The sequence below is a fragment of the Uranotaenia lowii genome, chromosome 3 (assembly GCF_029784155.1).
Source record: "Uranotaenia lowii strain MFRU-FL chromosome 3, ASM2978415v1, whole genome shotgun sequence".
Classification (NCBI taxonomy): Eukaryota; Metazoa; Arthropoda; class Insecta; order Diptera; family Culicidae; genus Uranotaenia; species Uranotaenia lowii.
The window spans coordinates 78,267,421-78,391,669 of NC_073693.1; the positions used below are offsets into that span (position 1 = coordinate 78,267,421).

At 35.0% G+C, this 124,249-nt stretch overlaps 4 protein-coding genes across 5 annotated transcripts in view; all 4 read left to right on the top strand.

The window, feature by feature from the left end:
* Positions 1–42,133, top strand: part of LOC129757038 (pikachurin) — an 865,561-nt gene extending 823,428 nt beyond the window's left edge. For both annotated transcript variants that reach the window (XM_055754138.1, XM_055754139.1), the window contains 3 exons: positions 11,207–11,308; positions 12,499–12,602; positions 39,628–42,133. In XM_055754138.1, the coding sequence (XP_055610113.1) occupies positions 11,207–11,308; positions 12,499–12,602; positions 39,628–39,782 (361 nt within the window). In that variant the 3' untranslated portion in view covers positions 39,783–42,133. The remainder of the gene's footprint in view (positions 1–11,206; positions 11,309–12,498; positions 12,603–39,627) is intronic.
* An 18,958-nt stretch (positions 42,134–61,091) lies between these two features.
* LOC129757698 (17-beta-hydroxysteroid dehydrogenase 13-like) lies at positions 61,092–68,298 on the top strand. Its single transcript, XM_055754985.1, has 5 exons — positions 61,092–61,724; positions 61,783–61,855; positions 67,617–67,803; positions 67,875–67,997; positions 68,126–68,298. Exons 1-5 carry the CDS (start codon positions 61,200–61,202, stop codon positions 68,202–68,204), a joined length of 987 nt encoding a protein of 328 aa, XP_055610960.1. The 5' UTR covers positions 61,092–61,199; the 3' UTR covers positions 68,205–68,298.
* A 10,302-nt stretch (positions 68,299–78,600) lies between these two features.
* On the top strand, positions 78,601–94,228 carry LOC129756638 (uncharacterized oxidoreductase YoxD-like). Its single transcript, XM_055753560.1, has 5 exons — positions 78,601–79,265; positions 93,416–93,488; positions 93,555–93,741; positions 93,869–93,991; positions 94,068–94,228. Exons 1-5 carry the CDS (start codon positions 78,744–78,746, stop codon positions 94,132–94,134), a joined length of 972 nt encoding a protein of 323 aa, XP_055609535.1. The 5' UTR covers positions 78,601–78,743; the 3' UTR covers positions 94,135–94,228.
* Positions 94,229–106,225: 11,997 nt separating this feature from the next.
* LOC129755765 (uncharacterized oxidoreductase SSP0419-like) lies at positions 106,226–119,622 on the top strand. Its single transcript, XM_055752404.1, has 5 exons — positions 106,226–106,797; positions 106,864–106,936; positions 106,996–107,182; positions 107,239–107,361; positions 119,439–119,622. Exons 1-5 carry the CDS (start codon positions 106,270–106,272, stop codon positions 119,518–119,520), a joined length of 993 nt encoding a protein of 330 aa, XP_055608379.1. The 5' UTR covers positions 106,226–106,269; the 3' UTR covers positions 119,521–119,622.
* Positions 119,623–124,249: the final 4,627 nt, after the last annotated feature.

Consider the following 124,249-nt stretch of genomic DNA (forward strand, 5'->3'; position numbering starts at 1 on the left):
TAGGGCTCTCAAATCCCATACAAAGGTTGAAATATAGGTACGCTTTTTAGATGTTTCAAACTGAGTTTTTGTTTCATCATTTTTTTATATTTTTTTTTTAAATTTTAAAGTCATTGATCTTTGGAAATATCCGACAGAAAAATTGAGGATAAAATCAATATCTACATATTTATATTTTTTGGCTTTTTAAGTGAGTGAGTAAAGAGCAATATACGATAAAAACTCTCAAGAACTGTTAAAAGTAAGGTGGAATTTATCAGCACCTCACTCAATCCAATGCAAGTCCACCATCTTAACTCGGCAGGGATTAAATTGCCAATTGTAAAATAAATAAATGGCATTCTACTTTTTGAGGTTCATGAAACGTTTCAAACACTTAGAGGTGGAAAAATTATCTTAAATTTTTATTCTCGATTGATCAATCCTCACAGTATTTTTTTTCAAAATTTTCACTTCTTCTGAACTACGTCCATTTCATTGCGCAACTTAAAGCCATGGGCTTCAACCTGATGCTTTGTCTCAAGACACCAAGCTCTTCCGCAGTAGAAATATTGAACGACTCGGTCAGAAGACAAATATTGGGTCGGGAGAAAATTTTCGATTCCCCATCAAATCTCCATTATGACCAATTCACACTGAATCAAAGTGAAACTTTCATCCAACATAAATATTTGCTCCTATTCCTGGGCCACCGATGTGCGAGGAAAGCGTTTTGGGCTGCGTTTGATTTTTTCCTTCTACTTTTTTGCTGCTCAGCTGCTGCTGTTCAAACCAATCGAAGCTCTGGAAGCTGCTCCATTATTTTGCAAACGGTGTTGCCAAAGACTTCCCATCCATTCTTGGCCCGTTTCCCCAGCGAGGGGCTTTAACATGATATCGACGGCAGGCTCCCATGGGAGGAACATTTTTCTCCCATCAAAACCAAAGTGCCGGTGATGGCAAAGTTAAACACATTCAAATCACGTTATCCGACATCGAATGGGGGATCCAGCGAGAATGGGCGCAGGACCACCCACCATGCCATGCCACATCGTACACTTCCGGTATCATCGGAAGAAGATTATCAACTTCTGTGTGTGGCCAAACTCAACGAACCATTCGAATGATGATGACGGTGTCTGTTTGCATTGGATTGGCGCGATTGGTAGACGGATTTTTTTTTCCTTACACAATGAATATTTTATGATGATTCTAAGCTGTTAATTGGATTAAGATTATTTCTGATATGGTGGATTCTTTTTGTTGAGTTCTGTCAATTAGATATCAGTGGGTGTTAAAAACTCGTGAATATCACAAATTTTTCATTTATGAATTTCTTATAACTCGCGGGAATTGTTCCTTCTATACATTTTTGCGTAAGTAGTTTTTTTTTAAGGAAATGAGTTTTAAAGTTTTCAAGAAAAAAGCGACCAACAACAACAGTGTTTTTTAAGATAAGTGACAAACAAAAGCAACAAAACATGAGAATGGGAAGAGGAAAATTCAGATATTTAGTGGTCCATCGCAAACATTTTTTTTTTCGACTTTCCTGCGATTTCAAAAATAAATAAACTACCCTCTTCATCCCTTCATTTACAGAAAAATGTTGACATAATTTTCATTTTTTATTGAGTTCCCGTAATGTTTTAATAATGTTTGGCTTAAGTTACCTCAACCGTCACAAACTTCATATCACACGTACTAAACTCATATCCAAAATACAAAATTGTGAAGAAAATAAAATCGCTATGAATTTCAATATTGTTGGAAAAAAAATTTAATTTTTTTTTGTCAGGAAATCACTAATTCTTTCCTAAAAAAAATATATTAGAAGAGTGAGTAGGTTTTATACCATCGAAAGATGGTATTGAAAGGTGACAAACTTCCGTGAACTTTTCCTGCTCAATTCTAGATGAAAACAGTATCGAAAAGTGCTACTTTCAAGCACTGAAACATTTTCGAACAGTACATTCCACGACATACATGATCATAAACTTTCAGTCGTTGGCATGGTCGTCCAAATGTTCTTATTTAGTGATATGCGTTTCTTGTTGGTTAGTCAATAAATTTTCAAGGGAATTTTTCGAACTTGCATAAAATTGTGTGAATAACTCGTTGCAAAACCCCTTTTCTACAGCGTTCGGCGTTACTTTTACGACTTGTGCTGAAAAAATCAATTTTTTTATGCATAAACAACTTTTTTTTCTCGAAAACCTGTGTATTAGAGTGACCCAAATGACCCAACGTTTAAGAGAGTTATGCGTTGCAGGTTAAAATTAATTCTAGACCTAGTGCAAGATCTCATGCCAAATATGGATACAATCATATCACGGGAAGAGGACGCTCAACGAGCCTGAAGTTTGTACGGAAATTTAAGACATTTTGTTCGGTAGAACCATCAAAAAACAGTTTTTCATCAATCACTTTGGTTCCCTTCCGCTGATTTCATTCGAATACGGTTTTTCTTTAAATCCAAATTAAGTCACATATTTCACCCGAAGACTGCATTACGATTAAAGTTAAGATGAAGAAGTTATAAGGATTCAAAATGGGCTGACTTTTTAAGGGTGGTATTCATCCCTGTCATTCAATGAGGCGTTGTTCGATCACACCGACCGAAAAAGTTTACCCATTTGAGAATCCTATTAACAAATGTTTTTAAATCTTATGAAACTTTTTATCAGAATTACTGTTTTTTAAGTGTAAAAACTTAATTGGTCGCCTTTTCGTGTATTTTTATCCTACAATTTCATGTTTGCCACATGAGAAAAAAAAATCAACATCAGGTGACTGACTTGCTATATTCTTGATTGATTTTTAAGTGGGAATCTTTTAAAAAAAAATTAAAAAAATGCATGAAAAAATAACTCCAATACATCATTTTTGACAATATTATTGCACTTATGCCTTTGAAAGAACACAATGAATGTTAATTTTCCATAAAAATGTCATCGTCTGAATGATTGTGGAATTCTGGATTCTGAGACAAGGTGTTCTTTTTTTTTTTTTATTATAGAGACTTTCAGCCTCGGGCTGGTTCGTCTATCATAATGTTCTAAAGAAGCATAAAAAACTGGTTTTCCATCATATATTTTTTCTTTATCAATCGATTGCTTGATTATGCAGATTTTATTAAAACTTCAATTAAGACTAACATTTCACCTGAAGACCTGCAACTCGATTGGACTTAAAACAACAAAGTTCTGGCTGTTCAAAGATTGTATTTTGGTTACAAATTGTCGTTTACAAATTTTCCGATTCCACTAAAATTTGACATATGTCCTTCTGATGACTTCCTTAAACTATCCAAGTCTGTTTTTGCAAGTATTTTGATTTTAAAGTAGCTATTTATTAAGACAAATTTAATAAATTAAATTTATAATATCCTTAATTGTGATTTTTATTAAAAATGTATGATGAAAAACCAGTTTTGTGTACTTCTTTAGAACACTATGTCTCAGAATTCCCATCACACTTGAGATTAAGTGCAACCCTTTCCTGTTGTCCGATTCCGCTCAAATTTGACATATGGCCTTCTGATGATTCCCTTAAACCATCCAAGTCTTTTTTGCAAGTATTTTGATTTTAAAGTAGCTATTTATTAACCTTCCTAGGCCGTTCGCAAAATTTGAACAAATTATTTTCGTGATTTTGACTAGTAAATTGATTTCGTTCCACTGGTCACATATCTTGACCGATATTTATGAATTTAGATTCATTGTTTAGGTAATTTATTCAAGATTTTAAATATATAAAATTTAAATCGATTTGACTTAGCAGATGACCTATAGAACGCTTTGAACAGAAAAAAGACATCATTTAAAAATTCTTATATCTGCAGTATAGGTGTTGGTGTAAAAAAATTTTTTTATATGTTTTGAAATTGTGAAAAATAAATCTTTTTAAACATATATAAAAATGTTAGGGTCCCATGGGAGTTTTGGTCGCGATCTTGGAATAACCGGAAAAAAAAATTCTCACTTTTCAAAAGAGGTAACATTTTTTCTTAGCAGCGCTGTATCTCATTCATAATTGGACCGATTTTCAAAATTTAAATTTTAGTTTTATTTTGATAATATGATATTCATTTTCATTTAATACACTTAGTATCTCAAATATTACTGTTATTCGTAATACGAGAATGAAAACAAGAAAAAAATCGTGATTTTCGAACCCGTCTGTTAGGATGCGCACATTTCTCATTTTGTTATCGTGATTTCTTAAAATTTTTCATCAAACCTGCCCATTTTTTATATACCCAATGATAGATTTTAATCTCTACAATCGATTGATATGCTGTTTATGTGGTTTTTCAAAAATTTGTAGCAACGTTTTCCGAATTTACTAAAAGATATCGGAATTCGTCTAGATTTTCAAAAGTTTTGTAGCAAGCAAGCACAACCCCCCGGGAGAGCGTAAATCGAACAAAATCCATGGCTCTCCCAGTCGTGCTCTCGAAATCTGCCGTCCTATGGCAGACTGAAGGAATCGCCCGCATGGTTACGTAGGGTGGTTTGTGCTGATACGTATGAATATTTTTACGTACCTAATTCATAGCTAAGTCATTGTCTTCATCATTTTGATTGTTTTTCAGCTTTGCAAAGTTACAGAGACCTAGTTCAGAAATGTTTTCAGAATTCTCATTTGGCAAAATAATTTCGGTGGCATCTTCTTTGATTTTTATTTGTAACATAAAATTTACATACATACATAAGACTTTTACACAAGTGTGAATGATTTCGATGTTAATTTTTGAATTATTTCAAAACAATACGTATTAAAATAATATTTGCTGTTTATATTTCAGATTACAAATCTGAACTTCAAATCCGAATGAAGAATAAAATTTTAGAATAAATAATTCAATATCCATGATTCATTTTTCTATGTTCACAATTCATTTTTTCTGAAATCAAAACTCTCAAATCGAAATTGTTCACAATACTAAGCTTCCAATGGTGAATTTTGAATAAAAAGTCCACAATTTTTAATTCTTTTTTAAACCCTAATTTAAAAAATAAAACAAACTCACGATTGAAAACTCGTACTACAAAATTGTATGTTTCATATTTATGATACTAAAATCGAAACTATCAAATTTAAATTTGAATTCTGATTTTTGTTGGGTTATGAATTTGAAATTAAGAATAAGCAATTCTTTTGTCTTCGTTTTCAATTACTTATTTATTTATTATAAATTCCAATTCTGAACTCTTAGAAAAATGTTAATTTGAATTGCAAAATTCATATTTGGAAATTCAAAAATTAAAATAATAAAATCCGAAAAACTAGTTTAGATCTCACAATTCGAAGCACAGCATTATGAATCCATAAAACTATTTCTGAAGTTTTAATCATAAATTATTTATAATTTATTTGGAGTTTTTTTTTAATCCTGATAATAAGTTAAAACTATGAATCTTTTTGAAGAAAACATGAGTAAAATCATAAAAATCACACTTATGTAAATGAAGAATGTCTATTTAAAAAAATATCACTGAAACAAAAGATGTCGATGACAATTTTCTGGAACATAATGTCTTAACCTTTTTAAACACGACTTTTTTTAAATTGATATGACAATTACTAATTCATTCAAAGCTTCTTTTAATTCTCATAACACCACGAAGAGTTCAAATTATGATTTAAATTACTTTTATGCACATTTTGTCTCATATTTCACATGTAAATTAGAACTCGATATTTATAGTATTATAAACTTAAAGATTCAAATCGTTGTAATATTGGTTGTGATTGTTTTTCATATAACAATATCCACGCGCTTCCGGAATAATGTAAATTAAGTGTCGTTTTGAAACCACACTATGCATTAAATATAAAATAAATTCTGAACTAGGTCTCTGTAACTTTGAAAAGCTGAAAAACAATCAAAATGATGAAGACAATGACTTAGCTATGAATTAGGTACGTAAAAATATTCATACGTATCAGCACAAACCACCCTAAGTAACCATGCTGGCGATTCCTTCAGTCTGCCATAGGACGGCAGATTTCGAGAGCACGACTGGGAGAGCCATGGATTTTGTTCGATTTACGCTCTCCCGGGGGGTTGTGCTTGCTTGCTAAAAAACTTTTGAAAATCTGGACGAATTCCGATATCTTTTAGTAAATTCGGAAAACGTTGCTACAAATTTTTGAAAAACCACATAAACAGCATATCAATCGATTGTAGAGATTAAAATCTATCATTGGGTATATAAAAAATGGGCAGGTTTGATGAAAAATTTTAAGAAATCACGATAACAAAATGAGAAATGTGCGCATCATAACAGACGGGTTCGAAAATCACGATTTTTTTCTTGTTTTCATTGTGGTATTACGAACAACAGTAATATTTGAGATACTAAGTGTATTCAGTGAAAATGAATATCATGTTATCCAAATAAAACTAAAATTTGAATTTTGGAAATCAGTTCAGTTAAGAATGAGATACAACACTGCAAAGCAAAAGTCCTTAAAAAGAAGCTTTTTTTTCAGAAATTCCACGCTAGCGACCGAAAATTCCATACGACCATAAATTTTTCTATATGTTTAAAAAGATTTATTTTTCACAATTTCAAAACTTATTAGATAATTTCAATATGTCAAAGCAATGAGAAGATATGGGAATTTTGAGAAGACATTATTTTCGGGTTTTTTTTTTCCATTCGGAGCAGAATCCAGACGTTCGGATAAGTTACATCAAGTGAAATTTTATACATTCAGAAACTAGAATAAATTTCCTAACTAATGAATGTAAAATCATCAAAATCGGTTAACATATATCATCAGGGGAACGCGCGCAAACTCTCGGGTCATATTGACCCGAACGGCTTTTGTGTAACTTTTTTTTTCGGCTTGCCAGTTGTGGCATTTCCGGTGGTCACAGGAAGTTGCTTTTTCTACAGGTTATGTATCCCGTGGTTTTAGTAATATGTTCCAAATTTCATATTTTTCCGATTTTTTTCAAAAGAGTTATGACGATTTTAAAGTTTGCTTCGGGTCATATTGACCCGAACGGCCTAGGAAGGTTAAGACAAATTTGATAAATTAAATTCAAAATATCCTAAATTGTGATTTTTATTAAGGATTAAACCGTTAATAGCTCTCCACACGATAATATAAACAGCATGTTCTGTTCAGCAAAGTTTAAGTGCACAAGAATCCGCATCTTTTGATGGCATTGGTATCAAAAATATTTTACGCTTGGTACACATTTTGATCAGTTGAATACAAAATTTTCGGACCAAAAAATTTTTTTTCTTGGAAATAGCTTGCTTGCTTTACATATTAGTACTAATTTGGTTCATATTTCATTTTTTACGTGTAGTATAATTGAACAAAAAAAATTAAAAAAAAAATTTAAATGTATAAATTTTATGAAAATTTTTGTACCCAGAATTTATTTAAAATCAAACCTTTTGAAAGTGGACTTTTTCCAAAGATCGCGCAACTAAAGAAAATTTTATATTGGTGATCCATGTTTGAAAAATCTGAAACAGTTTCATCATTCGCAGTTTTCAGTCAGATTCACAAGTTTAATTTCGAATAAATAACTGACGAAAGAATTCACATGTAAAGCCCAAAATTCTGAATTCAAATAAGAGATTTCAGGTTAAAATTCTTATCCAAACTTCGCTTTTTGGCTCAAAATAAGTAAGAATTATTAACTAGAACTTAGATTTAAAATCATTTTTAAATTCGGAATTCAGATTTTGAACTCAGGTTCAAAAAACTGTACCCAACTGTATCAAGATTAAAATATCAATGAGAGGATTTCATAAAGGTTTAAAACGACAGGCACTACGATCGCCTGTCATTTGAATCCTTAATCCATAATTTTGATTCTGGGTTCAGGATCACAATTTTACATTCATTCAGATTCAGAAAGAAACACAAACCAGCAGAAATCACAAATATAAAATAAAATTCTTATTTTTGAGATATCTTTATTTATTTTTTTTTTTAATTTCATAGGATTCAAATCATTATTACACAAGTTAACAGCATTTTTTTAACTAAATTAAGAGGGGTGAGGGAGGGTAGGGTCTAACGGGTGAAAAACACCATTTTCACGGTTTTTTTCTAGAGCTATCGTTCAAACAAATGTATTCAAATTTTTTGCATCATACAAAGCATTGTTAAAAGAACATTTAGTAATTTTTTTGTAGATATATATTGAAAAATGAGCCGGTGACGGAGCACTTTCGAGGATGCCTTTTAGAAAACAGGATTTGCGGTGAACACTGTATCTCAGCAGAGAATCATCTGAAGTCAAAAAATCAGAGCAAAATATTTTTAATAGATGTTTTTCTGGACCCCAACGTTTTTATTTAACTTAAAAAAATTTTATAAAATTTTTATGACTGTTTGACTACGATTTTTCACGAAAAAATCCACCATTTTTTATCTGTAAAATCTCCCCAAAGTAAAAAAAAAAGAAAAACTTTGGGGTCTGGTATTTTATGTGTAGAAAATATGTTCCAAATTTGAAAAGAATCGGATAAGTAGTTTTCAAATGACGATGTCCACGGACTTTAAAAATGTGCTTTCGAGAAAAACGCGTTTGAAGTTTCTGCTCTAGAATTCATGCAGTATTAGATAGGAGGAGATAAAGGCCTATAATTTCTACAGTTTTGCTACAATTGACTTGAAAATTTGAAACAACATTCTTGAAATGTTTTACAATAAGAAAATAAAAAATAAAAAAATCGATTTTTTGAAAGTGTTAGACCCGAGTTGCAGTCTTCGAGTGAAATATTTATCTCAATCCAGGCTTTAAGAAATTTATTCATATAAAACAATCAGACAATAACAAAAAAAGTTATCAATAAAAACCAATATTTTTTGCTTCTCTCGAACAAAATACTTTAAAATTTTATTCACGCTTGAGACTCAAGCAACCCCTCCTCATAGTCATATCATTCTGAAATTTGGCATGTGACCTTCTGGTTATCTTATATTAATTTTTGAGTTAAGGCAAGTGAGATTTACGATGTTTAATTCTTCCTTTACTATGATAAGTACACCGCGGTTCGTTATATTATTAAAAAGTGCAAAAAAAAACTGCTTTGGTAAAGTAACCATAACTTCTTAAATTCTCAACTGATTGTGATAAATAAGCACTTCAATTCTTTGTTTTGAAATTATTCTTAAGGCCAACAAAAATCAGACTTTTTAAATGTTACCTTCGAGTCTAAAACTTTTGATGAAGCAAAATTTACTCTTAAAAAAATATGTGTTTTATAATTCGGTTTATCACAAAGTCACTAATATCAACAATATTGTTGATTATTAGCAAAAATAATGTTCAGATTATCGATAGCAACTTAATTTACCTTTCATTTGGAAAAAAAAATTTCAAATACATATCCGAGATATTTGAATCCGAGTAAGGGGTATTTTTTTAATTTTTAGAAAATCTCTTAATTGGAGCATAACTCACAAACTGTTCTTATGAGATTTTTTTGAATTTCATTTTCGGATTCAGCGTCCGATTTCAAATTAAAAATAGAGGTCAGTCAATTAAGTTCACGGTTTTTGATAAATGTTGTAAACTTAATTATTAATTAAATTATCAATAATATTTTTTGTAGTCAAGAACTTTACATTATTTTTAAAATAAAATTCAACACGTTCTATTGATTTTATGTTTGACGTTATCTGCATGGCAGATGCTTTTTAAACAAAGTTTTAAACTAAAATGAAGTAATAAAGAGAATTAACTTGATCTCAAAAGGTGTTCGATAAGTGTTAACAAGAAAGTTATAAAATTTTCTCACCGAAATTAGTTTTAAATCACCCTAGGCTTTTGAGACATAATATTTAATGAAATTACAAACATATATTCCGTTCACGAATTGAAACTAGTTTTTAATTGTAAATTATGACTGCAATTCAGTTCAATTCAATCAACCTTTTGTGTTTAAACTCTAAACATGACATACAAAAACTCTACTTCGCCTTTATAATGGGATTTTATTCAGAAATGTAACCAATCAAGTTCAGAGTTTCGAACCAACCATTTTGAATTCATAATTATTTCATCGAATACTAATTTTATACATCAACACGATGGTCATCAGATTTAGCGAATCAAAATCTTAAACCAAGTATCCTCTGCTTTATTACTAAAGATTTTCATTTTCCAAAAAATTTACTGATTAAAAATATCCTTCATCAAACCAATTTCAACCCAATTTTATTTTGTGTTTCTTGTTGTTCCAAATTCAAAAACTTTTTGATAAATTACACAAGGCCACAAATTTAACATCCTTCCAGGTGCATAGAATTTAAAAGGTAATTTTGATGGATGCCCTGGATCTTCATATGCAATTTTTTCAATCAGCTTTTGTTTTTCGAATAACTTTTGCAAATATTTAAAAACCATTTTAGAAATTTCGGCGTTTTTTTTTTGAAAAAAACTTTAAAACAAAAACACAACATTTATAAATAAAAGTAAAAATCAATTATCAACTTTCCGCAAGATTTCAAGTTATTTTGAATTCTACAATTAAAGTTATAGAAGTTTTCAGTTTGAGTACCTTTTCCAATTGTTAATGAAGTTTTCAACCAAATAGAATTTTAGATATTTTGAAAGCAAAAATCTAATCGTTGAATTTGAATTTCGGAAACTCCCTCATGGAAGAGTCCTTCGTATGGGCATGCTCTAACTTTTATTTCAAAATGTTTGAAAAATTGCTACCGATGCCTCAAAAAATCATGCTTGTGGTTAAAATGAGTTAGCTTACTACTTTCTAGTATATAGCGATATTTTGGATGACTAACGTTTTAAGGTATCCAGGATCATTTGATCTGGGTTTCCTAGAAGCGACCATTAAGTGCTCATAAATGGATAGATGTTGGTTACACAAAATTATGACTAACTTTACTAGCAGTAACTTTAAAAAAAAATTTAAACTCAAAAACGCCCACAGGTCGGTTTATTTTAAAATAGACATTTTTCAACAAGTACAAGTATAATTTATATATTTAATATCGTTTGCAAATAGTTTCGTTAAACGCAATAGGAGAAAAACCATATAATCGGGGGAACCCTCTGGTGATGAATCAGCTTACGAAGGCTGCTACCAACAAGAAAGTATCTCTCAAAAACTGATACCATTTTTAAAGAATTTTTCCCCTAGCTTTAAAACCTTTAAAGAATGATCATGTCGTGCTCATTTTCTCGTTTTCATTTTTTTTTCTTCTAACAAATCATCCACAGCTACCTGCATCTACGGTACAACCTCGGCTCCGGTGAGATCAACATTAAATACAACGCCACAAAAGTCAGCGACGGCCTCTGGCATCGAGTGCGGGCTCTCAGGTAAGTCAGAGTCAGAAGCCAGGAGCTTCAGCTAGGAAGGATGCCAACATAAACATTTCCATTTTATATCCGGTATCATCCATGGTTCACGGGAAAAATGCCTTTTTCCTCTGGCTTTGTCCTTGTTTTTTGGTTTTTTCCTTTGCTGGTAGCTATCATTTGCCCGCATAACACTAAAAGTCACTGGGTTAGTTTCCTTGGGGTTTAGAAATTTGTTTCGAATTTATTTTCCTCGGATTGATTAAATTCTTCCCAAGCTAAACGCATTAAAGTTTCCGCAAGTCGTGGCTGTAAGCATTATCTTCCTCAAAAGATGTTTATCTTCAGGAACCTTCTGAATAGGAGTTTTTCATATAATTTTAATTAAATATATGCTATGAGAGCACTTCACAATTCTTTGCACCTGCCAAATGGAAATCCTTCCGGTCGCCAAGCGGATGATGCGAAGAACTTTTCCCCCTTTTCCTCCACCTGCCACTCATTAGAAATTCTCGAGACTGTCCACGGGGCGGAAATTCCGTGCATTCTAGCATGGCGGCGCGCAGAGATGTCGTCTTCAACCTGCCCGGGTGCAAATCCAGCGAGCTGGTGGAAAAAAGAATTTGCACTCGAGAGGAGTAAAATTATCATAAAAATAATCAGAAAGAAAATGTGTTTCTGCCAAACCTCTTTCGACGCCATTCACACGACTCATCCGTCGTTGGCGATGGTGTTGTTGGAATGATTTTTTTTGTGTGTGAGATGCCCCCAGTCAGTCAGTTATTCATAACCGGGGAATATCGCCGTGTCCTTGGAAGATTGTCCTAGGTACTTGCTTGCGGAAGGAACGGAAGCTGCTCGGTCCGAAGTGTTTCCAAGTAAAAATGGAAAATATTCACGAGCTTCGCCAGTAGTAAGATCTCACTGCAATTTCTGAGAAGAGCTGGGATACATTACTTCCATAAAGATAATGAGGCATATGTTATTTCATTAATGAATAAATTTTGTTCCAAAGTAACGGGTAGAAATGATGAGGAAAGTTTTTTCCACACTCGTTTTCCAAATTCACATTGATATATTTTTTCTCAGACATCTGTTTAGAGATTATTTTTAATTTGGTTTCTTGAGTCACATTATCATTATTCATCCCATTACAAATGTAACATTTGAGAACTACGTTTAAAACTGATATCGTTTGTTGTAATTTGCAGGAACTCCCAAGATGGCACTCTGAAAGTGGACGGTGGAAAGTCAATTACACGAAGATCACCAGGAAAATTAAGACAGCTTAACACTGATACGGGACTATATGTCGGTGAGTAGAGCATGATGACTTATGGGAATTGGTAGGGATTAAAATGTGTTGAATTTAGCCGATACCTGGGAATAACTTTCTCTTTTCACTTTTTGATGCCAACTATTTAATGCTGTATTTGAGTATAACAAAAATGTTTTGGCATTTGATTGATCTTTGAAAATTACACTTATTAAACCTTAACACGGCTGAAATTCATTCTAAAAAATCGATTTGTGAGCGCACTTAATGTTAAAAAAAATACATACAGAAATTTCTTATTGTTCCAAGAATATAAGAATGATAAGTACCGTAATCCGGGGTAATATTGATCACTTTTTTCGATATTTTTCGATTATTTTCTCTGTTAAGGGGAATGTGGCATGTTTCATATTTTTAAAACCAGTACTTGTCTCCTATGAACGTAAAACATGGTTGCAGAAATTTATTAGACTACTTTAAATTTGATTTAAAAATCGATTTTTTCTCGATTTTGAATCAGATGATATGGGGTAACATTGGTCAGTCTCAAATTTCGACGGTTTTACGAGTTTTCTTGATCATAAAGAATACAAAACACCTTCATTATACTAACAAATGCTTGTTTATAAATTTTACTTTGTTTTTAATCATTTTCTTTTAAAATATTTATAACCGGAAAAATAACTAATAACTAACATTCAGGGGCAAAAATTATAACAATTGCTAAATAGTTTGAGCTACAAAATACAAATGAATTTTTACCTTCACACATTCCTCTAGACCCTCCCACTATTCCTATTTTCACTTTTTCTTGAAAGTTTACCATTTGATACGGTTTCTACCCATTTTTCCAATACGGGCTCACTCTAGGAAAATGTCCTTATTTTTTAAATATTAAAAAATTTATCACTAAATGACTATAAAAATAGCACTATAAATGTACATATACAAAGAAAAAAGTTGTTCTTTCACTTCCAACAACTCGTTTGCATCTAAATGCTTTGAGGTATCATCAAGCGAGCTGTTTGTTTCCGCGCCTTAGAAAACATAGATATTTAAGGATTTTGAAATTGATTTTTTACTTACAGAAAAATATTTTAAATACAAACCAAATTGTGCCTATTTGATACTCAATTTATAGGCTTTCAAACGTTGAAAACAGTTTTCAAAAATTCAAACCTTAGACTGAGTTATTGATGATGATGTGCAAAAGTTTATTGTTGGTCAAAATTACCCCGGTGATCAAAGTTACCCCGTTTTACGGTATGTTATCCACGGGGCAAAACGGTTACGAATATTTAGTTTGGCATCATTTCGAATACATCTTCTAAGATTTTTGGGTCTTTATGTTCCTTCCGTTTTAATATATTGCAGATCTTAATGTTTAGCTTATTTTTAAACAATTTGGTCATATCCATTGAATTAAGAGGTGGTATAATATCTATTTTCTGGTATTCAGGTTTTGTGCTATAAATCGTCACCTTTTTTTTTTTTTATTAATGCTGCTGCAGTCATAAGGGGACAAAAATATGAAAATGTAAATGTTATTTGAACAACTAAAGAAAAAATTGCTGATTTTAAATCTTAGTCGAAACTAGTTCCTGAAGAAATCTTAGGTTTCTATCTATTACACCTATCGAAGAAATAACAATAATTCAATGCCTACTAAACAAATCTCTGTGCCGAGAATGCGCTAAAAAGTGTACTGTACCAAAGACTATATTGAAAAAGCTGATATAAATACTCGAGCTCCCAAGCAAAATGATGCATGACCACTACATTGAAGCGAGAAAAGAGAAACATTTTTTGGGATTTTCATCCTATTTGACAATTTATTCCAAAAAAAAAAAAAAATATATAGAGAGAGAGAGAATCGAACTCACTGCACTATCTCATCTCGACTTGTTTATCAGATTTCTTACCCAGTGAACCATCTGAGTCGGTTAGCAACCAAAAGGTTATTATCATAGTCTCTCTGCCAGTTAGGCTGGAACAAATATCAATTTCTTCTTATGTCACCCCCCTTCGATATTTCCAGAAAAACTGAAGGGGAAAATAAATAAAGTTTAATGTATTTTATGTTAACTTGAAAAAAAAAACCAATTTCCGAAAGATTACCAGACCAAAAAACAAATTGTGGAAGATGGATGTTATTTCACCTTTGAAATTCTTGATTTTATAGAGTCCTCGAGAAAAAAAAAAAATAACTTGATACATGTATAAGTTTTGTGTTATGATATTGTATGAAATTTTATTGCGTCAAGCTTTCGTGCAACTTACTCCAATTTATTTGCTTTTTGCATTATTTTTTATTATCACCTGCCCCCCCCTCCCCCCCCTTTTCTCCTCGCTATGTTCGCAACTCCGAGTGACAAAAAAATGATTTGAAATTTGTCCCGGCCTTATCAGAGAGCATAGAATTCCATCTCCAAGGAAGTTCATTATAGGAGTAGAGTTTGATTTGTGTGTTAAGTACCTATATCGTAAACTCAAAAACAAAATTGGTCAAAACAACTTTTTCGGCTTTCAAATGACATTGCAGAGTGGATCAGAAAAGAAATTTAGCGGGAAACAATTATGAACGTCTTCCCTTTAATTTAAATGCATTTAATGTCTTCAACAAACTTCTACAACAACTAAGAGCGGTCATTTTGACTGGAAAATTTTTAGGGTGGTTCATAAGAGTTCATATTTCCTTTATATTCTACTAGCTGACCCGGTGTGCTTTGCTACACCTTCCAGAAGTTATTGATATTTTTGGTACTTAGTTATTAACTTTTCATTTATTTGCACAAAATTTTCAAATTTAATTCAAAATTGTTGCAATGTTTTTTTCTAAAAGAAAATGCATTTTTTTATTTTGAAATCTTTATTAATTTTTTTTAATCCGTGTTTTAATCCTTTTTATGACTCTGGATTTCTTAGCTTCATAAGTTTAAAGCTTATGCCAAAAATTTTTTTTGTATATGAAATCTTCGTTGTCCCTTTATAATGTGCAGAGGGTTTCAAACTATCACAGAAACATTTTGTTAACAAAATAACGTCACGGGACACTTATTTTACTTATTCGTTCTTGAATTGTTATACAAATTGTTAGAGTGACCATTTCCCCCATTCCTTTATCCCTAACGAAAGGAATCATCCGAAAAACACTTCTTGTATACAAATACAATCCCATGTCATATACGGCTCCATTTTCGATAAATTCTCGAGTTATTCAAAAAATGGGTGACACTCTCCCCCCTTCATATCTCCCCTTTGGCAAGAAAAGGGTGTCTCAACCCATTGAAGAAACATTTCCCGTACACAAATATGCTCCATACATACAAATTTGATTCCATTTTTTCGATAAGTTATCGAAATATTTTAAAAAAAAGTGTATGAGAGACCCTCTTCCCACTTTTTATCGTTCCACTGAATGGAGGGAAAAGTTGCTAAACCACAGGAAAAAAACATTTCTTGTGTTCGAATACTCTCTCATTCGAAAATTGGTTTCTTTGCTTTATTAGTTTTCGAGTTATGCTATAAAACTTGTATCAAAGCCCCTTTTCCTACCTATCCCCTACCTGGAAGGAGTTGATCGTTCGATTTGTAAGAAAAGTTCTTGGTTTATGCAAAACAATCGTATGTGAGCTTCCGTCTTTCCTAACTGTATCCCCAATTGAAGGAGAAAGAAGTCTGAAATAAGCGAATAACTATTTTACGTTTCCAAATGCTTACCTATGCCAAAATTATTTCCATTAGCTCTATTAGTTCTCGAATTTTGCGAAAAATTGTCAAAGAGCCACCCTCTCTCCTTCCTATCACCCCACTGGAAGGAGGCAGTAGTACCATTCCTTGTGTTCAAATATCCTCCCAAGCCAAATTTCGTTCTATTTGCTGGGTAAGTTCCCGAGTGACGTAAAAAATTGTAAGAAAGCACCCCCCTCCCTTAAGATTTTCCAACCGGAAGAACGGAGGGTTTTCAAAATATCATAGAAACATTCATTGTAATCAAATACCTTCCAATGCCAAATTTGGTTTAATTTGCTTGATTAGTTTTCCAGTAATTCTGAGAATTGTAACGAAGCTTCCTCCCCACTTTCTATCTCCTCACTGGATGGGGGGAGGGGTACTAAATATTCATAGAAGTATTTATCGTTCCCAAATACCCTTCCAAGTCAAATTTGGATTCATTTGCTTGAATAGTTTTCAAGTTATGCAATAAAAAAGGGTTTAGCCCTCCCCCTTTCTTCATGTATCTCCAAAAATAATCATAGAACCATTTCTCGTATTCCATTCCTCTTCCATGCCAAATTTGGTTCCATTAGCTTGATTATTTCTCCCGTTATTTGAAAAATTGTAAGGTAGGCCCCCTCCCCCCTTTATATCACATCACTGAGAGAAGGGAGGGGTACCTTGCATTCATGGAAATATTCCTCGTTCCCAAATACCACCCCATGCCAAATTTGATACCATTTGCTTGATTGGTTTTCGAGTTATGCAAAAAATGGTCATTTATTCGGGAGGCCCCTCCCCCCCTTCCTGAGAGAGGGAGGGGTCTCAGACCATAATAGGAACTTTTCCCTGCCTCCAATACCCCACCCTGCCAAGCTTCACTCAAATCTGTTCAGTAGTTTCCGAGTCTATAGGGAACAGACAGACAGACAGACAGAAATTCATTTTTATATATATATAGATTAGGACCCTTCATTTCTTAGTAGGAAGGGGCCTTTGTGAAGTTAAATTATCTGAACATGTAAATGTATGCTTTTTTACCATATTTGATGAGATTCACTTGTCAATAGATTTAATTTTACCGCTTTTTATCGTATTTAACGATTATTTTGAATGTGAGCCCTCTCTCCCTTGGGTGCGTCGGACTCAAAACTCCACAGATACCATTCCCTACCCATAAAACTACTCCATGCCAAATTTCACATCAATCGGTCCAGTAATTTCTGAGTTCTTGAAGAGCAAAGGTACAAATTTTCCTCATTTTCATGGAGATTTTGAAAGTTTTGAAGCAAATTTTATTCGACGATTAAACGCATTAGTAAAAAAATATATATCTCCAGTTTTTTTTGCATTATAAAGATTTCAGCATAAACTTTCAAATGCAATCAACGATAAAATTTTCGACTCTCTCCATTTGTAGTTATTGAAGCTCTAAAACAGTCATTTTACGACACCTTTTGGTAAACTTTTTTCAACAAAAGTTGCGCATTTTAATTATCTTAAATTAGAGATGTACCGAATAGTGGTATTCGGTGAACGGACGAATATCGAATAGTGACTTTTTCAACTATTCGGCCAAACGAATATTCAGCCGAATATTCGGCCGAATATTTGGTCGAATATTCTGTTGAATTTTCAAAAAAAAACACTTCTATTTCTACTGCCATTTTTAATAGAAATCTTCTATTTCTGCAATCTTAATTTTCCCCATGTTTTAAGTCGATTATTTCCAAATAGATGTATCAGATCTTTTTTAGGTAGAGGTCTCTTTGATTTTCAAAATGTCACCATTACCTAAAAGGACATCAGATAACTTGTCGTTTCTAGGACGCTTATATCAAACGAGATTGGATTCCAGTGAAATCTGGGACAAAACATGTTAAAACAGGTGTTTGCGTTTTTTTATATCGAATTAGATGAATGTCTATGTTTTAATAGATGTCATCAAAATAGTTGCCAAAAAGAATGATGATCTTTAACCTTAACCATACAAAACTTTCTACGACACTTATTTACACGGCCGGGTCTGAACGATTTTTGTTTAAAAACTAGTAAAAAAAGGGAAAATCTGAACAGAAACTATGTATTTTTCTCAAACATACTAGAGGAAAAAGAAATAAAATTTCTTGAAATTTAAACTTTTCATCAAATTACAACAGCAGTTTTCAAATCGTATTTAATGAATAAATTTACTCCAAAAAATCTTTTAGTAACAGAAAATTTAAAAACTTTCAAAGAGATATTTAATTTTTTTTTATTTGATTTATCAAAAAATCTGAATAAACCCGGGTAAAACCAGAAAGTTTAAAAAAAACATGTGACCATGCCATATAATCAAAGTATGAAGCTATCTTCGGTGAAAAATACACGGATACATCTAAAATGTTTCACTGAAACCATAAGTTTTTGATGATTTTGATGGTTTTTCAACATTACTTTTGGATATTTAATAAATTATCCAATATCAGTTGAATGATTTCAGAAGTCTGTTTTTGTAAAAAATTTAAAACATAGATATTTGGAGCCGCTCCCAAAAATTTTCAATATCGTGAATCTTCATGAAATTTTGGAGGAAAAAATCAAAATCACAGTTTGAAGGAACAAGAGGTTCAGTGAAAATTGTAGAAAAGAAAGAACTGAAAAAAACTGAAAACTTTATCAGTGATATCGATTGTGATAAACAAAATGTCTGCAAGAAAAAAGATCGTACAAATCCTGTTGGCTGCAAAAAGGTTGGGTTACCTGTGGTATTGACGTCAAACTCTGGAAGTTTCGGGTGAGATCAATCCTTTTTTTTTTGTTTTTCATTATGATTTCAACTTTATAAACTGAACATTATCAAATCCATCATAACCATATGAAGCGTTTGGTAAGGAGCTCCACGCTTCATTCCTCCCTTGTTCCTGTAATTTTTGCGTTCTACATCTCATGGTTGGCCTGGCCGTAGTAGTATCTGCAATGCATGTTCTATGTATCAGATACTATGTTGAAAAGAAAAATGAGGAACGCAAGTTTATCATTTTCCAGGATGCATACGAGTATTGGCCATGTTGGTGTCAGAGGAAGAAAAAAAAAATTAAAAACATAAATATTCGGTCTATTCAGCCTATTCGGCCGAATACCTAGCTCTACTATTCGGTGAGCCGAATATTCGGCTTAACGGTTTTTTGGCGGTATTCGGCGCCGAATATTCGACCGACCGAATATTCGGTACATTTCTATTTCTCTCACTTCATGGAATCAATAAACTTAACTTTTATCCAAATTTTAGCTAGTAATTGGGTCCTCCTGGACTTCTTAAACGATTTACCATGTGAATTTTGGTCGAATAACTGATCTCCAGCTGTTTTTTGTTTTCCCACTGGGACTTGTCTGGATTTTTCTCGATCCTGCTCAAAAAAAATCTGTCAATGAACTTCCCTATTTGACGCTATCTCAAATCAAATCTCAAATCATGGACGAGAACGGCTTTTCCGGGAAGCTGGCCAGACTGATCAAGGCGACGATGGATGGAACGCAGTGCTGTGTGCGAATCTCGGGTGAATTGTCGAGTTCATTCGAATCGCGCAGGGGGCTTCGACAAGGTGATGTCTATCCTGCATGATGTTCAACGTGGCGCTAGAAGGTGTTATTCGACGAGCGGTGGGCGAAATGCGGGGCACGATTTTCAACAGATCCAGTCAACTTATCTGCTTTGCCGATGACATTGATATAGTCGGCAGATCATCTGCGGCGGTGGAGGAGATCTACCGCAAACTGAAACGCGAAGCAGGAAGGATTGGGTTGATGATTAATACGTCCAAGACGAAGTACATGCTGGCCTGCGGATCCGAGACCGACCGAACCCGCTTGTCCAGTAATAACAAGATAGTCGAAGACTTTGTCTATCTCGGCTCACTGGTGACCGCAGACAATGACACCAGCCGTGAGATCCGGAGGCGAATTATCAGCGGAAGTCGTGCCTACTATGGACTCCACAAGCAACTGCGGTCGAGAAGACTTAGCCCTCGCACGAAGTGTAACCTGTATATGACGCTCATTAGACCGGTTGTTCTCTACGGGCACGAGACATGGATATTGCTCGAGGAGGACCTGCGTACACTCGGAGTGTTCGAGCGACGAGTGTTAAGAACCATCTTTGGCCGCGTACAGGAGAACGGAGTGTGGAGGCGAAGGATGAACCACGAGCTCGCGCGACTCTACGGCGAACCCAGCATCCGGAAGGTGGTGAAAGCTGGCCGGATACGCTGGGCGGGACGACTGTCCTGCAAAACAGGTGTTCGCCACGAATCCGGTAGGAACAAGACGAGCGGGGGCGCAACGAGCGAGGTGGTTAGACCAAGTGGAGCGTGATCTGGCGAACGTGGGGTGCCCGAGAAATTGGAGAACGGTTGCCATGGACCGAGTGAATTATAGGAATTATGTTCGTCAAGTTATGTCGTGAGACGGTATACTATGTAAATAAAATAAATTGACGCTATCTCGAAAATCGTTGAACAGATTGTCACCAAGTTTTGTACACGTACACATTACATTACTAGGTAGCTTCACTGAAAATTTCATCAATTTCCAACCATGCATTCAAAAGTTGTTCACAAAACAAAGTGTTGCATTTTATTCGAATTCACTTCTTAAAGTATCAAATGTGAGTTTTATCGATCGAAAAATTGTTATGAGCAATCAAAAAGGACACTCTGAACTGAATAAGTCAAGAATATCAAATTTTCACTTTTGATCAATTCGTCGTTGATCCTCTTCACTAATAAGCATTCCATTGCAATCCTAAATTTAATTCCTAATTTTAATTTTTTTTTTTTTAAACGACAACGATTTTTCCCAAAAGTTTTCTTCACCCTAGATCAAATTCCTGCCAGTGAGTGTGGGTCCAGTGATGAGAAATTGCGAAGGACACAAATCGACCCTCGACGCAGTTGTTTCAAATTTATTGCACCAATAAAATGTGGCACCAGTTTTGAAAAATGTTTGCCCTACTGCTGCTGAAGTTTGAACCTAGCCAAGGAAGGAAAAGTATTTCATCGACAACCCGGCCCCCACAAACATATACGAATACCTACACACACATGGGGATGGGGCTTCTCATATACCCAAAAGTCATAAAATGTAGAACACTAGAGTGATTTTTGGGTTCCATGTTATGCTAGGTTATGTAATATGGGAAATGGGAATTCTAGCGCCAGAAACGGACAGAATTTATGCAAAATTTTGCTGAGTTGAATTTATTTTGAAGCTGACGCTTGAATTGAAATAAAGTTTTAAAAAAGTCCACGGATATTTATGTCGTCCATCGACTGCTGCCTGATTTGATTGAAAGTGACAGAAATTTAACCGGTTTTTGATGAAATTCATCCATCTCGAGCTCTCGGACGATGCTTGAAGAGCTTAGAAAGAACAATGGAGAACGGATGGGTGAAAAATAGATTGAATATTTATTCTATCTTAAGAATCAAACGAGAAATCACTCACCCCTTGTAGCTTTTGACTGGTGATGACGAAGATGCTTTTATGTAGCCAAAGGCCAAAGCTCAACTATGTTTACCCCCAGACGTTCCCATTTCGATCGTTTTAGAAGAAATTTGGGTCTCCCGTGGGTTATCTGTCTTCTCCACCCCCTTTTGATTTCTTCTATTTTCGTCCAGTGATGATGACGAGGTTGAATTTCTTTTTAGAAGAAAAATGTAGCTTTTATTCAGCTTTTTTTCTCCGAAGGCAGATCCTGGAAATCTTCGGCTCTAAGAATCAAGCAATGCTCTAAAACGGTTGTTTTTTCCTTCTGTAGAAAACGAGCTTTCCATTCGTTCTTGTAGGGATTTTGGTGGATATTTGATGACTGAGAACTGTCTTTTCTGCTCGGTATAATTCCAGTTTATGGTCACACAGTCGACTGACTGGGCTGAGCTGGGTCAATGATTTCTTGGTAGTCTGGACTGTTTAAAGTTCGAATATAGCTTTGACATTTTTTTCAAATATAATTTATGAAGGTGGTGATTTAAAGTGGATAGCTAAGAAGGATCAGTTAGTATAAAAGTGAATGATTAAACGTTTGACAATAGTAATATCCGTTCAAAACTTTCAGCTCAATAAAATTGATTCAAAGGTGTCACAAAACATCACAAGCACACCAGGCATTTGGTCAGAAAATTCTTATGAATAATTCAATTAGAGTAGAAAAGTTTCATGCTGATGCGGCAAATAACAGTAAGCATTTAATTTAAACCTTGTAGTTGATTCTGATAATAAGTTCCACAATCCTAATTCGCTCTTGAGTGCAAATATGACACTATTGGAAGTTTGGCAGCTTGTATCTTTATCTTTATTCAGGCGCATCCAAATAAAAAAAAACTTATGGGACCCTCAATAAATTCATGACATCTTTAATTTGACGTAATATTTTTTTTATGATGCACCCTAACAGCCTAGTCAAAAAACTTCCTAATTTGATTGTCTATTTGACACTCCTAGAATCGATTTAAAAAGAAATTGTAGTTTTGAAAATTCCAAATTAAACACAAATATGTTTTTGTTATTTTTGTCATTGTTGCCATTTTTTGTAATTTTTAACATTTTTAAAATTTATGTCACTTATGTCATTTATGTCATTTATGACATTTATGTCTTTTTTTTTCATTTATGTCATTTAAGTCATTTTTGTCATTCATGTCATTTTTGTCATTTTTGTCGTTTTTGTCATTTTTGTCATTTTTGTCATTTTTGTTATTTTTGTCATTTTTGTCATTTTTGTCATTTTTGTCATTTTTGTCATTTTTGTCATTTTTGCCATTTTTGTCATTTTTGTCATTTTTGTCATTTTTGTCATTTTTGTCATTTTTGTCATTTTTGTCATTTTTGTCATTTTTGTCATTTTTGTCATTTTTGTCATTTTTGTCATTTTTGTCATTTTTGTCATTTTTGTCATTTTTGTCATTTTTGTCATTTTTGTCATTTTTGTCATTTTTGTCATTTTTGTCATTTTTGTCATTTTTGTGATTTTTGTGATTTTTGTGATTTTTGTGATTTTTGTCATTTTTGTCATTTCGCTCATTTTTGTCATTTTTGTCATTTTTGTCATTTTTGTCATTTTTGTCATTTTTGTCATTTTTGTCATTTTTGTCATTTTTGTCATTTTTGTCATTTTTGTCATTTTTGTCATTTTTGTCATTTTTGTCATTTTTGTCATTTTTGTCATTTTTGTCATTTTTGTCATTTTTGTCATTTTTGTCATTTTTGTCATTTTTGTCATTTTTGTCATTTTTGTCATTTTTGTCATTTTTGTCATTTTTGTCATTTTTGTCATTTTTGTCATTTTTGTCATTTTTGTCATTTTTGTCATTTTTGTCATTTTTGTCATTTTTGTCATTTTTGTCATTTTTGTCATTTTTGTCATTTTTGTCATTTTTGTCATTTTTGTCATTTTTGTCATTTTTGTCATTTTTGTCATTTTTGTCATTTTTGTCATTTTTGTCATTTTTGTCATTTTTGTCATTTTTGTCATTTTTGTCATTTTTGTCATTTTTGTCATTTTTGTCATTTTTGTCATTTTTGTCATTTTTGTCATTTTTGTCATTTTTGTCATTTTTGTTATTTCTGTCATTTTTGTTATTTCTGTCATTTTTGTCATTTTTGTCATTTTTGTCATTTTTGTCATTTTTGTCATTTTTGTCATTTTTGTCATTTTTGTCATTTTTGTCATTTTTGTCATTTTTGTCATTTTTGTCATTTTTGTCATTTTTGTCATTTTTGTCATTTTTGTCATTTTTGTCATTTTTGTCATTTTTGTCATTTTTGTCATTTTTGTCATTTTTGTCATTTTTGTCATTTTTGTCATTTTTGTCATTTTTGTCATTTTTGTCATTTTTGTCATTTTTGTCATTTTTGTCATTTTTGTCATTTTTGTCATTTTTGTCATTTTTGTCATTTTTGTCATTTTAGTCATTTTTGTCATTTATGACATTTATGTCATTTTTGTCATTTACGTTATTTTTGTCATTTTTGTCATTTTTGTCATTTTTGTCATTTTTGTCATTTTTGTCATTTTTGTCATTTTTGTCATTTTTGTCATTTTTGTCATTTTTGTCATTTTTGTCATTTTTGTCATTTTTGTCATTTTTGTCATTTTTTGTCATTTTTGTCATTTTTGTCATTTTTGTCATTTTTGTCATTTTTGTCATTTTTGTCATTTTTGTCATTTTTGTCATTTTTGTCATTTTTGTCATTTTTGTCATTTTTGTCATTTTTGTCATTTTTGTCATTTTTGTCATTTTTGTCATTTTTGTCATTTTTGTCATTTTTGTCATTTTTGTCATTTTTGTCATTTTTGTCATTTTTGTCATTTTTGTCATTTTTGTCATTTTTGTCATTTTTGTCATTTTTGTCATTTTTGTCATTTTTGTCATTTTTGTCATTTTTGTCATTTTTGTCATTTTTGTCATTTTTGTCATTTTTGTCATTTTTGTCATTTTTGTCATTTTTGTCATTTTTGTCATTTTTGTCATTTTTGTCATTTTTGTCATTTTTGTCATTTATGACATTTATGTCATTTTTGTCATTTACGTTATTTTTGTCATTTTTGTCATTTTTGTTATTTTTATCATTTTTGTCATTTTTGTCATTTTTGTCATTTTTGTCATTTTTGTCATTTTTGTCATTTTTGTCATTTTTGTCATTTTTGTCATTTTTGTCATTTTTGTCATTTTTGTCATTTTTGTCATTTTTGTCATTTTTGTCATTTTTGTCATTTTTGTCATTTTTGTCATTTTTTTAATTTTTGTCATTTTTGTCATTTTTGTCATTTTTGTCATTTTTGTCATTTTTGTCATTTTTGTCATTTTTGTCATTTTTGTCATTTTTGTCATTTTTGTCATTTTTGTCAATTTTGTCATTTTTGTCATTTTAGTCATTTTTGTCATTTTTGTCATTTTTGTCATTTTTGTCATTTTTGTCATTTTTGTCATTTTTGTCATTTTTGTCATTTTTGTCATTTTTGTCATTTTTGTCATTTTTGTCATTTTTGTCATTTTTGTCATTTTTGTCATTATTGTCATTTTTGTCATTTTTGTCATTTTTGTCATTTTTGTCATTTTTGTCATTTTTGTCATTATTGTCATTTTTGTCATTTTTGTCATTTTTGTCATTTTTGTCATTTTTGTCATTTTTGTCATTTTTGTCATTTTTGTCATTTTTGTCATTTTTGTCATTTTTGTCATTTTTGTCATTTTTGTCATTTTTGTCATTTTTGTCATTTTTGTCACTTTTGTCATTTTTGTCATTTTTGTCATTTTTGTCATTTTTGTCATTTTTGTCATTTTTGTCATTTTTGTCATTTTTGTCATTTTTGTCATTTTTGTCATTTTTGTCATTTTTGTCATTTTTGTCATTTTTGTCATTTTTGTCATTTTTGTCATTTTTGTCATTTTTGTCATTTTTGTCATTTTTGTCATTTTTGTCATTTTTGTCATTTTTGTCATTTTTGTCATTTTTGTCATTTTTGTCATTTTTGTCATTTTTGTCATTTTTGTCATTTTTGTCATTTTTGTCATTTTTGTCATTTTTGTCATTTATGACATTTATGTCATTTTTTGTCATTTACGTTATTTTTGTCATTTTTGTCATTTTTGTTATTTTTATCATTTTTGTCATTTTTGTCATTTTTGTCATTTATGTCATTTTTGTCATTTTTGTCATTTTTGTCATTTTTGTCATTTTTGTCATTTTTGTCATTTTTGTCATTTTTGTCATTTTTGTCATTTATGACATTTATGTCATTTTTGTCATTTACGTTATTTTTGTCATTTTTGTCATTTTTGTTATTTTTATCATTTTTGTCATTTTTGTCATTTTTGTCATTTTTGTCATTTTTGTCATTTTTGTCATTTTTGTCATTTTTGTCATTTTTGTCATTTTTGTCATTTTTGTCATTTTTGTCATTTTTGTCATTTTTGTCATTTTTGTCATTTTTGTCATTTTTGTCATTTTTGTCATTTTTGTCATTTTTGTCATTTTTGTCATTTTTGTCATTTTTGTCATTTTTGTCATTTTTGTCATTTTTGTCATTTTTGTCATTTTTGTCATTTTTGTCATTTTTGTCATTTTTGTCATTTTTGTCATTTTTGTCATTTTTGTCATTTTTGTCATTTTTGTCATTTTTGTCATTTTTGTCATTTTTGTCATTTTTGTCATTTTTGTCATTTTTGTCATTTTTGTCATTTATGACATTTATGTCATTTTTGTCATTTACGTTATTTTTGTCATTTTTGTCATTTTTGTTATTTTTATCATTTTTGTCATTTTTGTCATTTTTGTCATTTTTGTCATTTTTGTCATTATTGTCATTTTTGTCATTTTTGTCATTTTTGTCATTTTTGTCATTTTTGTCATTTTTGTCATTTTTGTCATTATTGTCATTTTTGTCATTTTTGTCATTTTTGTCATTTTTGTCATTTTTGTCATTTTTGTCATTTTTGTCATTTTTGTCATTTTTGTCATTTTTGTCATTTTTGTCATTTTTGTCATTTTTGTCATTTTTGTCATTTTTGTCATTTTTGTCATTTTTGTCATTTTTGTCATTTTTGTCATTTTTGTCATTTTTGTCATTTTTGTCATTTTTGTCATTTTTGTCATTTTTGTCATTTTTGTCATTTTTGTCATTTTTGTCATTTTTGTCATTTTTGTCATTTTTGTCATTTTTGTCATTTTTGTCATTTATGACATTTATGTCATTTTTGTCATTTACGTCATTTTTGTCGTTTTTGTCATTTTTGTCATTTTTGTCATTTTTGTCATTTTTGTTATTTTTGTCATTTTTGTCATTTTTGTCATTTTTGTCATTTTTGCCATTTTTGTCATTTTTGTCATTTTTGTCATTTTTGTCATTTTTGTCATTTTTGTCATTTTTGTCATTTTTGTCATTTTTGTCATTTTTGTCATTTTTGTCATTTTTGTCATTTTTGTCATTTTGTCATTTTTGTCATTTTTGTCATTTTTGTCATTTTTGTCATTTTTGTCATTTTTGTCATTTTTGTCATTTTTGTCATTTTTGTCATTTTTGTCATTTTTGTCATTTTTGTTACTTTTGTCATTTTTGTCATTTTTGTCATTTTTGTCATTTTTGTCATTTTTGTCATTTACGTTATTTTTGTCATTTTTGTCATTTTTGTCATTTTTGTTATTTTTATCATTTTTGTCATTTTTGTCATTTTTGTCATTTTTGTCATTTTTGTCATTTTTGTCATTTTTGTCATTTTTGTCATTTTTGTCATTTTTGTCATTTTTGTCATTTTTGTCATTTTTGTCATTTTTGTCATTTTTGTCATTTTTGTCATTTTTGTCATTTTTGTCATTTTTGTCATTTTTGTCATTTTTGTCATTTTTGTCATTTTTGTCATTTTTGTCATTTTTGTCATTTTTGTCATTTTTGTCATTTTTGTCATTTTTGTCATTTATGTCATTTTTTTAATTTTTGTCATTTTTGTCATTTTTGTCATTTTTGTCATTTTTGTCATTTTTGTCATTTTTGTCATTTTTGTCATTTTTGTCATTTTTGTCATTTTTGTCATTTTTGTCATTTTTGTCATTTTTGTCATTTTTGTCATTTTTGTCATTTTTTTAATTTTTGTCATTTTTGTCATTTTTGTCATTTTTGTCATTTTTGTCATTTTTGTCATTTTTGTCATTTTTGTCATTTTTGTCATTTTTGTCATTTTTGTCATTTTTGTCATTTTTGTCATTTTTGTCATTTTTGTCATTTTTGTCATTTTTGTCATTTTTGTCATTTTTGTCATTTTTGTCATTTTTGTCATTTTTGTCATTTTTGTCATTTTTGTCACTTTTGTCATTTTTGTCATTTTTGTCATTTTTGTCATTTTTGTCATTTTTGTCATTTTTGTCATTTTTGTCATTTTTGTCATTTTTGTCATTTTTGTCATTTTTGTCATTTTTGTCATTTTTGTCATTTTTGTCATTTTTGTCATTTTTGTCATTTTTGTCATTTTTGTCATTTTTGACATTTTTGTCATTTTTGTCATTTTTGTCATTTTTGTCATTTTTGTCATTTTTGTCATTTATGACATTTATGTCATTTTTGTCATTAACGTTATTTTTGTCATTTTTGTTATTTTTATCATTTTTGTCATTTTTGTCATTTTTGTCATTTTTGTCATTTTTGTCATTTTTGTCATTTTTGTCATTTTTGTCATTTTTGTCATTTTTGTCATTTTTGTCATTTTTGTCATTTTTGTCATTTTTGTCATTTTTGTCATTTTTGTCATTTTTGTCATTTTTGTCATTTTTGTCATTTTTGTCATTTTTGTCATTTTTGTCATTTTTGTCATTTTTGTCATTTTTGTCATTTTTGTCATTTTTGTCATTTTTGTCATTTTTGTCATTTTTGTCATTTTTGTCATTTTTGTCATTTTTGTCATTTTTGTCATTTTTGTCATTTTTGTCATTTTTGTCATTTTTGTCATTTTTGTCATTTTTGTCATTTTTGTCATTTTTGTCATTTTTGTCATATTTGTCATTTTTGTCATTTTTGTCATTTTTGTCACTTTTGTCTATTTTTTATTATCTTAATTTGTTATGGCAGTTTTGTCCTTCGAGTCATTTTTGTTGCGATAGATTTTACAATATAAAAAACAATTCATTAGGAATATCGTCCTCTAAAATCACTAGGCCAGTAATGTGTATCAACTTAATTGATTGAAAACATAAACAAAGGCCCTCACATTAAGCCACTTCTTTCCAAATCATACAATACTTGCTCATCAGCGTTTATAATTTAGTACACTTGAGCTCTCTGATGCGTTATAAATTTCAATAATCTGCAAACATCCATTATTCAATTGCATAATAGAGAATAAATGTTTCAAACACGCAACAGGTCACGTATCATTCATCGTCATCGCATCTCCCAAAAAACACGTTTGCGCAACAGCTTCCCCAAATTGTTTCCCATAAAACTGGATTTCTGTCCAGTCCACTCATTCAGTTCTCGAGAACAACGGCCGTTTTATGATGAATCGTCAACTAAGTGGCCCCATAAACCCGGAACAGAGCCCAAAACTGTTTTTTGCATATGTATGTATGGATGGCAGTATTTGTTTTTTATAGTTTAAAATTCCTGCAGGGGCTTTGTTTTCCTCCATTCGAAAGCCTGCTCCTAATCTGGTGTGTAAACTTGTAGATTTTTTTTATCTGGCCTTAGTAATTAATGCTTTGCACTCGGTTCGGCCCATTGGTAATGAATGACAATAATATGGGTGCCCTCTGTTAAATAAAACGCAAATATCTAGCTAGAGCCATTGCTTTGCTTGAAAAAAGAAAAAAAATTCATAATCTTTAGATGTCCTACTAAAAAGGACATAACTTTTCACCGCTAAGGCCGAAAAATTAAAGAAACATGAAAATTATTTCCTAACTGTGATAAGATAGAGGCCTACATTATTCTACAATAATGTGAAACATAAATAATAATTCATGAAACTTTATTCAAGACACTCAACATCTATCTCTTGAACTGAAAGTTTGATGACAACTTGTTTTCATGAAGTTAGGGTGGTCCTATGAAAATCAGTTTTTTCTCGATATATTTTCATGGTGATATTTATCAAAATAATTTATTCTGCAACATTTTAGATAGAGATGTACCGAATATTCGGTCGGCCGAATATTCGGCGCCGAATACCGCCGAAAAACCGTTGAGCCGAATATTCGGCTCACCGAATGGTAGAGCTAGGTATTCGGCCGAATTAGCCGAAGAGGCCGAATATTTATTTTTTTTTAAATTTAAACAAAATAGACTTGTCAAATTTTGCAACTGATGTTGGAAAATTTATAAAATATCTAAAAGTAATGTTGGAAAAGCTTTAAAATAACCAAAAACTTATGGTTTCAGTTAAACATTTTAAGTGTACCCGTGTATTTTCCACTGTAGATTGCTTTATATATACTTCTTGATATAAACAGGCTTGTTCATAAACTAACTAAAGAATTCAAGAAAAGTTTAATCGGATCGGGACACATTTTTTTTCCAGATTTTACCCGGTTTATTCAGAATTTTTGCTAATTCAAATAAAAAACTCAAATGTCTCTTAGAAAATTTCTAAATTTTACGTTACAAAACGATTGTTTAGAGTAAATTTATTCGTAAGATACAATTTGAACACTGCTGTTGTGATTCGATGAAAACTTCAAATTTCAAGTAATTTTATTTCTTTTCCTTTTATATTTTTGAGAATGACGACTAGTTTCTGTTCAGATTTTCCTTTTTTATTCCCTTCTGGCAGCACTTGCTTTGTTCGACTAAACTTGTTCTTGATTTGCTCTAGCATAAATGTTATTTTTGGGATATTTAATGTATTTTAAAAATATTTGAACTGTGCTCTTTTGCATTATAAGTGATTCGTTTTCATGTTGATAACGTCCGATTATCATAATAAGTCATAATTTGTGTTAATTCAGGAAAAAAAAATCTTGTGTTTGATAAGTGAAGTGCATCTTTTAATAAAAGTGAGAGCGACGGTATAGTACACATTCTTTCACCTGGTGAGTAGAGTGCGTATCCTCATGTTCATGTCTTTTATATTTTATTTTTTTACATTCAATATCTTCACATCTATTTGTTTTATCTACTGTTCCACCCAGCAGCAGGCAAACTAATCAAGTGCCGAGTCTATATAACTTTACACTTGATTAATTGCGTGCTGCGCGTGGATGTACGGTCCCCAAAAACGGTTGCGAACTTTTTCCATTGTACCTCATCTCGTGATTCTAGCATTTGTTTGGCCTGTTAGTGAATCTCGTTCGCTAAGCGGTGTAGATTAAGCGAACACCAGTAGCACCTCGTAAGAAGCTGTTCAATATAGCTTGTGCTTCTGCCAGTAGCTCACTTGATCGAGTTTTTTTTTCTTTCCTCGCTTTCGACTGATGGGAGCATCATACTGCATGGTGCTAGTTGTTTGTCATTTGCCGTCTCATTGCATGTGTATTGTTTCTGAGATTGTGGTTCTAGCACTTGCTTGGCTTGTTAGTCAATCTCGTCTGCTGAGCGGTGTAGATTTGGTCAAAATCAGTAGCAATAATAAGCGAATATCAGAGCTGTCCTTTGCACTGGTCAGTAGCACACAATATTAGCTATAGTACATGCTGATGTTTCAGTAATAACATTCTTCTCGTACTTAGTACACAGTGCAAACAAATTTAAGTGAATCTTCTTGAAAGTAAATTAATTACGAACAACTAGTTGCTTTAATTCTTATTAAATTGCTGTATTTTATTTTATTACCTGACTAAATATTTTCTCAATCATTTCTTATTTGTGTTGAGTTGCTTTTTTGTACAAAATTGTCGTAATATTTTTAACTTTTTGCTTTTTAACTATTTGACTTTGATCTTATAAAAAAAAATTTAACTTGGAAACAAAAAATATCAGACTATCTTTTTGTGATCTGCCTTTTTCATTTTTAGTTTTAAATATTTAATAATTATAGCTTTTTAATCTTCCGACTCATTTACAATTATCTTTAAACAGGTTTTTGACTTTGTTTTTCTTTAAATTTTTTGTTGCCTTTTGTATTGCGAAAATGGAAAATGAAACTAGTGTTGTATGTGTTGAATGTAAAAACGTGGAAAATTGTCCTGACCGAGTTTTAACTTGCGATTATTGTTTTAAAAGTGTGCATCTTCGTTGCAAAAACATACTAGGTAGTGCAGCTCGTAAAATAAAAAAAAACAATATTTTTGTGATTCAAACTGTGCAGATATATATTTCAAAATTATTGGACAACGCAACGATCAGGACACTATTATTAATAGCATAAATAACCAAATTAAAGAAGTCATTCAAAACGTTGTGGCAACAGAAATTTCTTCACTTAAAACAGAAATGAAATCCGTTACATCCGCAATAGAGTCTTCTCAGGAATTTTTGTCTTTGAAGTTTGAAGAAATTCAAACTGACTTTAAAGACTTAAAATCTCGTAACGAAGCTCTAGAAACGGAGGTAACGGATCTCCAAAAAAAACACTCAAATCTTAAAAATGAAGTCTATAAGCTTGAAACCAATTTGGATCGAGTTAATAAGGAAGCTGTATCAAAAAACTGTATGATCTTTGGTTTACCGCTTGCTAATAATGAAAATACTGTAGAAACAGTTCGTAAAACATGCTGTTCTTTTGGATATGATTTGAATATAGAACATGTTGAATATGCGGTTAGACTTTATTCTGCTAAAAAAACAAATGATATTATTCCTCCAATAAAATTTTCTCTTAAAAGCACCGCGATTAAGGAAGAAATTTTCAATAAAAAGCGAAGTTATGGTAAACTTTCCTCAACAGCAATTGACCCCTCATTATTGATCAATGGCAGAGCAACAAACGTCTCAATTCGTGATGAACTAACTCCGCTAGGCATGGAAATTTTAACAGAGCTCAGAGAGTCTCAAGATTTATTGAAAATGAAATACATTTGGCCTGGTAGGGGAGGTGCTATACTCGTAAAAAAATCTGAGGATTCTAAGCCAATATCGATCAAAAGCAAACTTGAACTACACAACTTCTTAAGCAAACATCTGATTCAACTTAATAATGACACACCGCTAGCTCAAAAAGATACGCCTTCTCCTAAGCGCAAAAGAAATTAAATATTACTTTCCTCTCCTTGATCAACTATAAATAAAAATAAAAATGGATACCGCCTTGAATAGCATCTACGATAATTTAGATGATTTTAATCTTAATTGTCGCAGTCAAAATAATAATTTAAATTATATAAATAATGTCAATGATAGTAATAATATTAGCATTAGAAATAGTAATAATTTTAATAATAGCAATATCAATAATAATAATGTCAATAATAATAATAGCCTTAATCTAAATCTTAATATTAACAATAATCATAATTATAATCAAAGTCATAACTATAGCAATAATAATCAAAATATTGATATTTCTCAGTTTAACACAAAAAATAATCATAAAACTCTCAAAATTTTGCAATGGAACATCTGTAGTATGAATAGCATGGACAAATTTGATAGTATTCTTGAGACCATCGAACATTTAAATGTAAAAGTTGATGTGATTGTAATTAGTGAAACGTGGCTTACTAAAGATAATTGTTCCATCTATAATATACCTGGATTCATTTCTATTTTTTCATGTAGAGAACAGCCTTACGGTGGATTGGCTATGTATGTTAATAAGAACTTAAATTTTAAACCAAAGATTAATGTTGCTTGTGATGGTTTTCATAGAATAAGTGTTGAAATAACCCTCTGTGGTCAAATTTTAGACGTACATGGCATTTACAGACCACCTGCGTATCCTTTCAATTTGTTATGTGATCAATTTGAATCCATTCTTTCGACTGTACCTGACACACATTCATGTCTAATTGTTGGTGATTTAAATGTTCCTGTTAATCTTGTCAATACAAATGTTGTGTGCAAATACAAATCATTATTGGAGTCCTATAGTTTTGCTTGCACAAATTCGTACCCAACCCGACCTAGAAGTCAAAATATCCTAGACCATGTAATTTGTAAAATTAAATATATCGAACGCCTTTCAAATCATACGATACTCACAGATATAAGTGACCATTCACAAGTACTTACTACTTTAAAAATATTATCAGAAAAACAAAGAATGGTCTTGAACAAAGATATCACGGATCACACTAAACTTAATAATTTGTTTTCGGAATTTTTAAGATCTTATGTCCCAGGAGACAACGTAAATAACGGCATTGAAGAAATAACAGCTACATACAATCGTATATTCAAGCAGTGCACAAAAACAGTATCTAAACAAATAAATTTGAAAGGAAGATATTGCCCTTGGATGTCCTTCGACCTTTGGGCCTTGATAAAACTGAAAAACAACTACTTAAAACGTGTTAAAAAACATCCTAATGATAGTTATCTAAAAGAAATGCTTCAACACATTAATAAAAAACTACACCATGATAAGAAAACTTGCAAACGTTTATATTTTGAACGTCTACTGAACAATACCCCCCACTCTAAACTATGGAAAAATATCAACCAACTTTTGGGAAAATCTAAAACATCTCCATCGATCAATCTCATGCAAGGTGAAAACCTCATAACAGACAAAAAATGTGTTGCTGATAAGTTCAACAAATATTTTTCATCGATCGGATCAGATCTTGCCAAGGAAATACCAATTGAAAGGGAATATGATGTCTTGGCAAATATTAACGAAGTGCGGAACTCAATTTTTTTGCAACCAACTGATGAAACTGAAGTTAGATCGATCATACTTTCTCTTAAAAACAAAAAAAGCTGTGGATCAGATTATTTCCCTACCAGCGTAGTAAAATATAACAACATTCTTTTTTCGCCTATCCTCAAAAAATTCTTCAACTTAATAATAGAATCAGGAAGTTTCCCGGATTGTCTTAAAACAGCAAAAGTGACTCCTATATTTAAATCGGGTAATCCTGAAGATGTTAATAACTATCGACCTATATCTAGTCTCAGCGTTTTTAGTAAAATATTTGAGAAATTGCTCATAAATAGAATTCTAAGTTTTCTTAATAATAATAACGTTCTATACAAAATGCAATACGGGTTTAGAGCAGGTTCAAGCACCCTCATCGCGATTTCTGAACTTGTCGATTCCATAATTGAAAATATAGATTCTAAGAACATAGTTGGTGCATTATTTCTAGATTTGAAAAAAGCCTTTGATACACTTAACCATGACATCTTACTGGCCAAATTAAACAAATATGGACTAAGAGGAATAGCTAACGATATTATCAGAAGTTATCTCGAAAACAGAAAACAATTTGTTGTAGTTGAAGGAGTAAATAGTGAACTAAGGAATATAGGCATAGGCGTTCCTCAAGGCAGTAACATTGGGCCATTACTCTTCCTTCTTTATATAAATGATATAAGTAATCTTCCACTAATTGGCACAGCTAGGCTTTTCGCTGATGATACAGCTCTGTTCTATTCAGGAAAATCTGCAAGTTCTATTATAGATTACTTGGAGAATGATTTAAAGCTGCTATCAACATATTTCAACAGCAATTTACTCTCACTAAATTACGCTAAAACTAAATATATGTTGTTTCGCTCGTCGAGGAAAGTAATACCACCACACAGGGACCCATATATGAACCAGTTTGTCATACAAGAAGTACATAGCTTCAAATACTTAGGTATTTATTTAGACAATACTCTCTCGTGGAAAAGTCATATACAAAATTTAGAAAAAAGAATTTCACCTCTCTGTGGAGTGCTCTGGAGGTTAAAACACTTTGTTCCTCAACATGTTCTGTTGAAATTTTACCATGCATTCATCCACTCAGTTTTACACTATCTCATATCAATTTGGGGAAGAGCATCTCAATCACTTTTACAAAAACTACAATCTCTGCAAAACAGGTGTTTAAAAAATATTTACAGGCTTCCCATGCTATACCCAACTAAACTTATTTACTCTTCCAGTTCCCATAACATTTTACCTTTAGTAGATCTTTGTGATTTCCAAACCATAATGTATGTTTTCGATAATCTGCACTCATCAAATACTATCCAAAACCTGACCTTTACTACTGGAGTAAGAACACACAACACCCGCCGTTTGAATTATTTGCAACGTTGTCGATCGATAACTACTTTAGGACAGAGAAGAATTTCCTTCATAGGACCAACAAAATACAACAACTTACCCAATGAATTAAAAGAAATAAATAGTCGCCCAACTTTCAAAATAAAATTGCTTCAAATATTCAAAGAAAAACTTAGTCAATAAAACAAGTCGAACAAAGCTAGTTTTAAGAATTTTTTAATTTGTAGCGTTAATCCTTTGTAAATTTTAGTTTAGATGTAGAATGTTTTATAAATTTTTTTGTTTAATTGAAAGTGAATCTCTTAAAAGGAAATCTCTTTCCATTGAGATTCATAGTTGTAAGTTAGTTAAATTAGTATCGTCACATTTCCTCGCACTAGATTATAACCATTTTGAGTTCTCAGCATGAGTAAAATTTTGTTCGCGTTTTTAGTTTAATATTTCTTTGTCCAATTGCCAGACGTGCTGAGAACAGTAGCGTCCATTACCAGGGGGCTCAATCGAGCCTTTTGGTGTGGGGGAGTGTGGTGGGTCGCTACAAAAAAAAAATATATATTTAAGTTTTTCAAAGAATCGTTCAGACCCGACCCAGCCGTTTGGATACGTGTCGTAGAAAGTATTGTATGCTTAAGGTTAAAGATCATCGTTCTTTTTGGCAAATATTTCTACATTCATCTAATTCGATATAGAAAAAAAACAAATTCAAATAGCTTGACATCTGTTTTGAAATGTTTTGTCCCATATTTCACTTGAACCCAATCTCGTTTGGGATAAACGGTCTAGAAGCGACAAGTCATCTGATGTCCTTCCAGCTAACGGTGACATTTTCAAAATCAAAGAAATCTCTACTTAAAAAAGATCTGATGAATTATACATCTGGTTGGAAATTATCGACTTAAAAGGTCACTATCTAAAAAATCAAACTCATTGATGTAAGTCCTGCTCATTTTTTAAAAACCGGCCAGTTTTTCTAATTTGAAACATTGTTGTTAGAACTGTTTGTTTACTAATTTGATGTCATCTTTCAAATTTTTCATTTGAATTTTACATTTGAGGGAAAATTGAAGATGTAAATTATAATCTGAAGCTTGTTTATTGAAACAATCATGATAGATTTTTTGTCTTAAATTCAAAATCTGTACTTAAATTAAAATGAAGAATCTTTATGCCTTATCATGATCCTGTATGAAGCGCCTCGATTGAAGCTGTAAATTCAATATTTAATTCAGAGTCAAGATTGTTTTTCAAAATTTCTGTAATGATTGTTGATGAAGTTTCTGTACCTTAATTATGAATTTGTATTCCCCTATGAACCTCAAATTCAGAGAATACGGTTGATTCTGTGTGAAATTCATAATGAATCAAGCATATAGTGTGCAACTTTTCTTATTTCCGGAGCTCGTTGTAGGATTCAGATGAGATATAAAAGCCAAATAGTTCAGTGAATCAGAATATACAGTAGGTCAGTTGGTTCTGCATATTCTGAATCACTAATGTTTTTGACTTTTCTATCTCATCTGAATCCTACACTACGAACTTAAGATTTATTTATTTTTTAATTTAGGCAGTTTTCTTGTTAGATTATTATAGGTACCTTGAGGCGATTATCAATTGGTCGGGATTCGACAAGACCGAAATTAGATATTTCATGTGATCATTTTACCATCACATTTAGACTCTTATAAAGCCGTCGTGGCTACACTGGTCGATTTATGATTACACAATAAGCATAAAATTGAATTTTAACAGTTATATGTTTGCACCAAGCTCATTCTGGTCGAACCAAAATGTTAAGAAAATTGCCATGCACTAGCAGGCATGTAGGAGCCTACTTATAGGCGCTTTACGAGCAGCACCCAACTTGTATGGCTGATGCTTGAAACATAGTTTTTTTGGTTGAACCAGAGTTAACCGAGCCACACAAATTTCGCACTTTTTAAAATGCGGAATAGCTTGTTGTTGTTTTTACCTACCGGTTGCATTCTGAACGACAGTAAGCAATAAAATAAAGCATCTTTTATCGTTGCATGTTAAAAATCCTAACATTCCCTCAAGTAAATTGGAAAACAAAGCTCAAGGGATTCGGTTCAGTCTGGCTGAACGAAATTTTCACAAATGCTAACAATCCATAACATGAAATTTTTAGCCACGGAACGTTATTTCTCATTCAATTTATCAGATATTAGGTAGTTCTTGACGAGACGAACAACTGTTAGAATCGAAAAAACCAACACACGTAAAATCATTTCGCACAAAATTAATTTTCATGACCAAAACAGGCTTTCATCTTTACCTTTCAAGTGGCTCTTGCTGCAATAGATAACTCTATTTTTTTTTTCAAATCGGCGTGCAGTTTGGTCTGGAATTAATTTTTCAGTCCCATTCATTTTGATTAGGTATTACTTATTTATTCTTTAAAAAATAAGTAAGATATTTTTTTCATGGTTTTTCAAATACCAATCGTAACGTACACCAATGAACTCATTGAAAACAACCGCGCCGCTGCTGATCACATCCACATCACATCTCTGGCACATTTCCTGGTTGATTAATAAATCTAATTCTCGCTCTGGTTCTTCTCGTGGGTACGTGTGCAGGTCTAGACCAGTATATGGCTTTTTGATTAGACAATTTCCCATGATTATGCAAGAGGAAAATTTTCCACACACCGACCGCCAATAATTTGGTGCAGCTAATTTGAGTGCAAATAATTGCTGGGAATCGGAAAACAAGTTTGAGGTTTGGTAGAGGCGCGTTTTTCCCTTTTTTTAATGTGGATTTTCCTAGGATTGTTCCCCGGTTAAATGATGATTGGAATTAAACTGTTGAATCGATTGGGAGGTGATTGATTGCGCGAAACTGTCGGACAGCTGCCACCACTTTCTGGCGGCGGCCGGCACGATATGGTTTGGTTTGGCGGGTTTTTGGAACGCGCAGTTTGAAGGTTTAGCGGTTAAACTAGTATAGCTAAACAGTTCAGTTAAACTGGAGCTGTGAACTTATTGATTATTAAATAAACATCCAATGGTTTAGAGAAAATTTTATTGAACGTAGAATCAAATTTCAATGGCGTTGTCGGTATTGACCGGTTAACTCACCTTTGAGTACCGGAAAAGAAACGCCTGTATGTATACTTACATTTAAATTAGCTTGTTTCCCATCCATGTACTATCGCTCAGTTGAAAGCGCCTTCAGGTAGGCAAGAGATTATTGATATCAATACGTCAAACGAATATCGTGACTTAGGAATGAGCGATTACATTAATTAATTTATCCTTGAGATTAAATATAGTAGCTGATCGATAGAAGGACGACTGACTGCACTTTATTTTGTTCTTCGCAACGAAAAAACGACGCAACGAATTGAAAACAACTTTAGTTCCCCAGCAAATGTTTTCTGGCAGCATTCGTACTTAAAACATCCAAGTTTCGGAAAAAAGTCAATCCACGATTACATTTCGTTGCTCGATTTCCTGTTTAAAACGTAACACACCTGTCACCGGCACGTCGCCCCGAGAAATCAACCGCAAAACGTGCCTCCCATACCGCCATTCGTCCGGAATTGGCTTGCCGTGTCCGGGACATCATTTTCCACACCGCAAGACAATCCTGGGCGCTGAAAATTGCCATAGCCACGGCATCAGAACACTAATTTGCATATTTTATATTTCCTTCCACTTTCCTCCACTTTTTCTCTGTCTAACCATTTTCTCATTTTTTGCTTGCAGGTGGCCTTCCGGCGGCGTCTTTCTACACCCGGCAACGGTACACTTCCGGCATCGTCGGCTGCATCTCGGAGCTAATCCTGGCCGGAGAGCTGCGGCTAAACTTCGATTCGACGATACTGGGCACGGCACACAACGTGGAACCGGGTGCCCCCTGAAGGTAAATTTAGGACGAGGCCTTGCCGGCGCTGGCGTCGTCGCAGCTGGTGCTGTTAGAGACACCGACGTCGATGAGCCCGGAACCGGAAACAGCAGCGTCGATGGCGAACGGACACTGGCCCAAGCGATCGAACGGCGCAGTAAGGGTTGCTGGAGATTCACCGGGGAAGCGTAACATCAACTGAACGTCCATCAGAGTAAATAGAAAGAGTTTTTTTTTGCGATAACTAGAATCTAAAACAGAGAGTGGTACGAATCTGGCGAGATGAAGTAGGAATGGTAGCCTGAAATGATGATGGTCGATGAGTGTGGTTGGCAGAAAACGGATGAGCAGCATGAAGAGAACCAAATTTCAAAACTAGTTGAAACGGAATAAACGAACGAGTGAATGAACGGTCAGATCAACTACACACCGATTTAGACTAAATTAAATTTTATATAAGAGATTCAATTTAGAAAGCTACGAGTACGTGTAAGATTTAGGCTAATGTATTGTAAATGTTTTAGAGGATAAGTTTTAACTGAATATCTGCCCACGGAAAAAGTTCGCTGAAAATTGGTCGACGATGAAAATTCAAACAGCATTGAATCAGAAGAGTGGAATTCATGGCCGAAGTAATCATTTTTAAGACCAAACCACGTTAACCACTTTTCAACCCTTCAAACTTATATTTGATTTCTCTTGTTCTATCACTTTACTCCAATATGCTGAAACTCAAATGAAAACCTCAAATCTAAAAATTTAGTACTTTATTTTACCAATGGCCATGAATTTCATCAAAACTGTTCAATTTCTTCACTTGAACCTTTTTGAAAGTCAAACACCGTTACAAAACATATATAAGTCAATTCGTTGGTTTGCCTTAACGTTTGCTTACGTTAATCAGATGATTTTGATACTGTTGAGAGACTGAAGTTCGGTCGTCATCTTTCAACGCTCATTTCATCCCAACTCGAGTCATGCAATACCTTGAACATGTGAACCAGAACAATAAATCCACCATATCAATTTGGACACAGCCAGAAAATCTACAACTTAATGGTAAAAATGTTAACATTACAGTTTCATTATTGGTCATAACAGTTTCCTTTAAATGTTTTTCAAATTAAATTCAATCACATTCGTATTTAAACCACGGAGACTGTCATTTAAGTAAAAAAAATTGTCCAGCTTGAAAAATCAAATTTTGTGTAATGTTTTTTTGCCTAACACCTTATAAGTTTCCCTTGAACAATAATCTGTAAATAAGACACTTTCTTGCTTATAAAAAAAAATATAAACAAAAAGCTGGAATATACGAAACCCATTCTTATACAACACCGACCGCAACAACACGATTATACATCTAGGCTATAACAGAAAAAAAAATAAACAAATGGAGAGCGAATTATTTATAACCCAGAAAGTCTCCGGATTTAATTTTCTACAAACGGAAAACCGACCCAAATGCTTTGCCTCCTTGAGAGTTCTAAAACAAAAAATCAGCAAACACGGCAGCACAGCTCGAAGTTGTTGGCAAAAAAACAAACGAAACAAACACTACAACAAAAGATAAATATTAGTTTGTGTGCGATGTGTAAATATAGTCAAAAATTAGCAAAAACGCAAAGTATCCGCTTATCGATGTTCAAAGAAAGTAAAAAAACTAAAATCAGAGAATCTTGAAACAGTTTAACAGAATAAAGAAAAGTAAAAAAAAAATACAACAGAGAGACAATGTGATGTGCAACAATCGTGCTAGTAGATTTTCTATGACTACAAGGAAATAAAGAAAAAAAAAACACGCTAAAAATGGCGGCGCGCCAGTGCTGCTAGGTTGTTTTGTTTCCACCCTTTTTTTCTCGTTTCTGAATGTGAATTTCCCAAGGCTTAAAAAACAAAGATGTGGCAAGCTAACAGTAAATTGACAAATGAAGCAAACCGTTCAGTTAACTATAGAAGTATTTTATAGGCACACCTACACGTGGCTAATATTAGGTGAATGTATAGCAAATTTTGTGCATATCAAACAAGAGGAAAAAGTCAATAATCGATGGAAGAAGGTGAAACATTAAACCAAAAAAAAACAAGAAGGAAAAAAAGACAACCCTTTACCGTCATCGAATTATCAATCAATTGTGTGTTGTTACGGTTATTTTCGGCTCTTCAATTCAATGTAACACTGCTGTTTTTTGGTAGATTGAACGAACATGTTTTCATCAGTAGAGGCTAGTAAAAATACCCACAACAACCATGATGTGAAGCGATTTTTGAGTTAACTGCTTTTAGGTTTGTTGCACAAAGTGTGACACAGCATTTACTGCGTAATGGAATATGTATATTACAGAAATAAACAGTATTGGGTTTTGACGTTTTCGCTTCATTAATTTAATCCGAAATTTTAAAACATTTGATTCAAAACATTTGATAAAAAATTTCTCAAAAAGTGCAAAATGTTCAAGATCAATTGCAGACTGTTTCAACCAAATTATAAACATTTTCGGTCTCAAAATATTGTTTTACTGTCTTTTTTTTTAGAAAAAGCTCTAAAAATTCAAGAGAAAACTTGAAAGTTATTTTTTCGTCAAATATTTTCAAGTATACCATCCCTACGGAGGAAATATTTCATGTGCGAAATATTTCAACTTGCACGCAAGTTTAACTTGTGAGCAATTTTCAACCCCTAGATTTCAAATGGTACTATACTTTTGGCAACGATATTCTATCTGACGAGAAAAAAATCTTTCACGTTTTTAATCTTATCAATCGATTTCATTATGAAAATGTAGTTGTTAACATATATAATATATAAATAAAAAAAAAACTTTCTCCATTCTTATTATTGAGTTGTTTATTTTACACTAAATTGTGTGCAAGTTTATAAGACTGTATCATCTCGAGTTACCAGAGTTCTACTTGGGAAGAGCGCTTGTAATTCCTGCTGGTTTAAAAAAGATTCAATTGTATGTAACCATGAAAGCTTTTTCTGTTGTACACCGCACTGCGAAGCAGAACCTATAAAAGTTGTGACAAAACCTCATTTTTCATTCCTCGGATAAAAATTCTGATATTTATATTTTTGAACACGAGATTGATAGCCTATCTCAAATCTACCAAATATTTCGAAAAATTCGATTTTTTGAGAAACTTACTCAAAAATGGAAGTTGGGGGACATTATTTTTGAAAAATGAGGAAATAATTAGAGAGATCTTTATCGCTCTGTAGAAAATAACCGGTTTTAATTTAATTTTTTTTTTAATTATTTAGTTCATCTTTGGTTGGAATACCATACAGACTAACTTAAAACTAAGAAATACTACTTAATCCTAATTTAAATCTACGTTTACACATATCGAAATTAAAAAGATGGTACACTGAGTTGAAACGTTCACAACATTTATCTATGGGATGGTTTTGGCCATATGCAGTACGGTGAAAAGGTATCCTGAGGAACTGACGTTGTCGTAGTGTCCTCGTTGATATGTAAAGGTTGACGCGTTCCAATACGTAAGCAGAGTCAAGACGATTTTTTTTTTTTTTGTGACGATACTAATTTAACGAACTTACAACTATGAATCTCAATGGAAAGAGATTTCCTTTTAAGAGATTCACTTTCAATTATACAAAAAAATTTCCTTAGTTTAGTTAAGACATCAAAAATACAGGGTGACAAAAAAGTCCGGTCACACTTTTTTGGGGTCGCCTGTAGCCTACACGTTGCATCTCTCTGGTGCCTTCTATATGTCAAATGAAAGGGCTAACTCTGCTGCCCAATGTGGCAGAGTTTCGTTTCTGTGCATTTTGTTTACATTGAGTTGTGAGGAGCGCTGATGTGGTCTAGTGGATAGGCTGGTGCGAGTCTGGTAACCCAGGCGTACTGGGTTCGATTCCCGGTATCGGCAAGAAAAAACTTTTGGGTTCGAATCTCATAAGTTTCCGATTATATATTTCAGAGGGAATGCATCTGGGGTTAATGTGAAGAGACTATTGCAAGCGGAGTGGATTGCCAACCATTGTAGGTCTCTGAAGGTTGGATGCCTTCTCTCGACGAACCATCGGCCGTGGAAGCCTGAGAAGCAATTCGAAAGCCAAGCCACACAGACATAGGCTGGACCTTGCTACCGATGGGGGAACCATACATACATACATACATACATTTTGTTTACATTGAGTTGGGATCCATGGCAGAGTTAAGGGCAGCTGTTATCACTGCTCGGTTTTGCGCGCAGATAACGAGATTATTTTTTCGGACTGGAAGCTGTTCGTTTTGGAGCAAACAGTCAATCGCTAAAATGATCGAGTTTGGAGTGTGAGCCTCCAGCAAGCTCCTGCGGACAAGCTGGACGTTTCCCGGTTCTAAAATAAGACGTCAGTCTTGCTTCCAGACAGATGGCGCCCCGTCCCACACCGCAAAGGTTGTTCAAGCGTGGTTTGAGGAAAACTGACCGATTTCGTTTCGAAGAATGAATAGTCTCCGTCGTCTCCGGATCTGAATCCACTGGATTCAACGACTATTTTTTTTTGTTTCGATTAAAGTCGTTTTACCATCTTTACGGCATTCGCGACTTTATCAACGTTCCAGTTGGCGGACAAATATTGAAAAACTTATCCGGTACAACTGTGTTCGATATTAACTCTTGAGCTCGAACTCGCGGACATCGGCTCAGGAAGCAACAGACTTGCCAACTAAGCTATATCACAAGCCCTGAACGACTATAAAATGAAAAATTAGGAGCAATTCAAGCGAGTTATCACGAAAATCTGGGATGAGATGCAGATGGAGCAGGTGCGCGCCGCTTACGACGACTTTCCGAGACGTCTGAAGCTGGTTCGATTAGATAAAGGTGGTGTAATTTCGAGATATCATCTGTGAAGTATCTTTATGAGTTACTAAATAAAGCTATGAAAGCCAGATTCAGATTTTATTCTTATTCTTTGAAATATAGAGATTTTTCAGTGTGACCGGACTTTTTTGTCACCCTGTAAATGTTTGTTGTAGCTCGGTACGACGTTTTTCGAGCGAAACAATGCTTATCAGAGCACACCTTTGCTCGTACGGCGGAAGTCGAAGTGGTTCGTTCCAAGGAAGTCGCCGGAGAGCGTACCTAACGAAGCTTCGCTGGACACGTTCAAGTCGGTAGCAGTGTGTACTCTGAGTAGGAGCCCATACCTGAGCGGCATATTCCATAATGCTACGAACCGAAGAGCAGTACACTGCTTTCAGTGCATAGACGTCGTCGAAGTCTTTCGTGCTACGACGCAAGAATCCTAATGCAGCAAAACCCTTCCGAACGTGAGCGCGATGTGTTCAGTGAATGTTAGTTTGTAGACAATTTTCACTCCCAGGTCGAGAATGGATTTGACATTCTCCAATGTTATATCAATCCGAGAGTTGATATTCGAAGTTGACTCTGTTACGTGCACGAGTGAAGTTAACTATCTTGCATTTTTTGGCGTTTGCCGTCATTCCATTTAAGCGGCACCAGTCTTCTAATCTGCCGATGTCGTTTTGTAAGGCAAGATAGTCAACGGAACTGCTAATTCTTCTGAACAGCTTCAAGTCATCAGCATAAAGCAAAGTGTCGGATTGAAAAGTATTACATAGGTCATTCACGAAAACTATGAACAGAAGGGGTCCAAGGTGACTTCCCTGCGGTACTCCAGATGGGGTGTCGAAAGTTCGTGATCGTGAATTCCTAATTTTCGTGAAAGCCTATCGGTTCAATAGATATGAGGCAATCCAATCAAGTGACCAAACTGGAAAACCTAGGCGATCCATCTTTGCAAGGAAAATTCTGTGGGGGACACGGTCAAACGCTTTTGCAAAGTCAATATAGACTGAATCCACTTGACAACCTTTCTCCAGACTTTTACTCAGAAACTAACGTAACACATCAGATTCATCACCGTAGACCGTTTCTTTACGAATCCATGCTAAGACTCTGAGATGAGAGGTTTTATGGCAGCATACAATCGCTCGTGCATTAAAACTTCGAAAATTTTTGAAATTGAATTCAGTTTTGAGATTGGGCGGTAGTTTTCGACGTGATGAGCATTGCCTGATTTATAAATCGGAGAAATTGCTGCAACCTTCCAAGCACTGGGAAATGTCCTTTCGTTGAGCGATCGATTTAAAATACTGCAAATCGGAGCAGCTACAGATGCGGCGCAATGTTTCAGAACCACAGGAGGAATGCCGTCAGGACCAGATCCTTTCGTTGGGTCAACTGCGGTCAGCTTCTCGTAGATATCCTGAACGGAAAAGCACGGCAAGGGCAAGTTTATGTCGTAAGACTCGAGCGGTGCGAGGTAGCTGTTGTCTGTGCCATTACTAGGTGGAGAATAAACGCTTTGGAAGAATTCAGCAAACATATTTGCCAATTCGGTCAAGCTGGAGGAGATGACACCGCGGAAGCTTACATCAACGGGGACTGCGGCGTTTTGTTTTTTATTTTTGAGATGTGTCCAAAATTATAAGGGGTCATTTTTCATGTTTCTTGAAAACGCGAAACATGTCGACGGTGAAGCAGCTCGTTTGAACTTTTAAATTCGTTTTCTAAGCGTCTAAGATGATGTTTGCTGTCTTCAGAGCGAATTCGATTGAAACATTTGCTTGCTTTTCGAAGCTGGTTGCGTAGACGACGAAGATCAGAACTCCACCATTCGTGTTTCCTAGATATGAATGTATGGCGGCGCTTTAAAGGAACATTTTGTTTCACGTAGAACAATTCGACAGCAGATTCCACGTTTGAAGCCACATCAAGATATTCCCAATTGGTTGAGTCGAGAGCAGATGCAACTATCTCGAAATTACAGTTTCTGAAATCAAAATCGAGTTCACCAACAGGCTCTTCAGAAGGTCCAACGTCAAAGTTAACGTCGATGCAAAAAATATACGGCTTGTGATGGCGGTCCACCGGAACTATCGGGGTGGGAGATTCAATCATGTTTACTTTGACGGGATCGTTTGAGAAGACAAGGTCTAAAAACCGTAGATTGTTGTTCGGTACGCCGCAAAGCTGATGTAACCCAGTGGAGAATAGCGTTTCAGATCGAGCGATTTCAACTTCGGTTGAGGGGTTTGTCGGTAGGTAGCTATGAATGTCGAGATCATATGTCCAGTGGAGGTGTGGCAGATTATAATCACCCACAACAATGACGAAATCTCTGACAGATGCTTTACTGATAATCTCTTGAACGGCAGTAACATGTGACTCATAGTTTCGGAGGCAGCTATTTGGTCGTAGATAAATGCAACACCGGCCGATGTTGACTTTCACAGCGGTTTGTTCAAGATGTTCGCAGTTTTCAAAGACCAGAGGGATTGCACTGAGTCAACGTTTTACGGCAATCAACACACCTCCTCCTCGTCGAGCCGTGCTCGTGGATGAACTGCGGTCACAACGATAAATGGAGTAGTTTGAGGCTAGTTCGCCAGAATATTATTATTCAACCAGGTTTCAGTGATCAGTATGTAGTCGTAGTCACTTGCTGAGAGCGCGTTGTAAAAAGCTGTAGTCTTGGTACGCATACCGCTGTGTCGGAACAGAAAAAACCTCATTGAATCCGTTTCCAGTGAATTCCCTGAAGCGAATGCCAACAGGCCAGGTCTCGGTGGCCAGTGCTTTACTTCTTAATTCAGCTTTTATGTCCACTTTGAAAGAGACGAAAGAGATCGTGTTAATGTCTCTACCCCTTGGTACGAGTTTTCTTATTTTGATATTGTCGTCACCGAGTTGATTTCGAATCATGTCCAGGACTCTATCATCTGAAACTCTGGGGTGTATTCCTGCTAGATAAAGCGGAAACGTAGGCACGACGGGCTCGGAAGTTTGCGATGAGATGTCAGTATGCTCAGAGTTAGTCCCGATTTTAGATGAACGTTAGCCAAATGCATAAAATTTTCTGACATTTCATCAGTTTTTATTAATTTTGAACAAATAAAATTTACAAAATATATTGTTCTAGTTATAGAAAGACTAGTTTGACTTAAAAATCACAGATTTTCACCAATTTCAAACATCTTAAAGTATAGTTTTTCAGCAAAACTCCGTGTCGAGTTTCATATCAAAATTAAGAACTAAGTTTTAACTTTTTGAAACAACAAAAAGAAGTTGCTAATACAGGACCTTAATTTTCGTTCAAAAGTGTAGAGCGTATTTGTTCATGATATTTTTATGATTTATGTTATGGTATATATAGGTATTCAATAATATGAAAATGCCATTGAACTGCTTGTTTTATTTGAATAGTGTTTCAAATCGCCATTTGGATTTTTAAAACACTTGTTGTAATCGACATATCTAAGTATTTTAACGTCACGCTACTGCTAGTGTTGTATTTTGTGCTTGGTTAGCCGCTCTAAAAAAGTAAACTTTTTTGGTTATGCGAATCATATAAAGATGTGGATGAATTTAAGTGTTTTTTTTTAAAGATATGTGTCTCTGATTTCTTTGTTGAATTTGTTTATTTGAAAGGATGGCGTACGTAATCCCGATTGAATAGCCTTTAGTATTTTCTGACTGTATAATTTTGGAAGATCAAACTGAAATTCGGCTAGCTGTGCCTTAAAATATGTCAAAGGAATTTAGATTTCTGTTTTTCTACATATGCAAAACCAAGGATTATCTGACTATAAAGCAAATTTCGAGAAACACACTTTCAAAGTCTATGTTGAGCAAATTTCAAAATATTTTCAAAAAGGTATACTTTTTAGTTATTCAAAGGTTTGAAGATTAAAATATTGAAATATAAAATTTTCCGAAAAAAAATTGTTGATTCATTTTTCTTTGATTTTTTTTTCAGAGTGGAAATAAGAGATTACGACTGTTGAATTTCCATAAAAACTAAATAATTAACTTCAAAAATTATCAAATGGATATTCTAAATGGTCTTGTTTCAAGATTTTTTTTAAAAATTTGTTATAGAGAAGAATCATTTGAACTGAAAACGATCCGTTTTGTTGAGTAATCTTTAATAATTACATCTTATGATCAAACTTTATTGATACAAAACGTTTCCACTACTAAAAGCATTATAAATTATTGATTACAGACAATAAAAATACATTTTTCGACTTCATTTTTTAGTTTCGCCAAATTCACGGTTTCGCCATATTCACGGTGAAATTTTTTTGATCGTGATAAAATCGAAAATCTACTGTACTGACAAATTTTTCAGAAGAACGACTTTAAAAAAAATTTCAAGAAGGTGTAATGATTATAAAACAACCTAACTCGTATTCATCCTGTTTATGATCAAAAAACATGGTTCCAAAAGTAGTGCAATGGTTCGGTTCAACCTAAGTTCAATTCCAATGCCAAACTTCGCCCGATTTTATACATGCTGCATGAATTTGCATCGGTTACAATTGCGCAATACAAATGTAGAGTTCAATTAAATCGAGAAAACCCTAAGCTTGTTCGTGACTACTGTCAGTAATAGATCATTAACAAGTGTCTGGAGAAGAATCGATGAAAAACGACTAGCCGTTAACCCAAGGTTACTTATTTTCCTTTAGGCGCCGTTGGATCATCATTGCTAAGCATCGAAAAACAACCCAACAATCGATTGGGACGCGAATTGAAGTTGCCACGCGCGCAGTTCATCGTTCGCTTCATATTAAAATATGGCATTTATTAACTTTAAGCACAGCTCGCCATTTTTTTTTCTGTTCTTGACAATGGTGTGTATTGATTTTGGAATGGCTATTTTTGGATGATGGTAATGATCAAGTTCAATCACTAGAAATTGGAAGGTGCGCGTTAATTACAAAGTTGCTGGACGAAAACTATTAATAGAACTGTTATTGGCGAAGGGGTTGGTCATAAAATGCTTCACTTAGTTACTACAAGGTGTGTTTGAAAGAAAACTTTATTTTTCGAAAGTTAACATCCCTTATGTTTGCATCACTGTAAATCTGAGACCTTGCGAACATCGGATATTATATTCAAGATATTTGCTCCATCTCTATGCTTTTCATATATTTAAGCGTAAGTAATGAACATTGTTTAAAACTTTAATTCGTTATACAAAAAGTGTTTTAAATATATCAAATCGAATCATTAATCAAACTTTATGCTACTTGCTACGATAAGTGCTAAAAACCTTCCAAATTTAATCAACCAACATCAAACCAATTTATACCAGTTTAGTGAACATTTCCAGAACAGTACTTAGAGAAAATCTACTTTAGGAATTAGGATACTTGATTCCTATGTTATATCTATAAACAGAAATGTCTAACAAATATCAAATGTTCTAGAAAAATGTGCCAAAAAGAACAAAACAGCAATGCTGTTTTGTCAATATATTTCAAGAATTTTATTGTTCGAGTTATGGAACTTTGTTGGAAAAATTTAACAAAATTTGATTTGAAGATCTTTTTTTCACTTTAAAATGTTTCTCACATGAAAAATAATAATTAAAATATGCATTCCAATATGTATATCGTTAGAGTTTCATTTGAACTTCATAATGTCATATTTCCAAAGCAATAGGAAACACCAAATTTTTTTTAAGAAGAAGTTTTCCGAAATGTTTGTATGTTTCAAAAATATATATTTTTTCTTAATGAATCGTGTTCATTGATTATCATGACATTACTAATATCTGTCCAATATCTAATGTTTATCCAGTAATAATCTGTTAAAAAGGACTCAAAGTACTCTTTTTATCTAAAACCTAGAGAATTGCGCCTTAAGGTATGCAATGAATGCAGGGTAGAAGATATAGGGGAGAGTGGGGATACTTGATCCCCTTTTCTTATTTTCACCATATCTTTTTGGAAAAAAATTAGCAACTCGCCGTCTTTTATATATCCAGACAGCTTGTAACTTCAAATTTCTATGCTCCAAAAACTAGAACGATACTTGAGCCCGTGGATGGACTTGAAGCATTTTCGTGGGAGTAAAAAAATTGCGATATTTTTGAAGTTAGAGAAACTTGATCCCCCATTGAAGGAGACTTGATCTTTTATTCAGGAAGCCCTAATCTTTGTAAAAAATCGAACAAAACCCCAAGATAGAATGTCAATTGACTATTTTGTCCATGTTTGGTCTTATTTCACAATTTATAGCTGACATAAGAAGAAAATTCTATAACTTTTTCTCAACGCCCAAATATTGCATACTTAAAGGCTATTTTCTATAATTTAGAGAAAATTAATTATTTAAGCCCTTTTCTTCAGACAATTGTTGGATAAATAATAGTTTTCGGGTAAATATTAGAAATCTTGTAATCATCATCAATTCAGAAGAAGAATATGCCGTTTTTAACTCTAGGGATCAATTGTACCCATAATCAACATTTTAGAAAACATTTTTTTTAAAAAAGTTTAGAGTTTTTTATTGCTTTGAAAATATGGTATTACGAAGTTCATTTTACGCTCGAACGAATGATATATTGAAACAAATATTTAAAAAAAAATTCCATGTAAGGAACGTTTTAAAGTGATGGAAAAGGATCTTCAAGTTACATTTTGTGAAATTTTTCAAACAAAGTTCAATTACTCAAACAATTATTCCGATAAAATTTTTTGAACTGCAAGCATAATTGTTTTGCTCTTTTTGGCAAATTTTTCTAGTACATTTGATCTTTGTAAGACATTTCAGTTTCGAGATATAGCTAAGGAATCAAGTATCCCTAGGGATCAAGTATCCTCAGTCTCCCCTACATATTGGATTCTCTTTGTCAGATATGTACCTACAAACTGTGAAGTGAGAACTAATATGGCAAAAATAGTCAATAAACCTTTTATCTTTGGATTTTACTGGATTTTTGCCATTTGTCAGGGCACTCAGAGTTAAGAATCATGTCTCCTATAATAAAGGATCAAGTCTCCAGATACTCGAAAATATCACATTTTTTTACGTCTCACGAAAATGCTTCTATTCATCTATGAGTTCATGTATAGTTCTAATTTTTTCATCATATAAAATTGAAACTACACGCTGTCAGAAAATGCAAAAAATGACGAGTTACACAATTTTTCCATAAAGATATGATGAAAATAAGAAAAGGGGATCGTTCTCCCCTACTTTTGACGATTTTGCTGTAACAAAGATCTTGATAGGTAAAATACATAGAATTCAAATTGCACCTTATCAGTTCTAAATCGGTTTAAATCATAGACGTATTCATAACAGGCGGAGAGAATAAAAGAGAGATAAGGATGGTTATGAAATGATTTCAAACTATCTGGATAGGAATGATGTTTACAAAAAACACCAGTTAAGCTTATCTGAAAATATGAGAATCAGTCTTTTTGGAACATTTTTTAATCTTTCGCGACGCCGAAGATATAGTAATGGAAATTTAGAGACAATTTAGATAAATTTTTAACTTGAAAAAAAAAGAAAATTGTTTTAACTTTGAATTCACATCCTAAAGTTTGGGAGAAGGAGGAAAAGTATTGTCGCAAACAGAGTGATTGTTATTTCATGGGAAAAAATAAACTTTTCATAATTGATTATACCAAGACCAGAAATAGTATCCTGACGACTTAGTTATTAATTGTAAGATGTTCAAATGTTCAGGATGGTTTATCTTCTTTAAAAATCATTCTTTTACATAAATTTAATCTGGAAAATCTGAATTAAACAGCATTCGTGGGATATTATAATAAAAATATATGGCACCTATTTTACTTGGAAATTTTGTTCATCATTTTATAATTTGGGTTTAGTAACATCTTCAATAATTGTATTCTATGACAATGCCGACAAAATTTTTTATACCTTTCAATCCACTACAATAAAATTTTTTAGTGACATGATGTTATTTATTGTTTGTATGAAACTAAGATAAAGACATTCAAAGGATAACCAAAAATTCAAAAATCCACAGACAAATGTTTGCAGTGTTCCATATAGAACACTACCAGATAAACCAGATAAAGATTTTCTTTTATTTGAACAAATGCAGAACTTTTAGAAAACAAAATTGAAAATTCGTAAAAACATCTGATGCGCTTAAGCCCAGTTAAACAACCAAAAGTGAATAGAGAAAATATTTTCGAAAAATTTTAATAAATCAAATCGATCAAAAAAGTGTTGAGAACAAAGTTGATGTTTAGATTAATTTTTTTTTTGATGAAATAACAAAAATCATGGCTGGATATAAGATCCAGTTCGTTTACATTTGACAAAAGGAACAATCTTGAATTTTCGCCTATTAAATATGCGTAAACTCAAATTTGGCCAAATTTTCATTACACGAATGCCTCCAAACCCGCTTACTTTTGCAATCAGACATGAACAAAAGGATGATTTTTTTTCTATATATATAAAAATGAATGTTTGTCTGTCTGTCTGTTCCCTATAGACTCGGAAACTACTGAATCGATCATCGTCAAAATTGGCATCTGAGGGTTTTTGAGGCCGGGGATTGTTTCTGTAATAGTCAAAACTCCATCCGACTTAAGGGAGGGGGGGCTTCCATACAAAATTTGTAGTTTTTCGAAACAAATTAAAGTCATGACATCCATTTTCTCGAGATTCTTTCTTCCTTTGGGCGGTTTGTTTTTCGTCTCCATGGTCGAGGCGTCGCGAGCCAACGTCGCAAAAGATAGTAACCATGGCATAGCATACTGATCGGTGGGAATATTTTGGCGCGTTTTTCTCAACCAAGAATATTTTCAATGCAAGAAGTGGCGATATGAAGCCTTGATGTGATTTTTTTTACTACTTCATTCCTAGCTCATTTGTACAGCACATAGTTAGGAATGACGCCTAGATGAGACCCAGATTGACATTTTTCCGATCGAATGAAACATATACATTTTTTTTTTTTGCCAAAATCTGAAATTGAAAAGTCATGGCATCCATTTTTAGAGATTTGCTTTTATTTGAGGGGTTTGTTTTTCGTCTCTATGGTCAAACAAACGTCGTCGCAAGTGGATAATAACTAAAGTTCATTGATCGCTGGAAAAATTTAACAATCAGGCGCCTGTTTCTCAACCAAGTAGTACATATGTTTCTTATGCACGTGGGGGCGATATGCAACCTAGATGTGTTTTTTTTTCTTGCTTAATTGCACGTGGTAATAAATGACGCCTAGATGTGACAAGGATTGGTATTTTATCATTCGAATCAAAACCAATTGAAAGATTTGCCAAAAATCTTCCATATTTAGTTCGTGTTAATGTATGTAAGCGTCAGATAACACTTCCATCGAGGTTGTAGTGATTTGTCGCGGTTAATTGTAGTTTTTTAATATCGCAGTGAGGGAAAATGATGGGTGATGGTTTTCCCCAAATAATGTAGTCTTCAAAGCCGACGACAGCGCCACAAGCCACCAGGATGCAGCCAGGAAGGTTCAACACCTGACAACCAGAGGGCCATTCACGGTAACCCACGCTGCTTGGTAACCACCCGATTGGTAGCGAAGCTCGACGAGTTGCCGAAGGCGAAGCGATCGTGTCCGCCAAAATGGGAGAACAACGACCTGTACTCGCGGTTCAAGGACGGGAAAAGGCGACTACCTGGTGCTGGCTCACTTCCAAAAGTACCACAAAACTGCGAAGTACAAAGTGCACAACACAGCCAGCTTAGTGTTAAAAGCGGAACACTAACGCCAGATTATTACACAGGACCCCTAAGTCTTTGGCCAAAAGCAACCTTTTGGCGGGACGAAAGTCAACCTGGTCCCTGAACCCTGGTCCTGAATCGGCTTTGGTTTGGTCACGATTGCCCGGATAGCCGTTATCATCCGGGTGATCATTGATTGGAGATTGTCGTCGGTTCCGAACAACAACACTCGGAGCGACCAATCAAGTTCTCCAAGCAGCTCCTTCCGCCACGTAGCCGAAAATCCCGGAAAGAACATCCCGGGTTCCGGTAGGAATTGGACCGGCAAAGCAGTTGGTCAGCAGCAGCAGCGTCGCCCTCGTCGAAGCTCCGCCATCTTCAAAACCGAACCAAGGCGTGGCCCTAAAAGGTACTGTAACCATCTGAGTCATTACTAGTTTGCGCATAGGCCGTAGAATTGTTGAGGCAATTTCAAATAAAAGTTCAAGAAGTGCATTTTTGGGGTTTTCCTGAGGTCAAAGTTCGAACTCCCTGCGATTTCCTTTTGTAAGCGAGCCGCCCTGAGGCCTAATAAAGGGAGTCCCTGTAACGCCGGTGGGGTGGTAGGTTTTAAACTTACATGTAGATAGCATTTGTTGCTTAAAAAATATAATTTTAGTTCTGATGCTAATGCAATAATGGTATGACACTTTGCGGATAATTGAAAAAAAAATTACATAAAGAAAAATTTTTTCCATACAATTTTTTAACCTATTTCGCCTACATTATTTTTGAATCATATTGATAGCAGAAATATGAATAAGTTGTTTTCTACAGAGGTAGATCGGAAACATTTTGTTGAACATGTAAAAATGTACTTAACTGAAGTTTTATCAACCGTCATTAAAGTTTAAAGAAGATAAAAATAAATCCGATCCGACACATGAACTGATCAAGAACCTTTTCTTTAAATTACATAAGATAGGACTGACGTGTTCATAAGTGAAAGGTATCAGTGAAATAAACTGATTTTTATTGACCAAAAGTGAGGGAATTCATTTTCCGGAAGACTTTTCATTAAAGGAACTTGCTTACATAATAATTCAAGTACATATTTAACATGAAAAGTGTTTTTGTGTTACATGGCTGCATAAAAGAAACTTTTGATCCGCTTCGTTTTTAAAAAGCGAGACTTTAGAACTGATATTCAACTGGAAGCAAAATTTGTATGAGAAATTTTTAGTATACCCTTAAAGTGTTAAAAACAATATTCTCTCCTGTCAACATACACGGTGGGGCAAGGGCGAACGTCGGACTTTTAAGAAATTCATCTTCAAAATGATTCTATATGATGGAAAGACCAGAAGGGGTATTCCGAATGTTGAAAATGAAGCGGATATTGAAAATTTTTAAATGTCTTTGTAAATGAAGGTCATTCCCTTTGAACAGCATTCGTTCAAAGTGGAGTAACAAACATAAATTTATACTGCAGGAATACTGCAGAAGTGTCAGTGAAACTTAATAGAACAAAAAGCAGAAATACGTATTAAATCCATTTTAAGCCAATACTCTGACGCATCTGTAAATAAGCTTTGCATTGACATTTGCCCCAATTTCCGGGACAAATGTAAACTTAGAAATTTGTTTTTGCCAACATTATTGAATATTTGACTTTCAAAGAGAAAATAAAAAAAAAAAACCCTGAGAACCTATTTATTTAAATATTTATATTTTTTGCTGTTGTAAATTTATTTAAAAAAAAAGAAATTTGCACTGTATTTAATATATAACTAGTTTAATATATTTTTCATTACCATGATAAGTGCTGTTTAGGAAAACCTCAAGCTATAATGTCGCATGTCCACTAGATTGGAATATGACGAAACATTTTATTAACATAATTTTCGCGCAAAAAGGATTGATATTCAAACTGCTTCGTAGGCGAGGATGGGGAAAAAGCTGTTTGAAAATGGTTATTAAATATCCTTTTCATCGTTTTTTTTTCAAATTTCTATAGCTTATTATTTCAAATCCAAAAAATACCCTATCTAAAGCTTATCAGAAGCTGGAAGTGCTCATAATACAGAATATTAGAAATTTACTCAAAAAACTGTCTCGATTCACGCTATTCATCGGTTTTAAAAATTCTATCTCCATAAAGTACAATTTGCCATAAATTCCAAAATGCGAATCTATTTCTTTCAATTAGCAATTTTATAAACTCGAGCCGGTTAAATTTGCCTACCTTCTTCAAGCAGTGGGGGACAAAATTGGAAAAGATGGGAGAGCTCCCATGTAAGTGTAAGATAAAGAGCTTTTCAAAGAAGGGACCATATTTAAAAGGGGTTTTTTTTTGCGTACAGAGTACAAATTTCAGATCTAGAAAAAAGAGTTTAGAGATCAAGTTTCAGTAAATAATATATACCATCTTTGAATTGCAATTCAGGACTGCAGCTGCAGCTCTCATTTCAAAGTTGTTGGTTCTGAAGTATGATGAGGTTTGATTTAAAACAAAGCTCTCTAAAATCCAAGTTTGAATAAATTTTTACAAATTACATTTATTTTCGGAAGGTGTAGCAAAGCACACCGGGTCAGCTAGTATTTTATATATGAGACTTTACCATCCTTGTGGTATCTTCCCGCGGTGTCTTTGATTGAACCATTTTATCTTTCGAAATAAATAAGCATCGTTTATTTCTGCACCATTTGAAAGCAGGGACTTTTCCCTTTTACTAGAGCCCAAATTTGAAAAAAAAAATCATCGGGGGGTCGAGAAAAATTTATTTTTTTTGAAGATATTTAACTTTCTCAATGGTTTATTCAACGACAAAATCATACTAATTACTGTCAAAACACTTGTCTTACTTTAGTGTTAATCCAACACCATATGTCGATAACTTGATCTAAGAAGAAATTTTTATGGCTATATTTATGTAGAAGACAGCGAAGTAATACAAGTTGAGGGAAAAGAGTTGTGTGAAAAATGTTATAAATCTTTTCATCGGTGATTGTACCAAGACCAGACATGGTAAACTCCATTTACATTTGTGGAGTTCTATTATTCCTGAATAAATATTAAATTTTGTTTTTGTCACTCCGATTTCTCCAACCATTCCGAAGACGAGAATGAAACAAGTTTAAGATGTTTTAAACAAAAATTGGATAAATTGTTCAGTAATTCAAACAGTTGAAAAGGGAAACCCTCCACGTGATGTTCCAACATATTTCAAATATTTAAGCCACTGCCATAAATTCTGTTCATGACACCAGATTAAAACCCGTGTTTATTAAATTCATAAAGGAAAATTGAAAACAAAATTCGTTAAAGTAACAAATGCAAAATTTATAGAAAGAACAGAATGGAACAGAAAATTCGCAAAAAATCTGAATACTTAAGATTTGACAAATTAAAGTGAATTGAGAGAATATTCAAAATAACAATATCACATCAAATCAAACTCTAAAAATTTTTGAAAACAACGTTGACGTTGACGTTTTGAAATATTTTTTTATCTTTTCATTGAATAAAAAGGAAAGACATTAAATTCAGTTCGTAAACTTTTGAAAAATGAAGAAACTTAAATTCTCGCTAGAAAACTAAAATTTGACCACATACACGAATGCTTCCAAAAACGCTAACTTATACAATCAAACATGAATAAAAGGTTGAAATTTATTCTTGGTTTTATGTAAAGCCTCACAAATTACTGCAGATTATCTTGATCAAATTGTCTTTCTGTCTGTCTGTCTGTCTGTCTGTCTGTCTGTCTGTCTGTCTGTCTGTCTGTCTGTCTGTCTGTCTGTCTGTCTGTCTGTCTGTCTGTCTGTCTGTCTGTCTGTCTGTCTGTCTGTCTGTCTGTCTGTCTGTCTGTCTGTCTGTCTGTCTGTCTGTCTGTCTGTCTGTCTGTCTGTCTGTCTGTCTGTCTGTCTGTCTGTCTGTCTGTCTGTCTGTCTGTCTGTCTGTCTGTCTGTCTGTCTGTCTGTCTGTCTGTCTGTCTGTCTGTCTGTCTGTCTGTCTGTCTGTCTGTCTGTCTGTCTGTCTGTCTGTCTGTCTGTCTGTCTGTCTGTCTGTCTGTCTGTCTGTCTGTCTGTCTGTCTGTCTGTCTGTCTGTCTGTCTGTCTGTCTGTCTGTCTGTCTGTCTGTCTGTCTGTCTGTCTGTCTGTCTGTCTGTCTGTCTGTCTGTCTGTCTGTCTGTCTGTCTGTCTGTCTGTCTGTCTGTCTGTCTGTCTGTCTGTCTGTCTGTCTGTCTGTCTGTCTGTCTGTCTGTCTGTCTGTCTGTCTGTCTGTCTGTCTGTCTGTCTGTCTGTCTGTCTGTCTGTCTGTCTGTCTGTCTGTCTGTCTGTCTGTCTGTCTGTCTGTCTGTCTGTCTGTCTGTCTGTCTGTCTGTCTGTCTGTCTGTCTGTCTGTCTGTCTGTCTGTCTGTCTGTCTGTCTGTCTGTCTGTCTGTCTGTCTGTCTGTCTGTCTGTCTGTCTGTCTGTCTGTCTGTCTGTCTGTCTGTCTGTCTGTCTGTCTGTCTGTCTGTCTGTCTGTCTGTCTGTCTGTCTGTCTGTCTGTCTGTCTGTCTGTCTGTCTGTCTGTCTGTCTGTCTGTCTGTCTGTCTGTCTGTCTGTCTGTCTGTCTGTCTGTCTGTCTGTCTGTCTGTCTGTCTGTCTGTCTGTCTGTCTGTCTGTCTGTCTGTCTGTCTGTCTGTCTGTCTGTCTGTCTGTCTGTCTGTCTGTCTGTCTGTCTGTCTGTCTGTCTGTCTGTCTGTCTGTCTGTCTGTCTGTCTGTCTGTCTGTCTGTCTGTCTGTCTGTCTGTCTGTCTGTCTGTCTGTCTGTCTGTCTGTCTGTCTGTCTGTCTGTCTGTCTGTCTGTCTGTCTGTCTGTCTGTCTGTCTGTCTGTCTGTCTGTCTGTCTGTCTGTCTGTCTGTCTGTCTGTCTGTCTGTCTGTCTGTCTGTCTGTCTGTCTGTCTGTCTGTCTGTCTGTCTGTCTGTCTGTCTGTCTGTCTGTCTGTCTGTCTGTCTGTCTGTCTGTCTGTCTGTCTGTCTGTCTGTCTGTCTGTCTGTCTGTCTGTCTGTCTGTCTGTCTGTCTGTCTGTCTGTCTGTCTGTCTGTCTGTCTGTCTGTCTGTCTGTCTGTCTGTCTGTCTGTCTGTCTGTCTGTCTGTCTGTCTGTCTGTCTGTCTGTCTGTCTGTCTGTCTGTCTGTCTGTCTGTCTGTCTGTCTGTCTGTCTGTCTGTCTGTCTGTCTGTCTGTCTGTCTGTCTGTCTGTCTGTCTGTCTGTCTGTCTGTCTGTCTGTCTGTCTGTCTGTCTGTCTGTCTGTCTGTCTGTCTGTCTGTCTGTCTGTCTGTCTGTCTGTCTGTCTGTCTGTCTGTCTGTCTGTCTGTCTGTCTGTCTGTCTGTCTGTCTGTCTGTCTGTCTGTCTGTCTGTCTGTCTGTCTGTCTGTCTGTCTGTCTGTCTGTCTGTCTGTCTGTCTGTCTGTCTGTCTGTCTGTCTGTCTGTCTGTCTGTCTGTCTGTCTGTCTGTCTGTCTGTCTGTCTGTCTGTCTGTCTGTCTGTCTGTCTGTCTGTCTGTCTGTCTGTCTGTCTGTCTGTCTGTCTGTCTGTCTGTCTGTCTGTCTGTCTGTCTGTCTGTCTGTCTGTCTGTCTGTCTGTCTGTCTGTCTGTCTGTCTGTCTGTCTGTCTGTCTGTCTGTCTGTCTGTCTGTCTGTCTGTCTGTCTGTCTGTCTGTCTGTCTGTCTGTCTGTCTGTCTGTCTGTCTGTCTGTCTGTCTGTCTGTCTGTCTGTCTGTCTGTCTGTCTGTCTGTCTGTCTGTCTGTCTGTCTGTCTGTCTGTCTGTCTGTCTGTCTGTCTGTCTGTCTGTCTGTCTGTCTGTCTGTCTGTCTGTCTGTCTGTCTGTCTGTCTGTCTGTCTGTCTGTCTGTCTGTCTGTCTGTCTGTCTGTCTGTCTGTCTGTCTGTCTGTCTGTCTGTCTGTCTGTCTGTCTGTTTGTGCATTCTACTTCCTTTCTCGATGACTGCGGATTGTTGAATATCTATGTACATATATTTAGTAAACTAGATACTTTCTTGTCAGGTCCACAAAAGCCTGCAACATATACATTCGAAACTTTTAGGAAGTATTTAAATTCATCAAACTTGTCGTATTGTTTGCACAAATGCTTTGTACATTAAGACAACATTTGGACATTTTCTTAGCATCAAAAGAAGATTTTAGTATAATACCGGGTATAGAGTAATTTGTTAAGGTGTTTAATTGAGGTATGCTAGCCATATTCATTGGGACGGAGTACTTTTTTCGCTTCGCTTAGGTACATAGCATATTATTTTCTAGTTTATTTGCACAGCTCGTTCTACTCGATGTACACCACGAAATTTCTTCTTCTGTTTTATTCTTTGTTAATGTTCTATCTCGTTGATATAAGACCAAATCTATATTCATTTAGAATTCAAAATGTATCATCATATCTAAATCCCAATCTATCAGCACTAGTGACTTGCAATGTTCGTTGTCTGTATCATCTGCAATTGAAGTCACCTGCATTATTCTATAGTGGATAATTGAAATTTACGCCCATTTTCTACCCACGTAGAACTTTTCAAATTTGCTGGAAAGTGAAAACTAGTGATCAATTCGTAGTGAGGTAGGGAAAGCGTTACAAAGCATGTGTGCTGTCACTATTATCACGCGAGAATCGTTAGCGTATCCACTTGTATGGTTACAGGTAATAAACCTTGACGATTACAGTTTGTTTTTGCCGTCAAACTATCGATCAGAGTTCCAAGCTAAATGATCGTTCAAAGGCTCATAATAGTTCTGAAAGAAAAAAACAGGTAGAAGAGAGGCATCCTCACAACTAAAACGGTCCAGTAGTTCGGAAACATTCAAACGGCAAACAAGTACCAACAACGGGCGGTTCGATTGCGATTAACCATCAGTCCGATTATCATGGAAGCGTACCTGAAGCACGAGGATGGGAAATATAATGCGGCTGATCCGACCGATCCTTCCAGCTTCAGTAGAATAAAGTTTATTATTAAAGTTACTTTGCATTTGGTGTGGAACATTCCGGCATTATTAGGTGATATTCTCAGTGCAATTTTGTGGACCCCGAAGAAGTCGATCCGTGGTCAGATTGCTCTGGTGACCGGAGGCGGAAATGGGTTGGGACGGGCGATAAGTTTCCGGTTGGCCAAGGAAGGTTGTCGTGTTGCGGTGGCCGATATTGATTTGATCAGTGCCCGGAATACGGCCGAAGAACTTTGCAAAACCGGAGTTCAGTGTGCTGCTTTTCATGTAGATGTTTCGAAAAAAGATTCGATTCGGCAGTTGAGAACGGAAATCGAAAAGTCCATGGGTGAAGTTGACATACTGGTCAATAATGCCGGGCTGCTGGCACTTGCTTCTAGCTCCGAGGGTACCGATGAGGAGGTCCAGAGGATTATCGACGTGAATTTGACTTCACACTTTTGGGTGAGAGCTTAGAAGTGAATTCTCTGAAGCGTGCATCGGGTTGATGATTTCATTTCAGACCGTCCGGGAGTTCAAACCATCGATGGTGAGGCGAAAGCGAGGACACATTGTTGCAGTTTGTTCAGTTCTAGGTATGATTGATTTCATGTCTCTTTATTTTATTACATCGGTCACGGTAACTGCTTTCATTAATCGACCACTCAAATCCCGGTGTTCAAAATTCATTATTCAGTATTTTTATGCGATGCCGGATTGCAACAATACACCCTTGTGGGTGAACATTTATAGAGAGCAAACTTTTTAATATAGGTAAGTTATACAAAGAAACGATGCCAGAATTTTTCAGCACGTATCTGGGCCGGACAAATCTGGGCTATTTCATCTAAAAACTTGGCTAAATCCGGTCATTTGATTCAAAAATTTTCGACTGAAATCAAGAAAATATCCGGCCAAATTTGGTCAATGCCGGGAAAGACTCAACAAAAATCAAGAAAAAACTAACTTTATAAAAAAAAATTTCATCAAAACTCATCAGATTGCAAATCATGAGTTAGGCTTTCGCATAACTTTCATTATTATTTTTTTAAACTTGCTCAAAAAACTTCATTTTGGAGGCATTAATTAAAAAATTAAACAACACAATTTGATTTTTTTGTCTGGCAAATGCAGTGAATAAATACAAGTAAAATCCTAGCCTTTTTCAATGGAATCCGGGCAACCGGCCAGAATAGGACTATTTGCAAATTTTGTTTTTAATATTCGGGCAATCTGGCAAGGTCTTCAAAATACTTCAAGGTTTTCAATTGGCTGTCGATCTGAGCAAGTTTTCTGATACTTGGGTGTTTATAGCAAAGACCTTTAAAAAAACAGGACATTTTGATTAAACAGAGAAGCAGGAGAAGATTTTGGAAAAGTGAGTCATACCCTCTGTGCGATATAGATTCTACATACATAAGAAATTTCCATTTAATCCGAGATATCTCAATGTATTTATCACCGGTGCAACGTGTAACTTTTCAAGTAGGATCCATAAAATGGTGATCAAATTTTGATTCAGTTTAATCTTTCTTTTTGCATAATTTAGAAAAAATTGTCACAACAATCGCAGATTTCGAAACGACCGATTACTGGAAAACTTATATTCGGCCTTATATTCTATCGAATATTTAAGAAAACAACAAAGGGGTTTATTCCAAAATTTTATCATTTCTTCTATCTATCTTCAAAAGATTATTTGAAACTACTCGTCTGATCTCCGCCGAGGATTTGTGCATTTTGTTATTCATTTTGCACATAACTATCATAATTTTAATATACTTTAACGAGAATTTATTCAACTCATGCTTTACGAAAAAAATATTTCGAATAAATTTAATACTTTATTAAAGGATAAAGTTAAATTCAATCTTAAACGTACTAAAAAAAAGGTCTAGTATGATGGTTTTGTTGTTAGAAGTTTTTAAGGCTTCTGGATGACTGTAACAGTAGGATAATGGCCCATCGTTTGAGATTTTGCGTTGACCTTAAGATGTTGAACAGCTTTTTTGATGCCTTCGATCCCTCAACTGATTTTGAAAGTTTTAATCATGCTGAATTCAAATATTTGTCAGATTTTGTCTATTACCTCTTGTTTTGGTAAAAGGCGTGTAAGAATATTAAAATTGGTCAGTTATGGAAAAAACGATTTTTGATAACCGCTGAACCAATAAACCTACATGAAAACTTAAAACTGATTTTAAAACAATTTCTTATCCTTCATTCGATCAAGAATTTGAATATTGCTCGAGAAAGAATGACCTCTATTGGTTGAATTCCTATAAAAAAGAATTTAAATCTTATCGGCATGTTTTTGTTTCAAAAAATCAACGAAAAAATTCTATATTTTTAGAAATTTTATTGAGTATTTGATATTGTAGAATTTTACTCATTTAACGACTTGGTTAAATACTGCGAAACGATTTGTCTAGTGGGTTTATAAACATCAATGGTTTTATTAAGATTTAATCTTCTTTCATATTTCGTAAAAACTCCCACTTCTTGCAGATTTGAAGTAAATATACAAAGAGAAAGCTTCACCAACTTCACTACAGAAGTCAGAATCTTTAGCGGTCTTCAGGAAAGTTGATTATTGAGTAAAAAAAATTATTTTAAAAATATTTGAGAGGTTTTACAGTTGTTTTTCGAAAAATGCTCAAATTTAATCTATAAATTATTGCCTATTTTCAAAAGTTATCTCGACAACCAATTTTGGAAATCAGCGCCCAAAAATATTCAAAATAAGCTCTTACATTATTTGCGAATAAAAAATGCATAAGTTTACTTTTTTAGATGGAGCAATTGACGTTGAGGACCAAAACTATGAAAAAAGAGTGTGAAATGGGAACAGTAACACTTATGTCTTCTATTCGAAAATCAAGATTCTTTCATTAATTTTGTATGTAAATGTGCAATATATGCTTCTTTAAATTACATGAATAGATCACTTTATTTTAGGCGTTTTAAAGTATTCCAAAAGTTTAATATGGGGTTTTAAAATGTTTTTCTCTAGCACCAGGGAATTTGACATTTGAGCTATAATACTCTATCAAACGGCTTAATTTATTCGTTTAAATGATTTGAATTGGTTAAAAAATCGTTCTGTGTTGGTTTTGAATCAGAAAAAAAGGTTTGACTTCAAAGCTTTGATTTTATTTAGCAAACCACACTTCTGCAGTTTCAAGTCGTAGATGTCAGCACTATATCACAGTTAGAACCAAAGAAAGTCTCAACATTGATCTCCAGGGTTTACTTAGGCCAATCTTAAAAAAATCAAGGTAGTTTTCCAAAACAGTTTTGTTAGAGCTCATGCTGAAGAAAGCTTTGCTGGAAAACTCACCATCTCAAAAATATACCACCGCCAAAGTTTCTGGTCATCTCAACTCCCGAATAAATTGCAAATCAAACCAATTATACTGCTTGTCATCTGGTCCATCAAGCTCCATTCTTTTTAGTGATGTTGATGTTATTCTATTATTTGATTCAGTGATCTTAGAATTTTGAAGGCGTACATAATTCGTGACCAGAATCATCCAGCACACCTTAATTGATCCCGGATAGTCGATTTTACTTTGCACAATCATAAATCATAACGTTCCTCATCAAGCGACGAACAAAATCTTTTAAAAAGCACGGTCGTTGAGTGAATGAATAGTCACAGTCAATAAACGCACTCTATCGGGTGATATATTTTCTCAACTGCCAGCCGGTTGGGTGGTGCGGATTCTGCTTGCAAGTTTTGATATTTTGTTTTGTTTTTAAAATTATACTTGAAATACATAATTTTATATATGTACGTTAGCTGACTCGATATGCTTTGTTACACTTTCTAAAATCGATAGAAATTTATTAAAAATGATTAATTCTGGTTTTTTAAAATATCCTTTTCTGTACTCAAAACCAGTCCTAAAATTTATTTAGGCCAGCCACAATAAATTTATTCAGCCATAATAAATGTTTTTCTGTGTCTGTTTAAAGTTTCTCTCCCAAGCCAAATTTGCTTCCATTTGCTTGATCATTTTCCAAGTCATTTAGAACAAAATTATGAGCGTCTCCCCGTTGAATGATCAAGAAAACGTTTCTCATACTCCAATCGCTTCTTTGCAAAATTTGCAAATTTATTAAAAAAGAGTACACTCTCCCATTTCAAGCTCCACACTGGAAAAAGGAGAAGTGTTAAATTTTTATTTCCGTATACTTTCCTATGCCAAATTTGACCCCAATTGCTTAAAGTATTATCGAGTTATGCAAAAAATGTAAGAGATCCTATCTTACTCAATGGGATGAGAAAAGGGTCCCATTTAATTATAACAAAATATAACTCATTTTCCATTTTTTCACGTTTGTGTTTCAGTTGTGATTTAAAAATCAATTGGCTTCAAAACTACTTCATTTGCACGATTTGTTTTGAATTTATGTTATATCGAAAAATCATAAAGAATGACACGATCCAAAAGCCGAAGATTCGAGGCCTTTTAAGCATTTTAACCAATTTTCAATGCTAAGCATTGAATTAACCATTGAAAAACATGGGCGAATGTGTTGAAACACTATCCCATCATTGGCTTGTGATATAGCTCAGTTATCAAGTCAGTTTCCTCCTGAGCCGATATACGCATATTGGAGCTCAAGAGAAAACATCGAACACAATTGTACCGGATAAGTTTTTCAATAATTGCCCGCCAACTGCAAAGTCGCGAATGCCATAAAGATGCTAAAACGACTACAATCGAAACAAAAAAGGTCATCCATATGTGCTCCTTTCACCATTGGTAAATTTGAGTTCTGCATAAACTCGAATTGAGGAACGTCTAATCTATTTTTTTAACTTTACTTTGTAGGGACTAAAGGTTTCTGGTAAATTAATTGCTTCTGAACGACAAAGGCCTGTGCTAAAAGGTTTTCGTGTGTAAATAAATCAACAATTACAATTAACAGAATGCCGTTTTGATCGATCTGACGGGAAATATTGCTGATCCACTCTTTTTTTCTATTTCTGCGATAGCTGATTTGGGCTCCCGTAGGGTGCCACTGTAAAAAAAATTACAGTATTCAAGAAAAAAATGAGCACTGTTCTACATAAGGATTATTTATCGACTGAAATTAAATCGGATGAACAAGCGGAAAACATTGAAAGATGATTTAATAAAAAGTTGTCAAACAAACATGTATACCAAATATTATTATCGGATTATCTATTGTTTATAAAACAAAAAATTGTGTTTGCCTTGAGCTTGGTCAATCAGCGGTCAAAATCACGGAAAAATGAATAATAAAAAAAACCTGTTTGCGATGGGGTCAACCAGCGGACAAATTCATGAAAAAAAAATGAAAACCTATAGTTGTTTAAATAAGACACGGTAGCGATCATTCATTGAATATTGGATTTCGTGCTATGTTTTGCAGTCGGAGTTATCCGTATAAAGTTTAACTGAAAAGCGGTTAGCGTGTATAAAACTGTCAGATTTTATACTGATTTGACAGATCGCACAAATTTCGCAGTTATGAGTGCGCAGTTCTATTTTTTGCGATGCGACTGGTATTATTTCCTATAATAGACTATTCACCGTACACAACTCCTTTTTTTAACTTCTCATATACGATTTGTTACATTTTAACGACAACATAATTGAATTCGACCAGCATATAAAGTATCAAAGACCAGCATTTATCGCATAAAAAATCTTCGTCATGCCAAATTAGTTAATTCTCAGACTATGGAAAAATGTGTTTTCAATAATGTAGATTGTTTTTTGTTTTGTCTGGGATTTTAACGCTCGTAATTAATTCAATCTCAATGAATACTAAGAATAATAATATTTCATTCCGATGACTTCATGTTTTGTCCTCTCTTGCAAAATAATGATTTGAAGATTGATTCAAGAATTTACTTCTTAACTTTTCAATGAAATTAGTGAGTAAGAGTGAATTTTTTAACTGTGTTTACTGCTCCGGCTAGCCTACCGCACGGAAGGCTACCGTCGCGCGATTAGAAATTTTCACAGTAACCGCAATATCTTGTTTGTACCTCCGAAATATAGCACCCGCTCGTCAATTGGACGAATCTAAATGGGACAAGCAAAAGCAAACCCAATTGGCTACTCTTTACAAAAAAAAACCTTCAAAATCCTTTCTTTACTTACTTTTCAAATGTTTTCTTAAATAAAACTTCCGCCAATGGATGATTTCTCCTCATGGTAAATAATTTGTCAGAAATTTCAGCTCGGGGTTTGCGACTTTAGCACATTTCACTCTCCTATATACATATGTACATAAGTATATTTTGCTTGTATTCGTTGTCTGACTTTCACTGAATTATCAACCTTAAAAATAAAACACTCATTTTTTTATCCTCAGGACTATTGGCCGTTTTCCGCGGAATTGGGTACTGCGCGACCAAGCACGGTGTTCGAGGATTCATGAGAACGCTTCGCGAAGAGCTGGTATTCCTGAACTTGGATAAGCACATACACACGACAACCGTTTTCCCAACGTTCATCTCGACACGGAAGGAACTGATGGACATCGTTTACGATATGCTGGGGTAAATTTAACGATTTTCAATTTAAAATTAGAATCCAAGCTGTTATTCTTATGTATTTTACTTTTTCCAAGGATTTGTTTGAAAACAGTGACTCCAGAACAAGCAGCCAGAGCAATTGTAGCTGCTCTTCAGAAGAACCAACACGAAAAACGGATCATTCCGTTTCCGGACAATTACTTCATTCGAATTCAATCGTAAGCGTATACTTTCCAAGATTTGAAACATTTTCAAATTTTATTGAAAAACTTATAATAAACTTTCAATTTTACACATGGTCACAAATAAGTTAGAAAACAGAACCTTTACTTTGTTTTTTTTTCAGCTTCTTACCGGCACGAGTAATGAGGATTGCAATCAAATGTGGAATGAAGAAAAACTCGGATATAACGCCGACAGTTTGACGAAATGGAAACTGCTATCACACCGTTAAAAGTGTTTTGTTATCTTGTTTGTATGTTTACAAAGCAGTAGTCAATAAATTATTTTTTTTTCTTATTAGCACTATTATTTTGCATAGATCTGTATTGGAAATCCATTATGGGATAAGATCCTCTATTCTTCAAATTATACAACCATCACAGTTTAAAACACAAATCTTTTTGACTGTCCTCGCCATTCAATGCAGTTTTGATTGATTCTGTATCAAATTGCGAAAATCTGTTATCTGTCTGTACCAAAAATGAGTTTAAAAATCTGTACTTTTTTGGATAAATCTTAACATGTTGCAACCATGTTATGTATGAAATACTAGGGCGCTCTTGGTAAGAACCGGGGGATTGCTATAGAGAGAGAATTCCTTACATTTGGAATAGTAATGATCTAAATTCCACTACAGACCCAGTTCGTTTTTGGCAACATTCGATTTTTGCAACATTCGATTTTGGCACATGTGCCAAAATCGAACGGTTTTTTAGAAACAACATTATCTTTTATTTTTCGTTAAAACATGACCAATTTAATTTAGAGAAACACCACAAATACGTTTTTATGTTCTGAAATGGTGATAAAATGCAACAATTAAAACAAAGGTTTTTTTTTTAAATTATGAAGTACTCAAAAATGACAAAAAGGTGAAAAATTCAAAAATTTTCTTTCTTTTTCGGAGCACTCTCATTTTAACTCAAACATCTCATTTTCCCGCACAAAATGCCACAAATTACCACAATTTTAATCATTGGATGCACAATTTTTTGATCATTGACGTATTTTCTCCCTTTATCTCAATCCTCCGGAAAGATTTTTTCCCTCTCACTCGGATGCGAGAGCTCTGACACTTGCTGTCTGAGTCGCTTATAGTCAGGGTTGCCAATGTGTCTGATTTTTCAGGATTTATCTGATTTTTAATTTTCTCGCACCTTAACTACATGATAAACCTTTATTTTTTCCTGTTTTTTTTAATAAGCCTGATTTTCTCAGATTTCTGTATTTTCACTAATAATGACATTTTTCATTAAGGCGAATGATATCCATATGTTAATGGGCTGAGTCGATTTGGGGTCATTTCCGAATTTTTTAAAGGTAACCATAGTATTTTTGATTAATTTAATAAAGTATAATGAACAAATAGATTTGTTTCTTATATTCAATGATTTTACTGAAAACTGATTAATTAACTAACTTACAATTTCCATACCACAAAAAATAGAAGTGATAGACATAATTTGATAAAAGATTCGAGCCCAGAAAGCCAAAAGCAAAGCCAAAGCAACAAAAGCAACAAAATGCTGTTCCCTTGAGATATCAATTAAATTCTATAAATCTATTTATATATATATATATATTTATATATATATATATATATATATATATATATATATATATATATATATATATATATATATATATATATATATATATATATATATATATATATATATATATATATATATATATATATATATATATATATATATATATATATATATATATATATATATATATATATATATATATATATATATATATATATATATATATATATATATATATATATATATATATATATATATATATATATATATATATATATATATATATATATATATATATATATATATATATATATATATATATATATATATATATATATATATATATATATATATATATATATATATATATATATATATATATATATATATATATATATATATATATATATATATATATATATATATATATATATATATATATATATATATATAAAGCAATTTCTGTATGTATGTTTGTTTGTTTGTTTGTCCTCTATAGACTCAGCCGTCTTAAGAGCTAGAGGTCTCAAATTTGGCATGAATGCTCATTAGGACCAGGAATGATGAAAAATGTTTTCACATTTCCGGATGAACCCTTCTGAAGGAGGTCGTCCATACAAGAAAATTATTGGGACTTATTCTGCGACTCGAGTGACGTGAATTAGGGAATTCCATATTATTTTGCTGGCTTAAATGGCCTCTCTAGCCTCGAAATTTTCGTTTAGATGAGCTGCTATTAATCTTCAGAGCTCATCGATACACAAATTTCTTTTCTGAAGTATTTTCTGGAATCAGGACGAAGAAGTGAAATTTCGTGAGTGACGTCATCCGAGTCGCAGAATAAGCCCCATTGTTTTCTCGATATAGACGTTATTTTCCGTCGGATTGTGTTGAAAATTTGCACGTGAGTGTTTTGAAAGACGGAAAATCGATTTCAGTTGTCAAATTTTGTGTAAGGGGTCAGCCAAAGGGGTCGTCCTTATTAGCTATTCGCCGTTTTTGCGATATTGACGTTATTTTACATCGTATTCAGATGAAAATTGGTAAACTACAGTTTTGAGTGAGGTGCAATCGATTTGAGGTATCAAATTCAGTGTAAGGGGCCGGCAAAAGGGGTCGTCCATATTAACTTTTCAATATTGGCGTTATTATGCACCGAATTGGGATGAAAATTTGCACAAAGGAGTTATCAGGGACAAACAATTGATTTCACTAATCAAAATTAAAGTCAGGGGTCAGCCAAAGGGGTCGTCCATATTAAATATTCACTGTTAATGCGATATTGTCGTTATTATACATCGCATTGTGATGAAAATTGATACACGAGAGTTTTTAGGGACGAGCAATCGATTTCAGGTATTAAATTCAATGTAAGGGGTCGGTAAAGGGGATCGTCCATATTAACCTTTCAATATTTTTGCAATATCATCGTTATTATACAACGGATAGGGATGAAAATTTGCACACGGTAGTTTTCGGGGACGGGCAATCCATTTCTGATGTCAAATGTTTTGCCAGGGGTCGACGTGCGTATTAAATTATTTTTTACTGCTTTAGCAATAATGACGTTATTATACAATGGATTGCTTTGAAAATTTACACACGAAAGTTTTGAGGGAATGACAATCGATTTGAGATATCAAAGATTGTATAAAAGGCCACCGAAAGGGGAACTTTTTGGCAATAGTTGCGATCGAGTCGAAATTTATACACGGATGTTTTTTGGCACAGTCGATTGATTTCTGATTTGAAATTTAGTAGCAGACCACAGAAAAAAGTGATCGTCCAATTATAATTACTTAACAATGAATTCGAAAGTGCATCTGGAAAATGCTTGGCAATTGGCTTTCATACAAGCTATTCATGACATAATCCAAGTTGAAAGCGAAACGGAGTTCGTATGGGATCAGCTTGTGAGTTAATAAAATAGTACGACGTCGTTATTTAAATTTACATTTTTTTTATTTAAATGTTTCTTTTAAATGTTAAAAACTCATTTTTTCATCTAATTTTTTTTTGTTTCAAATAAAATTTTAATTTTCGGACAAAGTTGCTGAATTTTGGAGTCGAAGTTTCTAATTTCTTAAAACTGTTGAAAAAATATTTCTTTGTTTTCAGTTCTCATTTCGTGTGCTCTGAAAACCTAATATTCTTGTTTTTAAATTACAAATTCTGAGCTTGATAATAATTTATAAACGAATTTATTTTTGTTTTTTACATAAATATTTATTGAATCGATCATGATTTTTAATTAATCTATGAAAAGTTCGAAAAATGATTATATCTCTGACTGTCATCACTGGCACTCTTGAAATTATATTAAATTTTTTCTTTCATTTATCGAATAGAATTAAATCATCAACTATGTGTTTATCTTAATGGATCTTTTCCTAATCGGGAATCAACAATTCCAACCATTATTTTTTTTCAAATTCAAAATATGTCAGCGGATATTTTCAATCATCCCTTACCCTCACATTGGAAAAGTAGAAAATAAATCTTTATTTAGATGATTAACAATTGTTTAAAAATATTATATTTTTACTTAACAATTTTAATCATGGTTTACCCCTAACCTGATCTGAAAGTTATTTCTGAATTTTTATTTAAATTCTTTTAAAATCTGGTGATATATTATTTATGTATCTACTTCATTTCTACTCATTCTAATTTCCAAAAACATTAATTCTGGTTTTATTCGTAATTCTTATTCGCATTTATTTTCTGGTGTTTCAGATATATTGATATCAAATTTGTAAAATCTGTTTCACATAAAATCTGGTCGGATAAGATAGATCATAGAGGGGGATGAGGATTTCCACTTTCAAATGAGTACAATATAAGCTGCACACTGCTCCTCCTCCCCCACTTCAATTTTACTGAACAAAATCAGATGTATTTCGAAAAATATGAAATAAGAGAAGAATAATCAAATATTTTGAAAAACTTTTTCAATTTAATAGAGCAACCAGCAAATCTATAATATATACAGCAAAAAAAAGTTTATAAAAAGAAAATTGTCATAATTTGTATATCTGGTAGTTTGAAATTGTCAAAAAGCTTTTCGAATGTCAGTTTGATGGATTGCCTTGTTGCCGAAAAAATAATCGACTGATAATGGGAAAATTTAGAAACATAGGCAAACTAATTTTGGAAATGTAAATTTTGTTTCCTTGTGTTATCGTTGTGAAAGCATATTTAGAGTTTAGAAGATGAATTTAAATCTCTTTCTCAAATCACCAATTTCTTCATATTGAAACAGCTGTTATAAATAGTTTTTATGGTTTTGTGGCTCTTAAAATTTTAGGGAACACAAAGCTACAAACACTGCCCACAATTTCATCTTTTGATTTATTGTTGCTCTGGATTCTCTTGTGTTTTATTAATGCATTAACTTCAATTTAGAAATCTTCAAGAGAATTTTAAAACTTAAGCTCTAACTATTAAAATTTAAAATTTTCATATTCAATTTCTGTTTGGTAGTATGTACTTAAACCTTTAATGTTCATCCATTATATGAATGCTTGATGTGATAAATTTCAAACCAAATTAAATTAAATTGGATCTAATTTTTTTTAATTTCTTACTATTCGTATTTGAATGATGTTAAATCGAGGTAGAGATGAATTCGTGCAACAAAATCTTTACTGTGATTCAAAGACTCAATTGTTAATTTGCAATCTAATTATGAATTCCTTGTAAACGCAAGTGAGAATATAGTTTTGCATTGGATTTTGGAAAGTGTTAGACATCACTTCGTAAAGATTTAAAACTTTCAATAAACCAACTGTAAACAAAAGAAAAAATACAGAATTGGAAATTCTTATTTATATTTGAAATTCGACTTAGCGTTTTATTCTTAAAGTAAAGATTTATTATAATATTTTGTCCCGATTCCTTCGGTTTTTAAAATATTTTGAACTACAAAGAAAAATCCCAATGAGGAACTTTCCGTTGCCAAATCTTCCTGGAAAATGGATTTCATGCAGCCTCAACATGGTGTTTATTAAGATTGAATTTGATTTGTGAAATATTGGTGTAAAAAAGAGAGATAAGAAGGTACCAAAGACTGTCAATTGTAGTCACACGTTTCTTAAGCGCCTACTGGAAAAATGATCACATGTGACTACAATTTAAATTTCTTTCTAATAAGGCAATTTAACACTTAAAGTCCAAAGGTATTTGTTTCAATTCTTAGAATGACCAATATCTGTAAATCCATAAAACATGATAGTTATTTCAGAAAATTAAAGGAAATTGCCAATCTGACCGAATAAAAAAGTATGTAATGTATGACTTAAGAAGAAAAAATATCAAGTATTTTAGTGTTACAACAATATTCACCACCCTATTTGACTTTTTGGAATTTGTCATTCCATTAAAATAAAAATATAATAAATAAATAAGAAGCTCAGATTTTGAAACAAATACAAAATTTATCATTATTTGCTCGTGTAAATTTAGGCATATCAGGGATATTCGCGACAATTTATAAAAAGTTCCTACTTTTCATTCCTAGCTCAAATGTTAAGAAGATAAATGTTTAGCAAATTCAAAATCTACACTCTAAGTAATTCAACAGAAGTTGATTGGTATAATTCGGTCCAGGGAATTGCAAGTTACAGCTGCTTGAATTTGGTAGACCGACTTTTCTCCAATCTTGACCCTAAGTGATAAGAAACTTTTTCGTTGATTAAACACCCCCACGGAGTGGAAAAATTTTGAAAATCCAAAAGCACGTCTACTAGGGGAAGTTCAAAGTTTTTATAGAAATTCGAGCATTTACGGATATTTTTAACGGTTTTTTGCCGATTGGGGGGGGGGGAGTGATCACCCCGATACCCCCCCCCCCCATAGGACCGCGCCTGTGTTGGGGTGTTTGCTTGCATGATACGACCGCAAGTCTTCTCGCAAACAAATTCGTCGAGCTGTACTGTGGTTCGTCTTGAACTTTTTCGCCAAATCACGCAAGGAGATTCCTGGATTATTGTGAACTGATCGAATTACCTTTGCTCGCAGCTTCCGGTCATATGCTCCACTTTTACGCCTGGTTTGTTTTGCTCGATCCACCGAATTTACAGTCGATTTTGGGTATTTCAGGAATTTCGAGATCTTTACCCCTGACCACGTCGCCCAAGTAACACAGATTATGCCAACTAGCATTAGGAAGTTTTATTATGGTTTAATTATGGCATTTTTTTGTGCAGCTCGTTTTATGACGGTTTTATTATGGTCATGCAGAATGCTTAAATTTTTCTTCGACCGTATGTTTGCAGATGGGTTTGAAAACGCTAATAAAACTTTTATTAAACATACTGTTTAAGTTATTTTGAAAGAGTTATGAATGCTTTTTTAAAACTATAATAAAACACAAACTTAGAAGTTTGCTCCAAGCTTTTTTTTGCATGTTCTATAATAGCACTCAGTGCCTGATTATTAAACCGCCATAAAACTTAGTGACAGTTCTCGATCAAAATGTCAAAATAGGACACGCTCAGATTAGATAGCACATATTTGAATTGGAACTCCCATTTTTACACATTTTTGGTAAGTTATGCGTGTTGGTTTTGAGTTTAAATTAAAAAAATACATCTTTGAAAACTTGAAATCACCGAAAGTGGTATGAATATCTATACAATATGAGTATTGAGTGAAAGGGCCCAAATAGTAGGAAAAAAAAGCTTGACGCCATCATTAATTCAAGATGGCGGCTTTCTCTTTTATTTTCAAAGCTGTAAATTACTGAAAATATCGTGAAACCTTCACAATATGGTTATAAGGTGAAAGTAATAAACGAGTAGAAGTCAAATTTCGTTGCCCGTCGCCATCTTAAATCCAAGATGGCGGCTACCACTCAACTTAAAAATACTGTAAATGACTGAAAATCGCATAAAACCTATATTATAGGGGTATAAGTTAAAAGAAATCAACCGTTAGAAGTTGAATTACGCTATCTTACGCCATCTTGAAATCCAAGATGGCGGCTTCCGCTAAACTTTAAAATGTAGTGAATGACTTAAAATGACATGAAACCCAAATTGGTAGTGGGTGAAGGGGTTTACGAGTAGAAGTCGAATATTGCTTGAAATCCAAGATGGCAGCTTTCTATAAACTTAAAAAATGCTCTAAATCATTGAATATCGCATGAAACCTCCAAAATATGGATATTTGTCAATTGGGATAAGCTATAAAAAGTTTATTTTTGCATTCTGACGCAATCTTGAAATCCAGGATGGTGGCTTCAGCTGAACTTAAAAATACTGTAAATGGATGAAAATAGCATGAAACTCTCAAATATATTGTATTGGGTGCTAAGGCTAAATGATAGAAGTCAAATATCTCTTTTCGCGTTTCTCTAAAAATCTGTAAGTGACTGAAAATCCCACAAAAACTACCACAATACAGACCCCGTTCGTTTTTGGCAACATTCGATTTTGGAAACATCGAATTTGGCACATGTGCCTAAATCAGACGGTTAACAGAAACAACATAACCTTATAGTTTTTGCTAGAATAAGACCAATACAATTTAGACATAATAGCATGATAGGAATAAAAGAATTACATAAATGGCAAAAACAATCAAAAACTATAAACAAAACAAGAAAAGTTCTAAATGCATTAGAAACATAATGAAAAAATAATAAAAGTGATTTAAAATGATCTAAATTGTTTTAAAATAGTAGTTTTAATGTAGTATTACGTGAAAAAAAGTTGTGTTCAAGCGATTTTCATTGATTAACAGCATTTTAAATTCAGTGGAAGCTGCCATCTTGGATTCCAAGATGGCGTCGGAAAGAAAAAAATCGACATCTTCTAGCTTAGCCTTTTCATTCAATACTCGTATAGTGGTGGTTTAATGCGACTTTTTGTCAGCATTAAGCATTAAAAGTTGAGCGGATGCCGCCATCTTGGATTTCAAGATGGCGTCGGATAGCGAAATTCGACTTCTACTCGTTTAGCACTTTCACCCGATACCCATTTTGTTGGGGTTTCATGCGATTTCAAGTCATTTACACCATTTTAAAGTTCAGCGGAATCCGCCATCTTGGATTTCAAGATGGCGTCAGACTACGAAATTTGACTTCAACTCATGATTTATTCCACGGGTCATTGAAAACCAATCCCTTTTCATTCAAAAAGTCTGTCCTCATTTACTGTACTAATGATTAACAACTCAGAAATGAGGAACTCAACCTTAGCGTGTAATTGGTTTGCTTGCGAGAGAAACGTCAAATCGTAGCTTTTTTTGGGGTCACCATTAAACCATAATAAAACTATGAATTGACTCACGCCATGTTGGTTGCAAAATCGAAGGGTACAAAATGACGCCATGTTGATGGATTCACAATGCCAGCATTGGAAAATATTTTTTCAGGCCTTTTTTCCATCAATCCCATCATGATTGACCATCAGATTTGACGAGGCGCATTTATTTTAAGATACTATTTCATATACATTTTACCTAAAATCTTGACTGGCAGTAGAAAAGACGCTCATTATATGGGTAAAACATTGGTTTTTTAGCTATTAATTTTACCAGATTCATATCTGAATAATGCAATCATCATTCATCAACCATTACGGTTGCTGGAAAAAATAAAAAAAAACTCCGAGAACTGACAGAACCGAAAAAAACAAAAATTTCTAACATGTTTTATAATAGCTTTTTAAAAGCTTTGGTGACCAATATTGATGACTAACAATGATTGGTCATGATGACGTTCCTAGGATAGGGCCAAATAGCCTAATTTTGGCTTTATTAGAGTCCAGGTGATGTTATAGAATGTACTTTAGCTTTTTATGAAGATTAATGCTATGGTCCAAACGACATTTTGCTGACCATAATAAAGCTAAAATTGTTACTTGGGCGGTTTCTCTACTTGAGTGTGCAGAATTTTCTCTCGCCTTTCGCGTTCCATCGTCGATAACTTTTGACTGACTGCTTCAATCTTGATGAAATTTACACCACTAAGTAAAAAAAACCATCCGGATCAAAACACTGTCAATAGATTTGCGATGTGACAACTAGGGGCGCTGCAGTAAATGAAAAGATGCGACCAGATTCTATGTGAAACAGACTTTAATATGATAATGAATCTGAGGCGTTGGCCTTAAGAACCAAAAAAGAAATAAGCCATTTGCATCCAATCTCGTCTCATCCAATCATTTTACTTGTAATAATTATAAGAAACTAAGCGTGAGCATGCAAAATTTAGAAAAAACATAATTATATCTGATATTGTATTAGGAAACGTTAAATATGTAAATCACATTTTTTCGAATAAACAGATGATTCTCAGATGAGTCTCTATCAATTATAATGAATATAAACTAGTAAACCTCGTCAAAGGGCGTGATGAACCATTGGAATTCGATGAGAAGTAAAAGTATAAAAGTTGTGATTCGGAAGGGGTGTTTCTTGGTTCTAAGGCCAACGCCTCAGGTTCATTACCATATTACGAATGAATGAATACGTCTAGATCACGCGAACATTGAACGTCATCCATTGATCGGTTTTCGTTAACCGAAGCTCACCGACTGCCGGTAGGCAAACACAATGTGCGAGGTGTACCTAAGCATGTCCAATGCAACAATGTATGAAAGACCATTTGCATTTTTTTGTTACTTACATCTATGAGCATAATGACACTGAGAAACAAAGTTTCGAAAGGAAAGCGACAATCATTGTATGTTTTGAAATTTAGAAACCATAATGATTCTTAAGTTGCAAGTCTAACATAAAGAAAAACTTTTGAAAGTAGTTTAAAAATGGGGAGCTTTTTGTTAGTAATTACCCAAAATTAGTCATAATAACAAAAAAAAAGTACACTCTAATGAATTTGACCCTTTCATAACTTTCATTCTAATGTGTGTGAAGTCAATCACTTCCGATTGAAGAATGCAACTAGGCAAATTTGCTCTCTCACTGCTTAAAAATAACTGCCGATTCGCGTACACGTGCCGCTAGTCGTCCGCTAGCAAAGCGTTTCAAACACTTGACGATAAAACGCACTGCAATTACCTACCAACTACTTACTACGGCTCAGGTAAATTGTTCGCCCCACCGGATCTCAAAACCTGTTGAAGCAACGCCGACATGAAAGATGCTGTATTTTGAATCTCCCAGCCAGTTGAGAGTAATCAGCCCGCGGAAGAACAGCTGGAAGTGTCTTAAAGTACCAAAAGTATGGGGTCTTATTTGAAGTGCAACGAGGGTGCTTATCAGGCTGCAGAGCTCAATGGCCGAAAACACGATCGAGTAAAATTTGTCTTGGAAGTGTCCCTGGAAATATTGATGCTGATACCGGCCCTAGTAGTGGACTTTTTCAAAGCTTATGTTTGGCGCCGGAAAAAGTCGGTCTCAAATCAGGTGGCGCTAGTGACCGGGGGAGGAAATGGGCTGGGAAGGGCAATCTGTTTCCGATTGGCGCGGGAGGGCTGCCGACTGGCTGTGGTCGACATTGACCTGGTAGCGGCAAATCAAACCGTTCACCGGCTTCGAAGCATGGGCGCTGAGGCCGAAGCTTTCAGAACCGATGTAAGTGATTTTAGAGCCGTTCGCGAGCTGCGAAAAGGTATCGAGAAAAAGTTGGGCCCTGTGGATATTCTGATCAATAACGCTGCGCTGTTGGCGTTTGGAAATAGCACCGATGGGTCCGAGGAAGATGCTCAAAGGGTGATAGATGTTAACCTGATGGCGCATTGCTGGGTGAGTAGCAAACCGTTTAAACATAGGGGAGATTGGGGACACTTGATCCGATATTCTTATTTTAATGCATCTTATCTTTTTGGAAAAATTTGGCAATTCATCGTTTTGCATTTTCCGACAGTGTGTAACTTGAAATTTATAGGCACCAAATGGGCTTGTGATAAAGCTCAGTTTTCAAGCCAGTTGCTTCTTGCTCCGATGTCCATTAGTTCGAGCCCTAGAGTAAACATCGATCACAGTAGGATAAGTTTTTCAATGACTGTTCGCCAATTGAACCGTTGATATAAGTCGCGAGTGACATAAAGATGTTAACACAAAAAAAAAATGCATCAAATGTAAGAACTATAAGAGCACTTGTAAATGAACGAGAAGCATTTTCGAGGGACGAGACCAATTGTCACATTTTTAAAGTCAAAGGTTACATGATCCTTTGTTGAAGGAGAATCGGTTCTTCATTAAGACCTAGCCTTTGACAAAAATCGATCGAAATCTAAAGATAAATATGTAGATAAGGTAAACAATATAACTTTGATTAAAGATATTTTTTATGTAGCAACCCACTATCAGGCGCGGTCCTAGAGCTTGCTCTGGGGGTGGAGGGATTGTGTCTGTGATTGTTTTAAAATTTTCAAAAATCCATCTAGCCATATATATAAAAAGGATTTTTGTCTGTCTGTCTGTCTTTTCCCTATAGACTCGAAAACTACTGAACCGATTTACTTGAAACTTGGCAGGTGGGACTATCGGAGGCAGGGGAAGGTTCCTATTATAGTTCGAGACCCCTCCCCCAAACAGGAAGGGGGAAGGGGGTCTCCCAAATTAAAGACAAATGTTTGCATAACTCGAGAACCGATTAAACAAATGGTACCAAACTTGGCATGGGAGAGTATTTGATAACGAGCTGTGTTTCTAATATGGTTTGCTTCCCATTGGGAAATAGGAAGCGGTGAGGAGGCTTCCATACAATTTTTCGCACAATTCGAAAAATTACCAAGCAAAAAGAACCAAATTTGGCATGCAAAGGTATTGTCGTGATTTTACGAATCTCAATTCAGAGATTCACTTAAACACGTCTGTCGCTCACAAGAATAGTTCAATGAATGGCTTTGTTTTGTTTGTTTGCCTAGTGTTGCCAAAACAGCAAACGTTGCCAATGAAATTTATTCTATTTTATTTATCTTCAGTGTTGCCGAATACAACTATAATTCAAATTTATTTTTAATTAAATTTTATTTCTTTTCTTCATATCCTTCATCTCATCCCTACATTCCTTCTCACCTCTTTTCTCAATAAAAACTTTTTTACGCGTCGACTTTTGGTTTTTTTTTCTATACAACTAAATTTTTTTTACCAAATATCCTATATTTTTATTCCATATTCCACATCTTTATTCTCAATCCTACAAAATTTATTTAATTTTTGCTTATCCTTCTTCTCATTTCTACATTCCTTCTCAACTCTATTCTCAATAGACCAAAAAAAGAAGATAGAAGAATAGAAAAAAATACAAAATTTTATATCCCAAATATCCCTCATTTCAATTTTACATTCCATTCTCTGCCAAAGCTTTTCAAATCTTAATTTTTATTTTCTGAATATTCTTCATCCCATCCAAAAATATTCTTCGCAAAAGCCTTCCCAATTGCTGCTTTTCCTGTCGTTCTGCTTTTGTTTACCAGAGCCGGAAAAATCCGCATAAGAAACATTCTTAGCATCAGCTTTCTCAAACTGTGCTTTTCTTGTCACTCTGTCTCTTTTGACCTGAGTCGCAATAATTCGATTGTATTCTTAGAAACAGCCTACCCAACCAGAAGGCTTATTCAAAACATACAATCAGCTGCAGTAGCATTAAAAATCCAAATCGAAATAAAAAATCAGATGCAGCGGCCTTAAATATCTGCGCTTCTAACGCCAATTGTATCTTTTTCCACCAGAAAGCCAAATCCAAAAAACAATCAGCAACAGCAGCCTTGAAAATCTGTACTTCATTACCCATCTCCGTTTTTTTCATCGGAAGGCCAAATTGAAGCAGACTATCAACAACAACGGTCTTAAAAATCTTTGGTTCCAACACCAATTCCATATTTTTCACAGAAAGGCCAACTCAAAGCAAATCTGCGCTTCTAATGCCCATTCAGTCTTATTCCACCGGAAGGCCAAATCGAAACAAACACCAGCAGCAGCCTTAAATATCTGCGCTTCTTTAAGCAGTTCCGTCTTATTCCACCGGAAAGTCAAATCAAAACAAACACCAGCAGCAGCCTTAAATATCTGCGCTATTTGTGCTTATTCGACCAACCACGCCATTGTCGTGATTTTACGAATCTCAATTCAGAGATTCACTTAAACACATCTGTCGCTCACAAGAATAGTTCAATGACGGACTTTGTTTTGTTTGTTTGCCTAGTGTTGCCAAAATAGCAAACGTTGCCAATGAAATTTATTTTATTTTATTTATCTTCAGTGTTGCCGAATACAAATATTATTTTAATTTATTTTTAATTAAATTTGATTTCTTTTTTTCATATCCTTCATATCATCCCTACGGGTATATGGGTAGGAAGAATATTTTAAAGATGGTTTGAGGCTCCTCCTTCTTTCCAGTGTGAAGATAGAAAAGATGGAGCGGCCTCCCATACAATTTTTGCAAAACTAGAGAATTAATCGAACAAATGGAACCAAATTTGACAAGGGTGGTTATTTGGGTACGAGAAATGTTTCTATGGTTATTTGAGACTCCAACCTCTTTGATTGAAAACATAAAAAGGGTCAGATGGGTCTTCCATACAATTTAATGCATTGTCCGATAACTAATCTTGTAAATGAATCCAAATTTCACATTGGAAGGCATATGGCAACGAGTCAAGTTTCTGCGATGTTTGAAACCCATCTGTCCTTCCACTGGGGGGATTCTTCCTTTCACTAATTCTATAGGAAGGGGGAAGGGGAGCTTCCATACAATATTTTAATTACACAAGTGCTAATCTAGCAGATGATAACAAATTGGGAAAAGTATTTTAATACAAGATGATTCTAAGATGATTTGGTTCCCCTCGCGGGATAGAAAAAAAGAAGAGAGGTGTCATACGTATGTTTTGATAAATTCAAGAGCTCATCAAACAAATTTAACCAAATTTTGCAGGGGAGAGTATAAGTGTACGAAAAATGATTTTATGGCTATTATTAAACCCTTTTTACCTTCCATTGGGGGTTAAGAGAGGGAAAAAGGAGTTCCGCACAAATCTGAAAGAAAAAGTGTTCGAGTACGAAAAATGTTTCTATTTCTTTTTTGGCTTGTGATATAGCTCAGTTGGCAAGTCCGTTGTCGCCTGAGCCGATGTCCGCGAGTTTGAGTCCAAGAGTAAATATCGAACACAGTTGTACCGGATGAGTTTTTCAATAACTGTCCGCCAACTGCAACGTTGATATAAAGTCGCGAATGCCATAAAGATGGTAAAACGACTATATTCGAAACAAAAAAAAACTATTTCTTTAAAGGAAAGATTTCATATAGTACAGAGCCGGGAATGTGAGAGGTTTTTTCGACATTTCCTTCTTCCAGAGGACAAACGGGAAGAGGGATAGTAAGTAAAGCTCGAAAACATACCAAGCAAATGGAGCCATATATGAAATTTGATGTTATTTGGTTACGAAAATTGTTGTTAAAGCAGTTCGTGGACCCTCCCCACATTGCAGGGGAGAAAAGAAAATAGAAACGAGTTCTTAATATCAAATATGAAACCATTTAAAAAAAATCAATTTCAGATCCAGTTGAGGGAAATAACTTTAGAGAATCTAATCTTCTTTGTATTCCAATAATAATTTGATGTGTGAGCTCTCATTTTAAAATATCGAATATATGTTTATAATAAAAATATTTTCACGCAATTTATTGATTTTTTGAAGGTGTAGCAAAGTACACCGGGTCAGCTAGTATTCTTAAAAGTGGTCTTGTGGAAATTTTAAACACCTGATCTGGGAGGGTAACAGACTTATTTTGGACCGGGTACATATTTTGGAACACCTTGTGGCTTTTTTCCATTATTTCTATCATAAATCACGTTAATTGTGGAATTTCTTAACAAATAAAGCTGAAGCTAACATTCCATTTGAATAATCTGCCATTAGTGGAGTCAACTTTCAAATGGTTTTCTGCTTTGCTATGATGAATTTAACAACTACAAACATGTTCACAGCTATGACAAAACATTTGAAAACTTGTTTGCCAGCTCGAAGAACCAAAAAGCTTGTTTTAACAGCAATTTGACCCGTGTCGAAAATAGGTCCGACTTAATTCCTGAGGGACTTATTTTGGGCCACCCAACATAACCTGGGTATTGAACTTGCTGTTAAGTGTTCGTGAACGTATCAAGACGTTGCACGACGATATGAAAAGAATAATGCAGTCTTTTTCAATCGCTTACCATAAATGAAATTTGGAAATTGGACATTTTTTTATTTTATCTACTCGCTAAGGCCCAAACCCGCCTTTAAACGAACTTCATTTCAATCGGCATACAACCAAGCAAATAAATGTTTAACTTACCTTTTGTGCACCATGCTTTAAATAACGTTTATCTAACAATCCACATTAGTGGCAACTGTTTGATAAGCAGTTGAGAAAAGCTGCAGCTTAAAGGAGCTGAAAACATCAAAACTGGAAAAGCACAAACTTTTTAATAAGATCATAATTTTTAATGCTTCATGGAAAATTATTGACATTTTGGTCTAAAAGTTACAACTATTCCGGATTGATTTTCAAGAAATAAATACAGTTGGTTAGGTAGAAGAAAAGAAATATAAACCCCGTCTAAAGGAGGGATTGAAAAAAAAAACGACAACGAATTGGTAAATATGTAACAAGTTTGATTTTTGTAACAGTTGAAATATCTCAGTTAATAAATAGTAGGACAATTTTAACAAAAAAATATGTTCAACTAAGCTATTAGATAGACTTTACATGTTTTAAAACTTAGGAAAAAATTGTTGAAATGTGATAAATTACGAGCGAAAAAGTACTAAAAATCTAGTAACTTTCAACCCCTGCGGTTATGGAATTTTTGAGAAAAAAAAAAACCGTTGAAAAACCGTTGTAGAACAAAAATTTTTTCAAAGATAAAACTGAACTTTTGTGAATATTTTTAGCGAAAGAAATCTGGCCTATAGATGGTCAAAAATATGGCTTAATTCTCGCATATTTTTATATTTTTTGAATCTAAGTATTCTACATAACTGAACCAAATCCACTAACGTTTTGGAAGCCAAAGTGCATCAATTGATGTCGCGGAGTTGATGATGTTAGACTTTTTTAACATATCATTGGGTCGCCTGTAGGAGATTTGCGTTCTAAATGTTGATGCTGAAGATAAGCCAATTGGCCACTATTTATCACTGTAGAACAAATTTCTTGCAGATTGCAGTGCGCTGTAGAAATTTTCAAAAAATTTGAAACACACTATCTAACGGAGGAGTTTTTCTGTGTTTAATCTATTCTTATCGAAAATTACTTAATTATTCAACAATTAAGCGTACCTGAATAGAGGTTGGGGAAAAATTGAAGATTGTTCTACAGTTCAGGAATGGATTATCGTGAGTAAACAAAACCTGACTACAAAAATAAGAAAGGAAAGATTAACTGAATTATTCGCATAATTGCGCATCAATCGCTGTCGTATATATCGCAAAGTTTAGAAAAAAAAAACTTATTTAGTTTAAGGGTGGTCCAAAATAGGTCCAGACGGTGGTCCAAAATAGAAACCTGGTGGTCCAAAATACCGACCAGAGTAATGATCGAAGAAACGAGGTTTTAAGCTTAAATCTAGGAGTACTCAATATAATTTTCCCAAATGTAAAATAGATGTTTTTACTTCACTTGTCTTTGAAACTGTTTCCAAAATAATTATTTAATATCTTTTTATGACTTAAGAACTTTTAATAATGTAAAAAAACTGAAAGTGAGTTTTTTGCTCTTCTGTGGATGAAAAAGAATTGTAAATAATCTATTTGACTGAAAAGGTTTGAATATATTTCAAAAAGCAAATCATCTGATTTAAAGCAATTTTCTCATCAGTATTCGAATGCCCTTTGTCGCTTTCAATGTTATTCTATTCAAGCATGCAATGTTTTTCCACATCACTTCTTATCGTTAAACATCAGGGTTTGTTGTACTTCCACCGCTTCTGGCAGTATAGAGCGAAACGTGAGAAAATCTTAATTGTTTGATAGCTGCGCTAATGTCGTTATATTGAATTAGCATAAAATTACTAAAGATGTTCATGCTGCAGCGAAAAAAATATGCTTAAGAAATCGAAAGTTGCATATATGAAGATGATAGAGGTATTTAAGATAAAATTTCACACATTTGATTAAAAAAACGGTACCTCCCAAAATGACATCTCACACTTACATGTGAGAAAAACGCAAACTGCTATTAATGATAATCATGATTGTCATAAAAACGGATCTCTAATGAGACTTATGAATTTCCAGATTGAATCAACAAACATATACAAAAAAAGTTATTGGTTTTGTTTTGGTATTGATTACTTTATCCGAGAGTTCAAGTATGCAGAAAATTAGAACAAAGCTCAAACATTTCCTTAACTTGATTGTCAAATTTAACAAACGAATGAAAGTGTAAGCCCCAAAATGACATGTTAGTTTTAAAACAAAACAACCACAAACTTTCAGACACGTGGTAACGAATTAAGAAATAAAAATGAAGCCATTGTAACAGAAAAAAACATAAAATAATCCACGGTTTGTTTATAGAAGATGTTAAAAAGAAAAAATACATTAAATCTTACTTTTTTAGGAAATGAAAAATTTAGCCTTTTCTGAATAATTTCCAGGCAAAATTAAAATATTTAGTCGGTGACAAACGTTTTGTTTTTTTTTGTGAAAATTTGTAGTCCACATTTAGAAATTTTTCTGTAAATTTAATCCAGTATAATGGAATAGTGACTTTTTCATTTTTTTTTTTATTCAAGTTTTTGGCATTCTGAAACAATAAAAAATGTCAACGCCTAGAAAGATAAAGGATTTAGATTTTCTGAAAAACTTGTTTTTATACGAACATTTTATTTAAGATTTATCATAAGAAATATCCTTTTTATAATTGTTTTTATCCAAACATAACATGAATTGATATTCATATGTTTACATCTTGGTGAAATAACTCTGATTAAAAAAAAATTATTATACATGAATAAGAACCGTCCAACACCATTTGATTTTTTCCAATAAAATAATAAAATCTTTTGTTTCAAAATTGTTCTTTAAAATATTTTCATAATATTTGCAGGCTCTGATGCGTATGGGTACGCACATTAGGAAACAAAAATCCAATTTTTGATTAAACTACTCGTTAATGGCATTTCTGAATTTTGTTTACCTCAGATTAAATTTAAACATATCCGTTAAATCCGTTCATCTTCCACTAAATAACACCATTTTTAATTTTTTTCTTTCTCATATTGAAGGTGAATGAATGTTCTACCAATAATTTGAATTTCATTTTTGCTTAAAAATTGAAGTACTATCGATTTTTTCGACTTCATGATCAACCAAAAGATGAAAAACGATTTTTTTCAAGAGAATTTTCAAGGTTTTAGACCAAATAAATTCCTTTTATTTTTTTTTTGTTTTAATGGGTTTCTATGGTTTATTCAAACCAATGATTTCTATAGTTTTTGCCGTCATTGGTATAAAATAGTAAAAGTAAATATAGTTTTACTGCAACATTAATGCTTCATTAACTTCAGTGTACAGTAGAATAACTAAAAAAAAGTATGGGATGAACAAAATATGATGAATCTAGCTGAATCTAGCTGCTATCAATCATTTGCAATTCACTTTTTGCCAATTCTGTTGATTCTTGTACATTTAAGATCGATAAAAAGATTGAAATGCATTTTTTTTGTAATAATTTCAAATTTATCACAGTTTTAGTCTAGATTTATTAATTAAATTAATTTTTTTCCAAACTGCTAATAAACTCTATTAAAAACAAAGAATTCGAGAGATTATTTAAACAATATAAAGGGGTGGAAACCGCAGAAGCTAAGATTATTTAACCTTAACATTAATGCTCTTTGAATAAAATGGAAAATTCCCAGAGTACAGTAGGGTTACAAAAATTGGGCTAGAAAATAAAAGGTACCGTAATCCGGGGTTACATTGGTCACTTTTTTCAATATATTTTGATTACATTTTCTGTTAAGGAGAATGTGGCATGTTTTATATTTTTTAAACCAGTATTGGGCTCCTATGAACGTAAAACATGGGTACAAAAGTTTTTAGACCTCTTTAAATTTTATTTAAAAATCGCTTTCGCCTCTGTTCAGAATTTGATGCTTTGGGGTGACATCGATCAGTCTCTATTCTGACGATATTATCGAGTTTTCTTGATCATAAAGGATACAAAACACCTTCATAATATTTACAAATGCTAGTTTATCAATTTAAGCTTGATTTTTAACATTTTATTTTAAAAACATTTATTATCGAAAAAAGAACTATGATGCTGCCTACATTTAGGGGCAAAAATAATTATAATTGCTAAATTGACCAGCACATAAGGTCACTTGGGTATCCCGAGATGGCCGAACAGAAAATCAAATTGACCACATCTGCATCAGCCGAAAATGGAGAAGGAGCCTTCTTGATGTCCGCAACAAACGAAGCGCAGACATTGCATCTGACCATCACCTCGTCCTTGGCGAGATACGACTGAGAGTTGCGCGTGTCCAACGGCGAGAGGAGAAAGTCGGGTGTCGATACGACGTCCGCTGGTTGGAGAATCCAGAGGTGAAAAGGGCATACGTTGAACAGCTAGAATCCCGAGCCTCGGAGCTGCCGACAGACGGAACAGTCGAAGAACAGTGGTGTGGAATCAAGAATGCCTTTATCACGACGAGCCATGGTACTCTCGGTAAAGTTTGTGGAAGAAGGAGTGAATGGATATCGGATGAAACTTGGAGGATGGTCGATGATCGGAGAATGGCGAAAGCCGAAATTGAGCAGGCATGTACCGGGTCAGCCAAAGCAGCCGCCCGCTTACGATATGCGGAGCTGGAAAAGGCAGTTAAACGAGCTTGTAGACGAGACAAGAGAGCCTGGACAAACTCCCTAGCCGAAGAGGGAGAAAGAGCCGCCGCCAATGGAGATATCCGATTACTTTATGACATTTCTCGCCGCCTCAGTTGTGCAAGGACTAATGCAAGAATGCCGCTAAAAGACCGAGCAGGTCAGTTATTGACCGATCGAACAGATCAGCTCAAACGATGGACTGAGCACTTCGAACAACCCTTCCGAGTCACGAATAGCGATGGCCAACAGAATCTGCAGCTCGAAGCGCCAACAGTAAGTCGCATAAATGGCGTCAACTCGGAAGCGCCTTTGCTGGCTGAAATAGAAGCGGCAATCAAAAACATGAAATCCAACAAAGCACCTGGGATCGATTGCATCCCTGCTGAAATGCTGAAAGCCGACCCTGCCCTATCAGCACAAATGTTGCACCGTCTTTTCGCTGACATCTGGGATACTGCAACATTCCCGGCCAACTGGATGCAAGGTATCCCCGTAAAGGTCCCGAAGAAAGGAGACCTGACAGAGTGCGGTAACTGGCGAGGCATAACGTTGATCTGTACAACCCTCAAAGTACTCTGCAAAGTGATTCTGAACAGGATCCAGGAGAAAATCGACGCTACACTCCGACGGCAACAAGCTGGATTCCGATCCGGACGATCATGTGTGGACCACATCACAACGCTACGAATCATACTGGAACAAATCAACGAATTCCAGGACTCTCTTCTGCTGGTGTTCGTTGATTTCGAAAAAGCATTCGACCGACTTAACCATGAAAACATCTGGGCGGCTCTAAGGCGACGAGGGGTCCCAGAGAAACTAGTCCATCTCATCGAAGCACAGTACGAGGCATTTTCGTGCAAGGTCTTGCACGACGGTGTCTTGTCCGAACCAATCCCGGTAACTGCTGGAGTGAGACAAGGATAAATTCTATCACCGCTACTTTTTCTAATCGTAATGGATGAGATTTTGATTGGATCGATTGACTGTGCACCGAACCGAGGATTGCCGTGGAATCCTTCAACAATGGAGCAACTGAACGACCTTGACCTGGCAGACGATATTGTTTTGCTCGCCCAAACACAACAAGACATGCAGAGCAAACTCGACGACCTCACCGAAAGTTCCAAGGCAGCAGGTGTCAAAGTCAATGTCGGAAAGACCAAGTCGATGGAGATCAACACAGAAAATCCCTCCAGTTTCATGGTAGCTGGGCAACAAGTTGAGAAAGTGGAGTGCTTCCAGTATCTTGGTGGCCAGATAACGCCTGATGGTGGTACCAGAAAGGACATCGAAACCCGGATAAGAAAGGCCCGATTTGGGTTTGCGAGTCTCCGAAACATCTGGCGGTCACGCCAGATCTCTCTACGAACAAAAATCCGAATCTTCAACTCAAACGTCAAATCCGTATTGCTGTACGGGTGCGAAACTTGGTGCACATATGCGGTAACGACGCGAAAACTGCAAGTATTTGTAAACCGCTGCCTGCGGAATATCATCCGCGCTTGGTGGCCTGGCAACTGGATCTCGAATGAGGAACTGCATCGCCGGTGTCATCAAAGGGCGCTAGAAATCGAGATTCGGGAACGTAAGTGGAGATGGATTGGGCACACGCTGCGAAGAGATGAAAACGAGATTTGCAGAGAGGCGCTAGATTGGAACCCAGAAGGTCATCGAAGAAGAGGCAGATCCAGAAACTCGTGGCGGCGAAGCCTAGCCGCTGAAATCCGAACTGTTGACGAGAATCTTGACTGGGACCAAGTGAAGACGCTGGCTCCAGATCGTCAACAGTGGAGGTCTTTTACCACGGCCCTGTGCACCGGAGGATCGGCGCGGGATCATTAAGTAAGTAAGTAAGTAAGTAAATAGTTTGAGCATAAAAAAACAAATGAAATTTTACCTTCATACATTCCTCCAGGCCCTCCCACAATTTCCATTTTCATTATTTCTTCAAAGTTAACGATTTAATAGGGTTCCTACCGATTTGTCCAATACGGGCTTGGAAAATGTCCTTATTTTTTAAATATCAAAAATTTATCATTAAATGACAATAAAAATAACTGTTAATATACACAGAAAAAAGTTATTCTTTAACATTAAACAACCCGTTTGCTTCTAAATGCTTTTTTGGTATCATCAGGAGAGCTGTTTGTTTGCGAGCCTTGAAAAAATAGATATTTTAAGATTTTGAAATTAGATTTTTTACTAACAGGAAAAAATCTCAAATGCAACCCCAATTTTGCCTATTTGATTTTCTATTAATAGGGTTTCATACTTAAAAAACAGTTTTCAAAAATTCAAACTATAGACTGAATTATTGATGATAATGTGGAAAAGTTTAGTGTTGGTCAAATTTACCCCGGTGATCAAAGTTACCCCGTTTTACGGTACAAATAAGAAGGTTAATGAAAACTCCAGGCTTATAATGACTATTATCATTTTATCATAAGACAGTAACAATCAAAATTGAAGCTAGATTGAACTGCTGTAGCGATTGGCATTGAGTCTGAAGTGCGAATGGAATTTTTCATTATCTTATAATTTTTTTCAAAGCTTAATTTTGGGCAAATGTTTCTACTCCAGATTGCTTTACGATAAGCGTTATCATAAAAAAATTTTAGCGGTTCCTAGTGTTTACTGATTTTCTTAATCATTGAGCTTTTTTTAATAAAATTCCCTCCCGTGTTGACACAATCAGAAAATCTAAAGATAATGGATTCAGAATGATTCATATATGGATTCATATATGGATTCATATTATTCCAGATAATTCTGAAAGTTCATATAATTTTACCCTCTAAGACTGCTGACAGGATTTGCCAGCCAATTTTTAAATTTTAGGATTAGAAGATACTTTTTAAGCATTTTTTGTTTAAACAGCTCTGTAACTAGTTTAAAAAAAATATTTTTTTTCAAAGTTTTTGATGATTTTGTTGAGTGACCAGTTGAATTTAAAAGATTTGATAGTGAAAACTGAGAGAATAAACACCTCTAAAACTATAAACCACATAAAATATATTTATTTTTTGAAGAATCCAAATAGAAAATATTAAAAAAAAAATTATGGGGGTTACCGACAAAATATTTTAATTTTTTGTGTAAATGAACCGGAAAAGCTCTACTTTTTGTCCATGCAAAAATGAGCGTTACTGTATTTTTTTTTAAGTCTTTCTACGAAACATACCGCGCAGCAACTTTTTTGAAAATATACGATCAACTGAACATAGCAATCAGTATTGCACACTAAGGTGTGTTGTTAAGCAACTTTTCTCGAATTTCAATAACTCTGTAGTCAAAAAGTTTGTTTATGATTAAAACAAACAAAATAATTTTTACCGAATTGTAAAATAAGATCCAAGGTATTGATTTTAAAATTATGTATGAAAAAACGCAAAAAAATTATTCGGAGAATGTAACTTTTTTGGTTTTTCTTGTATATGTTATTCCTTCGCAATGCAAATTAAGTTCCAACAGATGAAACTTACTAAAAATTCTCCAGCTACAATTTTGGTGAAGACAGCAAAGCAGAAGAAGTAGTGACAAATTATTTTTAACGACACAATCAGGTTATTCTTTTTTCATGAATAGAAATTAATGACAGAGTTTTTCAACTTTCCCGTTCAATTTTCAAATATGTTTTCCAGAGATTTAGACTCACAAGATGCAAAAGTTGAACCAAAACTGGGAGGAGCTGTCTTTTTCACTTGTTCAAATCACATTGTGAATTCAGATCAAGCATTTTCAATCGTGTAGCTTGATGGGCTCGAACAAATTCATGTCTGTAATCTGTTATCTTGTTAATGATGTTTAAAAACATTTGACGGTTTCTATGCTTAACTTTTTTTTTAATCAAATATTTATTTTTCTTTCGAAGGCTCGACTGCTCAAAAGCCTAAAAAGCCGAGTGACGTTTATACATTATTTTAAGGGAAAGTCCCTTAGACCGAACGAATCCCTTCTTGAAGGGGTGTAAAAATAGTTGTTGTTTTTCTCACATCATATGCTTTACTTTCTATATTGCAACTTTTTTAAATATCTTTCAACATTTTTCAATCATAAATCTGCAGTAGAACAAAGAAAACATGAGCATTAAATCTGCATTCGTTTCTTCTACCCAAAGCGCTCTGGCTTTAACCTGTCCAACTATTAGTTTTATATTCTTTCTCATGAAAAGTTCTACTTAGTCTCAATCAAATTTGCCGAAATGCCAATTAAGCTTAAAATTAATATTAAATCTGCAGTAGATCATTTGTTGTATGTATGTTACTCGAAAACATAAACGTTGGTGAACATTTATTGAAAAACTTATCTGGCACGACTGTTGCCTATGTTTACTCTTGGGCTCGAATTTGCAGACATCGGCTTAGGACCAACTTACCAACTGAGCTATTTCACATGCCCTAACATCAACGAAATATTTTTTGAGAATTGTATGTGTTAAATTTATGTTGCCTGTGAATTTCCTGCCTGTGATCTATGACGATTTTTTTCGATAATCCTAGTATGCCCAGCAAAAATGAAATCGTATCAGAAATGATAACTTAAGTCGTTTACAATGGTGTTGCGAATCGCAATTCCAACTGCATGGTAAAAAGATCGTATGAAATGTTGTCTGAAGTCAGTTTTAACCAGATATGTTAGAAAGTCCGCCATGTTTGTAAATTTTTAAACGATTTTGCTCCTGCGCGGGCTTCAAGTGAGAAAATCATCGACATGTTCTCTCTGCGACTAGCAGTGCATCCAGGTGTTTTTTTTGTTTTGATTAGAATCGCTTTTACATCTTTATGTCATTCGCAATTTATATCAACGATGCAGTTGGCGAACAGTCATTTAAAAACTTATCCGGTACAACTCTTGGGCTCGAACTCACGGACAAAGGCTCAGGAAGCAACTGACTTGCCAACTAAGCTGAATCACAAGTTCCAGCACTATTTTCTTCTAAATCGATAGTCCAAAACGTTTTAAAGCTTCATGGACGGTTGTAGACGATCCAATCACATTTTATATGAATGCAATACAATAAACTTTTAATAAACTATACTTTTTCTCGTATTTTCCAGACAATCCGTGAATTCAAACCTGGTATGATCGAGAGAAAAAGAGGACATATAGTGGGGATTTCGTCAATTTTGGGTGAGTTGTAGATTGATTAGGTCGATACTATTTAACCAAATAATCTAAAATTTCATACTGTGACAGGATTTGCGGCAATTTTCCGGGCCACCATTTACGCCGCCAGCAAATTCGGCGTTCGAGGATTGATGCTGAGTGTAGCCGAAGAGCTGGCATTTCTTGGACTGGATAAGCAAATCAATACATCCTGTGTTTATCCTTCGTTCATGGCCACCCGGAAGGAGCTAGTCGATATAATTTCCGGATCCTACGGGTTGGTTGAGTAGAACATAATCTTTGAAGTTTTCACACCTTTTCTGCACTTGACAATTTCAAATATATTTTATTTTCTGTAGGTATAGGTTAAATGGTTGATAGTGTCTATTTTTCCGTTTTTTCAGAGCATGCATCGATCCTTTGGCACCTGAACAGGCCGCAAATGAAATCGTGGACGGAGTTCTATTAAACAAATCAGAATTCATAGTGGGGCACTTTTTGGATAAACTTGCTTTCTCCGCCTCTGGGTGAGTTTGAACAGTCTATTAATGATGATAAATTTCAGAAATACCATTTGACTAACTCATTGCTTCTGTTTTTCAGATTATTGCCAAAAAGGATATATCGAACTATTTTGAGAAGCTCTTTGAAGGGTAATGACGTTCATTGATGGTTTTGTTATGGGGAACTCATCAATGTTCAAAAGTGTTCATTTGTAATGTGTATAAAATTTTAATAATATCTAAAGGAATAAAGCTTTAAATGGGACCCAAAATGGCAATTTTTTTTGTTTCTTCTAGAAGGTAGGTATGTAGTGAAAAATGAAGAAACTTATACTTGAGAGCTAATTTATTTGAAACCATATAAGAAAGCTATTGAAATAACTATAACGATCGATTTTGTGTCATATTTAAAGTAAATCTGAATATTCATAACCATGTAATAGTAGGTATTAGAATTCAAATTGAACTTGCTTACCAGGCATGGCGCGTTTGCATCGCCAGACGCTTGAGGGGTCGTTGCGTCTCGGTGCGCTATCAAGTTTGACCGATGAAATATGGAAATAACAAAATCTAAACAACATGATAAGATGAGAATGGAGAGAACATGTGTTGTTCGCGCGCTTAGATTGAAGGCCAATGATAGACGAGTGTCTGGACGATAGTTATTAAAATGAAAGTGCATCTGTTCTAGATTCTGTTTATTGTGGTGGTTGTTTTGTACAATGATGTTCAATACGCACTAGTATATTTTTCTGATTATTCTGTAAAAAAGAATTTTTGCGACAGACGACTTCAAAATGTTACTTTAACTACTGAGAAGAAATTAAATGACCGTTTGGTGGAAATCGGTTTAAGAAATAATTGTTTTGGATTGGGGCATATTTCATATTTTTAAAACCAGTACTGGACTCTTATGAACGTAAAACATGGTTGCAGAAATTAATTGAAATACTTTAAATTGGATTTAAAAATCGATTGCGTCGCTGTTCAGGAATTGATGCTTTGGGGTTATGTTGATCAGTCTCCATTTTGACAGTTTTAACGAGTTTTCTGGATTATAAACGATACAAAACACCTTCACAATTGTTTACAAATTCTAATTTATCAATTTTGCCTTGCTTTTTAACGTTTTCTTTTAAAAACATTTATAATCGAAAAAAATCAATGATGCTGCATACATCTAGGGGCAAAAATTATAATAATTGCTAAATAGTTTAAGCTTCAATATTCAAATGAAATTTTATCTTCAAACATTCCCCTAGGCCCTCCAACTATTTCTTTTTTTATTTTTTCTTCAAAGTTATTTGTTTGATAGGATTCTTATCCATTTCTCCAATAAGGGCTTATTCTTGGAAAATGTCCTTACTTTTTGAATATCAAAAATTTATCATTAAATGACTATAAAATAGCACTATAACTATGCATTTACAAAGAATTGAAGTTGTTCTTTCATATTCTACCACCCGTTTGCTTCTAAATGCTTTTTGGTATCATCAGGAGAGCTGTTTGTTTGCGAGCCTTGGAAAAATAGATATTTTAACATTTTGAAACTAGATTTTTACTAACAGAAAACCATTTAAAATGCAAACCAAATTTCGTCAATTTGATACCTACTTAATAAATAGGCTTTTAAGCGTAGAAAACAGTTTCAAAAAATATCAAAGACTAAGTTATTGACGATAATGTGGAAAAAATTATTGATGGTAAAAATTACCCCGGTGATCAAAGTTACCCCGTTTTAAGGTACTATTTACGGAGAATTTCTTCCCTTATGTCTATGTCACTTATAATTTTTTTTAATTTTCGTATTTCTTCGTATTTTGTGAATTACAATGTCTTCGAATTATATCATTATTATTTGTTGTGGGCCGCTGTTCGTTGTGACTGCGCCGGAACATGCCGCCACCCTTGAAATGTCCATTTCAACAGCATCTCGATTGGAAGGAACAGCCGTCGATTTCGGTGTTCACGATGCGAACTGCGATGTTGACCAGGACGATTACTCGTCGTTGTCGTCGTCGGAACCAATCTCGCTGTTTGGAGCCAAAAGTGGAGCAGCGGCCGGAAGTGTCGATGGAGCCTGAAGATCAATTGTGGGGGATGGTTGGGGAGTGCAGCTCGGAGCGGAAGGCTGACGCTCGGATTCCGTAACTGTGGAAGATTCGGAGGCTTTACAATGTGGGAGCGGGCACATTTTGCGGATTGAGCAAAGGTGGATTTGGTTTCCTTCACACAGCACGTCTGCAAATCTGCCACACGCATTGTCGCCAACAATCGTCTTCAGGACTCGAGCGATGGGCCATTTCGTCGGAGGTAAGTTGTTGTCTTCAACCAGAACCATGTCACCAATGGCTAGATTTGGGTGCCATTTTTGGAGACGCTGTAGAGTGGGCAAGTATTCGACGTACCAGAGATCCCAAAGCGTTTGGAGAACACGCTGTTGGTCTTGTCAGCGGGACAGGTGATTGGGGGTAGTGAGGTAAGGTTTGGTTCGGAAAGAGCTAGGATTGGACCACCGATTAGGAAATGACCTGGAGTTAGAGCCCCGAGGTCTGAGGGATCGTTGGAACGGGGAGTAAGCGGTCGGAAGTTGAGGCACGCTTCTATTTGTGCGACCGTAGTGGTCACTTCGTCTTGCATCTGAAGGACATCAAGAGTCACGCGTAGAAGGTGATGGTTCACGGGTCTAACGCAAGCTTCCCACAACGCTCCAAATGTGGGTGAGCGTGGTGGGATGAAATGGAAGGCGATTCCCACTCGGGCTGTTGTTCTGGCAATCTCGGACTGATGCCGTTGCGACAGGAAGAGAACACGAAGTTCTCCCAACTGGTTCTTGGCGCCTATGAAATTCGTGCCATTGTCGCAGTAGATTTCTGATGGAGCTTCCGAGAGCCGTTTCAGCGCTGTGATGAAAGCGTTGGATGTAAGGCTCATTACCAGTTCGAGATGTGCGGCCTTGGTAACCATGCAAACGAAGACGCAAATATACGATTTGATTGGGCACTGTTTACGAGGAGGTTTCAAGTACACCGGACCCATGGAAGCGATGGTGTAACGCGTACAGCAGGAAGATGTGCCATAGCTTACTGAGCGAACCCGTTTTGTTGTGGAAACAGACTATGCTTTGGTGGCCTGTATTACCGGCTTTATTTGGACCATCTGTTGGCCAGTAACGACGACGAACTGCTACCAATAGATGCGAAGGTCCTGCGTGAAGCGTTTCTTCATGGGCGTCGAGGAAGAAAGGATCCGTGATAAAATGCTTCTTCGGAATGAGATTCAGAAGTGACAACTCTGCCGAACGCATCTCGGAAGGTACCAAAAATCCTACGGTGCGTGCTGAATGTTCCAATAACTTACAGGTATTCATGAAACGCTTGCAAAGTGCGATGATTCGAAGTAGGCGGTAGTAACTATCAGAATAGCCCAACGCTTCTCAGGTCCAGGACTCTTGATGAGTGCAAACTGCGGAAATAGGAACGGATTTCCTTTTCTCGGTGTCTACTTCTGGCGACGGCTGGGTTTTCCAGGAATACGCAGTCGCAGGCCAATGTTGAGGAGGACGAAGCAGCCATTTCGGACCATTCCACCACAATTCATTGCCAACGATGGATTCTGGAGTTAAACCACGAGAAATGTGGTCAGCCAGATTCAAGGCCGTGCGAACGGGGAGGGGTTTAGGGGTTTAACCCCCCCCCCCCATGGAGATTTTTTTCCAAGTAAAATTTTCAGTTCAAGAAATGAATTTACCGTAGTAACGGGAAACTTCTAGAGCCCAAAAGCTACTTAAAAGTAAGTGTTGATAAACATGTCAGAAAATTAGCTCGCCTCCGGCGGAATTAAGTCTTATATTACTCTAGGCCTAGGGCATTGCATTTTACGAGACTGTATGGCGTTCAGAAACTGAAACAAATTTTTATTTTAAAACTTTCTGTATTAAAACTCAAATGTTGACACTTAAAAACCTTACCTCATCTTTGAAATGGGGTTTCTTTAAGAAGTGTTACTAAACAAGTTCAGAATTTGAAATCTTATCATTTACTTCTTACGATACTCAACAGAATCAGTAAATATCATCTGAAACCTAGTATCCATTACTTCGTTAATTCTAAACAACCGAGTATATCATTTCAAATCTCATGCTGATATGGAAAATTCTTCGATATCCATATCACCCTAAATTCTTTTTTGTAATTCTTTTTCTTCTGAATGCTCAACTCCACTTTCTATTACACAAGTCCACAAAATTCCCATTTTTTCGAGGTGCAAACAATTTGAGAACTTTTTTTCTATCAGTTTATTTAAAATAACTTTTTAAAATAGAATCATGAATGAAAATTTAAAATTTAAAATAAAGGTTCAAGTACAATGATCAACGTTCCAGGGGACCGCAAGTTATTTTGATTTTTGCAAAAATAACGTTACAGAATTTTCTTTGTTAGCTTTTCCCCATTCTGTAATGTGGAGGAATTTTACAAATTGTTAAAGGAATTTTAAACCAAACTGAATTCTTAAAAAAAAAAAATTTCGATGACTTTAAAGGGATATCTAAATTAGAAGTTGAAGTTTTGAAGTCTACAAAATATTTGTTAAATGAAATAAAACCTTCTAAAGCTTTCTTTAGTAACATCTGAACTACTTCTAGTGATATCTTTTCAAATTTCCAAATATTGCATAATTTAAGTTTTAAGCATCACTGTCTATCTGGAAATAGCTTATCTAGGCAAAATATTAATGCATTATTGAATGGAGGACAATAATTCAAATTCAGAATCATGTCTTTAATGTAGGTTTGTTGGTTCATCAGTTAACAACGATTGATTTCACTTAAATCTGATTCATTTTTTTACTCATAGAAGCCATATCATCAAAACTAGACAAAATCTGATAAAAAAATTGAAATAATTTCTTTCTACAATGTTAAAAAAAACTATCTTTTCATCTCCATATTTTGCAATTACTTATAAACAAATTTACCAGGTTTTGTAGTCCTTCTTCTATTTTTTTTTAAAGTTACGTTCTTTGTTTAATCTTTAGAACCTAATAATCTAAATTTTTAATCAGAAGAATTTTCTTCTATTAAGCATCTGCTTTGTCTATCCGTCATTTAATTTCAATCTTTAATTCTTCTATCAAGAATTTTCGTAGTATCAAGTTCACCGCAATGCCATTAAACTTTCATAAAAATAATAATCAACGGTGACTATTCGTTAAAAAGAAAAAAGAAGAACATTGTTTATACTTTTTGTCCTTGGTAGGATCCAATTTTTCAATTGACGGTGACAAAATATTCAGCGCTTGAAATTATAAACTATAAAACTTGCGTTTCATATCCTCAATTTTATTTTTATCGGTTTCTTATAAATTTTTCTAGAAACAAAATTTCGCAACCTATATTTGTCAGTATAAGCTTTCAATGATGAATTGAACATGCCTTTCTTAACTGGAAGATTTTTAATATAATTTGTAATCTGACTTGGATCACTGGCAGCCTTGAAGTAAAATTTAATCTATATATATAAAAAGCAATTTCTGTGGGTTTGTTTGTTTGTTTGTTTGTTTGTTTGTTTGTTTGTTTGTTTGTCCTCTATAGAATTAGCCGTCTTAAGAGCTAGAGATCTGAAATTTGGCATGGATGCTCATTAGGACCAGGAATGATGAAAAATGTTTTCAGATTATCGGATGACCCCTTCTGAAGGGGGTCGTCCATACAAGACAAATATTGTATTCGCGTTATTGACGTTATTTTTCGTCGGATCGTGATGAAAATTTGTACATGGGGATTTTGAGAGATGGGAAATCGATTTCAGGTATTGAATTTTGGGTCAGGGGTCGGCAAAAGGGGTCGTCCATATTAACTTTTCAATAGTTTTGTGTTATTGACGTTAGTGTACGTCAGATTGTAATAAAAATTGGATGTTTTTAGGGACCGGTAATAGATTGCTGATATCAAATTTTGTGTAAGGGGCCAGCCAAAGGGGTCGTCCATATTCACTGTTCACTTTTTTGTGATATTGACGTTATTATACATCGGATTCAGATGAAAATTTGAACACGAGAATTTTGAGTAACAAACAATCAATTTCAGGTATCGAATTCCGTTTAAGGGGCCGGCAAAAGGGGTCGTCCATATCATCTTTTCAATATCTTTGTGATATTGACGTTATTATTCATCAGATTGAGAAGTAAATTTGCACTCGGATATTTTTAGGGACACGCAATTGATTGCCAGTATTAAACTTTGTGTAAGGGACCATCCAAAGGGGTCATCCATATTACCTGTTCGCTTTTTTGCGATATTGACGTTAATCTACATCGGATTGAGATGAAATTTGCACATAGGAATTATTAAGGACGAACAATTGGTTCCAATTATCCAATTTTGGGTAAGGGGTCGGCCAAAGGGGTCGTCCACATTAACTATTCACTGCTTTTTTTGCGATATTGACGTTATTATGGAATGCATTGGTTTGAAAATTTGCACACGGGAGTTTTGAGGAAAGGGCAATCGATTTTAGAGATCAAAGTTCGTAAAAGAGGCCAACCATCGAGTCGAAATTCCTACATGGGGGTTGGGACGGTCAATCGATTTCTGATTTTAATATTTGTATCAAACGACAAAAAAGGGGGTCTTCCTTATTAACTACTAGCTGACCCGTTGTGCTTTGCTACACCTTCCGAAAATAAATGTAATTTGTAAAAACTTATTCAAATTCAGATTTTAGAGAGCATTTTTTTAAATCAAACCTCATCATACTTCAGAACCAACAACTTTGAAATGACAGCTGCAGTTGTAGTTCTGAATTGCAATTCAAAGATGGTATATATTATTTACTGAAATTTGATCTCTAAACTCGTTTTTCAAGATTTGAAATTTGTACTCTGTACCCAAAAAAAACCTTTTTAAATATGGTCCCTTCTTTGAAAAGCTCTTTATCTTAAATTTCCATGGGAGCTCTCCCATCTTTTCCAATTTTGTCCCCCACTGCTTGAAGATGGTAGGCAAATTTAACCGGCCTGAGACCCAAGCAGCACTTATCATGGTAATGAAAAATATATTAAATTAGTTATGTATTAGATACAGTGCAAATTTCTTTATTTTTAAAATAAATTTACTGCGGCAAAAATATGAATATTTAAAAAAATATCAGTTGCATCACTTAATAAGTTCTCAGCGTTTTTTTTATTTTCTCTTTGAAAGTCAAATATTCAAAAATGTTGGCAAAAACAAATTTCTTAATTTACTTTTGTCCCGTATATTGGGGCAAGTGTCAATGCAATGCTTATTTACAGATGCGTCAGAGTAATGGCTTAAAATGGATTTAATACGAATTCCTGTTTTATTTTCTATCAAGTTTCACTGATATATCTGCAGTATTCCTGCAGAATAAATTTATGTTTGTTACTCCACTTTTAACGAATGCTGTTCAAAGGGAATGACCTTCATTTACAAAGACATTTAAAATTTTCAATATTCGCTTCAGTTTCAACATTCGGAATACCCTTTCTGATCTTTCCAACATATTGAATAATTTTGAAGATGAATTTCTTAAAATTTCGACGTTTACCCTTGTCCCACCGTGTAAGTTTACAGGAGGAAATATTGTTTTGACCACTTTAACGGTATACTAAAAAATTTTCGTAAAAATTTTGCTTCCAGTTGAATATCAGTTCTAAAGTCTCGCTTTTCAAAAACGAAGCGTATAAAAAGTCTCTTTTATGCAGCCATGTAACAAAAAAACACTTTTCATGTTAAGTACGTACTTGAATTGGTATGTAAGCAAAAAGTACGATGGTTTTTTTTCAGAATTATTTAAAATAAAAAGCTCCCATTTTCATTTCTAAATTCGTTTCAGTTGTGTTTTTTGGCTGAAGTAACAATTTCTAGAAGAAAACATAATTTTTATTTTTTTTTTTAACAGAAAAAGTTGAACGTTTGAACATGTTCTCATGTTCCTTAAATGAAAAGTCGAATGCTGCCTACATTAACACGAACTAAATATGGAAGTATTTTTGCAAATCTTTCAATTGGTTTTGATTCGATTGATAAAATACCAATCCGTGTCACATCTAGGCGTCATTTATTACCACGTGCAATTAAGCAAGAAAAAAACACATCTAGGTTGCATATCGCTCCCACGTGCATAAGAAATAAAGGTACTTGGTTGAGAAAACGGCGCCTGATTGTTGAATTTTTCCAGCGATCAATGAACAGTATGCTTTAGTTACTATCCACTTGCGACGACGTCGTTTGCTTGACCTTAGAGACGAAAAACAAACCCCTCAAATAAAAGAAAATCTCACAAAATGGATGCCATGACTTTTCAATTACAGTTTTGACAAAACAAAATGTAGGTATATGTTTTAATCGATCGGCAAAATGTCAACCTGGGTCACATCTAGGCGTCATTCATAACCATGTGCTGTACAAATGAGCTTGAAATTGAGTAGAAAAAAAATTACATCAAGGCTTCATATCGCCACCCCTTGCATTGAAAATATGCTTGGTTGAGAAATACGCGCCAAAATATTCTCACTGATCAGTATGCTATGCCATCGTTACTATCCTTTTGCGACGTTGGCTCGACGCCTCGACCTTGGAGACGAAAAACAAACCGCCCAAAGGAAGAAAAATCTCGAGAAAATGTATGTCATGACTTTAATTTGTTCCGAAAAACTACAAATTTAGTATGGAAGCCCCCCTTCCCTTAAGTCGGATGGAGTTTTGACTATTACAGAAACCATCCCCGGCCTCAAAAACCCTCAGATGCCAATTTTGACGATGATCGGTTCTGTAGTTTCCGAGTCTATAGGGAACAGACAGACAGACAAACATTCATTTTTATATATATAGATTAAATTTGTTTTTGCCATAATTACGTGAGTTTGCATCGCATCGAGACAAAAATTCATATACGGGGTTGTTTTGATTCCTGTTTTCAAATTTAGTAGCAAACGACAGAAAAAGTGATCGTACACATAACGTGTTAAACATTTTTACAACTTTTACTTACAATGCATTCGGAAATGCATCTGGAAAATACCTGGCAATTGACATTCATTCAAACTGTTCATGACATATTTTTAATTGAAAGCGAAACGGGTTTCTTATGGGATCAGCTAGTAAATTATATAAAATTAAATTGAATTACCAACTATGTGTTTTGAAGAAATTATCTCAAGTTCAATAGTTTCAATTCAATTTAATTCGAATTCATTTTCTGGTGTTTCGAAAGCATTGATTCCAATTTTATTTAGTTCATAAACCGCGTAAAACTTATTTTCAAGCAAATCTCTAATAGGGATCATCATTTTGAATAATTTATTTAAGGGGGGGGGGGGGGGTAGGGTCTAACGGGTAAAAAAAACACCATTTTCTAGAGCTATCGTTCAAACAAATGTATTCTATTTTTTTGCATTATACAAAGCATTGTTAAAAGAACATTTAGCAATTTTTTCGTAGAAAAATACTGAAAAATGAGCCGGTGACGGAGCACTTTCGAGGATGCCTTTTAGAAAACAGGGTTTGCAGTGGATACTGTATCATAGCATATTTTTAATAGATGTTTTTCTGGACCCCAACGTTTTTATTTAACTTAAAAAAAATTATGAAATTTTTGTGGCTGTTTGAAGTAAAAACTACGATTTTTCACGAAGAAATCCGCCATTTTTTATCTGGAAAATCTCCCCAAAGTATAAAAAACAAAAGAAAAACGTTGGGGTCTGGTATTTGATATGTAGAAAATATGTTCCAAATTTGAAAAGAATCGGATAAGTAGTTTTCAAATGACGATGTCCCCGCACTTTAAAAATGTGCTTTCGAGATAAACGCGTTTGAAGTTTCTGCTCTTGCTTTCTTGCAGTATTAGATAGGAGGAGATAAAGGCCTATAATTTCTACAGTTTTGCTTCAATTGACTTGAAAATTTGACACAACATTCTTGAAATGTTTTACAATAAGAAAATAAACAAAAAATCAATTTTTTATAGTGTTAGACCAATCATCGGACCAACTAATCCAAGCGGATCGAACAAGCTGCAGATATGCGACAGGATATTTCGCTTGGTCGAAGGGACGTCTGGCCATTCAGGAACTTTGAACAGGAGCTCATCGGAGGTAAGCTTCCAAAATATGCAGAGTGCTTTGATTGGAGATGAACAATCAAGTTCCAAAACGGAGGCCTGTTCTCGAAGTTCTGCTGGAAACTGCTCAACTACTTCTGCAACGTTGGATGCGTATTTGCAGAGAGGAAAACGCATGACGTCGTCAACGTAGAAACCTTGTTAGACTACGGGAACTGCTGTTGGAAACTTGTGGGCTTCATCGTCGGCTATTTGCTGCAGACATCGTGTTGCCAGGTACGGTGCGGTGGTGGTGCCATAGGTTACTGTCGTGAGCTCGTACGTACGAAGTGGTTCCGATGAAAATTCACGCCAGAGAATCCGCGGATAAGCCCGATCTTCCTCTGCTACCCAGATTTGGCGGTACATTTTCGTCACGTCAGCTGTTACGACAACAGGATGCATCCGAAACCGTAGAATGATCGAAATCATGTCATCCTGAACAGTTGGACCCTTCAGCAGCAAGTCGTTGAGGCTAAAACATTGGTTTTGCAGGAACCGTCGAACACTTGAGAAAAACTGTCCGGCTTGAAAACAGCATGATGTGGCAAATAGAAATGACGACCCGGAGCATCCTCGACAGCATCAACCAATTTCATATGTCCATGCGCAAGATATTCGGACATAAACGAGGAATATTGTGCCTTGAGATCGAAATTCTGCTCAAGACGTTTTTCGAGGCAGTAGAATCGACGTGTTGCGATAGCACGCGAATTTCCCAGCTGACCGATGAGTTCCGCTTTTTTGGGCAGACTAACGATGTATCACCCGGAATCATCCCTGCGGGTTGTTGATTCGAAGTGGTTCACACAAAGGCGCTCCTCAACTGACAACGTAGAATTTGTCTGGCACATTTCAAGCTCCCAAAATCTGCTAACGCTCTGCTCAAGATCGTGGAACGTCGACAGGTTACAATGGACCCGAACTCGCTGTCGTGAAAACCTAATACAAGCCAACCAAACACCAAATTCTGGAGCATCGGCTTTCCATCACCAAGTTTAGAGTGACCGCTTCGCAAGAGCTCGCAGAAAACCCGTGCACCAATCACCAATCACCATATCGATGGGACCACGCGTAGCAAACGATGGATCGGCGAGACGAATGTTCTCCGAAATGGCCCAGCCGTTAACATCGATGGTGCAAGTTGGAAGATCGCTGGTCACCTTATCACCTCCAGCCTAAATTTGAAGTCAAAAAGATATCTTCAATTGATGTTCTGGCTTTTCAAAAATGGTCATGTTTTGTAGTGGATGACGCTTGGCGACGAATGTGTTAAACCAGTCCTTGATCACTTCTTTGGATTGCTTTGTAAATGATTTTCGGAAAACTTTCTACATTTTATTTCTTATCATTCATGCTACAGTCGCTCTAAGTCACAAGGCCCATACAAATAAAAGCATAAAACACACAAATGATGCTACAATTCCAACTCTGAAAAGTGCAGTTTTAAATACGGCACCTGCGACTCATTGCAGTTGATCACTGATTGAATGGAATGAAATTTTTTTAAATGTATATTCCTCACACAATAATCTTAATTTTAAAGGTTCCATGGTTTGAAGTAATTTATTTTTTAGAAGGAACGACTGTAAGTGAAAGTTTAATGAGAGAGAGCTGACAGTTTTTAATTGACGCCAAGTATATTATCAATGTTCGCATTGTGTTGTTCATCATTTTTAACAAAGCTCTTATTTAACGCGGTTCAGCTCAATAATGAATGGCAAGAAATTTTCAACAGCTCAAACCAGAATTAGCATAGAAACGAGGGAAAGCTTACTAAACCGGTATTCGAAATTACATGTATTCTCAAAGGATATCCAACTGGATCTGCCGGCTGGTTCTTAGTCTCGGTGAAACGGTACCTGCATTACAATACATTTTTCCGTCTAGCCCCCCTATGGAAAGTGGGAGTTGTAGAACCACAATCATTGACTAATTCGCCACCGGCATGGAACCGGCATTCGGCGGCCGGCGGGACAAGTTCACAATCGATAACGTTTGACGCGACGACGTCATAAATATGCAATTACAGTCATTGATCACACGGCGCAATCATTGTAACCATAAGCATATCGCACTTGCATCTCTGTAAGGCGCTCGGAGAGCATATGAAATGCATCTAGCGGCTAAGCTTCAGTCGACAGCGATCGGTCGGTGAATTAAGTTAAGTAGCGCGCGACGATGGATCAGGCCTATTTGAAACCGGAGGATGGCGGCTATGTGGCCGCTAGTTCTGACTTTGGTCCTCCGATCAATCGAGCCCGGATAGTCCTGATGATTACGCTAAGGATATTCCTGATGATTCCTGCCCTAGTTGGGGATCTTTTTCGGGAGCTCATTTGGTGCCCTCGAAAATCTGTCCGTGGTCAGGTAGTGCTGGTGACCGGTGGAGGAAATGGTCTGGGTCGGGGAATCTGTGAAAGGTTAGCCCGGGAAGGATGTAAGGTAGCTGTGGCCGACATTGACTTTGTTGGAGCAAAACGCACTGCCAAGAAGATACAAAATGAAGGCGCCGAAGCAGAAGCCTTCAAAGTGGATGTTTCGGATTTCCAATCGATTGTCGGCTTGAGGAAAGAAATCGAGCAGAAATTTGGTCCTGTCGATATTTTGGTGAACAATGCTGCGCTTTTGGGTGTTGCAAATTGTTCCGATGGAACGGAAGAAGACGTTCAACGGATCATCGATGTGAATTTGACTTCACATTTTTGGGTAGGCCACTGGAAAAGTGTTCAAATGAGAATCTTGAAGTGCAACTTACAGATGCTTTCGTTTTAGACCATTCGAGTTTTTAAACCGGGAATGATCGAACGAAAACGTGGTCACATCGTTGCTATAAGCTCAGTTTTTGGTAAGGTGAAAATTAAAAAAAGACCTTAAAAAGGTTATAATTTTAACAAATTTTCTAAGGACTTGTGGCAACATTTCGGGGGACCATCTACACTGCCACCAAATTCGGTGTCCGTGGATTGATGAGAAGTTTGCACGAAGAGTTGGATTTCCTTGGGCAGAGTCATCAGGTGCAGACAACGTGTGCTTACCCTTCATTCATGGCCACCAGGAAGGAGCTGGTTGAAATATTGAAAGGACATTTTGGGTAAATAAGACATTTGGAGGGTTTGGATGGTTTTTTTAAATTGTGTGTTATTACAGCATCAGTGTCAATCCAATAACGCCTGAACATGCAGCTAATATCGTTGTTGATGGAATGCTCCGGAACGATTCCGAAATAATGGTGGGCAGAGTCATGGATTGTTGGTTGATACGGATAATGCAGTAAGTATTTGTCTTGTTGTTTGTTTATGTAGATGATTATCAACAATATTTATTGAGTTTAATCTATTGAATCCGTTACATAATGAACGCTATCAGTTTAAAATCTGTGAATCACATTGAGCGCACGAGCCAGTTCATGTTTACTGGGAATCTTATAAATATGTTTAAGAACACGACACTTAGCGTTCTTACTTAACGGAAAAGGGTTTAAAAATTACTCTGTTTGTCAACCGGTTTCTGGCTTGATGTTGCCTATCTACAGGACGATGTCCGACTGATTACTTGAGGAAAATTATCTTAGCAATTTCCTACTCTGCTGATGTATGCGTTGATGTCTCATCATCCGAACTTTTGGTTGACCAGGTTGAAAAGGGAACATTCAATGATGAACACAGTCTCTCAATCGTTTAGGTGTCCAGGATTGTGTACGCACTTTTTCAATTTTACGTTGACCCAGCGAAATTCTGTTGAGTTTGGTAGCCACGCTTGATTAATTAATTCTTTTTATTTTCAAAGGCATACTTATGCTCTTTGAGTCGTACTTAAATTTGATATGTGCAACTCTTGCAAGGAATTTTGTCAACTCTGGATCACTTCTCTTCTACACCAACAAATCAGACTGTACTCCAATCATTAACATCCTTGGAGGTGAAATTATCGGTATAAGATTCTATGCCGGACCGGCATAAACAAGCTTTCTAATAACTGGCGTTGTCTTCCCAGCGCAACTGCATTGCTAAAAGAAACCAAATAAAACATATCCACTTATCCTATCACAAGACAAAGCAGGACGGAAACAGTCAGTGTGTGTATGTGAACCGGCATGCATTAGAAAAAAAAATCATTGACGACAAAAAACCACCAGCCAAGATCAGACCAACATGTGTGACCAACATCTATTTGCTAAGTGTAAGTGAATCTCGTTTTTAAGCTTTTTTGCCTTGAGAGCATAGGAGATGAAACCTCAAATCTGAATAAAACAGCTTAAATCTGACAAAAAAAAAAAGCTTAAATCTGAGAGATGTGCTCCACACGGATTCTATAGCATTGCAGCCTTGTGCCGGCAACAGAAAACAGTTTCGGTATGAAAGTTTAGTTTCAAAAATCTGGCTCGCGAAACTTTTGACAAAATTTCTTATAAAGGAATTATGTTAGTCTCTATCGCATTGAATTGAATTGACAGAATATTTCTCATAATTTTTCATTTGGCATAAGAAAACTTTCCAGATGAAAAAACATATTTTAAAGTTATGAATGTGTATGAAAACGCCAAAATACATATAGGTGGCGCGAGAAACCCCACATTATGTGACCCATGATTCCCTACAAACCTATGATTTGCTATTTGGAGTGATCGATCTTTTGAAGATCGATTATTTAAACTAAGATTTACAAATTTTTGAAACGATTCTTTGAACTTAAAAAAATAGATTAAATCCATTTAATTTTGGTGTGATTTATCGATCTTTTTGGGTAAGTTGTTATCTCTGGAGATCAAGAAACGAGAGCTATTGTACAAATGTCTACAAGATGAAGTGTGAAGTTATCTTTATACTTATGAGTGTTTGTTTCACAACATTTTGTCAAGAGCTGTAAAAAAAAGTGTCGAAGGCTATGTTGGAGATACCTCAAATTCAAACAATCGGTAGCAGCAAAGTTAGGAACTCAATCAGTCCTGAGAACCAACCTTTCGAAATCGCATTTATTAGAATCAATATCTATGGTTCAATACTTGTGAATTACAAATTATTTAACTCATAATTTTATTCATTTTGCAGGAGCAAATATTTGGAAGATATACAAACGAGAAAATGAACTTTCAAAAACTTATCCCAAGCATATTCCATTGATCGGATCGAACCTCTACGTCCCAAAATATAGATGAATTTGGAATATTTATGTTGTTGGACATTTTTCAACCTTTTAATAACGAACTAGTAATTCTCTACCTTGGAAGCTCTAACAACTTATAATAAACAATCCGATTAACATTCATCATTAAAATCATTAAAATAAAATATAAAACATACATAAATTACAGTTAAAGCTATTGAATTCTCAAATCTTTCATTAGATTGTCAAGCTGAACCTAGTTTCAGGTGCTTTTTAAATTTATATTGAAAATGTTTAAAACCATATGTGAGTAGTAGGCATTGACTTTTGCCAACCACACGCGTTTTTTTCTTCGTCCGCGAAAATTTTATAAAATCCTAAATTAAACATCGGAAAATGGACATAAAATTATCTAAAAGTGTAAAGTAAAGGCTGGGATAAAGTGTCAAAGTATCCACCGGCGAAATCTCGGTGAAAATGATAAAGTTGCTAAACGGGGAGGACAAGATTTTTGTTACCCAATATAAGCCCAAAACGTGTTTTTTTTTTCGTGATCGTCATTTTTTTCCGTAAAATTTGCAGTTTTAATGTTAAAATATAATGCTAAAATCGCCCCGTTAAAAAGTTGTACTAACTGAGGAAAAAAAAGTTTAATATAAAAGAATCCAGTTGAAAATAATAGCAAAGGTGAAGTGTGCTGTATCAGGAAAAAATAGAGGATATGGGAAGAAGCAAATCAGCTTCAGAAACTTCGGTTGCAGTAGGTTCCGATATCAAAACAGCATAAGCCTGGCTCCTGTCAACTGTCGAAGATTACTTTTTTGGTGAGATCCAACTTTTTTTTTACGATTTTAGACTTTTGCATTGCATGATTTTTATTTAGAGCTATTGTACATAAATCATATGATCCTCCCCATGTTCCAGTATCTTTTGCGGTATTTACCACATGGTTGGCCTGGCCGTAGTAATCTCTGCAATGCATATTTAAATGTAACAGAGATTACGTTGAAAAGAAAAATGAAGGACGCAAGTCTTCCATTTTCCAGGATGCTCACATGTTTTGGCTATGTTGGTAAAAGAAGAAGAAGAAGAAGAAGAAGAAAATGTTTAAAACCATATGTGAAGCAAATCAGAAAGGTCCCTTTTGTTATAAATAAGATGGATATTAAAAGGATAAACTTGTTTTAGGGCACAATCAATTCATTTCTTTTTAAAGTTCTTCAAAATGAAGGCATACATCCCCATATTTGTGCTGATCTTTCGTGATGTGTCCAAAAGATATTTCATCGAGGCTTTTTTAATGAGGGTTCACTTGTATGTAGGATTACTTTTTTTGCACACAAACTTATTACTATGCTATGCAGGTTAGCAAGGTAGGAATTATAAAAACTCTCGGGAGCCACTAAGAACCAGTTTCCAACGTTGCGTGTTAAAAAATGACAAAAAGATTTTCTGAGACAGATAAAAAAAGACTAAAATTTGAACGGATATCCATTTTTTGGGAGATTTTTGTAATGAGGAAGAATGACCTTAACCCTCCAAAGCCGTTCGGGTCAATATGACCCGAAGCGCACATTTCAAACATCTTAACCATCATTCCAATATATTGATGAACTGGTAATTTTAACAGACCAAGTATGTTCTATGAAAATAATAATCAAATTAATGCCAATAAACAAAAATTTTAGTTTTCAAAATCGGTTCATTTAGAAATGAAATACAGCTAAGCAAAGCCAAAACTGGATGTCGTTTTTTTAAAGTAAGACTTTTTTCTACCGGAAGATCTGTCATAGCGGTAAAAACTTTCATTGGACCCCAACATATCTATACATTGTCGGATAGATGGATTCTTGACAATTTCAAACATCAATGAAATAATGTAATACAGAAAAGCTGTCAGAAGTTATGAGTATTTTAAAAATAAATTTGATTTTTCGGACTTTTTGCTTACTGAACCAGTTTCTGATAACCTGGTAATACATATCGACTTTATTTTGAAATGTTGAGAAATTAGAATAAATTACCTACACAATGAATATAATATCATCAAAATCGGTTAACATTTATAGCAAGGAGAACGAAATCAAATTACAACTCATATTTCCCCGAAACGGATATTTAGCGAACGGCTTTGGAAGGTTAATGGGTTAAAGCCCTATAAAAAAGAAAAAAGAATGTTTTTTTGTAATCCAAAAGGCTTCCGGATAAAGTTGATATTATATCAGCATCTGCTGGTCAGATGAAAACATCAGACCTTTCTGGCTTTCAGATTTATACTGAAAGCAGAGAAACCAAAAACTATTATTTGAAGCAATTCAATTTTGAATCTACTAACGTACAAAACAAAAGGAGGTGCGGAGAATCCGGTCACATAGCGGCTAGCTGCAGTAAGCCGGCGAAGTGTTTTATTTGCACTGGTGACCATGTTACTGGCAACCCAAGGGGCTCTACCTACCAAAAGGCGCTAGCAGCGATACTATGGGCTTGGAAGTAATCCAAATCAACCTCAATCACTGTCACGAAGCACAACAGCTTCTGCGACAGATGGCGGTGGAATAGAAGCTAGACATAGCGTTAGTAGCAGACCCCTATTATAGAGCTCTGAATGGCACAAATTGGGTGATCCATAGTGCCAATCTGGCCGCAATAGGGGTGACAGGAAAGTTTTCCATACAAGAAGTGGTCACATCGAATGAGGAAGGCTTCGTGGTTGCCAAAGTCAATGAGATCTTCTTCTGTAGCTGCTACGCTCTACCGAGGTAGACCTTGGAGAAGTTTAGCGCTACGATGGATAGGATTATCGAGTTGCTCACAGGCCGAAGCCCCGTTATTATCGCGGGGGATTTCAATGCGTGGGCCCAGGATGGGGTAGTTCCCTTACGAACGCCAGAGGACAGAGTCTACTTGAAGCACTTGCAAGGCTGAATGTGGACCTTGCGAACGTAGGTTATACTAGAACCTACCATGGAGAGGGACGTGAATCCATTATAGATATCATATTTGCTTGTCCCAGATGGACAAATAATTGTAGGATGAGCGAGGACTACACTCATAGCGACCACTTTGCGATCCGATATCGCGCGGGTTAAAGTGCACAGTCAGTCAAAGGAGAGGTAATGACAGGTGAACGACGCTGGAGGACAAAACAATTTGTTCGGAATGTCTTTGTCGAGGTTTTGAAGTGGGAGCAAAATCTGTCTAACTTGTCAGCTGAAAACCTGACGAAAGTACTCACACGTGCTTGTGACGCAGCAATGACAAGGAGAGCTAATCGTAGCAACCCATATCCACCAGTTTATTGGTGGACTGAAAAAATCGCGAATTTGCGTGCCAGCTGCCTTCGCGCTAGACGAAAAATGCAGAGAGCACGAACTCAAATGGAGAGAGACGAGCTAGGCCGCTTTTCAAAAATGCGAAGAGAAACCTACGCAAGGCAATTAAAGATATTAAAAAGGCATGTTGGAAACTTTGTCTTGATGCCAATGACCGACCATGGGACGATGCCTACAGGATAGTCATGACAAAAAAACAAAAGCGGTAGCACACCACCTAAAATGTGCCCCAACAAACTGAGGGAAATAACGAGAGAGCTGTTCCCTCATCATAATATCAATAGCTGGCCGCAAGTCCCGTACGACTGGGATACGAGCGAGGAGGAGTTAATATCGTTGGAAGAACTGCACGACATCGCCAAATCCCTTCAGCTGGAAAAGGCTCCGGGTCCAGATGGTATCCCGAACATTATTACCCCGAATTCAATCAGCACGGTTCGGTCATCTACAGCACCGATCTCTTCGAAGTAGCCGCCGCTTCTTGGGTTTCTGCACTGGGACGCAACGGATTGAGCACTTTGGAGACCTCAGAGCCCCTCGACTCAGTCGCGCAGTTTCCAGCCAGCGTCATCAGCCGTCCCAGCCCTGAGTTCGATCGTGGTAATGAGGCTCTCCAGCCTGCATTCCCAGGCAAGTATTTATTTTCTTCGAGAACATTATCTCTGTGTGATAATATTTTACACCATCACAGACGCTTCGAGAGTTACCAGCATTTATTTCCCGCAAGAGCCTCAGCATTTTCTTCTTGGGATTCAACACCAGGATGCATCGACTTGAGCTTTATGGAGACCCCGGAGCCCTTCGACTCAGTCGCACTGTTTCCTGCCTGCGTCTTCAGTCGTCCTGGCCCTGAGTTCGTTGGAGGTGACGGGGTTCTCCAGGCCTCCTCTCCAGGCAAGTACCAGCTTATGTTAAGAACATGCCCTTCGCGTATCCTGTTTCCACTCTACCACAGATGCACTCCGTCAAATCTTCCGGACCTCGTTAATCCTATGACTTCCTCTGGGCCTCCAGCACCGGGACGCAACGAACTAGGAATTACGGAGACCCCTGAGCCCTTCGACTCAGTCGCGCTGATTCCAGCCAGCGTCAACAGTCGTCCCGGCCCTGAGCTCGTCTGTGGTGAAGGGGTTCTCCAGCCTGCGTTATCTGGCAAGTATTATATCACCGACAGTTCTTCTCCGCCTGATGGAATTTGCCTTTCCAGTGATCATCGTTCCTGTTGTGCTTCTGAATCAGCCGACTCGATTAACATTTACTATCAGAATGTTGGTGGTGTCAATTCTTGCTTGATTGACCGCACTCTATCTAGTCAGGTTATCGGCTCTGATTACGCAGTGTTTCGTTGTGATCGAAGTCCACTCAACAGCAAAAAGTCTACCGGAGGCGGTGTGTTACTTGCCGTTAAATCTAAACTCCCCGCCATGCTTATTGAAGACGATTCTTGGGTTAATCTGGAAATTCTTTGGACCCGCATCGATCTTGGAGATCGGAAACTTTATGTTTGCGTAGTGTACGTGCCTCCTGATCGTTCCAGTGACCTGGTTGTAGCCGATTCTTTTTCACGTTGCCTCTTCAAAGTCAGTTCCATTTGCTCTCCTGAAGATGACATCCTCGTCATCGGCGACTTCAACATGCCTGGCTTGAAATGGTGCTCTTCACAAGGCGGCTTTCTGTTTCCAGATCCTGCGCGTTCTTCTTTCACGGCGCCCTGCAGTGTCTACTTAGATGCCTTAAGCACAGCGACTCTACGTCAGATAAATAACATTGAAAACGAGAACGGCAGGATGCTTGACCTCTGCTTTGTTAACGAAGGGTTCAGGACTCCGACGATCAATTTAGCTCCCGCTCCACTCGTCAAAGCTGTCCTACATCATCCAGCTCTAGTGGTCTCACTCGGTGCCGCTAGGTTATATTCTCCCATTGAGAAAACGTCTTACTATAAAGATTTCAAGAATATGGATTTCGAAGCTATATCGCGGGTTCTGGAATCCATTGAATGAGAAGTCGAGCTCGATCTTTCTGATCCCAACGCAGCTGCAGAGACATTTACGAATATCCTTAGTTACACCATCGATCGCCATGTGCCGAAACGTAACGTAGGTGCTAATCTACGGACTCCGTGGGTCACTAAAGAACTGCGGCAACTCAAGACAGCTAAAAAACGTGCTCTTCGTAATTATAACAAGCACAAGTCGCTCTACGCTCAGAACGAATACCGCAAACTGAACTCGGCATATAAAAAGACCAGTAAGCGCTGCTACCAAAATTATCTTAATCGGCTACAGCGAAACTTCAAGACCAGTCCGAAAAAATTTTGGAAGCACGTAAAAAATCAGCGGAAAGAAATAGGGCTCCCGTCCCACATGTTTCTGGACAACAACACCGCTGATTCCGACCCCGAAATTTGTGAGCTCTTCGCCGGGAAATTCTCAAGCGTCTTTACAACTGAGGGCATTTCTTCAGAGCAACTAACCAGGGCTGTCCGGAATATTTTACCTCTAGGTTCATCTTTGAATGGATTCCTTATTGAAGATGCAGCCATCTTGAAAGCGACAGCAAAGTTGAAAAATTCAACCTCTACGGGCCCGGACGGTATACCAGCAACTTTTTTTAAACGTTTTATGCCACTTTTGCTGACTCCCATCAAATATATTTTTCAATCATCGCTGGACAACGCAATTTTTCCCTCATTGTGGAAGGAAGCTCATATGTTTCCTGTCCACAAAAAAAGGGACAAGCGAGATGTTAGCAACTACCGTGGGATATCAGCTCTATGCGCGATATCCAAACTCTTTGAACTGGTTGTTATGTATCCTATTTTCTCGTTCTGCAAGCCTCACATTTCCAACGACCAGCATGGATTCATGCCGAAACGATCCACAACTACCAACTTACTGAGCTTCACATCTTTCATTCAAGACTGATTTGCCAGGAAGACCCAAACTGACGCCATTTACACTGACCTCTCTGCTGCGTTCGACAAGGTGAACCATGATATTGCTATTGCAAAGCTCGGACGCTTAGGATTCTGTGGATCTCTTCTGGATTGGTTCCGGAGTTATTTAATGGGACGGAAATTATCCGTTCGAACTGGTGAATCCTTCTCCAGGCAATTCCCTGCCCCTTCAGGTGTGCCCCAAGGAAGCCATTTAGGACCGATAATTTCCAGAAATTTGGAAACGGCAGAAGCTGGTTCTGCTGCCCAAACCAGGAAAGCTATCGGGGAACCCATCGGCATACAGGCCAATATGCCTACTGGATACGGTTAGAAAGGTTCTGGAAAAGGTGATCTTGAATCGTATCCAGCAGTACACCGAGTGCGAAAGCGGATTGTCCAACAATCAATTCGGCTTTCGAAAAGGGCGATGCACAGTCGACGCCATTCGAACTGTCATCGAAACGGCTGATAAAGCCAGACTCAAGAAGATAAGAGGGGACCGTTTTTGTGCGGTAGTAACAGTGCGCAACGTCTTCAATAGTGTCAGCTGGGCAGCGATTGCTTCTTCGCTTATGAAAATGAGGGTACCGAAATATCTCTGCAAATTAGTGGAAAGCTATTTCCAGAACATGACGAGCGAAGGATTTCAGGATGTTACAGCGGGAGTACCGCAAGGGTTGATACTGGGCCCGGTTCTGTGGAATATCACGTATGATGAGGTGCTGACATTGAGCCTGCCAGAAGGAGTAAAGTGGATTGGTTTCGCGGACAACGTCGTGGTACTAACCAAGGGTTACTCAACAAAAATCGTCCAGCTAAGAGCTTCAGAGGCTGTAGAAGCGGTAGAGAGCTGGATGCACTCCAAAATTTTGCAGTTGGCTCCCCACAAAACCGGGATGGTCCTGATATCAAACCTGATTTCACCGCAAACAGGCAGGATTACAGTTGGTTCATGCACTATCGAATCAAAGCGTGAGTATGTATGCAAGAAGGTGGCAACAACTTCGGCCGCAGTCACGAGGATAATGGCAAACAACTCGGGGATCCGAAGTAGTAAGCGAAGGATAGTTTTGAGTGGCGAATAAATTTGTGGGTAATCAGTGCATACCGCACCGTTTCGTCGGAAGCTGCATGCGTAATGACCATCTCAGTTTTGTTGGTGGAGGGCTCATATTGCTACGAAAATATAAGCACGCAAAACTCGAGAACACGAGCCAGATATAGCTGCATGGCCAACTGGCAGCAGCTGTGGGACAGCTCAGAAAGAGGAAGGTGGACTCATCGTTTGATCCCAAACATCAAGGAGTGGATGGAGAGAAAGCATGGGGAATGGATTTCTACATGACGCAATTCCTGACTGGTCATGGATGCTTCATGAAGTATCACCACAGGTTCGGACATGCGGCCTCGCTGGTCTGCCTAACATGCGGTGACGTGGACGAGACACCCGAACGCGTGGTATTCTATTGTCCAAGATTTGAAGAGGAACGTGCCAACATATTCGCCGACTGCGGACCAAAAACGACAGCGGACAACATGTTGCAGAAGATGTGTGATGACATCAACACATGGCAGGCAGTCAGTGATGAGCTCGCCCGGATAATGACTGCTTTGCAAAGGAGTTGGAGACTGACGCAAATTGCGATTGACGTAGGATAACGTAGGTTAACTTTACTAAGCTTAAAGAGTCCGAAGCTATGAAATAAAAAATAATCAGCGTAGCCGATGGGACCACAACGTGAAGATGTTCTTGGGTGGTCAGGATGATATTTAATTTAAATATGAATTTCTTTGCGAGTGTTACATAAGTAGCGCATATGCGTAAATTAGGCACCCCCTGCCGAAGTATTGCCTTAGGGCAGGTACCGGTTTGGAAAATTGTCTGAGGCCCCAGATGGAGGATATATGGATGAGTTCATAACGAGTCGACCCATTGTTTCCATGTAAACACAGCACTCGACGTGCATTGGCACCAATTCGTAAAATTCTTTCTTCAAATTTACCATCTGGGTAACCAAAAAAAAGGACCTTTATGACTATAATGACTCAACTTTTCATTTCAAATTATTTGGTTTATTCTGTATAATTCCATTACAACCAGTCCAAAAATCAGACTCGTTTCTGTACCGTCATATCTAAGCAGCAATAAGTTTGTTTAAAGATCCGACAGATGGCATAGTTATTTCCCCCTGTCAGTGAAATATGCAGAAGGCCCTCCAATTAATCAATTGTTGGCATTTGTCATTGCACCACTTAAAAAAAAGCTGAAACTTTCGTTGTAAATATTCTTTATCCTTGATCTGCGTTGAGTAGCTTCAGGTGGTGCAGAAAAAAGGTCCCTGAAGTAGTTTAGGGACACTATCGCTTATACATGGTTCCCGTGATGCGTACACATGATTTATAAGTCAATGTTGTTTGTCAAATGAATGGTTCAAAAGGTCACAAACCCACAATTAGTTGGGATTTTTTATGTTCTTTAAGGAAAAAATATCGTAGTTGATGAAATACACGAAAATAGTTTGAAAAAAAAGCATCTGAAAAATGTGTTTCGTGCACATAATTCAGTGCACTCTTTCTTGCATGTTTTTAAATTCCGTGCACTTTTGCACCTAATTCCGTGCACTCTGAACTTTGCTATTTATCCACAGTTTGTGTTGATTAAATAAATGCGATGGCTTTCTAGCTATAATAAACCTGGTAATAAATATGGTTACACCCCAGCCCCTCCCTTTTAAATACTTAGTGAATGACCCCGAAGAAAAATATAGTAAACGAAGTATTGCGGACTCAACTTTGCATTAACGCTTTGCAACACCAGAAAGTGACGTTTCAACCGAAGAGTGCTGGCATTTTTATTTTTCTTGGGCTGTATAAAGCATAAAATGCTGTAGGGATTTGATAGCATGGTGCGTAAGTTTAATGTCTACAGGATAGCATAAAATTATGTTGGATATAAATAATTTTTCGCATAGAAAAAAAACATTTTTTCAGGAAAATGCACGGAATTATGTGCTGCACGTAATTACCCGCAGTCCCGGTAAATCAAGAACATAAGGTCTGAAATAACCTGTTCGATTGATTTAGCTGAAGCTGAAACTACTAAATTTGTTAAGATTCCTCTTGTCGCCATTTCTTGAACAAAAACATGAACAGTGAGGGAAAAATCACTTTATCCATTTGAGAAATTTTTTTTAAATTTGCAGTTTTAATTGCAATAGTATCTTTCATCTTTAAATTTCTAGTCTGTTTAAAATTGTTGAAAATAGAACGTTACGTACGTTCTTAGCTTTTCGAATCGATCCATCTGATATTGAAACAACGCCTTTCCATTAACTTTTTATTTGATTATTGAAAAAAATATTGATTTTGGAAATTTGAAAATAAAAATATAATGTTTCTTTTAAAACAGATTCAACAAAATGTTTATCGTGATTTTTTGTTTCAAAATCGTATTCCTTAAACGACCGGAAGCTTGAACCACTAGACAGGTCAGCAGCTTATTTTTTCGTTGCCACTACCTACTAATGATTGAATGATTGAATGGATGGATGGGTAGATGAAACAGTTGTTAATCTGAAAGTTGAATAATTGCTAACGATTGCCGCAGTGTCTATGATTTCTGTGGAGGGTAATCACAAGCAAGACGTTTTCTGACGCAGGAATTTAGCAGTGGATATGCAATTTTGATCCTAATCACCTGCAAACGACCATCTTTAACAGCCGGAAGGATGAGTTTGTTTTTTATTCGAAAGGGAAAATTATTCAAACAGCTTCTACAATGTTGCTGGGAGATGATTTTGTGTCGATGGGAACAGGAATATTCCTGTTTTAAAAATAATTGAAATTTAACAAAAATGATAAAAATATGTAGACTACCTATATTAAATGTATAGAAATTGAAAAATTTAAATTTAGCATTGAGTAATTGCAACGCATTTCAAGGTTAACTAATTTCTTTTATTCATTTGCAGATTCCTCCCGAGAAGGATATACCGTCTGGTTATGAAATCAATAATGAGAGATGTCGACATCAATGGAAAACAACTGGCCTAATAAAATTGGTAAAATTATGGTTCAAATCAAATAAAAGCGAAATAAAAGATATAATCTTAGTTTCCTAGCTAAATTTGAAATAAAAATAATTTAAAAACAAAATTTTTAACTGAAATTTGCTTCCCGGTCCTGAGAAAAAATCTTATTTCCTGTTTCGAAGTATCTCGATCAACTTGTTTCAACTGCTGATCAAGTCATTGATCGACAGTGATCGATGCGAAAAACACCCCACGTGGAGACATTTGATTATAAAAAATAATTGGCAGCAACTGGACGCAGTCATGCCCTTAGCTTGACTCGAAGTGCAGCGGTATAATTTCGATCGTTTTAAGTATATTCTAACTAGTAGCTTGCCCAGCCCTAGTCTAGTGCAAGTGTCCTCAAGCACTTCTGAAAAGGGAAAAAAATTGATACAGGTTTACTATCCTGGGGTGAGATAAAGCACCTAATTGTTAATTGCAATTGTGTGAGCAAAAATTTGAGGTTATTCACTTCGAGCGCTCCAGCTATTCTTGGTTGCGAATGAAATTGTACATTCAACTGATGGGTTATCTAACTGTTCTAGGAACATCTCACTACTTTGTTGAAGTATGAAAAGGTAGGATTAAATCAAGTTTCACGCAACCATTCTAACTATCAGTTCCGTGCAGGGAGTTATGAAATTTTTGAGGTTGTTTTTCGTTATGTCCTAAATCAATAAAAGAAAAAAAAAAAGATTTTTTTTTCTTAAACTGAACACAAAATTGTTTGTTAACCATCAAGGGGCGTCCAAAAAACTTTCTAATAAGGGCATATGGTCGATTTCAAAAGATCGTTTAATGACATTAAGTTTGTTTGAGATTTGGTCACCATTCCGTCCCGTTTATTGTCATAAATGTTGTGGTTATGCATAATTTGTACTGCATATTTATTTTTCAGAGCTAAACAGGCCCGTCAAAGGGCTCTTCAATTATGGAGGCGAGGATAGGCTCAGTGATTTTAGCGAGAAGCTTTATTTAGGACTGAATTTAAACTTAAATAATATTAAAAATAAATCCTCTGTTATCTTTGGTGTACAAGAACTTTTTTCTTATTACTTAAGCTAAAAATCAGGTTAAAAAGTTATTTTTAACACATATAATATTGATCATTGATCATTTTGTGGAGTCGCGCGCGGGAGCTCAAGCAGTTCGGTTCGTTTTTTGGTTGCTCCTTACTAATACGTGGTGCTCGGTAGTTCGATGAAATAAATCTGTTGAAGTTCGAGTGCTCAGAAAGAAAACGAAAATTGTAGTGTATCTGAAAAGTTAACCGTTGGTTTTAATCAGGAAATGGAAGCTTTTTTTTTGGAAGAAATTGGAGTTCGTGTGCAGAAAACAAAGGGCTTTTCAATGAAGAAAAAATTGCATCAAGTAAACCCGTTATCGAATTGATGCTCATCTTGACTGATTGCAAATTAATCCATTCACTGTTTTTTTTTTGTAATGTGCTTCTTCGTGTTGTTGTAGAAATATCCAGAAAATGTGAATGTTATCGAAAATTCCGAAAAGTAATTGAATCGGGACCTGCTGAAAGCAATTTAAGCCAAATCACGAGTCGCTAAACGTGTCCGAACATGTCTCCCCGATGCGCAACGTGGCCATACGCGAAATAAATCAAAGCAAGCTTTGAGTGGCAGAAGGTGACCTATGCGGGATTTGCGTTTCTGCTCTAAGTTGAAACTTTGGATATGGCATTTTGCATCGAGTGCTCGATGAGTATTTTCGCGTGTGTTTGAAAAAAAAAATGCGAAGTTGATGAGGTTGAAGCAGAATTTGTTTGATAGCAAGAATTTTGAAAATGGTTTGCAGCTTGTATAATGCAAAATGAGTTGTATATTTGAATGGGAAGAAAATGCAAACCTGCAAGTCATGGGAAAAGCTCAAAATGATTTTCAGAAAGATAAGTCACTCGCTCGTGTGATGATTCGCTGTTTTGGAAGACAGAAATTTTCAAAGCATTTATCCGAATTTTATCAGTAATGGGCTATATTCATATGCGCTAGAATTGAATAGTTTGAAAATTGAATATTTATGTGCGCGAGCTAAAATTAAATTTAGTGAAATGACAAATCAGTGCGACAGATGCAATCTGGTTGAACTTTTTACTTTATTTGAGCTCAATCGAAGAAAAAATTTTCAAGGAGTGTTAATTTTTTTAAAAGATAAGTTATTATAAGATTCTAAACTAATTTCGTGGTGGTGATAAGATCATTCTGTTTGATTGATAAAACAGAGGTATCGTGCGTGATGAAACGTATCAGTGTAAGCGCTGCCTACTTGGATTAGTCAACTAACGCGGGATGCACCTGCACGGTTTGTGGTCGTATAGTTATAGGTACGTGTCCAGCTACAATAATTCAAAGCAGCATGGACCATTAGGACTGGGACGCTTGCAAAATACAAGTTTTATTAATTCCATATTTGACATTTTGAACCAATTATTTCTAAAACCCGTCGTTAGATTCATAATTTTTATTTTTAACTCATGGAGACTTTTTTTTGTTTGTCTGGTATTTTAACACTCTCGCTTTATTTATCACTATTATTCCTGAAGAATGATTCTTAATTATGGATATTGAATACGGTCGGTCACAGCTTCAAGTAAGTGTCGAGTATCTCGAGGTAAGATTGGTAAGGAGGTAAGATTATTGTACAATATAACTATTGATTTGATTGAATATATTATTTTTGAACTTTCAATCAGTTGCCAGCTGGGCAGGTATCTACACGCATGCGGAATACCTGTCGAAGATTCATAACACTGAGAATGTTATGTATTTTATACGGTTGCGAAACTGTTTGCTTGTTCTACAAATAAGACATACACATACACGAAATTCATTCATTACATGACATTTCACACGAAGCCATGGTGTCGGGTATGTGATGATTTGCATTGCATATTGGCCGAACAAATAATATAAAGAATGCAATTTAGCGCATACGTTGGCGAAACTGCGGTGAATCCGTGCACCCATGGTGGATTATCTACATACATATAATATTGATCATTTTGTGAAAAAAATTCATGTTGATCAAAGCTACCCCGGTGATTAATGTTACTCCGTTTTACGGTACTCATAAAATTTGTATTGATTATACATTGGCAGCATTGGTTTCTTCCGAAGTAAAATGTAACAAGTTTAGGAAATTTGCGTGCGAGATGGTTATTCGAAGTCATTCAGCTTAGCATGAATTTTGAATTTCGGTTATTTGCATCGAAATTGGCAAAAAAAGGTTAGTAAATTTAGATTTTTTTTTGAACTTTTCTCGTTGAATTTCGGCAATTGAACAAATTATTTTCAAGATGCTTTTTTTATATATATTGTATGTAGAGTTTGACGGACAGAATTGCATTTCAACAGCGTGAAGATAAGAAGCATGATACGCAATGAACCCAATATGCGCAGCGGCTGGCCAAAGGTCAATAAAAAATTATTATGCGAAAAAACGACAAAAAAAACCACCAAAAATGAATCGATTCCTTCTCCTTCCGATGGTAATATTTATGAACCGTCTACGACTAGGCTACGACGAAAAGCGATCAAAAGAGTGAAGAAGCAAGTGAATCCATTTAGGAAGTGGTGACCACTTTAAGAAAAAGGACCTGCTGAAAAACAAAAATCGATAAGGAGATAGAAATTATTACAGGACAGCAACTATAAAAGTTGAAACTAAATGGAGAATCCAAACCTTCTAGCTTAAATATGAATGACTTTTAGTTTTTAATACATAATTAAGATCAATTGACAAGACAATTGTCTAATAACGATATGTATATGCTAAGTGAAAATAAAAGATCCGTCTACTGTTTTTGCCATTTTAGTTCTCATTTCACAGTTTGTAAGTACTAGACAAAGAGAACTCCAATAGTTTGTCTACTACCCTTATGTCATTGCATACTTTCAGGCGCAATTTTCTAGTTTTTAGATTAATACAGTATTTTTAAGTCTTTTCAACAGATTTATACAATATAAACAAAAGTCATTGGACAGATATTAGTAATCTCATGATAACCAATGATCGCGATCCATTCAGAAGAAAAATGTATCCTTTTGAACTCTAGGGATAAATTATAAACACACATTTTTGAAAAATTCTTCTCAAAAAAAATTAACAGTGTCCAACTGCTTTGAAAATATGATATTTTGAAGTTCAAATAATACTCTGAAGATTGACATATTAGAATAAATATTTTTAACTTGCTGATCTGGCGTGCTTTGCTACACTTTTCAAAATCGAATGATATTTTCAGAATATATTCAAATTTTTATTGTTTTGTTGGTATTATTTTGAATCAAATTATAACATAATTTATCCGCTATAACCGCTAATAACCGCTATAAAATGAGAGCTGCAGCTGGAGTTTCGAATTTCAATGCAAAAATAACTTAAACTAATATTCTGAATGTTGAGCTATAAATTTGTGTTAAAGATCTGATAATTTTAATCTGTATCTATAAGCTTCGCCCTTAAAAGGAGGATCTTAAATTAATCGTACGCAAACAATCCAACTTATAAAATATGGTTGTTTTTTACTTGATATGTTCTGGATTTTTGCTAAAAAAAAATGATAAGAGAGCCCCTGCTGTCCTTCCCTTCCCCCCCTGCTGAATGGAGATCGTGATCTTTAAGAATAATACCCATTTTTTCGTTCCCAAAATCCTCTTGTATCAAATATTGTTCCATTGGTTGAGAAGTTTTTAAGC

What these genes read in the sequence shown, in the direction of transcription:
- LOC129757698 (XM_055754985.1), top strand. Translation starts at nt 61,200, where the DNA reads ATGGAAGCGTACCTGAAGCACGAGGATGGGAAATATAATGCGGCTGAT. An exon ending in ATTTGACTTCACACTTTTGG is followed by an intron (nt 61,725 to 61,782) that starts GTGAGAGCTTAG and finishes ATTTCATTTCAG; the next exon opens with ACCGTCCGGGAGTTCAAACC. An exon ending in TACTTCATTCGAATTCAATC is followed by an intron (nt 67,998 to 68,125) that starts GTAAGCGTATAC and finishes TTTTTTTTTCAG; the next exon opens with CTTCTTACCGGCACGAGTAA.
- LOC129756638 (XM_055753560.1), top strand. Translation starts at nt 78,744, where the DNA reads ATGGGGTCTTATTTGAAGTGCAACGAGGGTGCTTATCAGGCTGCAGAG. An exon ending in GGGGATTTCGTCAATTTTGG is followed by an intron (nt 93,489 to 93,554) that starts GTGAGTTGTAGA and finishes ATACTGTGACAG; the next exon opens with GATTTGCGGCAATTTTCCGG. An exon ending in ATAATTTCCGGATCCTACGG is followed by an intron (nt 93,742 to 93,868) that starts GTTGGTTGAGTA and finishes CCGTTTTTTCAG; the next exon opens with AGCATGCATCGATCCTTTGG.
- LOC129755765 (XM_055752404.1), top strand. Translation starts at nt 106,270, where the DNA reads ATGGATCAGGCCTATTTGAAACCGGAGGATGGCGGCTATGTGGCCGCT. An exon ending in ATTTGACTTCACATTTTTGG is followed by an intron (nt 106,798 to 106,863) that starts GTAGGCCACTGG and finishes CTTTCGTTTTAG; the next exon opens with ACCATTCGAGTTTTTAAACC. An exon ending in TGGTTGATACGGATAATGCA is followed by an intron (nt 107,362 to 119,438) that starts GTAAGTATTTGT and finishes ATTCATTTGCAG; the next exon opens with ATTCCTCCCGAGAAGGATAT.